The sequence below is a fragment of the Idiotropiscis lumnitzeri genome, chromosome 3 (genome assembly GCF_059441095.1).
Source record: "Idiotropiscis lumnitzeri isolate Australia: NSW breed Sydney's pygmy pipehorse chromosome 3, RoL_Ilum_1.0, whole genome shotgun sequence".
In the NCBI taxonomy this organism is placed as follows: Eukaryota; Metazoa; Chordata; class Actinopteri; order Syngnathiformes; family Syngnathidae; genus Idiotropiscis; species Idiotropiscis lumnitzeri.
In genome coordinates, this window is record NC_142393.1 from 13,270,292 (window position 1) to 13,392,893 (window position 122,602).

General features: G+C 39.6%; 8 protein-coding genes and 1 long non-coding RNA gene across 20 annotated transcripts; 6 read left to right on the forward strand and 3 right to left on the reverse strand.

Annotated features, from left to right (window-relative positions):
* Positions 1-9,436: 9,436 nt before the first annotated feature.
* LOC148339996 (uncharacterized) lies at positions 9,437-10,655 on the forward strand. The gene is made up of 3 exons (XR_015842541.1): positions 9,437-9,558; positions 10,302-10,398; positions 10,491-10,655. It is a non-coding gene; the product is annotated as an uncharacterized LOC148339996 (long non-coding RNA).
* A 1,448-nt stretch (positions 10,656-12,103) lies between these two features.
* Positions 12,104-17,827, forward strand: LOC148339997 (lamina-associated polypeptide 2, isoforms beta/gamma-like). 2 transcript variants are annotated; one of them, XM_088291060.1, is made up of 11 exons: positions 12,104-12,345; positions 14,553-14,661; positions 14,800-14,931; positions 15,019-15,065; positions 15,242-15,304; positions 15,425-15,580; positions 16,223-16,294; positions 16,385-16,465; positions 16,536-16,613; positions 16,819-16,874; positions 17,326-17,827. In XM_088291060.1, exons 1-11 carry the CDS (start codon positions 12,208-12,210, stop codon positions 17,612-17,614), a joined length of 1,221 nt encoding a protein of 406 aa, XP_088147186.1. In that variant the 5' UTR covers positions 12,104-12,207; the 3' UTR covers positions 17,615-17,827. The 2 variants fall into 2 exon arrangements, with proteins under 2 accessions (XP_088147186.1, XP_088147187.1); XM_088291061.1 differs by having other exon boundaries at positions 12,345-12,492.
* A 4,387-nt stretch (positions 17,828-22,214) lies between these two features.
* Positions 22,215-25,883, forward strand: selenok (selenoprotein K). 2 transcript variants are annotated; one of them, XM_088291458.1, is made up of 5 exons: positions 22,223-22,502; positions 23,018-23,108; positions 23,306-23,380; positions 24,529-24,624; positions 25,042-25,883. In XM_088291458.1, exons 1-5 carry the CDS (start codon positions 22,484-22,486, stop codon positions 25,043-25,045), a joined length of 285 nt encoding a protein of 94 aa, XP_088147584.1. In that variant the 5' UTR covers positions 22,223-22,483; the 3' UTR covers positions 25,046-25,883. The 2 variants fall into 2 exon arrangements, with proteins under 2 accessions (XP_088147585.1, XP_088147584.1); XM_088291459.1 differs by lacking the exon at positions 25,042-25,883 and having other exon boundaries at positions 22,215-22,502; positions 24,529-24,628.
* Positions 25,884-26,154: 271 nt separating this feature from the next.
* actr8 (actin related protein 8) lies at positions 26,155-31,629 on the reverse strand. Of its 2 annotated transcripts, none has more exons than XM_088291457.1 (13): positions 31,362-31,629; positions 30,652-30,822; positions 30,455-30,565; positions 30,102-30,206; positions 29,846-30,019; positions 28,481-28,574; positions 28,274-28,337; positions 27,992-28,145; positions 27,680-27,775; positions 27,448-27,588; positions 27,048-27,348; positions 26,807-26,970; positions 26,155-26,681 (listed from the first exon to the last, which is right to left on the reverse strand). In XM_088291457.1, the coding sequence occupies exons 1-13, from the start codon at positions 31,485-31,487 to the stop codon at positions 26,538-26,540; spliced, it is 1,845 nt and encodes a 614-aa protein (XP_088147583.1). In that variant the 5' UTR covers positions 31,488-31,629; the 3' UTR covers positions 26,155-26,537. The 2 variants fall into 2 exon arrangements, with proteins under 2 accessions (XP_088147583.1, XP_088147582.1); XM_088291456.1 differs by having other exon boundaries at positions 28,274-28,406.
* Positions 31,630-32,164: 535 nt separating this feature from the next.
* On the reverse strand, positions 32,165-38,767 carry il17rb (interleukin 17 receptor B). 2 transcript variants are annotated; one of them, XM_088292157.1, is made up of 10 exons: positions 38,657-38,767; positions 38,538-38,562; positions 36,284-36,397; positions 35,983-36,086; positions 35,079-35,208; positions 34,328-34,363; positions 34,204-34,242; positions 33,966-34,052; positions 33,581-33,855; positions 32,165-32,643 (listed from the first exon to the last, which is right to left on the reverse strand). In XM_088292157.1, exons 1-10 carry the CDS (start codon positions 38,717-38,719, stop codon positions 32,224-32,226), a joined length of 1,293 nt encoding a protein of 430 aa, XP_088148283.1. In that variant the 5' UTR covers positions 38,720-38,767; the 3' UTR covers positions 32,165-32,223. The 2 variants fall into 2 exon arrangements, with proteins under 2 accessions (XP_088148283.1, XP_088148284.1); XM_088292158.1 differs by having other exon boundaries at positions 38,652-38,742.
* Positions 38,692-48,313, forward strand: chdh (choline dehydrogenase). 2 transcript variants are annotated; one of them, XM_088292155.1, is made up of 10 exons: positions 38,692-38,856; positions 40,764-41,179; positions 41,522-41,752; positions 41,994-42,160; positions 42,380-42,531; positions 43,329-43,458; positions 43,529-43,663; positions 44,437-44,579; positions 45,129-45,231; positions 45,315-48,313. In XM_088292155.1, exons 2-10 carry the CDS (start codon positions 40,800-40,802, stop codon positions 45,731-45,733), a joined length of 1,860 nt encoding a protein of 619 aa, XP_088148281.1. In that variant the 5' UTR covers positions 38,692-38,856; positions 40,764-40,799; the 3' UTR covers positions 45,734-48,313. The 2 variants fall into 2 exon arrangements, with proteins under 2 accessions (XP_088148281.1, XP_088148282.1); XM_088292156.1 differs by having other exon boundaries at positions 42,380-42,447.
* A 157-nt stretch (positions 48,314-48,470) lies between these two features.
* cacna1db (calcium voltage-gated channel subunit alpha1 Db) lies at positions 48,471-97,137 on the reverse strand. Of its 7 annotated transcripts, XM_088290704.1 has the most exons (52): positions 96,997-97,137; positions 94,642-95,110; positions 93,648-93,753; positions 82,603-82,742; positions 81,455-81,597; positions 80,249-80,401; positions 79,216-79,412; positions 78,754-78,857; positions 78,505-78,674; positions 77,180-77,254; positions 75,754-75,838; positions 75,622-75,648; positions 75,007-75,167; positions 73,820-74,045; positions 73,540-73,747; positions 73,149-73,269; positions 72,909-73,023; positions 72,779-72,836; positions 72,646-72,706; positions 72,276-72,420; positions 71,382-71,511; positions 69,725-69,784; positions 69,575-69,634; positions 67,267-67,373; positions 67,043-67,130; positions 66,650-66,757; positions 66,386-66,438; positions 66,152-66,298; positions 65,547-65,748; positions 65,257-65,415; positions 64,999-65,109; positions 64,466-64,543; positions 63,386-63,469; positions 61,844-61,885; positions 61,194-61,322; positions 60,994-61,059; positions 60,491-60,582; positions 60,250-60,409; positions 60,035-60,162; positions 59,554-59,650; positions 59,024-59,126; positions 58,811-58,912; positions 56,068-56,204; positions 55,732-55,848; positions 55,150-55,586; positions 54,564-54,590; positions 53,911-54,054; positions 53,582-53,718; positions 53,114-53,226; positions 52,885-53,019; positions 51,340-51,525; positions 48,471-50,657 (listed from the first exon to the last, which is right to left on the reverse strand). In XM_088290704.1, the coding sequence occupies exons 1-52, from the start codon at positions 97,028-97,030 to the stop codon at positions 50,376-50,378; spliced, it is 6,819 nt and encodes a 2,272-aa protein (XP_088146830.1). In that variant the 5' UTR covers positions 97,031-97,137; the 3' UTR covers positions 48,471-50,375. The 7 variants fall into 7 exon arrangements, with proteins under 7 accessions (XP_088146830.1, XP_088146831.1, XP_088146826.1 ...); XM_088290705.1 differs by lacking the exon at positions 64,466-64,543; XM_088290700.1 differs by lacking the exon at positions 63,386-63,469.
* Positions 97,138-97,718: 581 nt separating this feature from the next.
* On the forward strand, positions 97,719-106,386 carry dcp1a (decapping mRNA 1A). Its single transcript, XM_088292056.1, has 9 exons — positions 97,719-97,879; positions 98,385-98,425; positions 98,584-98,711; positions 101,616-101,682; positions 102,643-102,781; positions 102,952-103,038; positions 103,145-103,762; positions 103,845-104,060; positions 104,548-106,386. The coding sequence occupies exons 1-9, from the start codon at positions 97,748-97,750 to the stop codon at positions 104,626-104,628; spliced, it is 1,509 nt and encodes a 502-aa protein (XP_088148182.1). The 5' UTR covers positions 97,719-97,747; the 3' UTR covers positions 104,629-106,386.
* Positions 106,387-107,793: 1,407 nt separating this feature from the next.
* On the forward strand, positions 107,794-121,445 carry LOC148340004 (transketolase-like). Its single transcript, XM_088290862.1, has 14 exons — positions 107,794-108,140; positions 109,881-109,998; positions 110,591-110,704; positions 111,045-111,142; positions 114,722-114,913; positions 115,017-115,135; positions 115,708-115,904; positions 116,154-116,318; positions 116,833-116,989; positions 117,374-117,504; positions 118,163-118,246; positions 118,608-118,701; positions 118,777-118,899; positions 120,799-121,445. The coding sequence occupies exons 1-14, from the start codon at positions 108,034-108,036 to the stop codon at positions 120,984-120,986; spliced, it is 1,887 nt and encodes a 628-aa protein (XP_088146988.1). The 5' UTR covers positions 107,794-108,033; the 3' UTR covers positions 120,987-121,445.
* Positions 121,446-122,602: the final 1,157 nt, after the last annotated feature.

Here is a 122,602-nt window from a genome sequence, read left to right on the forward strand (position 1 = left end):
CAGAAGAGCTTATTTGACGAGAGTTGCATTAGCTCCAATTAGAGTGTGACATTGTGCTGTGTCAACACAGCGTATGGTGCCAAAGGTGTTCAAATGAAAGGTAATAGTAAACAAAGTACACAATATTGGAAAATATCTATCATGAGGTGTTATCTCTCCTTCATTTGTGTTTCTATCACAAGAACACAAACTTTGTTTTTGGGGTTAAAAAGCTAAAACATGTACCCAACTTGGATGAAAGTGGCTACACAAATGCACATACTGCATGCATACAAATAGAAAAACAGGCTCTTCACATAGAACACACAGAAACACTCCGTGTGTGTTTCAGAATGTAAGCACAGGGCATGGAAAGAGAATAACTGAAAAGACTCCCCGTAGAAATGTAGGAATGTCGAACCTTTTCAATCTCCCCACATATCACCGTTTGCAAGGTCTCATGCACATGCAAAACACAAACACACGCAATAAAAGACGCACACAACCCCTGCTGACCTGTGCTGTGTTTCATCCAAAAACACATGCTTGTGAGAATGTCCATTCAGTGTGTGTGGTGTCTTCACACTGCCTGTTACGATATACACATGGTCAGCACCTGTCCACTCTTTTATGAGCCGTGAAGCCCGTTGGAGACGCATTACATTTCTAGTGCATACCTCATGGTTCTTTTTTTTTCCCTCTATCCTACCGTCAGGACGTTAAACATTGCTTTGAATGGCATAAAGCGGTTAATAATGATATTTGCAAAAATAATCAACAGTCGTGGACATGTTGTTGCTGTCTGATAACAGCCATCTATCACATTAACATTTTTCCCAAGTGCAAGGCAACTGAAAGTACGATTAAAATTTCTGCTTCATTAAATACAACCCGATATCTGTCGTCCTCCAGAAAAGCAGACTGATTTCACTGGGGAACACCATTGTTGTTGAGTTAGGTCTGACAGATATTTTGGGGTGCGGAATCCAAAACTGATCCCAGTTTGTCTCTATGATGTCAAGTTTAGAAGGTATATGATCCCGGTTTTCTGATATAAGGAAAGAAACTAATCTTCTTAATTCCTACGATGCTAGCTTTTTGCTAGCATCGTATGCTAGCAGAAGAATCCATGCCGACTGAGATTGTGAATGCAGGAAGATTGCCATATTTAGGAGGTCTACAAAACTGAAAATATGATAAATGCTTAAGAATCACTGTGTTGAAAGGGAGGATAAAAAGCCAGTAAATAATTCAGAAAACTTAGAAAGTGGACATGGGACACAGTCATCGGATAATGACAATATCTCAATTTTTTCCTTATGATCTAAGAGTCTCCACACATTGAAACATTTTCCTCAAGAGTGTCCAATAAAGGAAACAAGCCATTTGCAACAACGATGACAACTGAGAACCACAAATGAAAAGAGGCTGCCAAGGGAGGGACAATGCACATCCAACTATTGATTTGGAACTGTATAGCATTTCATTGCTGATGGAAAAATATTTCATCTTTTGTCTGCTCCATTTCCCTAAGTTTACACAACCACTCACGCAATCAAAGCAATTCATCAGGCCTTGGCCTTTAGGGCAATGATGTGCTGAAACTCACCAGGCAGACACTTTATTCGTCCAGAAAAAAATATGGATGAAATGATTCAGGAATTTTGGAGGCTCTGCAGTTGAGCAGAACCGCCTTCCCAAGATGAGAAGCAGCAGTCTCTAATGGCCAAGATGAGAATCAGTCCTGGTGGGCCGGCACAAAAGTCCAAGTTATTGCAGCCATGTCAAAATCTGGCACTCCGTTGGCTGGTTTCTGGATATTGCTGGAAACAGCCTGCATATACTAGTCTGTGGTCAGGAAAAATACAGACAAATTCCTCCAAAAACCAGGAAATGTATTTCTCTGCCTGCTACTGCCAGTTTAAGTCACATCAAGGAGGACTCATTTTTTGCCAGGTTCAAAAACATGCTCTGTTTTGACAAAGGTTTGCCAAAAATAGTCCTTAGCTTATGGATGTGGTTATACTACCACAAAGGGATTTAGGTCAACTGAATGACTTGGGCAATGGAAGAATATTAATTATTTCCCACTTAATTACATTGAGTGCATAATCATTAGACAAAATCGTTTTGATTTGGAATATGGTTGTGTTTGTGCAGTTTGTGCATTTCTAACAATAACTGCAGCTGGAGCGTTGCAGACTGATGTAAAAATAGAAACTACTTGTTGGCTAGAGGTTAGTTGGTCTGCTTCCTGACTAGGTGCCCTTGAGTAAGCCACCATTCAGCTGAAGAGGTTGCAGCACTGCTATAGGCAAAATTGGAATATTTTAGAAGTCAATATCCAAGTTATTAAATGTAGGTAGGCAAAATGACATTACAGAGCTAATGTTCTATTTGACTCGGGAAAATTGGAATATTATACGGATATAAGATTGGATTTGGAAGACAATCTTTTTGCAAATCACATTGGCGTTTATCAACTGTTTTTATCTTTTTGTTGTGTTATAACATATATATTGATCGTGAACAGCTGCAAATGGCATTGTAGTGTGGAGGCTTTGAGTTGTTTGGGGGAAGATAGTGTTAGTGGTGGCGTGTTAAGCTATCTCTGAGAACCGCAACCCTCCGTCATTTTCAAAACACTTGACGTGATTTAAGATTCAAATATATGTACGTCTTTAAGTTGCCAATCCACTGAACCAGCAAACTGGACAACTTGACAGCCAAGTGGGTGACAACACTAAGATTATCAGGAAGTCAAAGCTCAAGAATCGCTGTGAATTGTAGTGTCATTTGACATTTTACACCTCATACCTTGACACAAAGGTGAGCAAAGGGTTTAACGGATTAAGAGTGATGGACGAGCAGGGATGAAATAGGGTGAGCTTCCCCTTCAAGCGGAACTGTTTCGGTCCTGTTTTCACTCCTAAGACTAAATCTATCAATAGCAGAAGTTGAATTGCGATGGGGGACGTGATAAAAGGTTGTTCCTTGCTTACAGGAAAAAAAGAAAACATTTGGGAACGACATCTATTTACAAGTGTCTATGAACCTTACAAAAAAAATAATCTTCGGTTTACGATTCTTTTTTGGTACACAATCACAAAATGTGAAATGTTTTGATTTTAACTTAGTTCAAGTATAACGGAACTGGAACAAAGATTTGTTTGTGGAGGGGGTGGAATCACTCCTTATACATATTTGGCGTCAAATTATGAAATTAAATTAGCAAAAAAAAAAAAAATACAAATAAATAAATGAATTCTCACGTCAATCAGTGTTATCGTCAAATTTTCATACTTTATTTGATTATTATTTATTATGATATTCAGGATTGCGCAGCATTCTGGGATGTGGCCCGTTTATTTTTTTTAAATCCCTTAGCAATATTCCTCCTTGTCTGATTTTTCTTCTTTCTGTTATCTTATTTTCTCTCATCCTTCATCTTGCCCCCACCTCAACCCCCATGCCCCAAAATAATCATTTCAAACCCCGAAAGTCATCTCATTGCAGTGAAAGATGAGCCTGAGTCTGGCAGCCATCAGCATGATAGGACTGCTATGATCCTCAACAAAGAGAGTCTTTGTGTGTGTGTGTGTGTGTGTGTGTGTGTGCGTTTAAGAATGATGGACAAGATAGGAATAGCGAGAAACAAAGAACTTCATAAAGACTGAAAGACTTGACAGACTTTCAGACACTCGTCAGAAGAGGAAGGCTGTTTTATAAAAAATAAATAAATAAATAAAAGGCACAGCAGGTAAGATTTCCTCCTACAGCGTCACCAAGATAAAGTTCCATTCCACTTTGGAAACAAACACTTGTTCTGGCCACACCAGATAAGAACGAGGGTCACTGGCGACTACATGGGCGCAATCAGGGAGCTTGGTCTCAGCCGCAGGTCGTGGCTTCTTCAGTTCAAATCTTTATCTTTACAGGAATGCACGTCTGTGAGCGCTATTCCTAGATTATGTACATTAGCGAGCTTTTCATTTAATTTTAGAAATTAATTTCCCATGGACAGTAATGTGCAGTGTTCTTCTTTGTTTCCTTCAAATAAATCTGGGCATGACCTTCAACATAATAGCACAATAATGGTGCGATAACTAGGGAACCATACAAGTTATGTTCAAACTGGACAGTTTCTTGAAACATTTAATTACCGATTGAAATTCAGAAATTCAATTAATTGGCATGTTTGTTTGTTTTTTTCCAACTGTACATTTAATTGCGATATTGAGATTTATTCGAGTATTTATTTTGATGAATAAATAAATCACGAAGTCATTAAATAATTAATTGAATAAATAACATTTGCATAAAATCAATCATTAAATTTTAATTGTGATATCTAGTTTTATTCAAATGTCAGTATATTTATTTTGGTTAATAAATAAATCAGAAAGTCCTTTAATAATTCATTGAATAAATACAATTCACTAAATTTGTATTGAGTAAACATTCTGATTGATCTTTCGTCTATTTACAGGTTAAAAAACAAATCAATCCTGATCCTCACTGGCGGTACTTTTGATTTGACTAAAACTATCCAAAGTTCTATTTTATTGTTTTGTATCGGGTGAAAGAATGTACACAGAAACCTTTGAACTGCACATTGTCCTCACATCCAACTGGAGATACATTTATGTGAACAAACACTCCAATAATAGGGCCAGACAATTACTTCCTGACTTAGTTGCAGGTTGCCATGATGACGTACGAGCATCTCCCTCAAGGCGGGATTCTGACCTTTGACCTCTCCGGTGGAAGAAAGCAAGTGTAGCCCTCCCTCTACGAGGTTACATCCGTACAGCTGGCTTCTTCTACTTCGCGTTTCCCATCCATCGTTCCTCACCTCCCACTCACCTTCTTTGACACCTCAACCATTTTTTTCCGTCAGGAACTTTTCTCCAACACTTTACATACAAGGTACAACATATTAGCAAGAGACTCACAGTTCAAACGTAATTTCCTCTCTTTCTCTGTTCATTACAGGTATGTGCTAGCTCCGATTGATTAACTTAACAGTTGGCAACCCCGATCATGCATCCGTGATTACAGTTAAAAGAAAAAGGTTACAGACGTGTACTTGCAGAGCTGATGTGCAACGAGCTGAAGTCTCACGAGATTCGCTGAGGTCTCACCTTCTCTAACAATAACATTTCTTTTATGTTTTTGGGGGACTTTAACGCAAAAGGGGTGTCACCTCGCATTTTATTTTGTGTTGAACTAAAATTCTTCCAAATATATTTTGTGGTAGTTTGAAATGCTATATAATATAAATCACTTTAGAGATTTCAGTTATTGTTACACAAGTCTGTGGAACTAAGGAATTTAATATGAGCAGAGTGGAAGGGATTTGGGGAGTGAGAAATTATTGCGTTAACTGCTGTTAAGGGTGCAGACTTGCTCCCATGTTGTACATCATGTGAAGTGATGAGTCCGTTGAAAGCTCTTATTGGGACAGCGCTGTTTCGTTTTTGGAATAAGCGAGGGTGTGAAAATAGACTAACACACTACTTAACGCTAATGGACTCATCCATTACACCCTCGTGAAAAGACTAACAGGAAGAAACATTATCACTGTGTGTGCATGCGTGCGTGTGTGTCCGTGTCAAAATGATGGATGTGTGTTTGCAAGAGTGTAATTGTCTGCACTATGCCAAAAGGGTGTATGTTTGCATGACAAGTTGAGGTGTGCCACAAATACGCTAAAACACAAAACAGTTCAATTGTGACATCATACCATAAATTGTAATGTCATTTTTAATCATAATCCTTATATATATATATATACATATATATATATATATATATATATATACATATATATATATATATATATATATATATATATATATATATATATATATATATATATACAGTGTAAAACTTAAAACGAGTTTGGAGGTTAGATTCACATACTACATGACCTTTAGTCCAATTCCTCTCATTTTAAAGTGCACACAAATACACAACGTTGGCCAAACTTCTCAAAGCATCCAGCCCACTAATATGTACACGTCGCATGTGATAAACACAAATAGCCAGAAAAGGCCAACATTTGCATTTCGCACTCTCTTGCTCTTCCAATCCTCACGTAACAACAATCAACCGTAATAACTGCCAGATATTTTGGTGCATGACTAAAATATTGATGAGATAAACAGTGTCTCCACTACTGTGTAATGTTTGCACACCAGCATAAGCAAGTTCAAAATTAGAGAATTCATCCTACTTTCTAATTTTTGACTTGATTTTACTCCTGCTGTTCTTGTGTACTCTAGAAGTGTTCATGTTCAAATGGCTTTCACTAAATTACATTTATTGTCTTTTGTAAGAATTCCGTAACAGCCCAACATAGTGCAAGTATTTTTTAGGCATTTACTTAGCCAATGCCGGCGTGTAATTATTGTGGGGCGTCAGTTTAAAGTATGTAAGTAAAAAGTGGACTTCCTCACAAATAATCATCGGATAAACAATCAACTGGCCACCCAGTATTGTGTTTGACTTGCTCTGTCACAGACATGCCATCAAATACTAGATGTAATTTTTACATCCGGTACTTGTCACGATCTACTATTTCGAATGCTCAAAAGGCAATAAGTCACATTTGTTGGGTGTTCTTTTTTTGGGCTCTGGTTACCCTGCTTGGGCCCACTTGTGGTGGGAGGCTGGTCTGGAACAATGACGAGACAAACTTTTGCATGATTTACATGCAACTCTGCCAACGCAATGGTAGAGAAATTCTTCATAACAACCGCAACAAATCTAAAATTGGTAGTGCTAACATCCTGACAATAATTTTCAGCACCGAAGACAATTTAGTCAGTACATGGTTTTGAAGATGTGGCCTGAAAGACGACATGTTTTTTAAAACTTAACAGCAAAATTACACAATCATGCATTATTTTTGTGAGCGCTATTTGCAGAGGTGGGCATCGTCAGTCCATCACTAATTTCACATCAGTATTTCAGGCCGACCCACGTGGGCCCAGTCCATCCCTCATCGGCGACAGCCAATCGCCATGGAGAACACACGCAGGCACAGAAAATAGACACCCACACACGCAGTGTGGTGATGGGTGAAATATAAACATGGAACGCATGTCATTGAGGTCTGTGGGACTGAAAGGTATAAAACTGTTATTTTTTTATTCATTTGGCTGAGCGTCAGGTGTGTAGCACCTGCATGTGACATGGTACCAGTAAGTCCGTTCTCAACGCCGTTTGACTGACTCGGACCAACTGGACAGGCTTGAAATACTGTCGAGGGCTCACAGACTGACAAAGGCACTGACAAATGCCTAACTCTGGCTATTTGTGTTGTTGAAAATGCGTTTGTGTAGTACTGGTGTCCCTGCATGCGCCACATGTACGGATCCACTACAACAGGGGTGTCAAACTCATTTTTCTCGCGGGACGCATCATAGTTTTGGTTTCCCTCGGTGGGCCATTATGACAATTAACTTATATAAATCATCATCATATTATGACACAACAACAAACTGATGATTATCCAGTTTTTTAAATCAGAATCAAAGAAAATGCTGTTTGTTCAACTACTTTTCAATCCATTTTAAAAGTGTGATTGATAAAAAAAAATGCTTGCAATATTTTAACGTTATCAAAATTGAAGACAATTTGCAATTTGGGTATTTTTTTACAAGAAACATGAAGTCGTGCATGATTTACCTTTGTGGGCCACATAAAATGACGTGGCGGGCCGGATCTGGCCCCCGGGCCTTGAGTTTGACACATGTGCACTACAACTTGGTGATGAACTACTGGCCCCGAGATTGGAAATATATTTTTTTCAAGAATGCCACAGCACTGTTGTTTAAATATTGTTTTAAATTGTGAAAAAAAACATGTCTCCTTTAATGAACATCACATGTTGCTAACAACTTTTTGAAACACTATTGTTGTCCATCTTAACATCTAAATGTTGCATGTTGATACCACAAACCAAAAAGCCCTGTATTGTTCTGATTTGTCGCTCTCTTCCTGGGACTGTTTTTATATCTTGTTGTGAATGAACTTTAACCCACACCTCCAACCAGGAGCAGCACTGAGAAGTAGCCATGTTTTGTCTAAAACTTCTGATCTTTCACCTTTAGTTTGAGTGTCGTGGCCAGCAGCCCTGGCAGCGTTGGACCATCAGTTCGCTTACAAGATTGTATCAAAGCTCCATAGCACGAACAGCCTCAAGCTTTGTTTCTTTTTTTTATTCATTAGTCCAAAAGGAGGGCTGGGAGAGTAGAGGTCAAAAAGGTCTATAGCAAAATACAGACTTGTATATTATCACTATATGATGAAGAAACAGAGGGTTTTTCTCCCCCCCCCCAAAAAAAAGAAAAAAAAAAAAAGGTGACCAGAAATTAGGCAAATATCCATTACTTTTCCATCGCACTCCTCATTAAGGTCCCAGCTGACTTTGGGGGAGACGCAGTGACTGATCATTATTTAGTCACAGGTTACACAGCATTTCATATTTAAAATTTATAGTTTTCAATTAATAAAATATACATGTTTTGGAAATGTGGGAGGAAGCTGAAAGACCTTGAGAAAAAAAACACAAGCACTATCGAACATGCACAATCACATAAGAGGTCCCAAGATGAGGTTAAAACCTGCAACTTCTCGACTATAAGGAATAGGCTTTAAAAACAACAAAAACAAAAACACTCTCTTCTTTCTGTGACTTGCAGTTATTCAAATATCTTTGCTGTCCTCTAGTGGTCTAGCGAGATAACGTACTAGGGGTTTCATAAATAAAATATTTTTGTGATGATGAACAGTGTATTATAATCCATCCATCATCTGATTTTAGCCTCATAATAATAATAATAATAATAATAATAACAATAATAATATTAATGTAAGTAATGCAAGTGTTGATTGTTATATTATTATCGCTTATATAATACAAACAACTCTAATTATTAGTATTATTATCATTATTATTACAACTATTATTGTTCCTGTTTTTATTGTTATTATATTATTTTTTGTTATTCTGACTATTATTGTTGTTGTTTTTATATTATTTTTGTCGTTATTATTATCATCCGTAGTAGTTGTAGTCGTAGCTGCAGTGGCAACCAGTAGAAGTCAAAGCAATTGTAGTATATTAATGATAGTAGCACTCGGAGCAATAGTAGCAAAACTGTAGCAAGTAGTAGAAGTAATTGCAGTAAATACAAGTATACTAGTGATAGTGAGTAGTAATTGTTGGAGTAGCATTAGAAATATCAATAATAATAGTAGTACTAAACAGTTTGTTAGTAGTTGTATAGCACTAGTTATACTTTGTAAAAGACCAGCAGCACTAGTTGTAACGGCGACGGAAGTGAAACAAAATGAACTGTGAACATACAAAATGTAATACGATTCCAATACACATAGTGCGCACGATGCTTTTATATTTTGAAAAGCGGTAGCCGGAAGTCGTCCTGCCACTGTGGCAACTTAGTCTGATGGTACGTCGCGTTGTGCGCCACCTTTACGCTTGTTTTGTTTATATCTTTTTCCAGCTACGCCGCTGAAACGGATTCTATCGACCAGATCTTGCTTTTGGTACGGCACGCCAGAATCATAGCGCGGTTTAGTTGAGTTTGTTTTTTTTAATGTGAGCCGAATTATCATGCTTTTACATTAAATATTTGGATTGGGTCGCGGTTAGCTCTCCCGTTAGCATCACAAGATTGATTCTAAAAAATGACGCACCAAACACATAACTTTCGGATTGTTCCCTTAAATTTCTGTAAAATGTTCCTTTACGTTGAGTCATGCGCGATCCGGATGAATTTGAACCGTCCATTTTAGCCTTTGTTTTCAACATATAGGCTTTGATTTACTGTCGTAAAAGAGCAATTTAATCACCATGGAGAATGGAACCGCTGATAAATAAATATCTTTCCTTTGATTTTAATTTGGACACATTTGTGTTATTTCCATGTACTTTTCATATGACACTGATATGGTTATGTTTCCGCTGTCTAAACACAATCAACCTGAATGCGCAGACGTCCAAATTGCAAGTCAATGCTGCACTGATGTCTTCACCAGTTGAAAAATAACTTCAAAAATATTCAGCGTTACAAAACGTTAACTTTAGATGGTCCCGACTATCAGACACATATACGTATTGAATTGAATGAAGGAAAATAACTCTAAATTGTTACATCACCAAATATTTGCTTATTAAAAAATGTGAGGCACACATTTAATGCAGCAAGTTTTTACTATATTCGTCTAGGCTTTCGCTGTAGTTTCGAATTACAGGAGGGATTTTTTTTTTGTGTGTGTTTATTGGACAGACGCGCATTTGTGTACATCACCGATCGGTAATTTTTGATGACGTCACACTTGGATTGACAGAGATTATCCAATCATTTGCAAAACGTCTCATAGCTGGTTGGTCATCTTCCATTCAGTTTTTTCAATGTTAGCATCTTCTTTTAAATGGAGATGTCATTGTTTTGTACATTTCCTTGTATTCTTTCCAGACATCCACTATCAAGCCGGACTTCATCTTTGGACATTTTCTTGTCCTCGGTCCTGACATCCACAATCAAGCCTGACTTCAAACAATCTACGCCCCAGTGAAAAAATTTAACCAAAGAGGACTTTGTGAGAAAAATAAAATCTCCCCGATTTACCACTGGATCCAGAAATGAGCGAGTTGACAGACTTTAAACGAGGCCAAATAGTTGGCTCTCAACTGGGAGGCATGTCAGTGCGTGACACGGCCAAACTGTGTGACGTGTCGAGTCGGACAGTAATTAAAGTGATGAGTGTATACAACAATTACGGACACACTCCACTGGCTCGGAAGAACCCAAAAGTCAAAACCCAGAACAAGAAGAGTACAGTAGAGAAAGCTCCTGGTGAGGGCGAAGGCACCACTGGGAATTCACCAACGGACACTGACGTCAACTTACTCAAACGTGATGAAGACAAGAAAAAAAACGAGTCTGATGCAGAACAAAAGGAGTAAAAGAACTGCATTTGGCCATTTCATCATACATAGCCCACATGTTGTGGCACTGCCTATATTTATAATGCCTTCTTATTTCGGTACAACTATTTATGTTTTTTTGGTATTGAGTAATTCTTATTCGGCCTGTAGTCACTGTGAAAGTGTATTTTGAGGCTTTTTTTCTCTTTGGTCAGCATGAGATTGCTGCTATCAGAACACTGAACTCAATTCTGCTTTCTAAGTTTTGACAAAAAATTTGTAGCGTGTGTTTGGAAATGAAATATGACTTCAGAGGGATTTATCATATGTGAAAATAAATTCCCGTAATTTTCATTCAAATTGTATTTTATAAATTGCCAGGAATTTAGTTTTTTTTTAAGCCACCTTTTCACCCTTTTGTTAAATTATAACTGCGAGTGAAAAAAATAGACCAGGAAGATAATTGTTTTCATTTTTTTTCTGTGTCAGCCTGACAAATATTGGTATTAGAGTTCCACATGGTCTATCAAATTACGTGATCCGTAGTTGTCATTGCAACCACAGAGACGTGTTTCACGACTGCACTTTTCACATGATTTTGAAGCAATGTTGTTTTGATGTTGCTCTTGTTTGTGGTTATTGTGACATTAAATGAAAAGCTTCACTAGCTAAGATGTAAGTTTTATTCATGCTGTCCATTTTGAAATCATGAAAACAAAATTACGCCTATCAATTGATCAACTGCACTCGTTTGCCATTTCAAGACTTCAAACACGAGATGTTCTTTGAGGGAAGTGGGCTCTGAGTTTACAGTGTCAAATGTTATCAGCAGGTTGCAACAAACTGCAATAGTCAAAAAGGAAGAGAAGTAGAAGACCTTTTAAGTAAAAACAAGAAAAAAGTCTTATTGGTTTAGAGGGCAAATTAAGATCATCTGTCAAGGTTGTAGGACATTTTAGGTTTGTCCTGAATATCACCCAAAATCTTAATATCCTCGACAGTCATGTTTCCACTTCCAACTTTTCATCAAACTTCACTTTTTCATTTTATTTTGGATATTTCATCCATATTTCCCAAACATGATGCTAATTTATGAACGTTCTCCCTTTTACACGCGTCGCCATGTTAACGACGGCCTGCATTTTAAAGCAGCTGTCAATCAAGTCATTATTCACAGCTGTTGTTGAATGAGCAAGAGCCAAGCGGGAGAGTTGCTGACTTAGTTTTTTTGTTTGTCATTTTTACCCATCTGACTTTTATTTGACATGCCAGGGTTGAAGAGGGACCCCGTTTTTCTCTCGAAGGCGACCGAGGTGAAAGAACCAGACTACTTGTCCAAGAAATATTTCTACCAGAGGAGCACAGTTGCTTTCTCAAACGAGGACGGAGCTAAATATGTTACAGTGAGTGTTTTATTTAGTCTTGATTGCATCGATAAATTAATTGGCTGAGTTGATAAATAGTGTGGCGTGTGTAACAAATGTTACCTTTTGGAATTCTGAATTGGAATACTTTATAAGCTTGTAGCTGTCCATCAGCTCAATGAACAGGTGAGGTTTTTTTTGTTTGTTTTTTTTTTATTGCAGCTTGGTACAATCAGACACTCTTGAAAACTAGTGATGGGCAAATGAATACTTGTAAAGCCTCGACGTTTTGGATGGCAACTGATTCACAAGGATTTTTTTCCCTGCTGGCCAGAAAGTCTTTCAAAAGTGTTTATGATTAATGTATGGGTTAGGGTTGTAATTTTGATGTTAAAACTGTTGCACTGTTTACAATAGATTGGACATTGTGTGTGACGGGGAACTTAATTCATTTTTTAGATTTAATGAGACTAAATTAATAAATAATCATCTTGGCCACTAGAAAATTGGCCATCTCAGCAACATGACCACAAAAATACAAAAAATGCAGGGGATCCATTACACTTTATACGCAGATTAATCACGGCCAAACGTGAACCACTTCTTGACACGAAATGTTGTCATAATGACTCACAACTCAATACACACTTAATAAATTAATTCCTGGATCACCCAAGATATGCTCCAAAATGTCAACAGAATGTGTCTCATCACTAGTGAAAACAAAGCGCAAATGAAATGGAACACACTCAACAAAAGACAGTGAAGCATACCACTGTTTTTTATGAACATGAAAAACAATTCAAGACTCTTCTTTCTGTAACTAATGTTAATGTTAAAATTAGACCGTCAACGACAAAATTATGAACGATAGCAAATCACACGCACCTTTGCATTGCCATGGATAGACTTTTTGAGATCAAGACCTCAGTCTGCGCGTAGAGAACCAGTTTCTCCTTGAAACTGGAATCCAATCATATGCACGATTACCTCAAAAGGTTTGCTCATGAAGCTTTGTGACAACTCTAACAAATAAGGCAAAAATGACAAATAAAACCAACCAAACAAACTGGCTAAAGTAGTTGCACCTGTTTTCCTTCAATCAATTGAATTGTTCCCTCAGTTATGGAGGCTGTGAACGTATTTTTATGGTTGACAAAGCTCACACTTTCCATCATGGTCATCAATATCCCATACGGCCGTGTTGTCAGGATATGGGCTGGAGTGTCAATGACATGTACTCTTAGGTCATCATTTCCATGTCACAAAGCTTTCAAAGCGATGTCATCAAATCACAACAACCAGCTCGGCATCATGGAGAACGTGTGCAGCTTAGTTTAATGCATGCTGTCTAAAATACAGTCCATCTTGGTGGTCCGCCCACCATGGTGAGCGTCATTCATCTGTTTCATAAATTAATGGTTAAAGAAATAAAGAGGGTAGGCCAACTGTTCGCTGATCTGGTAACGACAATGCGGTTGCAAAATGTTGGCATTTTTATTGTGGTGAAAGTGAACGTAGGAGACACTTTATACAAACGCTCATCCAGGGTAATAATAGTTTGGGATTTTTCCTTATTTATTATTATTACTATTCATTTTTTATTTCAATTTGGCTTTTGCTGATTTTAATTTACTTCGTTTTAATTAATTTTTAGAGCAAGTTTTTTTTTCAAGCCTCATTTTAGTTTTAATTATTTTAGTTTTATGACATGGGTTGTTTATGGAGTAATTGTCAAGAACAAAATGTATATATTAATTGACAAAGATGTATATTCGTTCATTTTACAAATATGTAGTTTTCATTACTTTATAAGCATTTTTTTTTCATTTCATTAACAAAAATTAGTTTAATTGTAGATTTTCTTTTTGTTTAGTTTTCATTAACTATAAATAATCTCGCACTTAAACCAACCGGTTGCTCCTCTATTGGAGCCTGGCATACTTGCAAGTGCTTCATCACTTCTTGATTGGCTATTGTTGGGTTTCGATCAGGAAGGTAGAAAATCACTCGTCTTTACAGAATATGTTCATTCTGGATGATCTTGCAATGAATATCCGATAACCTTTTCTAATTTTAATCAGAAGGCTGGTACATGCTCTCATTTCATCCGATTGTCAGTCTGTTTGTGCACTGCGTTAGAGAAATCCCTTCTTTTTTTTTTTTTTGGATGCACCACCTAGATAATAATCATATTTTCATATACAGGAGTTTCTTTAGATATTTCTATTCCCACTGCTTTGCAGGAAGAAAAGCCAAAAGATGGACAGCCGAAACATAACGTGAAGATGCTGACTGATGACGACCTCAAAGCTGCATTACTTGTGTACGGGGTCAAAGCTGGCCCAATAGTGGGTAAGGTTGTCTTATTTTTTTTTTTTTTTGACAACACTGTGAGCACTCTTTTGAGGATATGTTTCTCAGTGAATACTAAATGAATCTTAATGAGAAATATTGGCCGAAGTCTGCAGTAAGAATGTTTTTGTGTGCGAGGCTCCACTAGGGCCGTGTATGAGAGGAAGCTGAGGAGACTACAGGCTAAACAGGACACCTCAAAAGTAGCGGAGAAAGTTGTGTTTTGTCCCGAGGAGTCGGACGACGAGAGCAATGGCGACAAGGACTCGGGTACTGAATGATCGCTTAAACATTATTTTATTTTGTTTTTATCGCATCATTATGCTGGATAAGCATCCTTTATCATGATTTTCAAAGGATCAAACGAGGAAGATGAACAGTTGGAAGAGCAAGAATGGAGTCAGGTGGGAGAGAAGTTTGACATTCATGATGTAGACAAAAGTATTGGGACACTTGGCCATTACACGTGTGTTTTACGTGATGCTAAAAATCCAGAATCTTTTCAAATGTGTTTTTATAACAGCTGTGGTGATGAGACTGAATAATGTTTCATGATGACAAGGACTTCCTTCCTCCACAGGTGGACGTGCTCTCTCAGGATGGACACGTTTATCAGCAGTGCTTTTTACCTTCGTCCAGACTGGTAAATAAATGCAGACAATATCCTTTTTCATGTATATCGGGTGTTTTGTAGTAAATACAATATTTCTTTTTTTTTTTTTTTTCCATTTTCAAACCGATTTGATTCTTGTCTGTGTTATAGCGCTTTGTAGCTTGTGCCTCAAGAAATGTTCAACTTTGTCACAAGCCGACTTTGGAGAAGGTTTCAAAATTATTGCAAAGTGCCAGCACTGTTCCGAATTCCAAAGAGACAAGTGGAGCATCAGCCTTGGATCAACAGTCCCCATTAGGATCAAAGGTACATTTTGAAATAATTTTATAATACTTCAAACATTTTACTCTGCATGGTGTGGGTTTCTTTTGCCTTGGGAGCAAGTCTTTGCTAACGCAACTCAAGTGTATTTATAAAGCACTTTAAGACAATCACCACTGTATGGAAATTGCTGTCCATGGAGAAAAAGTCAGTCCTAGCTCAATGCAGACGGTAAAACTGTGATGCACATTGATTCAGTGATGGGGAAAAAAACCAGACATTGTATGCATGTAGCCTATTCCTATGACTAGACTATTTTGCCGAGTCTACCTGCATATTGGCAAGTATTGATCCACACGTTAACAAGTATAGTTTGGTGATGAAGCGATGACCTCCATGGGTGTAAAATAAATATACTTTGAATTTACATTTATGGGCAGGGGTCAATTTTTTTCCTCTAGTTTTACTGCGCTATGTCATCATGGAAACGAAAGCACACTCTGGGGGGTGCAGTGAACAGTGGCTCCCTTGCATGAGATGAGATGTTGCCATCAAAAGAGGCTTATTTCAGCGAGGCGAAAACTCTTATCACTGGCTAGGCTTCTCTGTGGCTTTATGCACTGTACTCATCTTCCTTTAATTTTGACGTTGGTCTGTAAAAGATTGTAATACCCTTGAATCTGGCAGGTCTCCTCTAGATCAATCAAAGATTCAAACTGTTCCTCAGAGAACTTCAGCATCACTGAAATGGTTGAGAAGGTATGTTGTCCTTTGGGTGGGTTTGTTTCAAGTAGTCACCTCTGGAGTGCTAATGCAATGATTTTCCACTTTAATCACGCGAAACAACAGATGGAGAAACGGATGTCTCCTATTGCAGACGGCGAGTTGAATGAGAGCAATGTACCCAAGCCTTGGACTCAGTCCAACAGGGTAAGTAGTGATCATCCCACTTGGACTTGAAGTGGAACATGCAGTCTTTTGTACCTTTTTTCTTTTTTAGTTGGATATGCTTGGAGCGGAAAAGGGGCAGTCTCAGAACTTCACTCCTGAAGAGTCCTTTTCTAACAGGGAAACAGAGGTGCATCCGTCCTATTTGCAGGCTTCTATAGCGTGGCGTTATCTTAACTAAAAAATGGTTAACGCTTGCGTTACTAGATTACTAATATTGCTTGATTTTATGATAGAAATCTTGTTTTTTCTGTATGCTTTGGGGACTTCCTTTTAAAAGCGTCTCTAGCTCAACCTATTTTTTTTGTTTGTAATTAGATATTTTTCTTCCACAGGATACCATGAAAGATGACTTGCTTCCTAACATTAAGCCTACAAGAACAATGATGAGGTAAATTCTAAGAGACACAATTGGACACTGCAGCCTTCTAAATGACGTTGGAAAACGATGCTTCATTCAATTAGCACAAGAACAGAATCCAAATTTGATGAAACATGAGTTAGACAAGCAGTAAAATTTAGAGAAACAAAAATAAGTTTAAATGTAAAAGTTGCACTTGCATTTTAGATTAATTCAGAAGTTTTACTTGAAAGACAAATGTCCCTAACATTTTTGTTAGTAGTAAATAATTTGTTTTTCACCTTCAAAACCATGGGCCCGGTGTTTTATTGTTCAGTATCTTACTAAGTTGTGGGGATGTCCAACAATGGGATTCAAACTTGTGCTCTTCCTATCGCAAGTCCAATTTTTTTAATTGACTAGGCTTCTGTACAAGCGTTTAAAAATGTGAACTTTTATGTTTATGGGTGATCTTCTTCACGCTTGCATTCTTTTGTTATAGCGCCACCTGTCGGAGGCCCATCAAGGGTGCAGCCGGGAGGCCCATACAGTTAAATGCCTCAAACCCTCCAATCAGCCCCACCACTCTGGAGAGAAGAGAAATGGAGCGCAGAATGGTCCCAATCCAGATCCAGTTTGTGGTGTTTGTTGTAATCGCCTTTGTGCTCTTTGTAATTGTTGAGCACGAGCCACTGAGTCCACTTTTGGCTCTGACGTATAACTTCATGCAAGGTTTCATCAATGATGCTCCGGTGTTGCAGAGCACACAAACTCTCTTAGGACATGAGTAAATGTTTTATCTTTTGTTTTTGTTTAGGCTTGACATCAGATTGGCTAAATGGAAATGCACTGGGATGCCTTATGGCAAAACGCTGTCAAATAATTACCGTTATAACCGTTTAGATGTTTAGGGGGGCAAACGCTGTGAAAGTCTCCAGTTTCATTTAAGATTTTGTATGTCTTTGTAATGTTTTAAAATGTTGGAATAAAGGGCCATTTTGCTACATCGCGCTCCTGTTTCATATCAGCAAGGATCCTGGTTACAAAACGTAAATGCATTAAGTTTGGGTTAACAGTACCAGGTAACAAGGAAATATGATCACTGACGAGAGATGATCCTGTTTCTAAATACAGTAATTTGTGTTTTAATGAATGTTTATTGGGGGAAATGTATGTACAAAAAGCTGTTTGGCACCAAACCATGACAGTGGCTGTCCAAATTCATATATTGAGTCCACCAATGCATCATTTTCGGTGGCATGACGTCCCTTTTGGCGCGACTTGACAGCACTTGGGGTGCAAATTTGCATTAATCCTGTATAAATTTGCCACAATTTATGTGGTCCTCAGAGGTTTGATGAGGAACCTTAGAAGGTGTCAAAAGGATCCAGCCTGTGAATTGTCTTTTTAGAATTTGATAAACATGTGCCAGAAGTGATGTCACGCAAAGTCAAATTCTTATTTGATTCAAGACCACAGTCCATTCCAATTTGTAGCCTTTCCAATTAAGGCTATGAATAAAACATTTGAATGCTTAATAATAAAAATGCTACTCACCAGTGTTGTTCATTTCTTGAATAGAAATAATGCAGGTCAATCTTTCTTCTTGGCAAACTTGTCAATAACCTGTCTGTCAAAGTCCAATAATTGATGAAAAAATTCATTTTCAATGGACAACGGAGCCAGCGCATTTAATCTCTGCTGCGCCATCGTGTTTCTTGTAAATGTCTTGATCCTCTTAAGTTTCTCTCAGACTCAGCTGTGGTCATTGGTGTTTTGAAAATTTTGAGCATTGGCACAGTTTTGGATATGCCATCCTGTAGGTTGTCATCAACTGCAGCAGAGACGGTGTTGTCATCATGCCACTCTGTACAAGGGCTTCAATTCGGTTTCAAACTTGATTTTATTTCCAGTTGGCCAGATGTTATTGGCTGCTTGTTGACTCGAGCAGTGACGTCCTGTTTCTTCCCGAAGTCGACTCTCACTCTCTATGAAGATTATCCATGGCATGTTAATATCCACTGACTCGTGCGGTTTAATTTGTATTTTTTGCTCAAGTGGCAAAGTGCTAAACATATTTCATACAAATGTTTGTTTGCTATTATTGTCTTTTCGCTCCTGACGAAACCCAACCTAGCATACTGTAGACTGCCATCCGCCAAAACTGAGCGTGATGATTGCGTCTTGACGTCACGCCACGTATATCATTCCGTTATTTTAATTGGAGGGTGGCCCCATTTACCACACCGTCGACTGAAAACAGTTTTGAATATGCCCTCTTTTAAGCATGCGCTCATATGGGCAGGCACAATTTCGGTCCTGTTGAGATACGTTCGACAATTGACTTTGGCTTTGGGAAAGCCTTTGTATTACCCATAAATGTTTATAACAAAATTAACGAAGTAACTTAATTGGTATTCGTTGCGCATGATTATTCTGTACACAATATTTTATATATATATATATATATATGTGTGTGTGTGTGTGTGTGTGTGTATATATATGTGTATATTTATTTATATATATATATATATATATATATATATATATATATATATATATATATATATAGTCGCAATTATGTTGGGCCTGAATAATTTCAACAGCGCTATCTAGTGGGGCCAGGCCCTACTGGCCCCAAATGCAGAGACGTCATTGGGTGCTTTCAAGGAGAAGCCGAACCCAGAAGTTGAACTTTCGAAGTAAAACACATTCGTGGCACTTTGTACAAGCTGGTATCTTGAGAGGATTCGCAGAAATGTAGTTTTTTTTTTTGTTATTTTTTTGTTTAATCATAGTCGGAGGTCTCAACTCAGTTTTATCGAGTATGTCGTCGTGAATGCTCAACACAGGAAACGACTCCAGTGAAATGTTTACATTGAAAAGCCGTAGCCGGAAAATTCACCGCGAATAAAGGTGGTTTGTTTATATTCCTTCCTGTATTCTACACTGCTTGGAAAAAATACACGCACAAGGTGCTTTGGTAAGTGTGAAGCATTACATCTTTGAGTTTTTCTGTCGTCTTCCAAGTGTAGTTTATTTTTTGGCTTTGGCGTGTTTTTTGACTGAAGCTCGTGATCAGCTTTTCCACTGCTTGGAAATAAATAGTGAATTGGGAATGATGCATCAAAACATTTTGGTAAATGTGTCTATCTTTAGAGTATTTTAGTGTTCTTATTCAACTAGTGTAAAACTTAATTCAGCAGATGATGTACATTACCCTCCAAAAGTATTGGAACGGCTATTGAACTTCCTTTGTGTATGTTGTATTGTATGCTGAAGAAGTTCCAACTTTTAGCTAATGGTGTTTATTTACATCTAGATACTAGATGTGTCATAAGAAATAATAAAATTAAACTCAAGACAGTGCACCTTTAGTTTGAACCCACCTACTTTTCAAGTGAGCTAAAGTATTGGAACACGTGAATAAAAAGTTGCTCCAAGGACCACATGAGTAGCCTGCATGCATGTTTAATTAAAAAAATAAAAATAAAAAAAACCCTCACCAGTAATGGGGCATTGTGGTTTTCTCAATTTTAAAATGTGAACACTGACGGAGATTTACAGAAATAAAATATTCTAGGGTGATGTGTATCTGTTACCTAATTACCTTTACAAAATGAACATGATTAGTGTCTTAACAGAAAATTCTATTAATAATTATGAATAATAGATATAATGGTAATTTGAGCAAATGTGACATTTCAGAAGTGTGTATAAAACTGGTAGACCTTTGCACTAATCAGCAGCCAAGAAATGGCTCTCTCTTTCAACAAGGTTGGTGACCCGTGGCTTAAACATTAGGTAGTGATTGCTTTTGGCTTTGGGGTTCACCTGTGGAGACTGCATTTGCTGTTAAACAAACACAAAGACCAGAGAGCTGTCCACGGGAGAAGAGCAAACCATTTTGAAGCTGAGAAAATCAATCAGAGCTATTGCACAAACATTGGTCATAGCCAATGCAACAATTTGGAATGTCCTGAAAATAAATAAATAAATTACTGGTGTACTAAGCAACGGACATCGAATAGGTCAACCAAGAGTATCAACAGCAGTTGATGACAGAATTATTGTGAGAGCTAATTAGTTACTTTATCTGTCTAGTATAAAAGATTGATTTCTTTTGCTTCAAATACTGAATAAAATTAATATCTCTGCAATGCTATAATTTAATGTGATGGATTTATATGTATAGCTAATGTAAAACGTAACTGTACTTTTGTGTACTCCATCCAGACATCCACAGTCAATCCTGACCTTGCACAATCTGTACTTCCAGAGAAGAGAATTCAACCACAAAGGACTTCACTCCAGAGGAAAAAACACTCGATTCACCGCTGGATCCAGACATGAATGAGTTGTCAGACTTTAAGCGCGGCCAAATAGTTGGGACTCAACTGGGAGGCATGTCAGTGCGCGACTCGGCCAAGCTATGTGACGTGTCCAGTCGGACGGTTATAAAAGTGATGAGTGTCTACAACAATTATGGATACACCCCACCTGCCAGAAAGAAGCAAAAACTAAAAGGGCAGCCCAAAAAGAGTAGAGCGATGAAAGCTTCTGGTGAGGGACAACATGCTGCTGGGAGTTCACTGCTGGATGCTGAGGTCAGCTTACTTAAACATGATGAAGACAAGAAAATAACTGAGTCCCACATGGAACAAAATGAGTAAAACAAATGTTTTTTGTTTGTTTGTCTTCGAGCATTGTGAATATTGTACACTTTATTTTGGTAAAACTTGAAGGCATGATGTCATTTTTCAGTTTGTCAGTGGATAGGATGTTTTTTTTCGTTTTTGTTTTTTTCAATTGTGTACCTGTCCAACAGCATACACAAAGTGTGATTTGTTTTTTAATGGAATTTATAGTCCTATGTGTAAATACATTACCGTTTAAAAGTTCCCCGGTGATCACTCTGTGCACTTTAAGAAAAACAAATTGACATCATATATGGGGGAAAAAAACAAGTCTTGATATTTAGCTATTATACATAAAAAAATAATTGTTTAATCAATTGAAATTTGGCAATTCAATGATTGATATCTGATGTATTGTAACGTATCAATATTGGGATTGACAATACTAGCCCTGTATTTACTTACTTACTAATTACTATTAAGTAATTAATTAGGTTTTATTAAGTAATGTAAAGTTACTTCCTTTTGACTAACACATTACTTTTTTTCATTAATAGTAACTGCGCTGATAGAGTAGAAAACTACATTTATAGTGCTTTTTCAATCCCACAGTCTTGGTCAAATGACATGGAAGGGCTTGCAATCGTGCCACGGAAAATTGGAAGAAAAAAAAAACCAGCCACTGCTATACGGAGGGCGTGTGACGTCATGAAGAGTCAATAAAAGGGCTACGTACGATACCGTCACATCCTTTTTTCGCAAATCAAATCTGTCGCCATTAGAGAGGAATCCGATAATCCAACGAACAGTTGCTTTCCACGATTTACTCATTGTACCCCTCAATAAATCCAAGACTGCATTTAGTTAAATTTCTAATCCGAAAAAAAAACAGGATTGACGATTAAACAGAGCAGAATAGTGCTGATGACACTTATTTGGTTGACAGGAGTGGCGTAATTATCTGTCTGGGTAATTCGTCGCCTGTGAACCCGGAAGTAAACGTATGTTGTTGTCTCTCTAAAGATGGTGTACGTGTCGAACGGTGAGTTTTTTGCTAGTACCATCTGAGGATATTATCCCATAATCAATGCCTCTATCACCTAGTATGCCTTGAGAATTTTTTCATTGAGTGTTTTACATGTATGATGCGAGTAGGAAGTTTGAGAGTTGGGTGTTTATAGCCGCTAACTAGCTTGTTTGCTAACATGCCGATGTTGCCCATCAAGAACAAACATTATTTCTTCGCTTTTTCGGTCACTCTTCGTATAGCATTACTTTACTAGCTGGTATATGTTCGTTAAGTCTTGTTATTTTGATCGTTATATGTTTTCATTCAAGTATCGTTCAAATGACGACATTGGTTTTATTTATTTTTGATATGCCAACGACATTGTATTCAGTTGTACTGTAAAAAAAAAATCAACATTTGTGATGTCGAGGTTTTAGCAAGATTCACGAGACGTCAATGCAATGACACCATATTGCGGTCAATTTCCTTTCTGATCAGACCTTGTAGTATGTCCATTCTTAACATAATCGGGACCCTGTCTTTGCCAGGTCAAGTTCTGGACAGTAGAAGCCAGTCACCATGGCGACTGTCTTTACTGGTCGACTTATTCTGGGGAGCTGTGGAGTTTTTTGGCTTGTTGTAAGTCAATTAGTGAGTCTATATCGCCTTAGTAACTATATTACGATGCAATTGTGATTTAGTACGTTTGAAAAGAAAGAAGAGCGTTAAAGTTGCATTTGCAATTTGTAGCCTAATGCAATTTACACATTGTACGTATGTTTCTGTTAAATTGCAATATATAACTGTTGACATTTGTACTTTTTCCTTCTCACCAGTTTTAAAACGCTAATTCACCCAGACCTGACAAAAGATGGACATAGTGGTTCGTCGCGGTTTTATGACGGCCGAGGGTATGTAAACTTCAAAATTATCATTATTATTGTTATTACAGTGAATCCGTGCATATTTACAGTGTTTTCCTATTAGTGGATTTTTTTTAACTGCTATGTGCAGTCACCTATGTGCTGAAGGAGTTGAGACTCTTATTTAGACAAAATGAGTCCTTTGCTATTGTGGTATCACGAGGGAATTCTAGTGTAGTAGAAACCTTTTTAAGGGCATAGCCAATATTTAGAGGATTTTCACACTTTCTAAATTAAACTAATTTTAGGTCAACCTGTGTCCATGGTAAACATAATTGTTAATGTTTTACTTAACTGTTATACAAGTGTAACCAAGTAGAATTTTTCCTCACCATTTGAAGATGCTTGACGGATCAGTAGCAGCATATTGGTGAAGTGAAATGGGAGTATTGGTGAATTCTAGCAACCTAGCATTAAGACATAATACCTTCATGTGCTTTTTAACATTGTTATCTGTCATACAAGAGACAGGAAAATTCAAACTATGCTATAACATGCACAGGCCATCAGGAAACAAAATGAAGTACCACTAACACAAATAGGATCCTTGTTGTACTGTAAATTAACTGATCTGAATCACTAACTAAAAAGCAGCCATAAATTAATTACAGACAGTACACAACATTTAACCAAATTACAATTAGTTTGGGAATTAGAGTCACATGGCTGCCAGGATGGCCGAGTGGTCTAAGGCGCCGCGTTCAGGACCCAGTCTCCCCAGGAGGCCTGGGTTCGAATCTTTGGCTGCCAGGATGGCCGAGTGGTCTAAGGCGCCGCGTTCCGGACCCAGTCTCCCCAGGAGGCCTGGGTTCGAATCTCGTGGCTGCCAGGATGGCCGAGTGGTCTAAGGCGCCGCGTTCAGGACCCAGTCTCCCCAGGAGGCCTGGGTTCAAATCTCGAATTTCCCCATTGTGGGACTAATAAAGGCATTATTATTATTATTATTACTCGACTCGACTCGAGTGAGACTTAAGTTGCCAATTTAAGGACTTTCTTGGGTAAAACCTATGAGACTCTTATTTTACCATTTCACCATATTGCTTTCCCTATATTGTACTGTGCAGCCAGGAAAGTGATATGGTTAGAAAATAATAATAATAAAAAAGGTTCATTTGGCATCGTTTTCTCTCATGCAGTCCTCCAGGTCCCCCTGGTGGCCGAAGGCGCGTTGGAAGAATAAACTTTGGTGGCGGGCCCAGTCCTCCTCCAATGGGGGGAGGAGGATGAGGAAGGTGAGGTTTGACATACACAAACATTTTGGCCACAGCATTAGGTACACCTGCATAGCCTCAGTTGCTCCAACGTAACAGCTGTATATTTATATTTGAGAAGATCTTTACATTGCCCATAATGCTCAGTTTTGATTAACTATCTAAGAGGTATTAATTTAACATTTATTATTGCAGTTGTATAATGTGTGTAATATTTACTTCAGAGAGGGTGTAGTATTGGAAACAGTTCTAGTATGATGCAATACAATTTTACAATACAGCAGATGAGTCAAGCATGAGTTTTGTAAGGGTACAATATGAGATACAGTTCTTCTATTGACTCTGATTAGACAGTGTTGGTGCTTATTTTTTTATTCTTTAATCATGAATAATAATGTTGTATTCATGTTGGATTGACTGGTTTTTTTTTTCCTGCAGGTAATCGCCTACACACACACTGTGTAGGCGTGGGCCCAGCTACTGTATCAGTGTTGTTTTCGTCAACGATGACGCAGTGTTGTTTTTGGCAGCCATTTTAGATTTAGTCTTGGTCATTTGGACGAAAATGCTTATTAGTTTTCGTCAGATTCAGTCATTCCTATTCGTGATAGTTTTAGTCGACGTAAACTCAAAAAGTTTTTAGTCGACAGAAATGCAGAAAAAAAAGTTTTCATCTAGTTTTTGTAAATTTATTAGACCAAAACTCAAAAAGGTGTTGGGTGGAAACCGTGTATGCCTATTTTTAACCAAAACGGACTAAAACATTTTTGAGTTTTGGTCTAATAAATGTACAAAAACTAGACTAAAACTTTGTTTTTTTGCGTTTCCGTTGACTAAAACCGATCAAAACCTTTTTGACTTTTTGTCGACTAAAACTATCACAAATAGGAATGACTAAATCTGACGAAAACTAATAAGCATTTTTTGTCCAAATGACTAAGACTAAATCTAAAATGCCTTCCAAAAACAACACTGTACTGTATGGACTGGTGGTCACAGTGGTGAAGCCCATCTTTTTGAGCTGCCACTGCCTTAGCAGTTTTTTGATGCCTTTTTGGGAATTCCTATTCATAGGAACCAAATTGGCTGATCTGGCAGCTCATAGATTGCACCCCCCGCCCCAACATCTGCTTTATTTTTCATTTTTCTTTCTTACTTGAGTTGTTTTCATTGCATAAATTACAATACATTTAGCTTTTTCACCCTCTATTGAAGTTAGTGTTGGGGACATGATGTTAGATATTAAATACAATACCACATTAAATAATCTTTAAAAACAAGTTGAGTAAGTGTGATTTATCTAAGTGACAGGTTATTGTAATTGTGATATTTTCATTCTGTCTTATTTGATAATTATTTACACTATGCAGTTAAGTAAATGAAGCAGTCACTATGTAAATAAATCAGGTTATAAGTAAATATCACTCAACAATTAGTTGAATTCATGAACTCATATCATCCACTGCAAAATATCTTTTCAGCATTGTAGTGTGTAATGATATTTGAGATTTAGAAATAAGAATATGTGATGAACTCAAGTTGACGTGGAAATTATCATGCCATAAATACCCAAGTTTTAATGACATCATCACGCCTCTTTCCATTTAAAACAATTCTCAGTGCTGTACAATTTTCAATACTACAAGTGTAAAAATGCTCCACTTAAGAAACTTTGTAGGCATGGGCTGTGGAAAATCAAGGGCATTCAGCTCAAATTTGAGGTTGCAGTTATTGATCAATTTCTATACTCCGGACAATTATTGCTCGATATCAAACCAAGAACCGTATTCATTTTCCAATTGTCGACAAATCAATGCGCAGTTTTTGCCACTTTTCTAGTTGTCTACCACAGCCCCCCAATTACATTATTTGAAATGTTTTTTTTGTCTTGTCCTTAGTTTTTCACCAGTCTGTTTTTGTAAATGTGTGTGGTTTCACCAAACAAAAGCAGCCCGCTCACGTAACATTCGAACGCCAAACCGCTGCCACTCTCTCTGGTGGATCCACATTTCTTGTGTTGTGTCCAGACAAGCCAGCACTGCTCCCCCCTTCCATGATATCAGTCGGGGGTCCATGTCCTAAACAATACCAACACACTGCATTAGGAGAGCTGTGACGAGCTTTTAACCATTTTTTTAACCAGAATTTGCACATACACTTGTTGTTTACATCTTACTCATAATTACTGATGGTCCACGTTTACCTTTGGCCTTGTGATAACTTCCACGTTGTCCACAAGCCTTCTGAAGGAGGGCGGCATCTTGTTGATGATGCGGTGCAGCAGGAACTCCTGAGCACCATGAAACATGAGCCCTCCTCCCACCACCAGGATGGAGCTGTACATCTTTCGCTTGGTCTCGTCCGAGGCTTTCAAAAAAACAACAAGAGGGCACTTGACTTCAAGAAATCCTTTGTATTTATACATCATTCGGTGCTTTTATTACCACAGCAGTCAATGCTATGCAGGATGGCTTTATCCAGGCCAAGCGCTTTGCCCTCAAACTGGTTCATGATTGCAGTCTTCCTTGAGTGATGTGTGGAGAAGGGCTCCTCCGCCTCCCCCACTCCCATCAGGCACTCCCCCTGGGTGGCACCCATATCCGTCTCCCCCTGCATTGCTCCACTGCCGCCGCTCCCTCTGGGCAGTTCCGACAATTCCCCCATGCCCCCTTGACCACTCGCGTCACCGTCCAAAGCTCCGCCTTGTCTTGAGAGTGCCTTGCGGTCTGAAGCAGACTTGGAAGACTGTTGGAAAATGATGAGAAAAAAGGATGAGGAACAGTAGAAATGACATTTAACTTGCAAAATACTGCACTGCAGTGAGAATTGTAGTTTATATTTTACCTGGTCTTGTTTGCTGTGTGTGGCCAGTAAGTAGAGTTCATCATGAGGGTCCTCCGAGTCACCTTGGGAACGATACTGCAGCGATGTCATCTTCTGACCGACAATACCAAACGTGCTGGGATAGAACAGTCCCATGGGTGCCTATTTCATCCAGGGCAAGAAATAAATCAACCAAGAGGAGTCTAGACATGTAGGAACCGACACAAGATGCAGTTGTAATGACTCGAGTTACCTGTAATTTCTCATCCCCTAAGCGAACCTGGAAGAGAAAAGCTGGGGCTTCTGGGAAACGTGTTTGGAATTCATGATCTTGTAGTCCAGATATGTCCTTATGAGAACCAGGGAAAATATTTTGAATACAAGAAGATAGACAAACATTGCAATGCAAACACAATCGGTGACCTATTTCTTTTAATCATCAAACACGAGTACATCAAATGTGATTTTGTATTGCATATTATCATAAAGGTGACAACAACTGGAACGGTGAGGGTACGTTATTTAAACAACACACTTAATGCTCCGTAATCTTTGACCCACACACCTGGTCGAGATGGCATAGCGTCTCCTTTATATGTTGTAGTAGCTGACAGTCCAATTTGTTGGACAACTGACAGTCTCTGTAAGGAAATCCTGCCCTCTGCAGGAGCCAGAATAAAATGCGGGTCACGTCTGAACCGCCATATGCCAAAGACAACCTGTGATGGTTGGACAAAAATACAAAACGTGTTCCCCATCATTAAATATTTATTCTGTGAAATATTACGGCTAATCGTTTTTCCAGTCAAATTCCACAAGTAGAAATGTTCTCAACAAATATCCTGACCTGGAGTTCCGATGGGAAACGCCGTCCTCTACACAACAGAGACTGGTCTTCTGGTCTCCAACGTCTACAACACAAGCGCTGCTTAACCCACTGCCAAACGTGGCACACACAGATTCCTGGTGCACTATGATTGCTGTACCCAAAAATACACATGGGGGAAAAAATAAGATGATTCTAAAGACCTGAAAAGCACCTCAAGTGGATTACCTGAAAAGCCCATATTAAGCAGTAGCATGGAGACCATTTCCTTGGCATGCTGCCGGTTGTAGATGTCAGGAACCAAAAGGATGCATCTGTAATACTGTCAACAGTCACGAGCATTACGTGAAGTAAAGACATTAAAACAGCTTTTTTTTTTTCCCCTCTCTCAATAAAAACACAACTTTCCTAAGGACCACTAGTGCTGATTTAAGGTTGGTCAACCGTTGCCCTCATCAAATACACAACAGTCTTGGGGCTATTCACAAACAGCAAGTGAAAAGGGGAAAAAAATGGATTTGTTCCCACTTTTGCAGCTATAATGATTTCTAATCTTAGGAGAAGATTTTCTAATAATGGGTTTGTGTGTGTGCGTGTGTGTCATGATGATGGTGCTGGGACGCGCTGCTGAATTATCTGTTCTGCTGTCGTTCATTTTAAACACGTTTGACAGTTAACCTTAAACTTCTTGACCAAATAGTTTAGATTGTCCAATTGCCCAAAATGTCTTGGAAGCTAAACAATAACAATATGGAGATCCATCCCCAGGCTCCAGACTTCCCTAAATGGTGGAATTTTGCCGGCAAAAACTGTACGGCCAGTAAAGTTGCTGATATGTTTATTTTTTAATATTTTTTTTGTTGCTGACAAACTTGTGTTCTTCACCCCCGTCCATTAATCAGTAATAGAATGAAATGAGTGAAAATGTGATTTACAGTCAATTTACAGTGTATGTCCATCAATGTTCACTGCAGCGCAGATGAAGTGAAAATTTTGCTTCTTCGCATGTTTCACTGAGGTTTACAAATATGAACTTTTCATGGCGTCACGTCACCGACAAGCAGTTCGCATTGAGACTGGACTTCCTACGTCACACGCAGCAGAAGCACAAACACTAAGAGACACACACAGCGTGGCGAAATAAAAACAATCTAGGACAATATCTTTGCCCTGTGGGACGAAGAGATATATAAAAACAGCCATCTTCTAATTGAAAGCCAAGCCAAAAATGAGCATGCTTGGAGAATGGGGAATGAGGAATTTGTCTCATCTGGTCAATGTATTGACTTGTTGACAGCTGTTGAACTGTCACTCAAGATACGATTCAGCTGCCAAAGTACACGACCACCGGTCACCAGATTGGCTAGCGATGTTCAAACTTATTTTTTTCTGTTGGAGTCGGAGAAAAATGCAGAGCCCCTCCTCTTATTCGCTCAAAGTAACCTCTCTAGTTTCCCCACAAACAATCATAAGCCAGACATATTTTGTGTTTGGTCCGAACCTAGCATACCATTTGCATCCCAAGACGTACACTACATACCTGCATATTAGTATATCCAAACAAAGAAAAAATAATTCTGATATATTTCCCACCTTCAGGTCTTTGAGCGGGATCTCCAAATTCTTTTGAATAACGTGACTCCAGATGGTCTCAAGGTCAGCCAGGACAGCAGTCAGCGAGCCTCCGGGACCGGCGTGCACGTTGAGTTGACCTCGAACTATAGGCCAATGGATGTTGTAACAGTCGGTTGGTTTTACATACAGGGCCTGCATTGTGATGGCGGGAAGAGGCGTAGACAATGAGTCTGATGCTGAACCTGTTCAGTGTCATGCAGACTCTTGCACTTACCTCCTCTCCTATCAAATAAAGGGGATGGTTAGATGTGTTGGTCCACTTCACCCTGGAGCTGTTGTCTAGCATGGCTGGACGGATCTGACAATTGTATGCCCTCGCCTAAATACAGACAATGCGACCCATGTCAAGATTTTACACTGGACCCGAGCATTTTTAACGTGATTGAGAAGATGCTCAAAACATCAGTAAACTGAACTTTCACTTGCTACATCCATCCCTTTACTCTCCATCCTTAACTCTTTCAATCCAAGCCATTAAAAAAAAAAGAACCCCTTGAGTGCCAGCCATTTTAAAATAGTTAATCACAACAAGTAGTTGGGTTTCTTGGTCCAGACACACAGACACACCTGCTCAGCAGACACTGGCGTCCTCCTCACTCCATTGGACATCTTCTTGGACCAAATGGCCTGATCAACCATTTTAAGCCCATTCTGCCTCTGCTCATTACTTTCAGGCTTCTGGCACAGAGAATGAGGAAGGATGCAATGAGGTCAGTGAGAACAAATCAAATCTTTCCAGGCTACACACTGTACAACTGACACACGTTTAGACCGTCTCTGAGCAGCCAGGCATCTTCATATCTGGGCTGGCCACTTTGCTTGTGTCGGCGTGCTATCACATGCGGGATCGTAAGCGGAAGGTTGTCTGTAGCTCGGCCAATGCGGAGCGTCCTTGATCCAGGATGGATGACGATTACAAAGTTGCTCTGTATTTGCTGTTAAAAGAGATGTTAGAAGTACAATAATTAATTAATATAATCAATTGATCATCGAGAGACAATGTTGAACTTGAAGTTGTACCAATCCTTGGAATTTCAAGGTTCTTCATTTAAAATACATTCACCGTCATTGACAAATATACTTGTCAGGCGTCTAAATTTCAAAGTTGTGATCAACCTTTCTAATGCGCAACCACCAGTGGCTGACATCGATGCCCCATTTTAGATCAGTAGTTTGGGTCCATTGAGAGAAACGGCTGCAATTTGGGTAACCTATTTTATTCCACACTGCTAATTATAAAAGAACGAGAAAAGCTGAATAGAGGTAAAAGGAGGGAGGAGGGAATTCTTTCATTTAGTAGATGTACACAATCATTCACCACAATAACCCGTGGGTCAAAATGTCTGGGCAGTGAATGAATGTAATTTTAAGATGAACAATACAAAATAGTAATATGATCGTCATCAGGATATAAAAATGCATATACAGGAGTATAAAATTATGTCTACATGGCACAAATGAAATGGGAGATCACCTCTTGAAGGGGCTCCGGGATGGTCGGTGGAGCAATGGGTCTTTTCACTCCTCGCTGTTCCCTCTCCTTGTCGCGCTCTTTTTCTTTTTCCTTTCCACTATCTTGCTCTTTCTCTGCTTGAGTCATGTTCCCTGGCAAATTCGATCGATTAACTTGCCCAAAACGGTGTAAATGACAAAAAATATATATTAAAAAAAATCCTTGGATCAAAAGACTTCACTCAAAGTGCATCCGTAGACGCAAGGCATTACTTCCGTGTTTGGTCACGTGGTCCATTTGAATCCCTCCCCGGAAAATGGGTATGTTTCAACAAACTTTATTGGAAAACAAAAAATAACACAAACGTTCGCACATATTTAACCGAAATACTGTCCGATGTTATGCTTTTGCAAAATACAAGGCTTGATTACCCAGTTCATGGAATTATGTAACATTTACCCTTCGCGTGATTCCTACTGTACAGCACTTAAGAATAAAATTCTGGGATGCGATTTTTTTTAAAATGTATTATTTATTTTTACCACTGGTTGTCAGACACATATTGCAGGCTGCACTCCCACAAACACAAACACTGTCATTCACAATAAATAAATGCAAACATAAAAAACATGAATTGTATCTTATGTACTATACTATTTTATATTTATATTTATATTTATATTTATATTTATATTTATATTTATATTTATATTTATATTTATATTTATATTTATATTTATATTTATATTTATATTTATATTTATATTTATATTTATATTTATATTTATATTTATATTTATATTTATATATATACCTCTGTATAATTCTATATTTTTAATTTTGTGGATTATTAACATTAGTCCATACAGTTCATTGCAGCTATTCAAACAGAGATAATCATACAATTGACCGGCACTGCCTCTTTGCAAATTGAAAAATGTCCACTTAGTTTCTCAACAGAGTCTCTTAACTTCACCATACGATCGTCAATTACTCCAGGTGTGAAGACAAGATTCGCTCTCATTTTACCATCTTGTCTTTGAGTGTGCAGACTGCGACACAGTTTGTTCATATCTTTCAGCAAACAAAAAAGCTTGCATGCCCTCAGTTCTCGAGCCAGGTTACCAGACCTCTTCTCTCGCTGATCGCCGAGCTCCAGCACCCAAAACTTAGCGAGCTCACGAGCACTCTTAGCGTGGCTCGCCACCATGTTGAGCATCAGCGGGTAAAGATCTTGAGCTGCAGCTGGAATGGATGTGCCCCCCGTCGAGGTTGAGATGGGGACGGAAGGAGGGTGGCTCGACTGGAATGAAAGTAAATTATGTCAGACCATTCAATTATTGTAGGCAAGAAACTTAGACATTTGGTGGCCTCCATCATGGTTGACATCATGGCTCAATAGCTGCAAAATTCTTAAAGTATTTGCATAAACCCCTCACCTACCATAAAAATTTTTTGTACATGCGCTGGCACAAAGTCAATGACAGTGACTAAAGGCCGCCTAGCGGATCAGTTACCATAACTGCCTTACAGTTAAGACGGCTTCAAAACCGGGTACCATTATGTTAAATTTGCTGTTGGCGCTTTTTTGGTATGTCCTATTTTGCTAGTAGTCCTTGTACACACCTTGAGCAGGACAAAATAGAAAGCAAACAGCTTGTGCAGTCAAACTTTGCCCTTAAATATTTGCCTGTAGACCCTCACATGTATTTTTGTGTGTAAATGCCAAAAAGTGAGGATTATTCAATTGCACCTTAAGTGCTATTTTAAAGGATATATGCGAGTAAACAAATATATTTGTTTAATCCTGCAAGAAATCCTGCACAAGTACAGGAGAGTATGCAAACGCCATACTGTAGGGCAGAATATCTTTAGGGCCAAGGGATGTACTGTGAATTTTGTCTAATTTCTACATACATTTGATTAAGGTCTCTCATTTTTTAACATCTTTTTTTTCTTTTTATACATTTTAGAATGGTTCTGTTTATAAATGCCTTTAGGTGTTGTGTCTTTGCTTTTGTAAAGTGCATTGAGTTGGCTTGTGTATGAAATGTGCTATAAAAATAGAGCTACCTTGATTTGCCTAATGTAAAATATATGCCTTAGCTTTGTAAAAAAAAAAGGGAAATAATAATGTAAAGTACAGAATGGCACAGTGGATGTCAACATTGGTCAGATTCAGGGGTTCACTAGCATCATATAAAATTGTATTAAACCAAATCCTGAATATTACATCTTACCAATGGGCAGACGATGAGGACGCGCTGTGCAGCTTTGACTTGTTCAGCCAGCCAGCGCATGGGACCAACGTGTGCAATTCTGCTCTGCTGCCATACATCGATCGCAACGCTGCAGCCTGCGTGCTTCTGCAGGAATTCTGCCAAGGCCATCACAGCCTTTTGGAAGGCTCCATTCTCAGGGGGGTACACCAAAAGGACCTGGACGGGAACTTGGGTTGATGTCGGTAACCTTTTAAACCCGACTGATAAGGCCAGGTTTGCCCCACATCTTTTATCTAGATCAAAAGTATGTTGATAAGTAAGGAGTAAACAAAATGTGTACTATTGGGTGTGTTGGTGTGTATATTATAGATTAGAGCATTCCTATTTAAGATTTTCAACTCACAGATAATGTATCCAGAAGTTAGGATCATCAAAGCAGCCAGTCCAAGATAAAGGTACAGCAATATAATGGGGAATTTGTTTTTAGGATCTGCACCAGCGAACCAACGCAATAACCACGTTAATATAGTCATTCAGACGTAATGTGTACTCCCAAAAAAATCTTTACAAACTGAAGAAATTATAACTTCATGTGTACGCTGTTTTCTACTTTGCTATTGCATGCTATTTTTGCATCATACCTGTAAGGGGGTTTCCTGTCGTGAGATCAGTGCTCTCAGCTGGTGAGAAATATATTTAGCATTTTTTTCATGGTCATCGGTATTCTCATTCTCATTATGTACACATGGTTTTAAGAGGCCTCACCTGTAGGAAAAGTAGTCGACTTTGGTTCGAGACCTCCTAAAAAAAAAAAAGAAAAAGAACGATAAATCGCAAATCCTGTACATATATGTAACCTACTTTAAAGAAGACATGGAACATTAAGAAGGGTTGATACTTAGCCGCATCAATGAATGTCGCCGCCAACAGTAAATCTACTAACCTCAAACTGTTTATTGCACCATCTGGTTGCGGTGCCTTCATACTTTGACCTTAATTTGGTCGTATGTCCTGGGCGTGTGCAAATGGCATGATTCCCATCTAAATATCATTTTCAATGAACCAGAGGGTCTCCTCCTTTATCTAGCATACAGTTGGACAAACCAATGAATATCCATCGTTTGTTTCTACTTTTGTGAGGAAAAATCATTTTGTCTTCTGTCCAATTGAGTCACAATTGTAATGCCACTGTTTCAGAATCAATAAAAAAAAAATGCAGTGCCTCTGTCAGCTTGCCTCATTCAGCATGTAATTACACGTATACATATATTAGGGCCATTCATCTCTCCATTAAAAGATGATTCAATATGTAACTCGATATACGGGTGTACAATATGATTCAGATAAAGTACAAACGGGCTGTTGCAGGGGGAATACAGAAGGTGGAGTCAACGGGGTGAACTTAGAAAAAGCCAGCCGGTCACCAATGCGCTTGACACGCCATTGGTCTGCTGTCACCAAATGAGGTGTTACAATATTGCAGTTGATTGAGAAATTTTAATTCAAGTGTACTTACTCTGTGTCGGTGGAGTTGTGACGATTTTTGCAAACTTATAAGAGAGGCCGCTCCCCAATGGCGGCAATGGAAGGTTGGCCACCTGGATCATGGAGCCATAGTTGTCATTCAGTAAGGAATGAAACCATTTCTAAATTGGATACAAAGAAAAGAGACTGACATTATAAAAGTTGTTTTGTAACTTCCACTTCTCTTTTACAAACAATCAGAACTTAAATACACAGAACGCAAATACAGATTGAAGGCCCAATTTTCATGTCCAGTGCAAGTCAAACTGTGTGCATGAGTGAAGTTTTCATTCTTTTGGTGTTTTCATAGACGAGTACAGTTAAAAAGTTGCTGTTGGGTGCACAGCGCTAACTTGCTTCCCGACCAACGGAAGCAGTCCCTCTCATTTCCTGTAAATTTAGTTCAAGAGAGGTGCACACAGTCGCTAAAATAGGTTTGTAAGGAACTGTAAGAAAACCTCCACGGGTGGATGAAGAAAACTTGGCCAGAGCAATCACAGATCTCTGCTGTGATGTGCACACTTATAGAAACAGCCTTCCACTCCAATCGGTTTTAATATAGTAAACTGATTAATTAATTGATTTTTACAATGATTCTGGGAGTTAGATGCATGCTGTTGTCATATTCGTGGATTACATTTGATGACATCCATCACACACATCCCCGGAGATCAGAATCTGTCTGTCTTTACCTCGATCAAATCTACCAAAATCGTGCCACAACTTAGACCTGCTCTAAGGTGGTCTAAAGTCTAGCCTACTTTGCGTGTAAAAGAAAAGTCCATACAATTGCTAGGATGTATAAATCAACATATTAGCTCTCGGTTGATTTGTTTCCTTGCGATTTGATCACAGAATTCACATTCCACAATTTGAAGCGATCTCTGCGGTCCTACCTGATGTATCCCAGTGAGGTTAGTCTCAGCCAAAGGTGGAAAGTATTCACAGAGGAGGTCTTCTTCCCCTCTAATGCGTGTGCCAATCAGATATTTCACGCTAGCTGCACAGAGACGCAAAATCACAGCGCTGCATCAGAATTCAATAAAGTGATTGAAGGAAACAACTCAATTTCACATAGTTTGGATGAATTGTGATTTAATTGGAGATTTAAGTCGTCTTCATTACCATACAACACGTAACTTCAAATCTCATTATGAAGGATCATTTGTAAATCAAATGCAACTCAATGAGCCTTACCATCGATGTTGATCGCCCAGCTTACGTTGATCATGTTTATTCCTGATACTTTTACCAGCTCAACCTTCAAGTCTGCCAGCAGAGATGGACTTTTTTCGCTTGAAGCGGGGAAATCTGGAGAAAGAGACAATTCTTTTTGTGAATTCAATATCTGCCTCACATTCTCAAAGCTACATTTTGAAATGGAAAATTATATCTTTGAGAATATTAATATTATTATGTTTGCCAAAAAGCATGGCCTGATCAATAATAAATGCTTATATTTTCAGTAAGATAGGTGGTTGTGAAACCTGTGCTCAAATGACTGTACTGGCTTCCGGTGACTCAAGAAATAGACTTTTGAAATCTTGCTGCCGGTCTACAAATCTCTAAATGGTCTTGGACCAAAATACATGTAAGATGTACTCGTACCCTACAAAGCATAAAGACCCCTCAGGTCATCTGGGACAGGTCTCTTGTGTGTTCCCAGAACCAGAACCAAACAATGTGCAGCAGCATTTAATTATTATGCTCCTCACCTGTGGAACAAACTCCCCGGATACCTGCGGTCCGCTCAAACTTTTACTTCATTTAAATCAGGTCTGAAAACATTATCATTTACTGCAGCATTTTCATTCTCATGACCCGACCGACCCTTTATTCTCTTGTTTTAATCCAGATTTGCTTGCTGTCTTTTTATTTTTATTTTTTATTAATACTTGGTCTTAATCATTTTAATGTCATTATTTTAGGTGCTTTTATTGTGATTTTTGTAATGTCTTTATATTTTCTTTCTCTTTCTATATTGCTTTTGAATTGCTATTTTTATGTGAATCACTTTGAATTGCCATGTACATTAAGCGTGCTATATAAATAAACTTGCTTTGCCTAACTGTGTAAAAGTCTGAGGTCACCACACGCTTTATTTTCCAACACATTTTTTTAATCGCGGTCAAATAAAAGTAAATCGAACAACACGTGTTAAAAATTACATTAATTGTGGTTCTATTGAGTTTACTTTAAAGGCTTGCAACCTTATCGACCATCTCTAACATTCCACACAGTGATTAAAACAATCACAAAATGAAGGCACCCCTTGCAACTTGGCACTTAGGATTCTTTTTTTTTTTTTCGTTTTAAACACAACTACTGTCCTTGCTTTGCCATGCAACCCCACACTAGTTTGTCATTCAAACCACCTAGTGCAGGGTAGAGAAGTCCGGTTCCTGGAGAGTCATATCCTACCTTTTTAGATCTTTCCCAGCTCCAAAAACACCCGATTCAAATGATCAGCACATCAAGCATAAATCGATCCTGATTATTTGAATCAGGTGTGTTTAGAGTAGGGAGAGGAGTAAAACATATGGCTCTCCAGGAGCTGGAGTTCCTTACCTCTGGCCTAGTGGATGTGACTGGAGTATGACCATGGTTAGTAATCGACCTATAGCCAAGTTATGACTGAGTGCTAATAACGCCGCTTAGCAACAAGTGGCTGTTGAAACAGGTGAAATAAACAGAAAAAAAAGAATCTGAGCAACTCTGTTGATGAGCTGCGTGTATTATCTAATTGACATTTTATTTATGTAACATACTGTATGGACCTGTAAATATAGTGACATTGTCCCAACATTTGGCACAAAAGGTGTGTGTGTGTGTGTCATTATATTATAATTAAAAAAATATATTTTCGAAGTGTTGATATTGTATGAATAGTTTAGGTCTTGTAAAACAACAACACACTCAAATAAGAGGCTGATAGCGATATCATTTAGGATTTCCTCTCACATGCTTCTGAAGAGCTCTCGCACAATATACAAATTTTCTGTCTTATATCGAAATGCTCTCATTACTGATATCCTCTTGTATTATATGCTGAAATGCTCTCTTATAATTTACTGAAGTACATGTTTGAGTTGAGAGAACGTTTCAGCATACTAACAATATTGCGAGAGAAGACATGAAATCTTGGGCTCTTCTAAGGTGTTCAAAATTGGACAGCAAGACAACGAGGAAAGTGGGCACACTCGTGACAATAACCAACAGATTTGGAGAAGCAAGAAATTGCCTCCATATGGCCTTAAGAAGTCGAGGCAGAAACTATTTTTGCCATTGTGCCGAATGATCATAATGGAAATGGAATATAATTGGGAGTACAGCAGTCATCATTAAGTTGTTCTTTTTTCACCTGGGCAAGTACATTTACTGAAGTACATAGGAGGGCACTTTTGCCACCTCTGCCATCTCTATAAACACAAGAAAAATAAAACACACTTACCATCATTTTCATGACACTTCACGTTCTATAAGGACACAGACAACACAATATTGCTCATTATTTTTGACAGAACTCAAATGGACCTGTCTTGGGGCTATCCACAAAGCAAGGCACCTTACAATGTCGTGTGACGTCACCACAGCCGCAAGGTAAAAGCAGACAAAAAGTTGAAGCTTCTCCATGAGTGAAACTGCGCACACGCACAACGAAGATGTTTACTTTAAAGTATTGGAGAGAGAAAGCTGTCTGCTGATTCCGTTCAAGGCTCCGCCCACTCAAGCCGCTCTGGTGTGTGTGTGCTCCGCTCGCCTTTCAAACGGTAAGTTGGTTTATTATTCGTGCATTTGATGACCTTCTGTAGGTCATGCATGACACTGACGTTATTTTGCATGATGACCATATCCTTGTGGGACTGAGACGCTTCTGGTGGTCCACTGGATCACTTTGATTTCTGCAGCCTTTGGCTGTCAAACAACAACACAACAACAACAACAACAAAAAGTGACCAATTTAGGCGAATCGTTGAATATGCAAAGCATAATTAACATTACTTCGAATGCTCGTTGTGTTTTCTTTATTTCAGACTGCATTTTTATGCGCTAAGTGGGTCAGCCAATAAGAAACACACTAGTGGACCCAGACACAGATAAGAAAAATGTTGCGAAATTTGATTCTATGTGTAAACTTTTTTTTTAACTGCCGCAATACCAAGCTGTATTTTCCCTTTCCTTTTGAAAACGTTTTTTGTTGTTTAGTTGTCAACTTTCGCATTCATAAATAGACTTGACATTTGAAACTGCTGTCTGAATTGAATTTGAAATTGTAAACTGGTTATATGATATATGGCCCACATGTGCCACCGTCTATATGCATTTGAGAATATCATTCATCCGCCAGTGAAAGAAGATTAAGTTGAGCTGTTGCAGCTTTTGCTTTAAGAACCAGTACAGCAAAGGGCATTAAAGTCCTTTTCAGATCCAAACAAGAACAGACCTAGTTAAACATTTGTTACTTGTGAAATTAATAAGTGACCATCTAGTTCATGATCTTAATAAGAAGGTTACTACCAAAACGTAATAATGTTTTACTTTAACACAAACGACAGACTCTAATTGTCAAATGGGCAGCATCTGGTGTGAGATAGTGTAATAGTGTAACTAATCTGTATTTTAGTTTTGAATCTCATGCCTTTTCTCTCCGTGCTTGCAGTCGTGGTATCGCTGGGGACTCTGACTTTAAGGAAGTTTTTTTTTGTTTTTTTTCACATATTGGATTGATTATTTATTGGTTAATGGGTTTAAACTGTTTCCGCTCATAGAGTTTTGTTGAGAAATACCACCTCCACGAACCATGAGACATTAACCTGTAAAGAGGCGACATCACGCTCATGTTGAGCACCTGTATTTAAAAATATATTTGACACTAATGTTGCATCATAAAAAATAGTCATGCCATATTTTGCCCATATCACTATTTTATCTAAATCTTACTTGTGCCCTCTAATGCAGTGGTTGTCAAACTTGAAACCAAATACCCGATCAAAAAGTTCTCCAAATACCACCAAAATGGCCGTCAGCAAAATACAGTAGCAAAGAAGGCCCATGTTTATTAAAATATATCTTCTATATTATATCACAATCAAAAATATCACTACAGCAGTATGTAACACGAACATTTTTAAACAATCTACATAATGTTCAGTGTGCCATGTCACTCTTCACAGTTACATATGTGAGGCCAAAACAAAATGCCTTTAAAACATTTATGTTAAGTGACGTCTAGAAATGTCTTTTTTTTTTTATAAAAACGACTGTGGATTTAAATTAAGTGAAGTCCTTTATTATTATTTTGTTAAATAAAAATATTTTTCATATTAAGTAAATAAAGGTGGTTTATTTTTTAATTAAAAAAGAAACCTTATCCTTCAATAAAATTAAAAATGTACTTTCAATCAAGTATTGGCAAAACCGGATGTCCGGTTTACAGTTGACTAAGGTTGTTGGCATTTGTTGAATTAAACTAATCTTATCGGAATGTAACTTACTTTGAAAATCGAGTCAAGTAAACAGTAAAGTTACTTTTCCAGATTAACCGTGGCACCATTGACTGTCATGTGCAAAGTTTGAACATTCAATTCAGTGATTCTTTTGCGTACCACTAGAGGGAGCCTGCGTACCATTCTTTGAGAATTGCTGCTCTCACGTTTGCTCTGGTTTCCACTGACAGCCGACCAGTTCACGAAAGGGCCCACCCAGAAGCAGCATGTTGTCCTTAGCCATGCCTGGCCTTGCTGGAACCAGACAGACGATGAGTGGGAGAAGTTCAGCATTCAGCAGGAGATTCTTTAACCGTTTGCCTCATCATCAGTTTGTTCCGAGGACTCGCCTCCAATACAGATGTCTCAGTACCACAGCCCCTCATCGCACTCCAGCGTCAACTGCAGCTCATCAGAAATCATACAGTTATGTCATAGTTGGGGCGGGGTCAGCAGGGTGTGTTCTCGCCAACCGCCTCACAGAAGATGCCCAGGAGTCAACTTTGTTGCTGGAAGCCGGGCCGAAAGATTTGTTGCTTGGCAGCGAACGGTTGTCATGGAAGATCCACATGCCGGCTGCACTGACCTACAACCTTTGTGACGACAAGTACGGTAGTCAGTGACCAAAAAATGTAAATTTAGTGTGCCATGGATTTGTTATTTTGGTTCCCTTAGCAGCTTCTGTCCCATATGCAAAGAGAAAGTGCAGACCACAATACAAACTGGACATTTGTCCTTTGTTGAGCAAAACCATACAAATTATGATTTATAAATTAAATATAAAATATGATCATATTTAGTGCAATATAAATATGACAGCCCCAAAAAATAATTCCAGGAGGCTGTTTAAAATTTGATATGCTTGGATTTTTAATCCCCCACAAGAATTAAAGTGAATACCCTGCTTTTTTTAGACTTATTGTAAGAATATTTCTGATATTTCCCCCAGGTACAACTGGTACTACCACACTTTGCCTCAGGCCCACGTGGACAACCGGGTCATGTACTGGCCGAGGGGGCGAGTCTGGGGCGGCTCGTCCTCGCTCAACGCCATGGTGTACATCCGCGGGCACGCTGAAGACTACAACCGCTGGCAGAGGGAAGGGGCGGACGGGTGGGATTATGACCACTGCCTGCCGTACTTCAGGAAGGCACAGTGCCACGAATTGGGCGGCAACAAGTATGGAACAAAAACATTTGCTTTGTGTTGTGTGTCGTAAATAATTTGTTTTTCACTTTTTCACTGTCGTTATGTTTTGAGTTTGGCCTGTCTAAATCTCACTTCAAATGATCTTCTTCCTCTATTCAATTATTTGTTTACACATTAATAGCCCCAAAAAACCCTACAGTGAGTCATTCGAGTGACCACTAGTGCAGTAATACATTTCGATTTGCAAATCATTTCAATGTGCGCCCTGCAGGTACCGCGGAGGTAGTGGCCCACTACACGTTTCCCGTGGGAAGACTAACCATCCTCTTCACAAGGCTTTTATTGAGGCAGGGCAACAGGCGGGATATCCCTTCACTGAAGACATGAATGGATATCAACAAGAAGGCTTGGGCTGGATGGACATGACCATTTTTAAAGGTCAGTGAACTAAAGAACTAGCGCAACTTGAAGATCAATTATTATTACGTTGGATTCATCGTCCGTCACGACCATACAAATGTGTTTTGAACCGTAAGTTAGAGCTCAACATGTTATTGCCGGTAATTAATTTGTTCTTATTTTTGCTCCACTCCCCTCCACATTGTTATGCTTTAATGTCATCTGATACTCGTGTTTAGCTGGTCCAATAATTTGCAGGCAAGAGGTGGAGCGCATCCAGTGCCTACCTGAGACCGGTGTTGGATCGACCTAATCTGAAGACAGAGGTGCGCTGCCTTGCCACCAAGGTCCTCTTTGATGGCCACAGAGCTGTGGGCGTGGAATATGTGCAGAAAGGAGAGACAAAACGGGTCAGAGGACGATAAATTCAAAATTTATTTATTTGCTACTGTGCATCAGGAACGTTTTGATTGCATTTTATTTTGGCCACAATTTGTTATGGTATAGCCTTATTTATATTAATTAATTAAACATCAAATTTACTCAGAACCAGCTATCACATGAAAAATGTCATGTTTGCAATTTTTTTTTCAAATGTAATTGAAAATTATTATGACTATGTAAGTCCGCCATCTTGGCAGGTGACGTTTAAAAAAAATCAATAAGCTCCTGACAAAACAATGCATTGACCTCCAACATTGCAGTGTGTGACATCACGTAAACATTTTTACTATGATGAGCATTGTGCATGTGTATATAACTTGAAAAAAAAAATCCTTTGGTTCCATTGGGTTTCCTTAAATCGGACATTTTTAAAAAAACGTTTTTTATTCATTTTATTTTTTTAAAATGTGTTAAACCAACATATATCATTCGGATATTTCTGAGAAAAAGAGAAAAATTACATCCTTTCACCATATTTTAATCATGTGCAAATGAAAGTTAAGTACAAAAAAAATGTCTACTTGTCATTTCTTCCATTCTTTTTTAATTGCCAGCATACATTATAAGAGAATTTCCTATTGTAAATATGTGCATTATATTTCGAATTGTATGGGGTGAAATTAATTTAATCCCATTTTTAATATAATTTAAAAACCAAAATGTGGAAAAAGTGACGTGCTGTGAATACTTTCTTGATGCACTGTTGATGCAAACAACTTTTAGCAGTTCACAACCTCACAAATCAGCTGTTGTCACTTTTCAGGTGTTTGCCGATAAAGAGGTAATCCTGAGCGGCGGCGCCATCAACTCGCCGCAACTTCTCATGTTGTCCGGTATTGGTAACGCCGATGACCTCAAGCAGCATGACATCCCTGTGGTCCAACACTTACCAGGTGCATTCCACAACAGAGACGAGAAGTGTCTGGTCAAGAGGAGGTCTTGATGTTGGGAATCTTTTCTCAGGTGTGGGCAGCAACCTCCAAGATCATTTGGAGTTGTACGTCCAGCAGATGTGCACTCAGCCCATCACGCTGTACAAAGCCCAGAAACCGTTCCACATGGTCAAAATAGGGCTGGAGTGGCTCTCCGTGTTCACTGGTAACACTCTCATGTGCAGAATTATAGAAATGACGCTGGCTTTGGCGGTAACTCAATTTAAACATTATTGGACTGCGGCCGTTGGAATTCAGCGCCCAACGGTGCCCGATACGTTTGTTTTGCACGAGGACCAACTGTGCATGTCAAAATGTTAACAAACATGACCAAAGGTGATTTTATTTTTTATTTTTTTGGCAACTCACGTTCCGTTTGTAAAATGTCGTCATTGTATTCTTTACTTATATTTATATTTATTTATTTTATTATTCCGGAATTAATTGCGATTAATCAAAATTTTCAACAATTATTTCTTTATGAAGCCTTTGACAGATATTTACTTGAATAATATCATGTAATTACTGCTGCTCAAACTTGAGCACGCTGTTCTGAGATGATGTGCTTTAAAAGCAATGCAAAATATTAGAAATAAAAAAATAAATAAAATAAAATAAACATGATTCAAAACTAAAACCACGTCACATTTGAGTTTGATTCCTTTTATTAGTATTACGAGCAATATTGCTTGTGCATTCCTTCTACGCTTATTGTTTTTGATTACTTGACTGCATTTTTGTGAGACTTGTGGGCAATATTTTCCTTGAAATTTTGATGAATTTCCTAAGTGCTTGACGGTCCATGTTTAACTTAGTACAGTCATTACGTTATGGTTATCGTTTTATATTGGCCCCCAGGAACGTCCTCAGAAAGCAGTTCCAAATCTGGCAGTGACATACTTCATTGTTCTCCCTCTCTTATTGTCATTTGTCACCAAGGTTACGGAGCAACAGCACACTTGGAGAGCGGCGGTTTTATTCGCAGTCGGCCACAGGTCACACATCCTGACATTCAATTTCACTTTCTGCCCTCACAAGTTATTGACCATGGGCGGGTTGCTTCAAAGGTGGAAGCTTATCAGGTTAGTGTGCTGTGGCTTTATTTTGGTTTTGGGGGCGGGTGGAAGATACGTTTATGTTCTTGTAAATGGAAGTGTGGGTGGATGATTGGTCAGATAACACTCACCCACGCTGAAAGAGAGCAATGAAACTCACGTGTCATTCAGAGGGAAAATAAAAATAACTGCTGCTTTCTGAAAATGAAAAACAACACAGCAGTTTGCCAGAAACTTCCAGGGAAACGGACTGATGAGATCATTATGGTTGTGCATCAACCCGGAAATTATGAGCCTTTATACGACTTTGAGGACACAGCTGTGTACTAAATGTTACTAAATTAATCAAACGTGTTAGGAAAACCAAAAAAAAGAAGAAAAAAAAAAAACTTGATTTTTTTTATTTTATTTTATTTTTTTTAATTTAACGTTACTCATGTACAACTGTTTGAGGCAGACTGACAGTTTTAACAAATATGCCAAAAATATCTTTGAAAATTATTATTATTATTTTTGCAACCACCCATTGGCATTGAGGTCATGACAAATTCCTGATTACATAATGTAATGCCGCAGGTTCATGTGGGACCCATGAGAAGCACGAGCATTGGCTGGATGAAACTGAAGAGCGCCAGCCCTCAGGACCACCCGATTCTACAGCCCAACTATCTGTCCACAGGTACGCTCTCATTACTTAAACACTGCAAGAACTCCAAACCGATTCCATATTCGATTCCCATCACCACCGTTGTCTCCTCTCAGATGTTGATGTTTTGGAGTTCAGAGAATGTGTCAAACTCTCCCGGGAGATTTTTGCCCAAAAGGCCTTCGACCCGTTTCGGGGGGCGGAACTCCAGCCCGGTCCTCAGCTCCAGTCCGACGCCGACATTGATGCTTTTGTGCGCCGCAAGGCTGACAGTGCATATCACCCGTCGTGCACATGCAAAATGGGCACGCCCTCCGACCCGATGGCGGTTGTGGACTCCCAGACACGCGTGCTTGGCGTCGAGGGCCTCCGTGTGGTCGACGCGTCCATTATGCCGAGCATCGTTAGTGGCAACCTAAACGCTCCGACCATCATGATTGCGGAGAAGGCCGCCGATCTCATCAGAAATCGCCCGCCGCTCATTGACCCGCAAGTTCCAGTGTACCAGCCGCCGACGTTAGACACTCAGAGATAAAGCCGGAATATGCAGTATGTATTAGGAATATTTCATACATGTTGTAAATCATATCACACCCCTTCCATCAACATATATATTGAATCGTCTTTTATTGGTTACGTTCATATCTGAATCACAGGTCTTATACAGTTTTGAACCATACAACCATTCACATTCACAATGTCACCGAATGGTAAACCACACTACATGCACCTAATGTCGGCGTGTGAACCACGATACTATCAGTGACGGGGAGCAAAACTTTCATTCGAATTTTAGTGATTTTATTTTAATTTGCGCAACTTGCCATGTTTACATCTCAGGTTGTTCTTCTTTTAACACCCTTTGCGGTTCATCTGTAATCAGTGTCAATAGAATATCATATTATGTAATAATATTAGCACATGCAGAATTATGTCCCTTGGGTCAAAATAGCAATTGCCCAGCAGCACAGTAGGCTAGTGGTTAGAACATGTGCATCGCAATTCTTCTGCCCTGCTTGTGTATCGCGAGTCAGCTTGGTTCCGCCCTTTGTGGTCGCTTTTCCATGACACCTTTGACAATGACAATGGCACCGTTCCTCAAAACCTCTTAAAACGCCTAAAACGCCAGTTGAGTTTCTGGCATCTGATTGGCTGGGCGACGCCAAGTCAAAAATACCCTATAAACAGTACCCATACGTTTTACAATAATATTGAACCATATTTACAATTTCATATGTACCTTGGGATGAAATAGCAAAGCCTGTGGTAAAAATGTGCAAACTTCACCGTTTGGGGTTCAAACCTTGGCTCAGTGAGGAGTTTGCGTGAACTCCTTTTGGTTGTGTCGGTGTTTTCTGTATGCTGCTCACATTGCATTGGAGCGAATGTGAGTGTGGAAGCTTGTTTCTCTATATGCGCCCATTGATTGACCAAAGGTCAGCTGTGAATGACCCCATCTTACCCTCAAGAGACAAATGAAAACGAGTGGATGGATAGAAATTTCTCCAACCTTAAGCGTGTTTGGCTTATTTTCCCTTAATTTGAGCTGTCCGATGAAAAACTAAAAAAAATCTATTTTGAACCTTTTATCAAATTTTCATGCAAAAAGCTCACTCTCAAGATGTCAGTTTTTTTCTATTTGCTTCATGAATTGATGTCACGTCAGCGAGCTTTGTTATATCTCATGAGATCACAAGTGAACAGCCGTCTGCCTTCCTGAGTACGTGATTGTGAGTTACTTTGACCACCACAGAATATTGGTCCACATGCGTAAAATTATATTAAAATTCAGAAGACGGCGCAAGTGTGTGTGTGTGTGTGTGTGTGTGTGTGTGGGAGTGAAGCTGATCTGTCTCTTTGGTATGCTGCAGCTGTCGCTGTTGTGCCGTCAAATTGCTCACTTCTGTTTTTATGGCACTTGTTTACATGACGGACGGGTCTCGGAACTGACTTGTTTCAAGCCAATAATCACACACTAGAAATGGACTTGACATCCATCCACCTTTTTTGGGATGGCAAAAGGCGGACTTTGCCCGGGATTGGTCGCCAGTCGATCATAGGGCACATAGCTCCCAATCACCCAGTCGGTGATTGGGACCTGCAGCGTGTGAACCACTACATCATCAGTAACTCTACGGAAAGTAACTTTGGGGGAGGAAGCAACTATTTCTAGAAACTTCATACCAGGAAATGTCACATGCATAAAAGTTCACCGCTAAAACACGATACAACCCATCTTGGAAACGCAGAAAAGATATGCAGATTTTTGTAGCCACTTCCTGTGTGTGTTGCGTGTAACGGCCAGTTAAAAGGCAACACGCCTCGTGGCAATACAACAGGCAAACTTTAATTACACACAATTATTTTGCACTAATTGAATTACTGCTCTGGATAAGAATAATTAAATCCATTCCCCCTACCCCAAATTCAGAAGAGCCACTGTCCACATCTTAAAAACTTTAACAAGTGCCTTATTATGAATTTTTACAAGAATATACTTTATGTGATTTTTAAGCAAAAAATGCTAACTTGTAAGATCAAAATCAATGTGAATTCTATTCATAGAGTTGAAGGTGGCATGTGTTGTATTGCAGTGGAGCCGGTTGTCATAATTATGTAATGCGACACGTTTATGCAAGAACAAAATGTGTCATTACCTACAATAGCTTCTTAATGTTAAAAAGGGATGGCTAGCATTAGCATCTAATGAAAAAACTAGCTGTGATTTCCATGACAACACAGATTCACTTGCTTGTGCTGTTTCTTTCTTTCTTTTTTTTTTTTTAAAGCACAAGAATTAATTAGATTGCGATTTACCCACAGTCAATTTGTAAGCAAGTGTCTTGGAAAAAAGTCATTTAATTTTTATTTACTTGATCGAATTTGCAATTGTTTTTAATGGAATGGGAGCAATTGCGTAATGAATGTATGATGACGATTAACATGTCATGAGTCCGAACTGTCTGCAAAAGCTTTGCACAAATGTATGAAGAATCTTAGCCCGGCTGTAATGCTGCAACAACAATTGTTTACATGAAATTAGATTTTGAATGTTGAAATCGACTTATATGTGTTCACTCTAAAGGGAAACACAATTAAAGGCCTTCGAGCTTCTCCTCATTGTCTGTGTTTGATTTCCTGGTGCAAATATTTGCAAGCTCACATTAGAACACAACAAGCCAATTCTGACTTTTATTTTATGAAAAGAGAATTGGTGATTTTGCTTGCCATCCGTTGGAAATCTAATATGAACGTGTGCTCTGAAGCTGATACTAAGATGATGTTTTTATTTTGTACAACAGGTAGAAAGCAGAAATCATACTTTACAATATTTAATCAACATCTCAAAAGCAATGGAACATTACAAAACATAAATAAAAAAATAAAGATTGCTCCCAAAATAAAATAATACATAATAACAACTCCAGTCAATCCTTTTGTTTGTTATTTTTCCTCACTTGGCTGCTGTTACTGCATGTTCAAGTGTCCAATTTTGCTTTTTAAGGACAACTGGGATTTTCGAATTTCTGTGAAATAAATCCGCAGCTCAGTTTTCATTGGTGGCTAAAAAAAATTAAATAAAAGAAAAAGAAGAAATTAGGCCCAAATGCCACTTTATCAATCAAAAAAAGTTGTCTCATTAAACCGTTTCTTTTGTTTCTCTTTCAAAAAAAAAATTTGCTGTATGACCCCAATTTCCCTTCTAAGGATTGTTCAAAGATAATTTTATTTTTACGTAAATGGGAGATTGTTTTCTTTCTTCGAAATAGGTAAATCCATCAGACCGCATGATGTACAGGAGTTAAAGTATATAAGTACAACTCACATTAAAATAACTTTAGCTATATTCTTTATTTTACGTAAGGTGGGAACATTCCAAGTCCGGTCTCCATCAAAATACATTTTAAAATCATAGAAATCCTGAGTTGCTCAAAATCAACATTTGTACAAATGATCCCTTTTGATTTTTGGTTTGACATTTCAAAAAGCCCTTCAATAGCACAACTGTCATTAATAATAGAATTCCATCGCGGTAGACGACAAAATCTTCCTGTAGCTATTGTTGTTTAACAACCTGCTGCCGAAATCGAAATCTTAGATTTATTTTGTTATATATACTGCATTGTGGATGTGATCTGTAAGGACCCAAGGGCAGTTATTTGACTTTTGCATGTTAAATCAACTTGGCAATCCTGAAATTGCAGCCCATTCAACTGTTTGTAAATTTCATGCAATTTAAAAATATTCAACTTATATCTAACACACTCATTCGAATCAATTTACTGCAGTTACTCATGTAATGCCCTGCAAGTCTGAGTCAACAATTGCACATCGATAATTGATGTTATTAATGCAAAACTAGAATTTAAAATAATTATTGTTCATTGTATTCATTTACTGTTCTTCAAAAAAAATATCATATTTTCTTTATTTAATTGCTCTGTACTGTATATTGATATGTGATTTTTTTTTTTTTTCAAGTCTAGTTAACATGAATCATATTTAAAATATAATCATTAACTGTAATAGCTTTGCATTGACTCCTGGACCCTGAAATTAAGCATAGAAAATACAGTGGAACCTCCAAAGGGAAAAAGTCGTATCATTCGGAATAGAATTCTCATGGAAAAAAATGCAACTTTGGTCACAGCACTGAAGATCCAAGTGCAAGACAACAGTTCAGTGAGCAACTCATACTTTGTAAAAGCATTAAAAAAAAATTTGTAAATTTGGATGGTCATTCTTTTCAATGGGGAAAAATGTGGTTGACCTCAGAGATTCCACCGTATTACAGATAAATAGCTATTGTGCAAGAAAACATTTTGAATCCAGTTCAAAGCTGACCCAAAGCCAAACAACACAAATCTCTGATGCATAAACACGCACTTTCATCACCACAAATGATCACCACCCATGTTGTTTTCAAAGTGAATTCATAGGATTCGGAATGGCTTTGTCACCATTCATGGAGACATAAATAAATCAAATACAACATCAAATCAGAGTTCTACTTTCAATATTTGTTTTCTTCAGAGGTCTTCTTCTGTTCATGTTCCTGTAGAAAGAGAAAACAAGGCACTTCATTCTATGGTAGGAGCACAACGATCCTCTCAGTGTGGAAAAGCAGCAGAACGTCAATTGGAATAAATGAACAAAGAAAAACAAAAGGGCCGTTGCTATAGCGACGTGACGCAAATCATCTCGTCTGCGAGGTCCTCCTCTCGTTTGACGGCCACGTACGTCTCCTCGTCGCTGTAGTCCCGCATGTTGTGCACGGCGGGGTCCGAGCTAGCGGCCTCGGCCCCGCCGGGGTCAGCCACGCTGCCGTTCAGCAGATTACTGGCGGCGCTCTCCATCTCGTCAATGGTCATCTCACAGGCGTCCGCGATCTCGTGCTTGGTGGCCGACACAAACTTGGGGTCTCTGGCGTATTTTCCCAAACCCTCAGAGATCAATGCCTGAGACACAGTAAGCAATGGCGAGTAAAGTCAGCTTCTTCGAGTTACAACATGAACTTATCACGTTATTTCAAGATATGATATGTTTATATCATAACGAGAAACAAATAGTTGAAAAATGTATGTTTTTTCATCATTCCAAAATAAGGTAACTCCAGGAGTAACAAAAATTAATTTAACGGAAAATTAGTTTTTTGATTTAAACGATGTAACCGCATGGAATCGAACAGAAGCGAATTGTTCAATTTTTAAATATATCGAGATACGTATCAAATCGTCTTTTATTGGAAAAATACATTTCTGAAGGAAATGGCACATTCGCGGTCCTGACAAGTTCATTCAAATATGTGGAAACTAACAAAAAAAAAAGTAATTGCATGATGTCATTTTTAGGATGCAATTTGCATCATACCCTCTCTAAATGAATCACACCACATTGAATCGAAGTCAAACCGAATCGAATCGTTCCACTTTCATATTGAACCGTCCTTGAATCGTTTCGCACCACACGCATTCAAACCACATCTAAAGTTAATCTACTTTCAAAGTATTTTCTGCTTTTTCCACCATGATTTGGCACGTGTGTTCCAGTGACGTGCTACGTCGTCATGCCTCAAAAATGTGGATTTTCCAAGGTCAAGGTTTGACCTTGTTAGTGATGTACCCTAACAAAGTCACTTACAGCCTCCACTAGACTGTTGGCGCTGCCTCTCTTCTGCAGGAAATGTGAGCAACTCTTCGAAGGAAGCTGGAGTCGTGAGGGAGAGTGCCCGCGGCTGGGAGCGCTGTCGTGTCCGTCTGTGTACCACGAACTCCGCTTTACCGATGCTGGGATGTTGCCAACACTGCCTGAGCTCCGCCAGTCCACCTAATGACACGCACACACACACACACACACACACACACAGATGTAATTGTGCGGTATTTTAGTATTTCCATCCATCCATCTAGTCCTCATTTGGGTCACGGGTAAACTGGAACCGACCTTAGCTGATTTTGAGCTCGATTACTGCGACACATCGGACAAATCATCGACCAATCACAGGGCACATGTAGACAAATAACCTTTCACACACACATTCCCACCAATGAACAATTTTGAAGCATCAATAATCGTATTTGTTTTTGAAGAATGGGTGGAATGCAGAAGAAACCCAAGCAGCATGGGGAGAATGTACACATTTCTGAGGAAGGCCTGTGCTGAGCTTAGTACCTTGATCCTCAGAAGTGCTAACCCCCAGTCCACTATTTCAGTTTTTGTTACACATTAAATATTAGAACCATTTAATGTACAGAAAACATATTTGGCATCTATGCACCCATCTGTATTTGTTGTTTTTGGTTTAGAATTTGGTTTCATGTTTTTTCCTTGTGTTTGGTGTGTCTCTTCATGTTCATTGTGTCCACCTGTGTTTGTCCACTCAAGCCCCAGTGTTAACCAATCAGGTCCTTCCAACCCTTTGTGTCTTGTCCAGGTGCTACTCGTTGTCTCGTCAATTGGTTTGTATTTAGTTTCCTTGTTTTCTTTCAGTTTTTGTCGGTGCATTCTGTCAGGTTGAGGAAGAGGAGGACCCAAAGAAAGGAGGGAAGCGAGGCAGGGGCAACTTAAGGGGTATTCAATCAAAAAACATAAAAGTTCAAAACAACTGGAAGCACCAAAACGCAAGGACTTGACTAAACTGAAAACAAAAGCGGAACAGGCAGGAGGAAACCGGACATGGGCAACTAAATACAAAACAATTGACGAGACAACGAGGAGCACCTGGACGAGACACAAAGGGTTGGAAGGACCTGATTGGTTAACACTGGGGCTTGGGTAGACAAACACAGGTGGACACAATGAACATGACGAGACACACCAACCACATGGAAAAAACATGAAACTAAATCCTAAACCAAAAACAACTAATACAGATCATGACACAAAAAGGAGCATCCGTTTATTCATTCGCAATTTTATTCTGTATTAAGAACAAAAATATTCCGAAGGCGTGAATGCCAGTAAGAGCTTTAAGAATTATGCCCAAATAAATAATAAAAAACAACTTTCAACATTCTTTTTCAGCTTGATAACAAAATATTAAAAAAATGAAAATAAAAAACAACCAATACATTTTTCATTGAATGTCCTCAGTAGAAATAAGTCTGAAATAAAATGTAAAGGATTCAGCTGAATGTGAAATATATTTTATTGCTCCTTGCAAAGGAAGTAAGTGTTTGTGCACACCTGTATGAGTGGCGTGTAGCAGGGTGAAGAATCATACGCCAGAGGAGAGGCCGGGGGTGTGGCCCAGGAATGGACCGACCGCGTGGGAGAGAGGCGGTGAAGTTTACTGGCATCTAAGCCAGCCACCGCCATGACCTGATGGTAAAATGACAAAGAAACATCCCCAAGATTACAAATTGAATCAAAAGCAAAAAAAAAAAAAACCAAAAATGTATGGTGGAACTTATACCTGTTGTTGCAGTAGGTGCAGTGGAAGAGCTGTGCAGGAAGGAGAGGGCGGAGCTTCCTCCTGACTACTTCTTCTACGAAGACACTCAAAACTGAACGTTGGTCTGTTGAGGGCTGTGCAGGTAGACAACATATGCTGTATAGATTAGAATATTTCAAATGTAAAGCCTCAACTCCACAAAAAATTGTGATCCATTACAATCCTATCAAAAATCCCAAAGCTTAACAATAACTAACAAAGACTGACCAAACTTAAAAAGCTGGCTCACACTGTTCTACCTTAATTCTGTAGGTGGAGAGCAACCAATAGAAAAAAAAGTGGTTGCCATCACAACACATGTAAGTTTCTTTTTTCCCACCAAAGCTTCATCTGCTGGATAGGGTGACTAACTGTACCACTTTAACCAAACCCACCCTCCCTTCTTCCCTTCACTGGGAAGGAAAGCTCACGGTCAGGGCATTGTGTCACCTTGCGGTGATGCTAAAAGCCATCTCCGCGGCGACTGCCTGCTGTCTTGGCATATGGGCTGCTGGTCATCGTCATAGAAACAATCGGATTCTGCGTCCAAATCGCCATCCATGTCGCAAAATTCTTTATTTGACAGCCTGCACAACAACATCAAAATAAACACCGGATTTTTGTGAGGAAACGTGTACAGACCAAATGTTTGGAGAGGTACTGAGTGTGGTCACATCCGTACAGGCGGCACACTTTGTGACCATGTGAACGCTTATCTGTCTACGTTTAGAGATCTGGGCCCCGCTGGTTTGCTGGATGGAGCGTGTGACGGATTCTACCTGTCCCTAGTCAGCATGATGTCATCCTCGTGGGACTCGTCCCCGCTGTAGTAGTACTCTCCCGAGCCTTGCTCTTCGTCACTATCCACTTCCATTGGCTCGGATCTCTGAACGGCAGGGTGGCGACCCCGGCAAACTTCTGACCTGGCAAGCCAACGTCAGAGCAATGTGCAACAGACAAAATTTAACAATCAGTTAGGTATTGATCACCAAATAACCAAAGTGGACATCAACAGCTGTCTTTTTGCAGGGGTGACTGGATGGTGTAAATGTATTTTTTTTTTTTTTAAATTGTAATTAATTAATTATTTAATTTAAATACCAAAACGCGTATACTTTCTATGAATCAATTGACTAATTATTTAATGAGATAACTGAATAAAAATGGAATAAATGCATTTTAACAAACCTATTTTCGAAGAAAAAAAATCTAAATTCATGCAACAAATATTTGAGGTGGGTCAGATTAAAAAATGAAAGAAAGAAATCCAATGATAATAATAATAATAATAATAATCAAATAATAATACATATATATATATATATATATATATATATATATATATATATATAAATAATCCTAGATATTAATTTAATGGCTAATTTTGCAACCTGCTGCTTTTGACTTCATCATTTCAAGCATAACACTGTACCTAATGTAGGCCTGATAGCAGCGCCTCCTGTTCCAAAATGAGGAGGGCATGAAGTCAGCGGAGCACGACGGGTTAAATGAAACAGGGGATCCGTAGCAGAAAAAGAAGAAACCAGAAAAAAATGACAACAGTGAACACATTGCATTGTCAGGAATCACATTTAGACAGCAAATCTTTTTCACTTTTTTTTTCTTACCCATCCATACCAACTGAGCCATCCCTTTAGTTCATAAATCTTCAGCCCTGCAGTTTTATGAAGTCTGTTATTTACAAAAGGTGCCCCACGTCACCTCTCAATGTCAAGAAAGCATTTTTCTCTTTGTTTTTGGGGCAGTTTTTCGATATTGTTGCGTTTCCCTTGGACCTACTGTGTGGTTTTGAATGTCGGATTTAGCACAGCTTTTTCATAGCATATTTTCATTTTGGCCTTTTTTTTGTCTCAACTATCAGTGGGGACTCAATAATATTCACCCTAGAAACTCCATTTTTATATGAATCAATTAGTCAGACTTACAATCAAAATCACTTTCTCGAGACAAACGTAAAAGAAGCAACGCGTTTCTGAACATGGCCAAAATGAACCGACCTCATGGAGAGCGACTTCCAAGGCTTGCTGCGGGTGGACACTGGCGAGCCCGTTTTGGTGGAGGGCGGACGGTCTGCGGCTAACAAACATTTCTGCTGCCCCCCACGGGTCCCAGACAGAAGCATGGGCACGTTGGCGTTGTTGAGGTTGGCGTTGGACGGGACAGGTGATTGTTGCTGATTGGAATTAAAGCAGGAGTAGTCAGACGGATGCGATGCTTGAGGATGACGATGATGATTAAATTGGACAGGTGACGAGTTCATTTCTGTCTCTTGGGTTTTATCATCTCTCAAGCCCAGTTGGGCGGGTTCTGTTGAGGCACTGCAGGAAAAGGGGAGGATCTGTAGAGGACGTTGAGTGACAGTGGTCGGGTGGGCGGAGCCTCGCCGAGTTGTACTGACGTGGTTGACATGATTACCGAAAAGGCCGCCATTGCGCTGCAGAGACACCACGAGACAAAAAGTTAACAAGTCCAGTACACGACAGGACAATTTTTGACCAGTTTAAGTAGAAATAAAAAAATAAATAAATAAGTCAAACAATCTTTCTACCCAATTATACGATATCGAAAATGTGGGATACCCTATAAATTCCCTCCTCTTCCTCCTCTGTCAAATCGACAAGCCCCTCATCTTGCAAGTCACACGATATGGCTCGACGGATCTCGGGTCCGATGTCATGCAGCGTGCGCAGGCCGGCCTGTGCAGATGTCACATGGAATGTAATAGAACACGACAGGAAATACTCCAGCTCTGCCAGTGGAGTAGTACACGGAGGGTGACACGGATTTTTGGAAGTAATTTAAAAGAAAGTTGTTGCTGTGTTAATCAAAATTTTATACATCAAAATGCCAGTCTTTAAAAAAGTGTTAGCGCACATTTCTTTGGATTTCACTTGAGTTTTTGATTATAATCTCACCTGCAGAGCCATGGTGCTGTTAATCCTGTCGAATGAGCGCCTACCCACAAGGCCTTTCTCTTTGCGCCTCTTGAACTTCCTGAAGTAGTCCTGTATCAGGAAGGTGGCATAGAACTTCCCCACTGTTACCTCGTCATCTGAGTGAACAGACCAGACAAACCAAAGTCTCCCTAATCAACAACTCAGGCGCAAAAACACTCTCACGTTCTCCAGCTTGTGTACGTGCAAATATGTGTGTGTGTGAGCGTTCAAATGTGCAACATACAAATCCACAATGCCTTTGCATTTAGTCTTTCACAATCGGATGTGACCCAGCGGAACATGCTGCTTTTTTTGCGGTGCTAAAATAAAGTGCAATTGCAATCTACGACAGTAGATGGCAGTGGGACTCTTATTTATTTATTTATTTTTTTTTTTTGTCAAGGAACTCCATGCAAAAATCGTTTCTGTTAAGAATGGTAACATAATATGTGGAGGTGTACTTATAACAATTTATGATATTATATAGTCGCGGTGGAGGGTTGGGTGGGTGTGAAATGTTTTTTGTTTTTTTCTGGGGGGGGTGCAACAAAAAATAACTGAGAAGGTCTGGTCAAACTATTCACCACTCTTGACACGTTATCGTGGTCTTTTTGAACCTTCTTGGATGCCACGTGATAGTGACAAAGCCACGGCTAATGGGAAAGTAGTAATTGGTGTCAAGGACGCATGTTCAAAAACTTATGTCGGGGGAGAGTCTTTGTTTCAGGTCGACTAAAAAAATATTTTAAAAAAAAATAGATAATTACAGTCTGGCAGCATAATTTTGTGAAGCAGCACACGGTCAACTAAAGCTCTCATCTAGAGACACAAGCAGCCAACTAAAGGACAGCCAGAATTGAAGCAGAGAATTACAAGCGCCATCTGTCATGCAGGGAAGCTCATCGGGTCTGATTCACTCAGATGAAAGGTCACTAAGTGTTTTCACAAAACATTGGTACGTCAGAGGAGTAACAGTGCGGCAAGGATTTATTTGTGTTTGGAGAGCAGTCGTGTGTTTAATGACATATATAGTGACGTCCATGTCACTGCAACAATTGCTTTCAAGGACCACGGGTCTTGAGTGTTAAACTTGACACTGGGCGTGGCTGGCAGTGCCTCTGTTACGCCTCTGATACTACGCCGAAATTACTTGGTCGACTTTAACCCGCCCTCATCCCGCATTGGAAGCTACCTAAACAGGACTCGGCAAGCTTTGGAAAAGCAGCAAAAAAAAGATGGCTTGGATAAAACTAAGACTAAATCTAAATGGGAGAGAGACCAAACTTCAGCTGCATTGAGTGTTGCAGGAAATGTGTGTTTTATTTTCATTAAAAAAAAAAACAGAAATGTCATTTCATCATCACCATTTCTTGGACCTTTTTGATAATAATCGAACCAAGTGAGGGTGATGGATGCTTAAAGATGTAAACATCGATGGAAGCCTTTTTGATGATGATCCATTTTCAAGCAATGGAGATTTTCCAAGCATCACGCAACGCAGCTGAAGAAAGCGAGAAGACTCTGCTCAGAAAGAAAACTTTTTGTCTGGATAGGAGTCAAAATTGGACATGTGATCTGTATATTGGTTGAATGAATGCAGCATTTTATTTATCATTATTATTTATTTATTTTCTAACATATATCCTGAAGCGTTCGATTTGCATCATTTGGGCACCATGATTTCAACGAGACAAAAAGTCAATTTGAGATCATGTATGCACATCCAAGCATGCATTTTACCAACTAATAATTTTGTACAAATTGTAAGACCCAGTACAGCAAGTACATTTTTTTCCCGAGCAGAGCCTTGTGAATATTTAAGCCAAGTAAACTTTCAGCAGTCTCATGCCACCAGACTAAAACAACACTGCCCAAGGAGCTCAGGATGGCAGAAAGAGAAAAGAAGCCGAAGCGTGTGGACTGAGCAAAGCAAACTGTGGGAAAGAGAAGCTTGACACAAATAAAGTTAAAAGAAAAAGACAGACACAAACGCTAAAATACAGTCAACATGCAGTTGAATATGTTCTAAGGCAAAGCACTGAAGCGCGTCAGGAAATTGGGACAGAAACTACATGCACATACACTGGAAGCGAATACGCGCTAAGAAATGTGAAAATTGCACTGTTCATGACAGGAAATAATGTAAAAATAAAATGTAAAAAAAAAAATGTATAATATGAGCTTCAATTAGGATTGAACAGTAAAATACTCCTGGAGCAAAGCCATTAAAAATGCTAACTACAGAATAAACAATAGGTAATAAAGCAGGTAACAAGACTGATGGAAACAAAACCTAACTGGCCGCAATAAAATAGAATTCAAATATGCAGCCTGGGTTGCATATACTTGACTTTTTAAAGACCAAGACCAAAGTTGAGCGACACTTCATTGCTTATTTAGCTCTGATGTTTGCCCAAAACTTCTCACAACTAAGAGACATATTTGCACAGTATGTGCAAAATCAATGATGTGTACGTATTAAGTCTTAAGTGTCAAATGTGATTCTTTTTTTTGGCATTTCAGCCCAACATCTTTGTGATATTCACAACCAATTTCTGAGTGAATTATGATTGTATTTTTTAGTTTCATACATAAAAGTAAAAATATTATACATTTTTGAGTCGCAAAAGTGAAAATGTCATATATTTATTTATTTTTGCCATCCCACAAAAAAGCAGGAGGACAACAATTGGTATTCCTGTGGTGTGTAGTGACCACTCACCACCTGCAGGGGGCACTACTTGATCCAACAGCTTCATGCTGGTCCTTTTCCAGATCTTCTTGATCACAGCTCTCAGCTCCTCGTTAGCTTGTTCCAGGTTACCTTGGAGACAAGATTCAGGACGGGAAATTCTTTCTCACATTTGGGGGCTACGTTTGGGAGTTTGACAAAGCTAGCAATAAAAATCTAACTGGAATTATAATGATAACTCACCCTCTGTTTTAATCTTGAGAGCAGTGCGCACCAGTGCGAACAAGGTGGCATTAAACATAACTGTGCCATCGCTGTTCAGAGGCATGTTCATTGCAACCAGACGCTGCAGAGAAATCAAAGATCAAATTATATATATATATATACATATATATATATATATATATATATATATACACGCAGGCGCTTCATCAGGATATTATTCTTATTCAGAAGGCACATCTTGGAGCGAGTTTAGTTTACAGTAAATATCAGACAGATTTACCTTTAACATGTTGGGATACTTATATTTCGAATAAGTTTATGGAGGACATTATGAACTCATTCACTGCTATTGACGGATATAGAAGCCAAAGAGTACATTCAATCTACCTGGGATAGCAGTGAATGAGTTAAAGTGTTTTGGAAAACCTGGGTCTGAATTGTTTTAGCTACCCCTTTTCGATTTCAAAGGTGACGAATATTAGGCCCACCGAAGGAGGCTAATGTGTAATGTGAAATATGTAATGTAATCTGCAGCAGCATGTACACACCTTGCAGGCCACCCTGTGTGGGCAGAGTTTGCCAAAGCCAAGAGGAGGTTGTATCCGCCTCAGCAATGTCACCACATCCAGGTGTTTTATTCTGCCCCTGCCAGGGACACATGACAAAATATATGAGAAGACTATAACAAGAAAATCCAAGGAAGCACTACTGTAAGAAAAAACAAACAACAACAAAAAAACAAAGCATAAACAAAATGAATCACTGGGGTTAGGGTTTGAGTTCGGGGTTAGGGTGGGTTAGGCGTAAGGGTTTGGGCAAGGGTTAGGGTGGGTTAAGACATGCTATGATGACAATGGGATAATGCACAGTGATGACTTGCAATGAGTTTAGGAGTGGTATGATTGATCATTCATCAATATTCCAGTATTGGCAAAATTAGAGGCCTCCAAAATCTCATTTTGCATCGAGCGGCGCGGAGGCGTGGGACAAAATACACAGCAAAAGGCAAAGTCCCAAATGCCTACTCACTTAGCTTCTGGGTCGTATTCGGACCAGATCCGTTTAAATTCATCAAGATGATGCGGTCCAAGAATGGACCAATCCCGGGTGAGATAGTCAAAGTTATCCATGATGACGGCGACGAACAGGTTAATAATCTGAAACCAGGACATGGACATGTTTAATTTGAGGATGTCTGCACTCTGCCTGCATTATGACCGCTGCGTGGAAGGTGTCAGGATCACCAGAAATGCACAAAGCATGTAGAAGGTGATGAAGTAGATGATGGCAAAGCCACTGCCACAAGTTCGCTCCTCGCCGGGGTTGTAATCCGACTCGGTATCGCACAACTTCCCGGGAAGACAGGCCAGCATAATCTCCTGCCAGGCCTCGCCCGTGGCACATCTAACATTCAACATCAGCGACAAGTGACGTTATTCAACCTGTTAACATTCAATTGTTGCATTCAAATCAACACCAACAGACCTGAAGAGCATGAGGACAGCCTGAGGGAACGTTTGGAAGTTATTGTTGCGGTTGATTTGTGTTCCGTCCACCATGGCTATTTTCCCAAAAACCTGACGGTAGTCAAATAGTGACAGAAAATTAAAATATGATATATATATATATATATATATATATATATATATATATATAATCATACTGTTTCGTTGATAAACGTTTGTTATAATTGTTTTGAAGGAGAAAACATTAATTAATAAAATTTAAATGCCACCATTTTATTCGGGTGATGATTGATAAAATGAAAATGTATCTTCTACTACTCTGATTAGAATTAGAATTAGAATTAGAAATCCCTTTATTGTCATTGTACTCAAGTGTGCAACAAGATTAGAGGGCTCCCCTCTCCAGTGCAATACAACAATATTACATGTGTCAACAAACAAACTGTAACAAAACCTCAAGCTAGATTTAAAATTCAAATATTGTTCCATGAGAAATTCGGTGCATCCAAAAAAATGCCAAACCTGCATTCCGATTACTGCATAGATGAAGAACAGCATGGCTATCAGAAGTGCAACATAGGGGAGAGCCTGGAAGTAGAGGACAGAGAAAGGAATTTAGACTTTCTTCTACTTTAGTCAGCCTCCTACACATATCAAAAGGAACGTCATCTGACAATAAAATTTCTTATGGTTGTCAAAAGGATTTGTCACGTTAGACTCACCTGAAAGGATTTGATGAAGGTCCACAACAGTGTTCGGATGCCGTCCCCCCTGCTCAACAATTTCACCAATCGCATCACTCGAAAGAGGCGGAAGAAGGTGATGGAGATGCGAGCGCTGTCTTCAGTGTTCTGAACGACGACGAGATACATTGAAGGATTAATCATCCCGGTCAGGGAATTTAACAAGCACGAAAACATGCAATTCAAAATCCAAATCTGGATTCGTTGAAACAAGCACATAAATGTGAAGTGGAAGATTTCAAACATCTTGCTCAAGGCAATATTAATTAGGACACATGCAGAGCAACGCACGAAGATATCAAAAAATGGCTAAACATTTTAGAGTCCATAGTCCTTAAAACAAACAAACAAAACAGCCTCAAGTCTGATGCCTTCATCGCACATGGACGTCAACCTCGTGTGAATGCAAACACTCCAGACATCTTGTTGAAACGAACAATAATAATAACGTCTCATGCCATGCACCAAGACAATTACAACAAACAACATGTTGGCTGAGCATTAAACTGAAATCAAAATACGATCAATTCAAATTTCCTCTCGAAAGATGAGTTGAGAGTACACAAATATTTCCACTCTTTCCAAATATTTGGGGGAGTTGAAATTAAGGAGGCGGGCCTTCTTCTTACCCCTTGTTCCACTATCACCTTGACGACAGGGAGCGCTGCCGACTTAAAACCAAAAACCTCAAGTTAATTGGATTTTCATAAACCAGATGTACAGCACCCAACACAAATTGAGACAAAAAAAAACACTTTATACACACACGCACCCCCGCACACACACACTTAAATATAAAACATAATACATAAAATATATTTTTTACAATCACTACCATAAATAAAATAATTGTCAGCGATACAAGTTTCCTGATATTCACTGCAACACTGCAATTGAAGAAATGACATGAGGACTTATGAAAACACAAATTAACGTACATAACATTTTAATATATGCACAAATAACATGAAATGTGCAGTTTTAGAACATCACATACAGTGCTTAATAAATGTTTCTGTTACTATACAGACTTACTTTAACCAAAATGACAATTTGCCATAACATAATTCATTATTTAGTATTAATTATTAATTATTTCATTATTATTAATGATTAATTAGTTACCCGAGAATTTTCTACAAAATGTTCACCCCAAAAAAAACAAGTCAAATTATAGTTATGTGCATTTCTGAAAAGAAAAAATTGTTTCAGTAGTTAAAAGCTGTTCTCGATTCAATTCTTTCCCGTTCTTCAAATGCTCTACCGTTATGCCAGTGGTCAAGAAATCTGCAAGTTCTGTAGTCACAACGTCCACCGGACTATTTGTACTGTACAACGGCACTGCACAATTTGTTCACAGCATATGCATCGGTTTATCCATCCGGGTTTGTTAATAAACTCTTTCAATCCAGGGCTTTACTTTATGATTGCTTAGCTCTAAAATTTGCAGCTATAACACTCACCTCATTTCACTTGGGGGTGGGGGGGTAGTCTGGAAAGTGATTGCCTCATTTGATTTAAGTAATTATGGCTTAAGCAAGAAAAATTAAGATCCAATTGTAAACTTCATTCCAGTTAGTTCACAAGGAGGGCATGGATTTGGATTGGAAATGTATTTTTGAAAAAGTGAGGCACACGCTTTCCCAATTTTTCAAATAAACTCAACTACTGGTAGTTAACTTAACAATGTGCTCTCTTCTCATTCGAATGTTGGGTGGGCGTTGGCATTTGTTAATCACAATGTTGTATCTGCTCTGAAAAATGCTTCATTTCATAATCCATAGGTCAAGAAATGTAGCCAGGAAATCAATCATACTGACAATAAAAATGTATAGTTGATGCACAATATCCAGTACTGCACTTGTTACTTGTTTTGTTTTATAAAATAATTGAAATACAGCCGTCATCCTATATCATCTAATTTATTTAAAATGATTTCAAACAACAGAAAGCAGCATAATCATTTTTTATATATTCTCATATAATCACAGCATACTGATTGCTTATTGTTAATGATAGTAATAAATGTTTAGCCTTAAAATTCAATTTAGTAATAACCTAAAGACATTCTAATGTGACATAATGACTTTAATGAATGAATATAATGAATGTAAATAAATAAATCAACGGTGCATGCTTTAGCAGACATGCATGCATGTGTGATTACTTACATTGATCTCAGTGATGGCAATGTCAACCACGCTACCCACAACAATTAAGGCGTCAAAAGTATTCCATGCATCAGCAAAATAGTTCTGCAAGCCACAAGCCACAAATAGAGACAGAGAGCGAGAGAGAGACAGGGCAAGAAAGAAGAGGAAGGACAGGTAAAAGAAAAAGAATTGTGAATGACAAGATTTTTCATGCAAAACCAAAAATGTTGTTGAGTAAATTTCTGGTAGTAGTATTTGAAATCATATGTATTTATTATTGATTAAATAGTATATCAATTTATAATCATGCTTTATTGTGACAAGTAAGGAAAGTAATCTCTACCAGATCCATCTGATCGGATGTGTGTGTGTTTTTATTAACCACATTGATAGCATTCTCTAACTTGAGAAGGCACATAGACCCCCCCACTCTTCTTATAAAGTAAAAAAGGTGTGAACACTCCAACAGAAGCGTAGCAATACATTTTTTTCTGGGCTGTCCCAGGTGACAACGTATGACTGACACGCAAATTCATTCATATGAGTCCAACCCCGTAGGAACTGAGAAATACCATCCACAGTCGGATTTTCATGAAATAAATCGCACACATATAGAGAACCTTGCGCAACACACTTATAACACCAGCACGATCAAATGTAAGTAAAAAGCAACATTTTGCTGAGCTAAATTTACTAGATAAATGTAAAGCCGTCGTTGTGCTTTTGAGTACTTTATATTAACTACATATTTGAAGACCAAATGTTCAAATGATCTAAATGCAAACTCTCAAAGAATCCGTCTTTAGAAATGAACTTAGAGTCAAGGTGAATGAAAATCTTGACTTTCCAACCATAGCATGCAAAGAACAATTTGCCCAAAAGGGTTGCTTCAAACCAAAATGGCCATCTTCCGGTTCAATTTCCAGCATGGGTCATTAGACTTATTTATGCGTCATGTCAACATAGACGTCTATTTACCGCCTGGTGGTAAAAATCAAATACAAAGACAGTGGAAGGAAAAGCGAAGCTGCTAAGGAACAAAGCGGCAAGCGGTGGAGGCGGCACAAGACAAAGCCGAACATACTGGCGTGGCTCTACCTGGCTGAGTATGATGTCGACTACACTGCCAATCACCACCAGGGCGTCAAAGACGTTCCAGGCGTCCCCGACATAGCCCTGAACATGGCGACCATGCACAGCCAGCAGGAGGAGGAAACAAAGGCAAGGGCGGGGGGGAGGGGGACAAAAGGGATGCAAGGCCGAGGTGGGGAGGTCAGAGGGACGGGAAGAGTGCATGAGGGCTGTGTTAAATGCAAAGGGGGACCGTTATCAGATCTGCAATGTGGACCACAGGTATCCAATATTAGGGAAGCTTTTGGGCAACACAGAATGAGGGAAATTACTGTGCACACGATACGAACAGATCATCAAACTATCAAGTTGCAATTGATTTGATTTTATCGTTCATGTGGAATTGATTTAACGTTTACATAATTAAGGTCTTGCTCCGCAGTTGTTACATCTTTGAGAAGCACTGCTTTAAATGAATGTTAAACTGAAATGTCAAACACTTGAAGTCGTCAATCGTAGTTTTTTTAGAATAGCTTTTGCTCTTCTCATATCCAACTCACCCTGGGCTTGAAGGCAATGAGCTTGAAAATCATCTCAACGGTGAAAACGCCAGTAAAGACCATGTTGAGGATGTCCATGGCGTAGTTGAACAAGTGAGACTGGCCGTGGTGCTGCAAAGAGGCAGCGCACACATTTAATCAAAAGTTTGTTTACTGCAGCAACAAAAGACGAACGTCCTCTCCAATCTGTTCATTGTGACGAAACAAGAACAAAGACTGAGTGTGAAGATTGATGGTGAAGTGAAAAAGGTCACTTACCTGTATGGCCAGACACAAGGTGTTGAGGATGATTAGGACAAACATGACATACTCAAAGCCGGTGGAGTTGACCACATACCAGAACTTGTACTGGTATGGGTTTTTGGGTATGTACCGACGCAGCGGGCGGGCTTTGAGAGCATATTCCACACACTGGCGCTGAAACAGTTGTCACGTAGAGAGAAAAAAAGAAATACTTAAGTCCATGGAGTTGATTTAAAAAAAATGCGAGGAGATTTAAATGACTCTTGGGGGACAGGTACATACCAATAGAAAGTAATATAGAGTACCTGGTTCTTGTCCAGCTCACAGTTCTTGTATTCCTTCTCACCCTGCTCCTGGAAGGTGACAATAACGAAACCGACAAAGATGTTCATCATGAAGAAGGCAATGATGATGATGTAGATGATGAAGAAGATGGATATCTCAATGCGGTAGTTGTAGATGGGACCCATGTTTTCACGGTTTGAGTCGATGGCCTTGTATAAGAGACTGCGGGGGGAAGCAAACGGAAGAGAATAACTTCATTTAATTTGAAATGAAAGTGAATATAATCATTACTACAAGATATACGTCTTTGAAAAACCACAGCATTTTGAAAATAAAACATTAACAAGGTTTATTCATTTCATTTTTTTTTTTTTTTCAAATTCAGCGGGCCGGATTAAAACGTTTAACGGGCCGCATGTGGCCCCCGGGCCGTAGTTTGCCCACACCTGTCCCACATTGACTTAGCAAATTTTGTTTACATTAGACATTTGAAAGAGCGACTTCTGCCATAAATAGTGAAAGTCCACAAAGTAATTGAATCTTTTTGGAATACCGTGCTACATGTTGAAAACTATTGTCAGGAAGTTCCACACAAATCCATTCTGTTCCCAACAAAACTCCTTACGTGGGCCATCCTTCGAATGTCGAAACGGTGAAGAGAGCCATCATGGCCATGAGGACGTTATCAAAATTGAAGTCACTGTTGTGCCAGATGCGCTCCTTGACCATGGGCATTGCGGTGTCTCCATTGTTGTAGAGAATGTACGTTCCCCTGCGATTTGAGGATGACACATTTTACACACACACATAAGGTTGCACGCACGTGGAGAACTAACGGTGAAATAAATCAGAAACTCACTTGCACTCATCGGGGCTGGACTTTGCATCGTCTGTGCAGTGATAAAATTTACCCTATGTATGAAGATATGAAGAAGATGGAGGAACTGAACAGACATGCCAATATAGGGACCGCACTGCACTCTGTTGAGTCCTCGACACATATGATGATGTCATAGCATACAATGTCACATTATTTATGAAGCCAACAAACGCAACTATCACCAACTATACAAACAAGCGACTATAACTGATCTGAACAAAAGTGTTTCCTGCTTGACTGTACCTTGAAGAGCTGCACTCCAATGCAAGCAAACATAAACTGCAGCAGCGTGGTGACGATCATGATGTTGCCGATGGTCCTGATGGCAACAAACACACACTGGACAACATGCTGAGAAAAAAAAAAGAAAGAAAATTTAGAAGGTAGGTACATGCAATATATGGGCAAACGTATCCGGGCGCTTTCTCTTTACATCTACAGAAAGTGAGAATGAAGCAAACTTGGAGTTGGGAATGTAAAATGTCCAAAATATCTTGCTCGTAAGAGGAATAATTAAAATTGGAGGGGACATAATGAGTGAAGCCCAACCTCTGAAGGATTAAGAGGTTAAGAAGTGCATATTGGATATGCCCAAATCTACCCAATCCAGAACTCTGTCAACATGGTCTCGCTGACCTTAAGTCCTTTGGCTCTGTTGATGGCCCTAAGTGGCCGGAGGACTCTCAAAACACGAAGAATCTTCACCACTGAGATTGCAGAAGACCTACGGATGAACACAAAATGACACAGTCCATTTGAAGAAAATCTACAAAATTCATCCAAAAATAAAATTAAATCAACTACAATGTAGATTTCTCCACAAATACGCAAACAAAGGTGAATTGTTGAATGATACATACTGAATACCAAAGGAGACCAGAGACACGCCAACGACCAAAAGGTCCAACAGGTTGAAGTAGTTGCGACAGAAAGCTCCTCTATGAAGGAACGCGCCAAATGCCGTCATCTGAACAAACAGATGTCAGTCAAGACCAGCAACACCATCGGAAAAACGAATTCTGTGGCATTATGTCATATTTGAAAAAAAAAAACATATTATGGAATGTGTTGAAACAGACTAAGAAAAGGTATCAATCTTGTCTTAGCAGTTCATGCATCGTGTTGTGTAAGTAGTCGTGGAGAGAATGCACAACACATTCAAATGACACTGTCATATTAACACGAAAATAACTGATGCAGTGACAGAGATTTCACTCTTGCAAGGAAAATTCTGAATAAACTTTGCTTGGTTAGGCAATGTGGAATCTTGTACAGTGGAACCGCCAATGTCGAATGCTGTTGAAGTTCGTGCAAGCCGTCAGCACGCTCTGTGAAAGCTCAGTTTTGTGAGGATGTTTTGCTTTTTGGGGGGGGGCTTTTGAGGGTACAATGCCATTACCTTGAGAAGCAAACAAACTGGTACTGGTACTGAGGAAAATTTATCTTGACCTAAGACAATATTTCTCAATCATTGTGAAACACTGGGGACCACAATTCTTCTTGAGTTTGGTCTGTTTTTGTCCAATTTTTATAGTAGCGGAATCCACAACTGATCTCACATCAAGTTTTTGAACTACAGGATGAAAAAATATTAAATCGATGTGTATGTCTGGAAATGAAACACGAGACACAATCTTTGAAAAAAAAAGAACAAAAACAGAATCTACAACGCAATGGCCATGGTGACAAGTTTAAGAGAAAAGTCAGCACTAATCTTCTTAATACCGACAATGCTTGTTTTCTGTTTGAAGATATTGATAGTCCTGACCTATCGGGAGCTACACACACCTCTCACCGCACAGTCTCATGAGACTGCACAAACAAGTTGCTACCTAACTGTAGATGAGTCCAATCGGAATCAGTTCTTCTTATCACGGTCTTACTACATAGCGAGTCAGTGGAATTTCGCTGATGTGCAGGGTTGGCAGTGGAGAAAAAAGTGCCTTGCTCGAAAACAACTGACTGCAATTTTGGAATCAGCATGCCAATTTTAGTTTACAATAAAAATCTAATTCAACATTTTTTTTTCAAATTGTTCCCCAGTGTTGTTTTAAAGAAATAATCATTTGACTAATTTTATTAGTAAGGGTTTGTATGAATTGACTATTTTTGTTTTTATCTTTTCAACCGTTGAAATTCTTTTAATACATAATTTTTAAAAAAAGCGCATTTATGACATTCTGACATTTGTCATTAAAGTTGCGACTGAATTTACATTGTGACTGCAACACCTTGCTGGCCATTCAGAATTTTGAAATTGTACTTCAAACACTGCCTCTATATTATTAAAGATTTGCTGATCGCAGCAGATTTCTACAAGAGCAATTTATTTGAAATCAAAACAAATCAGATGTCATCGGGTGTCCTTACAATTCAACCCTTGTGGTTCCACTGTATTTTATATGCACACACACAAATATACACACAGGCAATGTGAAACACATCCAACACAGCATTCTAAAGCCACTACATTCATTTGTGGTGAAGATTATTCCTACGTTCTATAAAAATGGCCCTGTAATCTTCTTTTGATCAAATTCTTAAGGACAATTGCAAACAAAAACAACAACAACAAAAATAACAAGGGCTTTAGCTCGTCTAAACATGCATAAGGGTGATCCAAAGGTAACCTTGAAAATTAAAATACAATACAAGTGCTTTCTTGAGCGTTATGAATTTAAGCCAAGAAGGGCCTTTGATTAGTCGGACCCATCTGCTTGTGATGCTGAGACTAGTTTAAAAAATAGATTCATAAAGAAAATTCGTTTGATTCTATTTTTATTCATTATAAATAATAATGATTAGAACATGCTTTATGCCTTAAATTCCTATTCTTAAAGATGGTTTGACTGTTTTTTAAGCTTTAAAATAAAAAATAAATGTTCCCCAGTTTTATAAAAAGAATTTGCTTTTAGGGAAAAAACATCTAAAAAGTCAACCACTGGTCCAGGACGTTTTCAATAATTAATTACGCTTGGGCTTAGATGGAACAGTCATTGACAGACATGAAAATATCATTAAAATACAAAAAGTATCAATTGCTGGACTGTCACCACGACAACATAACATACGGCCATATCAGGTGAAGGTGGGCATATGCAGCATGCTCGGAAGTGGCGTAATTATTGAATTTACTTTTTTAATTTTACTTTACGCTCTCTTGTTTACCTTAATAAGGATCTCAAATGTAAACATACTAGTGAAGACATAGTCTGCATAGCCTAGGATCTGAGGAGGCAATCAGAGTGACACAAGCACGCAGGAGGTTACTGAAGCTCTAGCCAGCACAGCACCACACAACACACACACACCATTTACCTTAAACAGGATCTCAACAGTAAAGATTGCCGTGAAAGCATAGTCAAAATAACCAAGTATCTGCAAGAGGCAATGCACAAGTTGCAGTCATCAAAACGTTCTGGGGACAACAGCACAGTGATTGTGTTTGACTTTTGACACACATGTGCAACACAAGCTCATGTGTGCACTGCACCAATTTGGAAGGATTTAAGGTTACACTTTGATCGGTTGGAGCCAAAACAGCTTCGGGACAAACTGGTGTTGATCCAGAAAGTTCAATTTATTTGATTCTTAACTTATATAAGACTGTGAGTTAAGATAGCATTTGACTATGGGAAAACGAGGCGGATATAGACAGATCCAAGTAGAGTGGACCTCCGCTATTTGCGATGGATATGAACCTGACCACAAATCAGCCAAAATCCTCAAATAATTGACGTTCATTATTATTATTATTATTTATTTTTTTTAAGCAGTGGATCAGGAGATAATACTGCAAATATGCAGCGGTCCACTGTACATCATTAAGACATAACAAACACATGTAGAATGCTATATACGCAGCAGTTCACTCAACAATTTTTATCATGAAATTCCTGGTAGTCTTCTGTGTACCGTTTTTCTATCTACGCATCATATATAGAAGCTACATAAAATAATGTTAGAATATCATGGAAAAGTTCATTTAGTTCTGTAGAAAGTGATCATTTGAAAATACTTTGAAGTCCATAATCATCAAAAAAAAATTTTTTTTCGAAATACTTGAATATTTCATTTTTTTGTGTAAAGTGTATAGATCGATATCCTAATAACGAAAACACAAATTTCCAGATGATATTTTTACAACATCTGATTACGTGACACAATGGGCCTGATTTACTAAAGTTCTGTGGATGCAAAAATGGGCGCAAAATTGAATGCACGTACAAACCGATGAGGAAGCTAATCTACTAACTGGACGCGGCCAAACTAACCATACAATCCATTTTGCATCTTTCTGCATGAACGTGCTAATTGCTGTGAATGGTTGTAAATAGATTAATTTAGCACGTGCAACGTGACTTATCAAACCTGAGACCAATTGTGGTGGCTAAATCATTTCATCTGCATTTCGTTGTCTCTGGGTCATTTCAACACATTGCAATAATAGGTGCTGGCTTTTCTCAGAGGAGACTTTTGATGTGTGCTGTTTTTAATGCAAAGTCACTCAGGATGGTCAGATACACATTTGGGACGATTTAAACCAAACAAAATATTTTTTATGAAGTTTTGTGATCTATTTAGGCTGCACTCCTGAGCAACAAGTTCTTACCTCAAACTAGCCTCGACACCGATATGATCGAGTGGATCGAAAATTGGTCAGTATTTTGTATTTTATGAAAAATCTGTGATCGACAGATTTGGCCTCAGAGCATCCAATCACAAAATAATAGCGTTCGTGCATTAAGTGCTACCTTTGGCACAAAAACCGCATTCATATATACTTAAACTATATTGCATCATAATCTGTGTCGATAACGCTCAACATGGCCTCCAAAAGTGCCCGCGATTTGGGATCTTAGTAAATCCGGCCCAATGAGTAGTGAATTCTATGATTTGCAAATTGATATAACGTTGAGACAGCTAAGCTCAACTAAGAAAGTTTCCAGACAATTCACAGATGTTGTTTACGTACGATATTGCGAGCAGAGAAGTTGCGTATGGGGTCCTCGGCAGCCAAAGACACGGAGCTGAGCATGATGAAGACCAGAATGAGGTTGGTGAAGATTTGATGGTTTATCAGCTTATGGCAGAACACGCGAAACCTGCAACATTTCGGAGAGGGCGTGTTGGAAGGAAACAGTCAAAAATAAACTTAACCCGAACCCTTGAACCCCTACAAAGAAACCCAAACCCTAACCCGGAATCCCTAAGCCTAGTTTGACACCTTATCATGAATCCCTAATCCGTTTTCTCGGCTAGATTACTGTAATGCACATTATTTTGGAGTCAGCCAGTTGGTCCAAAATACTGCCACTCGCCTTTTAACTGGCGCTTGGAAGAGGAAGCCCATATGCCAATCTTGGTCTTTCGTCACTTTAGAGTTCGCTTCAAGATACTTCTGTTCGTCTTCAAATCTTCAAATGGCCTCACCCCTGCGTACCTCTCCGAGCTCCTCCACCCCTACACACCTGCCCGCTGCCTCAGGTCTGCAGACCAAATGTTGCTGGAGGAGCTGAGGACTAGGCGGAGCTTCCCTTATTTTGTGAATATTTAAAATGGTATTTGTCATACATTTGTGTAGGAAATGCGGTGTTCGACTGTATACAGCCCCCCTGAAGTGTGCTGATGAAAAACTGTGGCCCCCTCCATCAGTTCAGTTGCTCATTACTATCGATTTCTGCTGGGCAACTTTTGGTGCAGTGATAACATTTCCAGTTAAGTCAGCCAGGACCAAAAGATTTGGTCCAAATCAGCGCCATGAACTACAAGTGGTCATTTCGTTTATGTCCGGCATAGGTCGCGCAAGAACCTGATCAGGGTGAATTGACAGATGAAGGCATGGCTGAAATAACTCATTTGAATTTACGGGTTGGTGCTGCTGAAGATGAAAAAGGCGCTGCCCTCTGGGATGGGAGGAGTTTTTTCCTTGATGGTGAGCTCTGACAACCTCTTGGGCCGGGGCCCAACTGGGACTTCTGGTAGGTCGTCATTGTCGTCATCCACGCAACACACTGGAAACAGAATAACAGAATAACAAGGCAGGTATTTTTTTTTAGAAATCTCACGTTGCATTTTGTTACAATTAGCTTCCCCTGACACTTAAGTTGAATGACGTTCAAGAGGTCCATTCAGTTGCAAACCACATTTTTCCTCAATTCTCACTCAACGACAACTTTACAAACCGCCTTCGACTCCTCAGGGTTGTCATGACAATAATAAAAAAGGTTTGGTCTTACCTGGTGAGTTATTAGCAGAATAAAGTTCTTTGTCTTCCTCCAGCAGGAGCTCCACTGGCACCTACGCACATGGTCAGATGTTTAAAAAAAAAAATTGATGGACGCTAATAAAGTCATGAACATGCGTGTGTACCTTTGTCTCGCCATCGGTGTCTTGCATTATTTCCACTCTCTGTTCTGTGCCCACCTCTCTGTTTTAAAAATGAATGGTTATCCAGAAGCATGTTTGATAATTTGAGAGGAAATTTTCAAGGTGCTCATACTTGGTGCTGTTCCTCCTCTTTTTGGCCTCTTCCTCTTCCTTCTGGGCCGTATTGAGGCTCTCCGCGTCAGCCAGGTTGTCGACAGCAATGGCCAAGAATACATTTAGCAGGATGTCTTGTCAAGTGACTTAAGGGGAAAAAATGGTCATGAGCAAAAAAAAAAAAAAAAAAAAATGAAAATAAAATTACAAATGGCTTAAGTTTGGCAACATCTGCCAAAATTAGTGGTGTGCAGGATACAGTTTCCACAGATGAAGAGGATGATGAAATAAATGCAGACAACCATTCCAGAGGAGGCTGGACCACCATAAGCCATGATCCCATCGTACATCACCGTATTCCAGTCTTCTCCTGTCAGAATCTGGGTAACATAGAAGGAATAAAAAAAATGGTATACCAAACAAAAAAATAAAAATACTAATATAAACCAATTAATCAATCAACAAGTGACCCTGTGAGGAATAATATTCGGGAAAATTGTGAGCTTCCAGTAAGAGGTCTGGGGGAGGCACTTCTCTGTTCTTGCGCAAATTGCAAGATCCATGAAAGCATACGTGGACGAAGATTCAGTTCGGAAGAACACCTTTAGAATGAACAATAACTTCTCGGCTCCAAAATAGGAAGCACCCACCTGGAACACGGTGAGTAGGGCCTGCGGAAAGTTGTCGAAAGTGCTCCGTTTGGTCACCGTCTCGTCAAAGTTAAACTTGCCCCCGAAAAGCTGCATGCCCAGCAGGGAGAAGATGATGATGAAGAGGAAGAGAAGCAGCAACAGGGAGGCAATGGACTTCATGGAGTTGAGCAGAGAGGCCACCAGATTACTCAGCGACGCCCAGTGGCTGAGGAAAATAAAAGAGATCTAAGTGAGAATCCAGCCGTCCTTTTTCTATCTTACACGATGTGCTGCTTACCGCGTGACCTTAAAGATCCTCAAGAGGCGGACGCAGCGGAAAACGGAGATGCCAAGCGGAGACATGATGGCCAGCTCCACCAGGATGGTCTCGATGATGCCCCCGCACACCACGAAACAATCAAAACGATTGAACAGGGACACAAAGTAGGCCTGCAAGCCCAGACTGTACATCTTCACCAGCATCTCCAAAGTAAACATGGCCAGAAGAACTTTGTTGGCGCCATCTGAAAAAGCAAGGAGATTAATGAAGTTCATCTAGAAACAACAAGATACAGGAACTCACCCCATCCAATTCCTTTTGTGCCCGCAAATTAGGTGGGTTGACTAAAGTAGTGAAGAAAATTCTTATAAGTCATTGTTAAATATATTTTTAAATGCTGTAGCCAAGACCCATTCATCAAACATAATTCGATGTTTAGTTAAAACAGGCATGGGCAAACTACGGCCCGGGGGCCACATGCGGCCTGTTAAACGTTTTAATCCGGCCCGCCAAACTTAGAAAAAATTAAATGAATAAACCTTGTTAATGTTTTATTTTCTAAATACTTTGGTGTGTCAAAGATAGATATTTTGTTGTAATGCTTTTGTTCATTTTCATTTAAAATCAAATGTATTTTTTTTTTCCGATGAGGTGAGGTGACCAAAACACTCCATCCATCTGCTCCTGGTCCGGCCCCGCCGTCAAATTTTAGAACCCATTGTGGCCCACCAATCAAAAAGTTTACCCACCCCTGTTTTAAAACATGATAGAATTGTTCTGGGCTAAAAAGGAGCGGAGGACTGGGATGGGTTTTTTTTTTTTCTTTTTGTTTTGCCACAGTGCTGTAATTCAATGTTGTTGTGTTGTGGAGTTTGAAGTTGTTGTGACTTTTCTCGGCCACCGTAGCTAACCTCTAAAGCCAAATGTTAACGCTAGTTGGCATCCCACTGCTCGAGCGCGGCATTATGGGTCATCGTGTCACACAAGAGCAGCATGTCACAGTGCAAGCTGCCAAAGAATAGGAAGTAAAGAAAGTAAACAAGGCAAATTATGTCTGCTTTTTGACTCCAAAATAAGCAAAGAGTGCCAAAAAGTGGGACAAATCTTTATTTTGTTCATGAAAAAAAAAAGAAAAAAACGTATAATCAATGTGTACTGCTTAGTGGAAACAGAAGGAAAGCTACAAAGGTAGAAACTCATCTTACCCTGAACTTCAGTGAGCCAATCCGGTTGGTTGTAGTGCTCTGACGCGATGGTGAGAGTATTGAGGAACACCAAAATGATGACCAGCCAGTAAAATGTCACAGATTTCACTGCAGTACGACACTTCCTGCGACAGAAACGATTCCATCGTCGCCCCTGACGACTTGGAAAAAAACCGAAAAAAAACATGTCACACTTTAGAAAAAGCCCTCCATTTTTTTGTACGGGGTCGTAACATTGAGTGAAGGGCAAACTCTCCACTCATAGTGCCCATTTCAAGCAAAATAACCATTCACACTCACAACGTCACTGAGTAGAAGTGGACCCACCTTGCCTGCAAAAAAGTCAGGCGAGCTTACCACTACATCATCAGTGACCCACATCAGGATTGAACGAAACAAAATGAATGCAGAACGAAAATGGTCAGTCATGATCAAGGAGATAGGACAAATGATGTATTTATTAATAATTGAACCTCAGTTAATCAGGAATGGGCAATATTAGGGATTAGAATAATGTATGCTTAAGTATTTCAACAAATCAAGGCATGCAGGATGAGTTGAATCCACTCGGATGATGCACATACCTACTGGGTGATGTCACACCACGGTACTAACCTGCACTTTGACTTAGTAATTTTTTTACTGAGGAGAACAGAAGATGACATTTTTTCACAAAGCTGTTTTGCAATTGCAAATACTGTTGGTCACGTGTGAAAAGGTTGGTAAAGATTGGTATATGACGCTCACCACAAAGGAGCGCAGCAAAGCCATTTGTCATCCTCGCTGTGGTTGTCGGTGTTAACCGACTCGGTCTCACTTGTGGGCACGCTTGCTGTTGAATCACACACAAAATCAGACACATTAAAACTTGTTTCCTAAAATTAACGTTTCTCTTACTCAAGTAATAAGAGATTTTCATGTTGACAACTCAGAATGCAGAATATTACTAGTTGATGTCATACAACTTGGTCTCGGTTTGAAAATAGAATAAATACATTGTCAAATAAAATGACAGTGAAGTAAACATATTTTGGCAAATGGTGATGAAAGGATGAGATATGAGCACATACATAACTGTGGAAAATGTGGCTGTCATAAATTGACGACAAAAACTACGAAAAGCATGTATCTCCACCTCCGTTATAGGCACAAGATGAAGCAGAGATGGCTGATTTTTTTTCCACGGATCATATTTATCATGTCTGTTTGGACAAGTGCATTTTTTTAAAATCACAAACGCCCTAGAAGTAGAATTATATCACATCTAATCATCAGTAGTGGCTGTGTCATTGAACGTCCGCCATTTGCCAGCGACAGACCAAGAAATTCAGTCATTGTTAGCCGTCATTATTTCAGGCTGGACCAGTCACTCACTCCGTCATTGTTATTTTCAATACGCTGCCTTCTTTGCTAAATTACATTCTGATGCCGCTACTTTAGGTCCGTCAATAAAAAATAACTTTTTACAAGGTACACCATTTTTTTAACTTAGAAACATTTTAGACCACCTTCCACAAAAATCTAAATTCTTATACTTTTACTGCTCCTTCTCTTCTATTTCATCACCAAAATGCCTCTTGTTTTTTTGTTTTTTTTTGTGTGTGGGGGGGAGGGGGTCATTTATGCCAGTCCAGAGATGGACGAAAATTGCTTTTGTCTGCGCTTATTCTGCCGGTGTTTCAAAGTTTCTGTCAGTCCACCCGCATCAGTGACAGACTGACAGAACGTCCGTTGGCACTGACGGCAAATTGTAAATGCCCATCTCTGCTAATCATTATCCACAAAAAGACAACTAGTAGCCGGCTATTGGGTATGTGACTTTTTATAACTCTCAGAAATAATTTGCCACAATAGAAATGACAAGTAGAAGAATTTGCAATGGCAAAAATAATTACCAGATAAGATAACACTTAGCCTAGCTTCTTATATTACTTCCGTTTTCTTCTTCTTTGCATTTTCTGGTTTATTGGCAGCAATACAAATTTTAGAAATTCACATAAAAAGTGAGTGAAAGGATGGGTGATGTGACATGGGGGAGTAAATCCAAGCAAAACACGAAAGCATACAGCCTAGCAAAGCAGGAGCATTATGAGTTATATGTTCCAGGACAAAGACGGTGTGCCCAAAATGACAATGTGCATGAAAACACAATTTGGGACAAGCACACATTTACCCTGCGTCTCTGTGGACTGGGTGAACCAGCCAAACTTTCCCTTCTTCTTCTCGGTAAGGTCCGCTAACGTGACCCCTTGGTGTTACCAACATGCGGTTCACGTAACCAAACAGCAGAGGAAGCAGTGTGTCAGTAAACAGCAGTAAAACAGACGCAAGACGCCAGAAAGCATGTTCATTCTTTAACCAAATGACTGCATTATTTTAAACGTTTCCGACCCTAAATTGGGTTCTGGATTTGTTGGACCCTTGACGAAATGAATACTTCACTCCAAATCGGGTGAATGCAGGGGTGACACTCGGCTGTAATCAACTTTTACATTACAATAAAATGATAATGGTTTCAATTTTGAGTCATTCGTTTATTGCTAAATTATTAGTTTCATCGTTTTTATCATAATGCATGTCAGCCAATCGCAGGGCACACAAAGACAAACCACCATTCATGCTCACTATCATGCGTGTCTTTTTGAACGGATGTACTCAAATGACTAATTACTGGAAGATTAATTTCTGCCCAACATATGAGAAAATAGCTCTTTCAAAATCACATTTGTGACCAATGAAAATTGCTTGACAAATGTTTTTTTATTTTTTTATTTAAATCGTGGGACCTTTTGAACATCATTTCAAACTGATCTTACAAAATTACCCTTGAAAAATGTATCATTTATATTATTAATTAAATATTAATTTGCCTATAAACACGCACACACCAACTTAAAATAAAAACCCAGACTGAACTTGGGTCCTCCCTAACAAAGAAAGACGTCAATATCTACAGAGATGTATCGCTTCTGTATCAATACAACTATCCTATTAGCCAGGGCTTTACTGTCATCTTGTGGCATCTCGGGGATTTACAAAGAGAGCATAAAATATGTGAAAAGGCGAGTTTTGCATAGACTACTTAAGGAAACGTTCCAATAAAAACACACAAATGGGTGAGTTCATGAACTAGGCGGAGGTATAACTGACGCTAACGCAGAAAGCTCACTGAGGAAATGTTAACCACAAGATGCATTTATTCATTTTTGTCTTAAGCAACAGAAGACTCAATTACCTGAAACAGATAATTAGATGTGTGCTAACATCTGTGCCAGCATTTGGTGCGACAACTAAAATATTTGTCAGATTACGTTAATTGTTTTCAAAACAAAGCAGCAGTGGCTATCACCTGAGCTGTACTTCCTGGGCGGTCTGACCCATAATGTCCATGGGCCGCCGTACTCCAAAAAAAAGCATTTTGTGCTGAGGTCTGATTGGTCTGTCTGAGTTCAGGGGTGGTGGCGTAGACAAAAGGTGAATTAAATGCGGGGAACTCACTGTTGCGCTTTCCCTCCTCATCTACCTCCTCCTCGTTCTCAGGGTCAATGTCCTCGGCCTGAGTGATCCAGTCCAGGTAGCCCTTGAGGTCTTCCTCCAGCTGCTGCTTCTCACGCAGCTTCTGAAAGTCACCTCGTGCCTTGGCCTTCTCTCGCTCTTTGGAGAATTCTCTAGACACAGCGAGGGCATAGAGGTCATCATTGGCACAAGTCACCAAATTGGCATAAAAATCCAAGAAATGAAACCTACCCACTGAGGACACCCAAGACCAAGTTAAGAACAAAGAAAGAACCAAAGATGACCAGACTGACAAAGTAGACCCACGGCAGCTCAAAGCCCATCGCGTCATTCATCTACAAACACCCACAAACAGAAAATGACAAACAAGGATTAAACGCTTATTAAGAAAGTCTGAAATTTTCTTTCACTCTGCCTTTGAAGCCTTCCTATAGATTGGTTATGTCCTTTGTACGCTGCTTTGGCAGCAGCCTGAGCATGTCGTTGGCATGGTAACGCATGCACGTGAATAAAAGCAAGCGGCTGAAAAGGACAATGAGAAAGGAGGGAGGAAAGGCCAATGATGAATGATTTTCATCGATAAAATGATGTATGTGCATTGTGATGTGACACGCAAGAGCACATTTAAAAAAAAAAAAACACACCACTCTTGTTATTTATTCATTTATTTTAAATAGTGCCAAATAAGATTACCCAGTAGAGTACGTCGGTCCAGCCTTCCATGGTGATGCACTGGAACACAGTGAGCATGGCAAACAAGAAATTGTCAAAGTTGGTGATGCCATTGTTGGGACCTTGCCAGCCTTCCCTGCACACTGTCGTGTTTAGTGTGCAGTGGCGACCGTTGCCGGACACCGCACATGGCGTTGGCTCCTCTTCTGCCAGAGCACCTAAAGAAAACCAGAAGAACAATTGTCAACAGCAAGTTTTAATCAGAGATGGCTTTAACGTATTGTTAATGCTGAAAAGTTTACTTGCACCTTGAAAATAGTAAAAATGTGTTAAAAATAAGAATCATAATGATTCGGGTGTCAGGTAACGGGAGCCCAGCCAAGCTGACTTTGGGTGAGAAGTGGGGTCCTACCTGGTCCTGGACTGGTTGCCCCGTCAATCACATAGTATGTATAGTGTTGACGACACTCACTGTCACAGCTACGAACATTTCAGAGATTTCCATAAACTTAGCATGCATGTTTTTGGAAAATGAGGGAGGTCAGAGAAGCTGAAGAAAACCCATGCAAACTCTTCACAAGAAGCCAAGAGTCGCATCCTGAACCTCAAAACTAAAAACCGGGTGTGCTCATCGTTAGGTTAATTGAAACCAACTCCCATGTGACGTTTTAGTTCCCTCTGAAAATGTCTTGCGTTTGTTTGCAGTTGTCATAAATACCCATCACAGTTCAAATAATCATAGAGGGAGAACAGAATGCAAAAAAAAAATGTTGCCAGGCAAATTGTACCAGAATAAAAAGGCAGATGCACCATACTGCATGACCAAGTAGCAAAAAATAAAAATATTACAAAAATTAAAAAAAAAAATTTAAAGAAAGAACAGAAAACAAGAAATTATTATTCACACTCACAGTTCTTAACTAGAATTTCCTTTTAACCTAAGAAGCATGTTGGAATGTGAGTAATTCTTAACACTAAACAGCATATATCTTTATAATTTGGACGCAATGTTAAAGTAAAGTGTGCAAACGCCCAATAGGAATAAACGCCTCACCTGTTTTTACCACATAGCAGGTAGCGTGCATTTTGCCAATGAAGAGCTCGAGGCCAATGATGGCATAGATGATGATGACGAAGAGGACCAGCAGAGCGATGTGAAGCAGGGGGACCATGGCTTTAATGATGGAGTTCAAAACCACTTGCAGACCTGCAATCACACAACAAGGAAAAGCATTAGATGGATACACACGTTTTCTTGTACCTTCTGCCATCCAATCGGGGAAGATTAGATTTTTCTTCCTGTCACTATTCAGTGCAGGCATAGATAGAAAAATATATATTTCTGATGACTAAAATCTATTTAAAATGAATAAATAAAAAAAAAAATATATATATATATATATATATATATATATATATATATATATATATATATAAAATATATAAAATAATAATAATAATCTAATAATAATAATAATAATAATAATAATAATAATAATAATAATAATAATAATACATGAGCAACAATAATAATGATGATAATAATAATGTTGTGAACTTGTGAACATATTTTCCCTTGATCAGGGTTCTAAATTAACACCCACCCACCTGACAAATGCGGGTTCAAATTTAATTCAACTTACCAGCCAGTTTGGCCGGTGATGCATGAGGCAAGTTGGTCAGACATGTATACTTAGGTTGTGACCTTTGAGTTAATTGTTCTGAATGGATTCATCAGATAAAAAAAAGGTGCAAATAAGCGAGAGCCTCAGCCCGTGACTTTGTGTATGTAATAGAAAATAAGATTTCTTGTCAGAGGTCACAATGTCATTCATACATTTCCCAGAAACAGAACATTGACTGAAAATAAAAGTGAAATTCTTTCAGTTGAGTTCAGCATTATCTTTCCTCCTCATGATGTGTTGCTATGGAAATGTAAAGTCAAACAAGAACCTCATATCCAAAGGAGGAATCCTGGATAGGCTGCGTTATTTTCTTGATTCATAAGCATGAGCCTTGAGCAAGTCGAGGATTGATTCAAGTGGTATATCCTGCGTTATTAGTGGCATTACGAGTTAGAAATGAAGTGATTAGCACATCTGCCTCACAGTCGAGAGGCCCGGGTTCACTTCAATTTCAATTTCTGCTTTTCCTTTTTGGGTTTTGTCATACTTGGTAAACACCGCATGACGTATTACTGCATACGCAGTAAACACAATCAGTAAACCGGACAAAGAGTGTGTGTTGGGATTCAACTCACTTGGAACTCCAGAGACAAGGCGAAGGGGGCGAAGCACGCGAAAGGCTCGGAGGGCCTTGACATCAAACCCCCCAGGCTTGCCTCCTGACTGGCCGCCCGAGTCAGCGTCTTTGGTTATCATCTCCAGGACCACACTGAACAAGCTGCGGAGAGAGGGAGAGGAGACGTGAAGGGAAGGTGATAATGATTGAGGGGGAGGGAGGAGCAAGAGGGCAGTGATGGAGATGTCAAAGCAGCGAGAAGATGAAAGCAAAGAACAGAAAGTGAGAGATAGAGAAAAAGAGATGATCACATATTACCGCTGTGTCATTTTTAAAACAAAAAATAAAAATTATACTATTAATAAAGCGCTCAATTAATCGATTCCTACAATGATTAAGAGGGTTTGATGCATTGTTGTTGTCATATTTATGATGACATCCACAACATAGTTGTCCGTCCAGCAGGCATTATGTTTAGTCTTACTTTAGCCCACCAAATTGGCATGTGTGCCAGTGGGTAAAAGAAAACGCCTTTGGTCAGCCAGAACGTCCAGCATAGCGCAACACGGTCTGTCAAATTCCCAAACACGCTAGAGGAGGCATGCAAAGACACAAAAATCAAGATGCACCAGTTCTTACGTCTGAGCGCACATGCACGGTGTAGGAAAACCAAAAGTTCACTTTACAATTTAAATAAAATACCCTTCTGAGGATATGCGGTTCACATAATGGATGGGTGGATATTTTCTAAGCGACACAGTAATTTAGATGCATAATTGTTAAGATTATTTTTCCTGGTCACATCAGATGTTCGAGTGACCACTTTGGTTAAAAAAAAAAAAAAAAAAAACATAATTGTTTAATCATATTTTCCCATTACCTAAAATCGGTCAAATATCGGTCACCCATTTTTGACAGACCAAAAAATTGATCAACATTCTTTCTTTATGCACTTTCACTTCATAATTTCAATTGGTACTCTGCATTGAATATAAAATATACAATGCCAAATTGTCACTGCATACTGAATGCAAACAAAAATGCACAAAATGTCCAATGAGCATGTGTGTGTAAACGATTCCCAGAAATGGTGCGCAGAAATTGCATCATGGAGTGTTTTATACAGACAAAATCAAATTCAAATTGAAAATAAAAAGGAAAACTCACCCTACTATGACGATGACAAAGTCCAGCATGTTCCAGCCATTTCTGACGTAGGAGTTCTGGTGCATGACCAGGCCGTAGGCAATAATCTTCAGAAATGTCTCGATAGTGAAAATGATCAGGAAGGCATATTCGACTGTTTCCTGTAAGGATTGTAGAAGCACAACGGAAATAGAGATGCATTATAAGTTTTTAATTTTTCTTTTTCTTTTAAATTACGACGCAGTTACGCACTGCTACACCTAAATTAATATTCAATAACGTTGTCCCGTAGTATTTAATAATTAATTATGTATGTTCCAACTTCCTTCCACATTCCAAAAACATGCAGGTTAGGTTAATTCAAATGTCTAAACAATCGTAGGTGTGAACCTGAGTGTTCGTCTATACGTGTCCTGCGATTGGCTGGCTCTCAGTCCAGGATGTATGCCGTCTCTCACCCAGAGTCTGCGATAGAACCCAGCCGACCGTCGACCCTACTGAGGACAGCCGCTCTATGGATGGCTCGAAAAATTACCAACGTCAAAGCATATTTCAAAGATTAGGCTGTAACAAGCTACACGTTTCCATGGCAACGTGGTTCGATCATTTGGACAATCCTGCACAGTGGCTATCCTTGTGCATGTGTGTTGTTGTGTCGATTTGCGTTCTCTTCCACACAAAACACCTTCATTGCTGTATTTCGCCTCCATGTGCACTCGTCTCTCTTCTTCTCCCACACGCACACACACACACACACGCACGCAGTCGCTGTGTTCATGTCTGCATTACGCCGTGTAAAAGGGTCAGCGAGTTGGCAGCTTTAGAGGCCCATTAAGCTAAGCACTTCTCCCGCTGATTTAGAGGACATAAACACAACATGTGCTCTTGAACGGGACATGCTCAATCATGTGCAGCTCTGTTTAAGACATGTCATCTCCTGCACTTCTGATCGATATTCAGAACTGTTTTCTGCCGCTCCTATTGTTCAGGGTCAGAGGTGAGCTGGAGCCTATCACCGCCAGCTTTGGGTGAGAGGCAGAGTACACCCTGGGCTGGTCCTCAAATTCTTGTCTGTGGAGTTAACCCGTGATGCATGTTTGTTGCATTGTGGGAGTAACCATGCAGTCACTCAGAGGACATGTAAACTTCACACAGACAGACCTGAGCCAATGTTCAAAGCAGCATCTTTGCTCCATTCTTAATTGACTGTCATACCTCCCGAATTGATTAATATAATAGATCCGCTCAATTACAAATTTCCACTACGACTGTGGCACCTGCGATTGGCTGGCAACCAGTTTGGGGTGTACCCCGCTTACAGCCCGATGACAGCTGGGATAGGCTCCAGCACCCCCCCGCGACCCTTGTGAGGAAAAGCGGATGGATAATGGATGGATGGATGACTGTGGCAAATTCTAAATAACAGGTGTGGGCAAATTACGGCCCGGGGGCCAGATGCGGCCCATTAAACGTCTTAATCCGGCCCGCCGAACTTGAAAATAATTTAATGAATAAACCTTGTTAATGTTTTATTTTCTAAATACTTTGGTATTTCAAATACATATATATTGTTGTAATGCTTTTTTTCACTTTCATTTAAAATTAAATGTTTTGGGGGGTTTTTTTCTCCGATGAGGTGGGGTTACCAAAACACTCTCTCCATCTGCTCCTGCTCCGGCCCCTCTGTCAAAGTTTAGAACCCATTGTGGAACGCCAATCGAAATGTTTGCCCACCCCTGCTTTTTCTATCATTGTAGACTATTGTGTGCAAACACAGACAAAAAGAGAGAACATTGAGTAAGAGTAAGATGAAAGGAACTGGAGACTCCAACTAAAACTTTGATAACATTGAAAAAAAAAAAACAATAAAAAAAAAAAAATAGTAATTGCCTTTGAACGTTATAGTAATGCCCATATAATGTACCATGAAATACGCCCTAAGTGGCTGGATTTGATGGATGTGAGCCGCGCAGGAAATGACATCAAATCAAGGCTGCGGCTGAGATCACCCGCCTACATTCTGGTTGTGTTTCCACTAGTTCTGAAATATCTGTTGAACTGCTGACACTGGAGCCAAAGTACGGAGATTACAAGAGACCACAAATGCAGCAGTCACATGACCACTAATGTGCTGACACACGCACACACACAAACAAACCATATTTTCTGTGCCCGGCGTAAGTCAAGCGCAAAGCGTGGTGTAGTGTTGAAGTCAAGACCACGCCAAACGAGACGGAGGTATTAACGAGACTAGAGGCGACCAAGACCAAGACAAGACTAAGACTTGGATTTGGCCTTGTGGGAGGAAGGCCGAGTTCTCGAAGAAACAAAACGCAAGTACAGGGAAAACAAGCAAATTCCAGAACCAAAATCGAACCCGGAACTTCAGAACTAACCACAAAAAAAAATCAATCACACTTTTCAGGAATCTACGCTTGTAATTTTTGCTTAAAGCTTATTTTTCTTTGCATTACATTTCAGAGCTCTCGGCATATGAACATTGAGGAAAAAAAAAAAAAAAAAAAGCTTCACACATCATCACAGTTATCTCCTTGCGAGTCGTACAGCTGCAGTCACGATACGGTTGCCATGGAAATCAGGCTCCTTTTTTTATACGTGTGGGCAGTGAATGAGACTTGAAGTTGGGACACTCAAGAAAGATGAGTTTCCTCAGTAACGCCTCACATAATAGCAAACATATTCTCAGGATTTCTTTTGAGGTGAGTTGGAGAAGTCATCATTTCAAATCAAAAGTGTGTACACTTTTGTTTCATTGGAAAGTCATGTGGATCGTGTCAAGAAAGTGTTGAAATTATCAGCTTTATTCAAACTCGGTAGGGAACACCCTTCTCAAAAGAAAATCCCTCCTGAACGAGTATTTTTTTTTTTCCAGAGAAATGTGTTTTTTGTTTTTTTTTAAGTAAAATGACAATTCTCTTACCTTGCTGACAGTTTCGGCTGCCACGGACGAAGGCTAGAGTGGCAGCCGAAATCATCAGTCACTTAACTGAAAAAAAAAAAAAAAAAAAGCATTTTTCCGAAAAAAAAACAAACTTCTAACGTGTAAGTGTTGCTCGCACCTGTTAGATTTGAAAATAATCATTTATAGTTTTTTTTGTCAGAACTTGGCTAATTTTGTTGGAAATGAATACATACTTTTATGTGTTACCGCATTTAAAACTCTATACCTTTTGCTGCAGTTTAGAGTCACACCTGCTGTAGTTAATTGTCTTCATTTGTGTGGTTTGGCCAAACAAGGGTGCATATTTGTCACATCTTGAGGTCAACATCATATTTGACCGGGTCTATCTGATCTGCGTGTTTGTGTTGCATTTGCACTAGCAGGTATCCAAGATCTAATTTGTAAGCACATTTAAAAGAGGCCTGATACCAATCTGAAGAAATCCAATTGTGAATTATTTTCTATTCACACTGCCATGACACATAACCCAATTGTAATCTGAATTTTGTTACTTGAACCACGTCGTGTAGATCCATCCTAGAGCGCGGTGACATTCCATACTAATTATCACTTGCAGAGACAATGTAAATAATTTATGCTTTTCCTCAATGTTCACCTTGCATGACGTTAAGTTCTAAGTCTTTACTAATGAGAACAAAACGCAGGCTTGGGCCATCAATGAGGAGAGAAAGCAAAGCAGCTTAATTGATTTAAGGAGGAGCAGCACATCCTGTAAGCCTTCAAATCCTCTCTTTTGGGAAGCAGACAAGAAATTCTGCGTAGTCGGGCCAAAGCCACCACAAAGTACGGCAGAGGATAAATGAAATGTCCTAGATTATTTTTTGCAGATGAATCCGGAATGATTTGTGAATCTCGGTTGTGGTGACAGTTGGGTTTTGTTAAGGGCTCCTCTGCAGATGCCACATATATTTGCTGCAATTTTAAGGTCATGAGGTCATGAACTGTTGCGTATTTAGTTTTTTTACAAGCACAAGTGTCCTAGCTGGTCCACCAATATTTTACGTCTCCAAAGTAGACCTTCGTTGTTCTCATTCCAAGGCGGCCGAGTATCCAAATCATTTTAAAGGTGATACTTGAGCATTTTTTTAAAAAGTATTACAGTTATCGTATGCTGTGGCAAAATAAAAAATAAAAAATCAATAAGATTCAATCATCACACTCATTTTAATCCCTGAATGATTTTTGTTATTTTGTTCTAAAAATAATTATAGTTCATTCGAGTAAGTAAAAGCATTGATTATCTTCTGTAATTGCTGGTGTTTAAAAGCAAAATAGAGAGAAGACAAAAGGAATTTTCTCATTTAAAACAAAACTATTCGCATGAACTGGCTGTGCTGTGGAAGTGCAACATTATGTTGTGTGAAACTTTGCACTTTTACCAAAGAAGTAACATTCATTCTCTCTCTCACACAACACACAACCACCAAATAGATTTTTTTTTCTTTTTTTAGGGTGACTTGACGAGCCAAACACACTTACACTCTCGAATGTGTTATAAGCAACCGAGCATTGCAAGCAAATTAAGGATTGCGAATATTATTCTTTTGATTACTTTCCATGCCTTAAGAACCACGTGTGAACATGCAGTAGCACTGATCAGAGTGAAAGGCTGACATTGCCACACAAACGCCCGGGTTCACTTGGTGCCACTAACCTTATTGATAATAATCCAAGCTGACACAACGCTCAATGCTTTATGACTCTCCCATAAATGCTTTTGCTCCATATTACCCAAAGCTGTGATGTTATCCTCATGATGTAAACTGAGCTATACACTTACAGGTGGCTTTAAAGGGGAAGTCAAGACATTTTTTTTTTGTTTACAATAATTGATTCTATGTGCCTCCCCGAGTCTAAACACATATTCTGCAATATAAAAAGGCACTTGCTGAGGTGACAAACAGCCGTAAATCCTCACGTCAGCCATCAGCAAATTCACCAAACACCCCCCAGTAGCCAATAAAAACTGAAAAATAACTCACAAATTGTGCTTTTTTTTTTTGTCAGATAAAACTCATGAAATTGTAGATATTCTAATTAGGAAAAACAAGAAGTCATTTTTTTCCCCAATAAAAACAAACATCGTTTAAAGATATAAGCTTTTCACTGGACAGCGACACATCTTTCCTTTTCTGTAAACACTCGTTTGACGAACAGAAGGAGCGTCATCACAGCTTGACCACTCAAAACGTGTGACATCTCTGCAACATGTTACATCCACTAAACCTCCAAAATTTGGACTCATTTGGAAATTCGTGACGAACATAACTCGCATGAAAGCGTTTTGCTTTAAATGCAAAACAAGCATAAAAACAAAAAAGACACTGAACAAGACCAAAAAGAATATACATTTCCAAATATTTCAAGAGTCCATATAAATAAATATCACCATCATCCTCACCATCATCGCTGATTATCATTTGTATGAAGAGTGTTTGTGGAAAAACGTCCTGTAAGGGGTGACTCGAACAGGCAACCAGAAGCAAGCTAATCAGCTCCTATTAGATTGTCTTCTCATTAGCCACAATAAGATGAAAGGCCAAGGAAGGCATCAGTACACGTGGTTACCTCTGAACATGGCAACAAGATCAGAACATAATGATGATGATACTTGTAAACCTTGTGAAGCAAGTTGCGATGCTGAGGGGGGCGTGTGTGACCCCTGGGGAACGTGCTTTTTTTTTTCCCGCCCTTCTACAATAAAGTGTAATTGCACAACCACTCCAGTAGTTGGCAGTGGCGCTCTCATTACGCATCATGCGAGTATTAACTCTACGGTGTAGGTTCATTTTGCGACAAAAATGTTATTATTTAAAGTTTTGGCGGATAGTGGTTGGTGGGGGGGGGGGGGGGGGGAATTGTTTTCTTCTCACTGGGGGGGGCTCACAAAAAAATAATTGAGAAGCACTGACTTAATCTAATCACATGATTCACACAACACAACATGGAAGTCCTCAAGATTTATTCAGCATCTCTCTTACTTCCTGCAGTCTGATTCATCACGTTTTTCTCATCTTCTTAAATCCTTACCCTGCCCTTATTCTTTCTCCTCATGCATGATTTTAATTATTCTTCCTGTCATCTCTTTTCCTTTCATCATCCTCCTCAACCCCAATTAGTGACCCCTCGGCCCTTTCTTGCTCTCCTGGGCTCTTTTTTTTTTTTTTTTTTTGCAATTTCTTGGACTTGCTGCCTCCTTCTCCTTCTTGGTCGAGCTCACATCTCTTGTTGAGAGCCCTTGTCCTGCACACTCCACTCCACAAGTCGCCATAGTGACAGTTGCCATGAAAGCCAGCTGTGCTTGTAAACAAGGTGAAAGCGCAGCACTCAGTAGAGTGCAGACCTCCACTGAGGTCAAACACTCAAAAATCATTTGAAATAAGGACAGATACACAATTATTGGCCCATGTTGGGATCTTAAATAGTTGTATTAAAAAAAATGCGCAGCGATTAAATTGATCATTTGTCCCATACAACACAAACTTGCTCAACTGTAACGTATCATCGGCGAGTCACCTGTTTATCCAACCTGTCACTTCAAAATTGCGGCCCATTAAGCGTACCATTTCCAGTTCACAAGAACACACGGAGCAATGGTAAACAACAAATCAAGATAATAAGAAAAAGTCGTTTTTGTTTGCTGCGTGGCCAGCCCAAGTGCAGGACGTTAATGGATGATAAATCGGGAATAAAGCGATCATTTGAAACCAGCATCACGTTTGCTGCAGCCACAACTCGCTGTTCGCCTGCAGCCCGACTAATCTTGGGGTGCCCTTGAGCAAGGCACCGAACCAACATTCTCTGCTTAGACAAACGCTCCCTGTCCGTGTGCTCCTTTGCACCATGAATTTGAATTTACTTATCTTGGAATTCATATTCTAATTTGGCACATTACATCAATTTTAATAGAAATTGAAGCATCCTGATGATTTATTGGTGCACAAGGCATGGTACTGTATTCCTATTAAGCTCACGAATTTTACACTTTGTGTGTGTGCGTGTGTGTGTGTCTCTTTGCCCCACATTCCCAACAGTGTCTGTGGTCCCTGTGCCTTTGGGTACGAAGCAGTCGCCCAATAGGCCTACCAACATCTGTCGCCTACTTACAAAATATCTGCAAATCCCCCAGGCGCCATTAAAAACACCCAAACTCTTGCGTAACAGTTACACATACACAGTGGAATGAATCCCATGGATACCGATACATTCCCAATGCACCGATAATGAGAATGACCGCAAAGTGTGATTCAGCCAGTTTAACTGACATTTTTTTGTGGCCTTGTTCTTCTTAAATGTATATTACATGATGGTGATGAGGAGCAGTGACAGCTCCCGAGCGGAAGGAAATGACTCACAACAATGGTGGGATTGCGCTCTAGTAAAGACGTGATCGCCGATGTCTCGAGGAAGCCTGGTTAAGCAAAGGCATGGTAAATGGAACGATATAAGGCAAGGAAATTGATAGAAAAAGGGTCCATCTGCAGTGCAGTGATGCAGATTCGTTTGGCAAAGGTGTAAATTGTGAGGGGCAAACTCGGCAAACAATCTGGAAGGACAATTGTAATCTAAAACGGAAACAAAAAGCTAATTAAAGTGCAAAACTATCCTCAACACAAAAGATTGAATGAATTCTTCACATTTGCAGAATTTACGCGGTTCACGACACCAAATCATAATTCATCTCCCTGCTACTTTGAACTCAAGAAAATATACCTCCTTAGAAACTGCTAGCCGTACTAAATGTTAAATATTGGATTACATCAAGAATGTTTTCATGTACTGGTACTGTGTTTGCGTTTGCATTTCAATGTGAAGACATGCACACATGCACAATTGCAAAAATGCAGAATGAATGTTAGCATGCAAATACATGGTTATTGTGCCGACGGCGCACAACTTAGTGGGTCAACCCGCTGATGCTAGCTCTACACACCAGTACAGTTCATTGATCGCCATGTTTGCTCTCACTTGATGGTTCACATGACAACTGACATCCTCTAATCTCGTTGCACACTTGAGTACAATGACAATAAAGGGATTTCTATTCTATTCTATTCTAGATTAGGAATGGGCAAACGTTTGTGCCAAATGGCCACATTTGATTTTTAAAACACACGTATGGGCTAGGTCATGACATATTTATCATTAATTAATTTATAATAAATTAACCAATTATTGAATACATTTAAAGTACATGTAATATTATTTTGTTTATCGTATTAGTTACATTAAATCAGCAAATAAAGTGTTTAATGCATCATTTTATCTGGATTTTCGTGAAACTCTGGAGTATTTTTGCATGATATAGCTTGTAGAAAATGATTTTGTACGTTTGTTAAGCATGTTTGTTTAGTGTTTAACAACAGGACTACTTCTTGGAAGTCTGTTTATAAATGTAACCTATCATAGCACTTAAATTACACTGGTCCACAATTTTTTCCTAATTTTTTAAATCACAGACGCAAGTAAGCTTTTCTTAATACATTTCTTGCAGCGATACCAAATCTGCCCTTGGTTTTCCTCTAACACATCAGGTTTTCATAATAATAATAATAATAATAATAATAAAAATATATTTCATAATATTTATGAATTAAGGGGTTAGGTTCAGCAACACGTTTCATTTATTTGTGAAACATCAAAAATATACATTTAAATATATAAATAAATATACATGCAATTAAAATGTTACCAGTGTTATTGTATACATTTCTACACAGCAGTCATGAGCACGTCTTTTGGCGGCTCGAATGAAATTCGCTCAACACTGTGTTTACATTACCAAACACACATAGGAAAAGACACATGTTGGTCAACGCCATATGTTGCTTAGTGTGACTCTCATTTCCTCTCTCCTCTAAACCTTTAATCCCTGACTGGGAAAATGATGCAATCTGACTCTTGGTTCTGAGAATCACACACGCAAAATCACATGCAAACAAACCAAAAACTCACTGGTGAGAGGAGGGGTACACCTCTGACCATGTTGCAGGCCAACCACGGGGCACAAATCGACAAACAACCAATCACAATTACAGTCACACCTGTGCTCAATTTGGAGTACTCTTAATATACGTTACACCAGCTGCGCTTTTACATCGGAAAGGATGCAAACATCTGTGACTGTTAGTTTTGATATTTAATGAGTTTTGATGAGGTGTTGCGAATTTTTATTCGCAATCTGTGATGCAAAACCACTCATTGTGAGCCCTGTAGATACTGTAAATAGAGATGGATAGATAGATAGATGGATGGATGGATGGATGGATGGATGGATGGATGGATGGATGCATGGATGGATGCATGGATGGATGGATGGATGGATGGATAGATAGATAGATAGATAGATAGAGCCCTCCCTATGCTCATTCATGGATGACTAATGCACTGTGCAGTTTAATCCCTCAACATGTACACACTCAAACATGCTCAATTCTCTCTTGCATTTACTCCCGAGCTCATGTACCAAAAAAAAAAAAAAAAAAAAAAAAAAAAAAAATCACACACTTACATTACATCACATTCAGACCAGCAGGACACACTCAACAATTGTAAATAAAAAAAACAAAAAACATTTCACTCCGAAAGGAGGACAGTAAATCCAGTGTGTTCTGATGGTATACAAATAATCTGTCCCAACAATAACCATGTTTTACAATATTTTGCGTTGATGTATGAAGTATTACATTCTGAAACTGCTGACAGGTCATAACTCAGGATATCAATGTGCATCAAGTGTTGATACTTGCTGAAGCTGTGACTGCGTGACTGTCGAGTCTGTGTCCACAACATGACTCATATTTGGCCAGTTGACCGCTGCCAGAAAATACCAACAGCATGGAAAGCATTTGAGTGTAAAATATAGAATTTCCGTCATTATCTCAACGTGTGATGGACTGTTTTGGGATTCGGTGGTCCCAACTGAACGGCTATCGACATCAACACTTGGTCAAGTTGTATAAAATGGACTCCTAAGTGACTTTTATGCTTGAGAGTCCTAAACATTTTTCACATGTAACAACTAGGAAAATCAAAACATGAGATTATTGATGTACATCTGTGATGTGAAGTAACACAACTCACCTTCACGTTTCTCTTTTTTTTTTTTTTTGGTTGTTGTTTTCTTTTGTTTTCTTTCTTTTTATTCTTTAATATTGTCTTAACCATTAATTCAGTTTTATCAATGGCGGGAGTTTGATCCTGATTAAAATACATATTTCACATCTTAATTATATTCCCAATATTCCCTACTACTCTGCGATTTTTTTTCCCCCAAATTCAAACAAATCGGATCTATGATGAAGTATGTCTGAGATTAAAATGAAAAATCTCATGTTCCCTATTGATGCTCAAGTTGCATTCATTTTCACCCTCATCTACACATTCGCACACACACAGTGTGCATTGTGTTGCAGTGATGAGTACACACACACACACGCACGCACACACAAACGCACACACACGCGCAGTGAGTAATCCCCATCTGGTGAGGGAACATGCAACGTTTTTCTGGGCTATCAATTCCTCTCGCTCTACAGAAACACACACTTCCTCCAAGGCTCGGAGAAGAAAGGAAACACTGAATGAAAGGTTTTCTAAGGACATGCAGAAATTAATTTTTCAAAAGCAACAGCTGCCTCCATTTTCTCCACCACTTCTCATGTTCAGGGCTCATGGGGAGCTGGAGCATATCTCAACTGACTACACCTTGAACTGGTCGCCAGTCAATGGTAGGGCACAAATAGAGAAACAACAATTCCCTCTCTCATTCACACAGATGAGCAATTTAGACTTCACAAAATGTTTGGAATGTATGAGGAAGTCGGAGTATAGAGAAAGCCGACACAAGCACGGCAACCCAAGCCGAGACTTGAACACGCTATACTTTTGCGTGCGAGGCAGACACACTAACCCCATGGCTCCACCTTGCCAGCCGAAAATGAATTTATCGATAATTGATTGATTGAAAGTATAATGTGACCTTCAAAGACAAATCTGCTGTTCTGGTCCAGACACAGAATGGGCCGTGAACAGCTGAGCCGCGACGTCACTCCCCACTCTATAAACCATCGGTTTTACTTACCAGCTCTTGGTTGGTAGAATTCGAGTCATCTCCAGGGAAAGGGATGTAGATGGCTAAGGCCACACAGTTGGCAAAAATAGACAGCAGTATAAATATATCGAATGGTCTGAAAGACAACTTGTTAAGGGATATATGACGTGAAAAGATGAGAATAAGATAAGAGTGGGAGTCATTTGAGCGCAGGCCTAAGACAATGCTGGACATATTGAAAGACATATTTCTTTCTGAGAAGGGGTCAGAAAGGTTCCAGGATTGTTGACACAAAAGATTTATTTCAAATCCAACCTACCCACGATCAAAATATTTGCCGCAGCAGCCATAACACACTTTCCAAGCTTTCTCGGCCACAGCTTCATGCACTCATTCTTCTCAAATCGGACGCAGCTCTGTCGTCATGGCCATCTTGATGTCGTGACTTTAAAACGGGTCACCTTAATGATCGTCTTGAGATCGGGAAAAAAGAAAATGAGCACATGGTGCCAGGTGGTGTGAGCATGGACAATTCACCAGCACGGCTGGAATTCTCCGATGCAGAGGGAAATGTCAGAAAGTGTGTTGTCATGGCGAAGCAGCTACTTTTTCTGACCTCTCTTTGAAGCACGTCTTTTGTGGTACCACTATTGGAACTTTTTTTTATGTATATTCTTCCTCTGACATTCCCCTAACACACTTTGATGAAGCAGCTGATTCCTTTGGAATAGATTTTGCAAAAAATGGTACAAGCTAAAGAAAAAGCAAAGCACAAGTGTGAATCTATTCCATGTGCTGAACTGAGTTCTCGTAAAATATGCTGGTGCAAAAAATTGTGCGCAACTTTTAGGAGATTTTTTTTTTTCACGCCACCTCTGGTTTGGACTATAGAACGTTTTTCAAAAGAAACTTGTCATTTGATCTTTTTTTTATATATTATGTAAGCTGCCCAGCTTGTCTATTTCACCTTTCTACTCACGACTCATCATCATCAACAACTACAACCAAACATCAAAAAGGATACTTCCACTCCACCAGGCTGATACAAGCCCTGCGAATGGGGTTGTTGAGGGTGAGGCAGAACAACGCTCTGGGCGGCCTGCTGTTAGTGGACCCACCCTGTTTTTTGCTCTTAGCGTACTGCTGCCTCTTTCTCTGTGCCAACGAGCCAACGGGGGCTGTTCCGGTGGCGCATGCTGAGCGCTGCGGACTCATGTCAGACTTTGCGACATCGCCCTGCGCTTGGCGAGCGGCGTTGATGGCTGCGTGCCAAGCAAGGACCGGGCTGACACCAGAACTGGTACCAGCGGGTACACGGGTGCCACTCTTCGCTCCCAGCAGGCCATAAGACGGGCCAACAGGCTTGCCGCTGGCGGCGGGGGCGTGCAGGGCCTCAGGTGGACTGAGTTGGTGCAGATGAGTTTGGCTTTCTGACCAGAGCGCTGAGGCATCATCAGAGGAAGTTGTCCTTTTGTTGCCGGCATACTGTGCCCCTATAAGGACAGTGAAAAATACAATCTATGAATAATAAATATGCAATATCCTCATCAACAGTACCAATTCTGAATTCTTATAGGCGCACCTCGCCAGAATTTTACACTTTCTTGCAAGGACAGCCTCTATAAAATACTTTTTTTATGCACCCTCACAATTAAACTAGTCAAAAACATACCACTTTCCCTTCAGCTTTCATGCTTGGTGTAAATAATAAAACAATGTGGTTTGGCGTCAGCATGGGGGTAGCAAAGAGGATGGTCTGCATGAATGAATGAGCGAGTCATTAAAATCAATTCAAACTGAGAGTTAAAAAGACAGTGCCCTTGACTCATCTCGTTGGCACACAGCTGCTAATGCTGTGACGCCATGTCATCCGAAAAACGAGTCTTCATAATGAGTCTAAAAAATATATGCAGAGGCTATTCAAAAGACAACGAGGATGCAGCTGGAGCAAAAAGAAGCTCTGACATTCACTAAAATCCATCCATCTATTTTCTATACCACATATCCGTTTCAGGTTCACTGGCAACTAGCGCCTATCCCAACTGACGACACCTTGGACAGGTCACCGGTTGCTCACATTCAGACTCTCACTGAGTGGGAGCCTGAATCCACACTACCTGCACAGTTAATTAACACAAGGTGGTTTTGTTCTACAGTCCTATGATGTAGATCATATCAGTCACGTTTTGGGGTTTTTTTTTCAAAATTGAGAGAAATTTAAAAATAATAATGATCATAATACAAGAGACAACGTGTATTACTGGGTTTAAAAGCATTCTGTCATTACTTTATCTCTTGTAAATACCACAGCTCATAGGGGTGTATAAATATAAATTTATTTCATGTGTAATAGTGAAAATCACTGGATAACAATTGTTAATCACTTTTCTATGGTGGGTTTTGAGAGCTGGGTGGGTTTTGTGTTTGCAAGGTGTTATAGAATTAAGTCAGTTCCTTTTGGAGGAACATAATGCCGGGTGTAGTACGGAAAAAGACGACACAAAAAAGTAATTTCAAAATGTGAAAAATGCCTTCATTAAAATAAATTGGCGATAGCCCGTTCATTTTCTCCAGTATGGTGAAAAAACACCGACACATGCGCGCGCACATGCACGCGCACACCGGCACGCACGCACAAGAGCGCGCCAACTCTCCTCCGTTTTTTCCCCCACCTTGTTCTATGTTATTACCTTCTGACAGTTCATCTTCTTCTTGCATCCTCGAATCCACATGGAAATCCTCCAAGTCAGATCCAACTCATCGTTGGAGAGTATATCCGAGGCTAACCTGAGTTATATTTCCAACATTTTCCGAGCGACGCTGCGCGGAGCGACAAACATGTTGGCCACATCCGGGTGTCTGTGCGCACATGAATCGGGAGGAGGGCAACGCAACCTCAGCCCACTTCTGCCAACACTGGACCGAACCCGAACCATCCTTAGCCAGTCAGCCAGCTGTTGGCCATACCAACGCCGACTTGGAGCAAATTGCTACGCTGCATATTTAGACATGCAAAAAAAGAAAAACACGCCTACATTTTAATGCACCTGTTGCTGTTTTAAAATAATGCGTATAATATTCGGAGACTGTTCACTAAATACACAAATTCTCAATGATCTGGTACAATAAATATAACCACTGACCCATTTGGTTTTATCTGCAAGAGAAAACCGTTTAAAGACGCCCCCTCACGTGGCTTTAAGACAGTTCCTTTTTGCTCTCAATTGTTTTCAATTAAGCATTGATTAAAATGGTTTTGTTCAATGTATAATCTGTAATACATTTCTTATTACTTCAAAGACCTGATGAAATAAACAGTTTAAGAGTGGTATAATTTAAGGAGTTATTCTCTCAATTAACATCAAAACAAAGCACTTACCCCTCAGGGGTCTTCCTCTTATAATAATTGGCATTCTGTCACCTGCCTTTCCACTGAGGCCTCATAGTGCCTCGTTGTGCCTTCACTGTGCCGCTGTTCCAAAGAAAATGAGTTGTCCGAGCCGTGCTGGAAGGTTACCAGTGATTGGATTACCTGTGCCTGTATGAGGGATAACCGGTTGCGCGTAATCCTTTCATTATAATCCCTGCTCCAGTGTCCACTCAACAGAAAAAATGAAGCAGACACAGCTGTAGCTCAACTGAGACAAGGCAGACTGTGCAGCAAATGTTCTGTGTAGTTAACAATTTCAGTGCATTTCCCGTCATTTCATTAAAAGTAATTAACTGTGATTTCTTCCTTAAATGAAAGCACCCAAATTGTGTGTAAAACCTGCCACTACAACTCATGTTACAGAGTAAGTACAACACAATACATTATGTAAAAATGCTATTCACTTTATGTAGGACGATTCCCAGGTGACAGTAGTAGTATGTATACCCAATTAATAAGATAAAATAAATATCTATTTTTTAAAAAGACACATTTTGCAATGCATTTCTGTGCAGTTATGTGACATTTAGACATCCAAATTTACCTAAGCAAATATTCTAAATACAGTAACAGAATATGTTCTAGACAAGTCACTAGTGTATGATGCATTTTGTTTGAAACGCGTCTACTTCCGGTTAGAGCGGAAGTTAAAAGTGTCGTCTTCAAACGTGTCCGTGCGGGAGCAACAATCGCATTCAAGATGGACACGGCAAATGCAGGACATATGATGAGCTTAGCGGCTCTCCAGAGACAAGATCCTTATATCAACACTTTGATTGACGTTACCGGCCAAGTGGCCCTCTACAACTTCAACTCCAATACCAACGAATGGGTGAGTTTGTAAAATAAAAACGAAAGGGAGTGCGAGAAAAGAAGGCGTCACATTCGAAAACTAACTTGGCATGTCGAAGCTAACTCTGGATAAAAACAACACTGCGAGCTGTGTTAAGTTCCTTACAATTTAACTACACGATATATACCTGACACAAACACATTGCAAACATATTAAATGACACAATATCACGTTATATTAATATAATATTATGTTATTTTAAGTATGCTAGTTTAGCTACTGTTATGGACCATGTTTTGAGGTTTTGTCGAGAACACAATGGTGGGTTCCAGACTGTTTGCAAGAACTATCACTTTTAGAGCCTCCAAGGTCCGTCTCGGTGTTCCCGTGGAAAGTAAAAAAAAAAAAGCATGTTCTGTAAATCACGTCAAGAATTTCTTGATCCTCTGGATAGTTTATCAAAGCATAGTACAGATGTTTTATGTGCTTAAATTATTTATTTTTATTTAACTGAACAATTAACACAACCACTGACTTCTTACAGGAGAAGACAAAAATTGAAGGCACCCTGTTTGTTTATACAAGGTAAATGTGTAATCATTTGAATAAATCTCTATAGCTTGTATAGCTGTCAATATATTGTATTGCATATTGAAGCATCTGTGTAATCCACTCTGTGTGCAAACAAATAAGATAAACCAATGCAACTAGAATCCAATGTCTGTAAATATTGTCCGACCAAGGTCCGCTTCCCCTTACCATGGCTTCACCATCATGAACCGACTGAGCACAGAGAACCTGGTCGAGCCTATCAACAAAGACTTGGAGTTCCAGCTGAAGGAGCCTTTCCTTCTCTACAAGAATGGCAACAGTGAGTCGTATTGTATTGTATTGTACTGTCCAATACGTCTCCTATAAGTAGCGCAAATGTGACCCTTGATATTTTTTTCATCCAATACATTGAATATACAGCTAGTTGTTTATTACAGATACATTGGTGTAAGGCATAATTTGATTTGGATTCAAGGATATTTGTATTTGTGCCAGATGTCTTTTATAATGAGTGTAATGTTTTTGACCTCGTGATGCAGGCAAACATCTAAGGTCAAATACAAGGAGGCTCTTGATGAACCTCCAATTTGGTTGTGTATATATATAAAAAAAAAAAGCTATTGTCATTGATGGGGTAGTGATTCAAATTGCTAACTTGGCATGGACTCCTTCTGCTGAATACTAGGGACGTCCCGATCCGATATTTGTATCGCATTGCGGTCCGATATCAGCCAACAAAAACAGTATCCGATTTTATTATCCAAAATCTCCGATATTAGCACTTCTAGACAAGCAGTTCATCTGAGAATCTGCTCCTGAGAAGATGTCGCCGGTGAAGATTACGGTAAAAAAATACAATAAAAATAATTAAATTCGCGCGTGCACTGCTGTCATTCACTTGAATGAGATCCGAAAGCGCAGGCTTGACTCGGTCGTCACTTGCACGACGGTCGAGGGGCCCGCCTCCGGGGTGATGGCTTCAGGCGGCTGGCTATTGAAGGAGTTGGATGAAGGAGCTTGAGGACGAATGGCCGTGCATTTTCCTTTTTCAACCGTATTAACACCTTCGCTGCTGGATATTAAAATCGCATGGAGTTAATCTTTTGAGTTGATGAGCACTTTCAATATCCCGAAGGAGATGACTGGCGGTCTGGTAGACTCTTTAAGCGGCAGAGGTCATGTGTAAACAAAAGCAGGACGACGCAGCTAAGCAAGCTGCCGTCGAGCTTCTGCCCCTGATTTGGGACAAGGACTAGCGAGAAATCGCTATGTGCGGGACTGTTGCATTTTCTTACTCACTTGAACTTGGCTACCTGCTCAAATTCTCCGTGCTTCAATGCAACTGTACATGAGGCTAAGCGCAGCACAAAGTGAACTTCTTGTCGCCAGCTTGTGTACAGTATTTCGCCAACCAGAACAAATGAAAACTTTATTGCACGCTTACGACCCTGGTGAGGTTATGTGCTTCAGAAAATGGACGGATGGATAGCAAAGACGATGTCCATACTGTCATAATAGTCATTAATGCTTGTGGGAATAACGGCCATGGCTGGGAGGAAATGCATCTATGGTGAGTGACATTTTAAATAATTTATTTCATTTAGAATATCTTCGCTTGAAAATGACCATCAGCCCTCAAAGAGCTTCCTGCATTTATTTAAAAATCCGTGTGTGCGCAGGTATGTACAAAAGTCACTGTTAAGTAAATAATTCTGTGAGGGATTTGTTCTATTTTATTTTCTACATCGATGAATATTTTAAGCACTTTAAATTGATTTTCGATTAATCATTACATTTCCAAGATAAGTGCTTGTACAGTGTAGGCAATGGTAACTTGTACATTGCTGTATATTTTAATGAGTTTCTGCACAATAAAAACAATCGTGTCAGTACCTCTGAAAAGGCCAAATAAACACTTCCCCAGTGTTCTTAGAAACATGTCTTCTTTATGCTTGAAGTCTCTCTGCTGGCTGGAATTATATTTAGCAGGTGAACTTCTGAGGAGACGTCACTGCTCAAAACATCACACGGGTCCAATAGGTGGTTGAAGTTCGGCATGGTTTGGTCCCAATTGGTCCTCATTCAAACTCCAGTTCCATACAAGGAGCTCCTTGGGTTGATTGTGATTGCTTTTTAGTGCACATTTAAACGTAGTGTATATTTTTTGTTTAGATTTCATGCCAGTGATATTAAGCTCTCAAAATTTTAGAAAGTAGCTGACTGTGCTCCCACCAAGGCAGTCGATCACAAGTCTGAAGATGAGTTTCATCAAGGCGACAAACAAAGAATTTGAGCGTTTCCCCATCTGTTTGCTTATCAGGAAGAAGAGCATAGCCAGGGTCAAAGTCAATGGCGAGTGTTCCCCTTTTGGGCTTTGTTTACTCTTCAACCTGCCTGGTATGGAAGACATGATGTCACTCCTCCATGAAGTTTCACTCTCAGCCAGCTTCTGTTCCCGCGTCACTGCAGTCGCAGCGTTTTTGGTTCCATTTGAATCCCGATTGTATGTTTTGTAAAGTCAATCAAAAGGCTGTATTCCTCTGGTGGTTTCACAGCAGCCAAGTCGTTTTGGTACTTATTCTGCAAGTTAGAAGCTTGATGGTTGAAGATCAAAAAGTCCAAGATTAGTCACCGTTAGCATCCTGTCCATTTTTGTGCACCCTGTCCGAAGCTGGCGTGTCCTCAAAGCTCCAGGACGCCGTTTAATGAGAGTGTAAATGCACACAAAACACACATACTCCTGTTTACATGGCCCGATAGTCCCCTCGGATACAGGCGAGAGGCTGTCAAAGACGCAAACACCTTGGTTGCTAGGTAACATCAGGTTCTTCAGGGACTTGCGAACATCAGCATGCATGTCCCGTAGCAGATGCGCACACACACACTAGAGTGAAATATGCTTAAAGATTTTGTGCAATTAACATTTGATAAAAATTTAGAGGCGCCATTGCACTGTGCTAATTTCGTACACAATCCAGTGAAATTATGCCTATAGAAATAATTTTAAGGTCTGTCACCATGTTTAAAGTAACTATGTAACCTCATTATTTATAACACGTTATGACTTTAAAACACAATTTGACAACAAGAAATGTTGTGATTTGGACATGTGGCTATGAGATTTGCTGAAGGCAGGTCACCTAGCATTTCATGTTTTGAACAATCATGCAAATATGAAATCAAGTTAAAAGCAACCATATGTGCTCTTTTCTTTTTCTTACAGTGGGTATTTACAGTATTTGGTTCTATGACAAGGTCGATTGCCAGCGCATTTCACAGCTCATGGTGAAGTAAGTGTGTATCTAGTCAAATTATTTTTATTTTTTTTGGTCATATGAGTACTTGCTTTGCAAATATTACCAGTACCTTATTTTACGGACTATTAAGTTACACCAGTCAACAAATGTATCATGAAGAAGAAAAAAAAAACATATGTCAATGTGGTTTATAAATCACATTTTGGGGTTAATTTATTTGACAAAAACTGAGACCAAGACCATTAGAGCTCAGACTTGCTCCCAAAATGCCCGTTTCCTCAATCATGGATGCGTTCGGAAATATTATCTCAGCGTAAATTTCTTCACTCCGATCATTCGGAAACTCGGAGCTTTGTTCAAATGGACCGTTTGGTTATTGCGAGTGCCAGAGCCCAGTGTGTCGGGCAGTACAAGTAAAAGAAACAGTGCAAGTGCGAGCTGCTGTTTGGTTCATAAAATGGGTGCTTATCTTGGTCATCAATTGTTAAATGTTAAGCAAACCTTTTTGGGTGGGCGTCAATTACTATAAAGATCTCCACCTGTATAACAGAAATGTCTGAGTAATCGACAACCCCGCTAAAGAGGTGTACTGTAATTGCTTTATGATGTCACAAGGTGACAACAAATGACTACTTTTGACTAAATGTAGCTCTTCAGCTCACCGATATGCCGCCAGATGCTCCACAAACGCAGCGAATAGGAAAGCTTCTCAGTTAAAACGATAAAGTGGTTCGCTGTCGTTCAATATTATCATAAAATGCATTTGTATAATTTAAGGCCACCCCAGTGATAGGCAACTGGTGTGACTTACTGAGGCGAGGTGGAAAGTCACAACAACTCTTGGCCGTTGAGTGCATAATAGCCTCTTGCCACTATATCAGGGAAAAGGTAAACTGATCGTAGGATTATGGCATTCTTAAATAGGCCGAAAGTGTAATTAGGTTGCGAGTCATTGTCCACACGTTCTTACTCCGTGTCACATACTCCTCCCAGAATTGCCAAACTAGAAGCTGAACATGCCCAGAGACAATCACCGGAGAAGGCAGAGCCCAGGCGGCCCAATGGTGTGGCGGAAGCACGGCCCAGGGGCATCTTGGAGTTGCTTAGCAAAGCCAAGGAGGAATACCAGAAGGTTAGTTGGCTCAGTAATATTGATGCTTGGGTTTGGAAGTGTGGGAACGATATATATTCATTGGAGTCCTGGATCACAAACAAAATGTCACATTTAACACAAAACACACATTCACCCCCTCTGTTTAAAGCGTGTTCAAAAATTATAATTGCAATGTGCTTGTCATGCAGGCTCAGTACGGGGATGCTGAGGTAACAACGGAGCTGAATGTCACGGGAGCTTTAGATCGCGTACGCAGTTCTCAGCCGCCTGATAAGGTATGCAATACAAGACAGAAATATAAATGCATTAATAAGATCATCTATTATAGATGTGATTTTAATTTACCCTGACTGTTCACATGTTGTCCTCTTTGCCCATCAGAAGACTCATGCAATGGTGAAGCAGATCACAGTCGAGGAGCTTTTCAGCTCATCCATCCCAAAGGACCCATCACTGCCTGCGATGCCGACCCCAAATCCTGCCTCCACTTCCAACAAGGCGTCTGTAACCTACCCCCACAACCAAACCTATCCTCCTCCGGTCCACCAAAACCCTCACTGTCCTCCCCACCTCGCTACACAGGATCCCGGGTCAAACCAGGTTCACCAAGGACACAGCCTGCTCGCAGCATCTTATACGGTGCACCCAAGCACTGTTTTCCAGCCCGTGGGCCCGGGATCCGAGCCCCGATCTCTTGGCCCAGTCTTACCTCTCATGGTGCCATCAGCAGGTTCCCAAACTCAAACTGTTCCCACTGGGTCTGCAGCTGCGTCAGCGGCTCCGCATGCCTATTTGGAGCAGGAGCTACTAGGTTCGCTGAAACCATCAGTCCAGTCGCTGAATGCGGAACCCAACAAACCCATCCTAGCGCCCAATTTCCTGCCGAGCACCCTGGTACCTCCTCACAACTTCCAAGAACGTATAAGGGAACCAGTCCTCCAGCTATCGCAAGAGATCGATGTTCTCACTAAAGCCCCAAACCTGATCAAACCGCTATCAGTGAGTTGTCAATCTGTCTTTCGAGATGTGTTACTTCCTTTGTGTTATTCAAATTGCACTTGTTTGTCTCTCCTGCTTACAGACCGTCCCTGTGGGCCCCGGTCTTGCCATTTCCGGGTCGGATTCCTCTGTGCTTCTCTCCCCCAGCGCCTTCCAGCAGTCGCTCAGTAAGGCGGCTGCAGCAGTTGTCCCTCCACCCGCCTCAGAACTCCCAACCACATCTGCGGGGTCTATGGAGGCCCCACAACCCTCCTGCAGCAAAGCTCAGTTCCAGAAGACTCTCATACACCTTATTAAGGTATAATGACAAATTTTGAAATATTTCTAGTCTGGGTAGAGCCACGTTGACTTGAAGTGTAGAACTACACGACTACAGTGTATCCTAGCGGGTTTTCTCCAATTTTTCATCATATTCAGAGATGCCAAGTCGTCCGGTTTAGCCGTATTTTGTAATGGGCAGTTACCATCTGTTCCACTTAGGTAGAAAATGCGACAAATCAACCTTACAAGCTATTTCTTACAATGTGTCATTCGTTAAAATATCACTACGTCGTTATATATTAAGAAGTGAGGTACCACAACATCACATTAAATAAATCTTAACTGAAATAAATACAAAATAAGCTGTCAATATTTTGTCGATCAAAACGATTCAAAGTAAGAGAAAATGTAATGAAAATCTTGTTGTTCAGACAAAGTAAGCAGAATGTTTTTGAGAGGTGATGAGAAGGCTTGGCCTCTGTGCATCCCAGTATAGTAACATGACTCATGTTTTGGCCATCCAGAACGACCCAGCCTTCCTTGGAGCCATTCATGACGCGTACCTGCGGAGTCTGTCCAAGGACTTCAGCAACATGAAGATATAATTAATTATCCAACTCTCGACATCCATTCCAAGCTTCAAGCAGGTGCGAGATGGGAGCGTGTGCCGTGGAAACGTCAGACACAACGTCAACAGTGATGACTTTCTCTCCGCATGATAGGCCACTCCTGGTGAATTTTGTCGTCAGGGCTAGAGAATGGAACATCTTTCCACCCCACTGACTAATTCATGCTAGTTTTTAATCTCCGGGCTTTGAAAACATATTTTTCAATGAGTTGCCCAGTTGGGAGATACTAAATATTGTTTTCCTTGTGTTGCCTGTGTTGCCACAGCGTCTTTGTAAATCTCTTGAAATGAGTAGGGTTCTTATGGGTGCTATTTCTCTCCCCTCTCCACCAATCATATTTAGTTCTTTGGTGATTGTATGAAAAAGCACTGGCCAAACTATACGGGGGAATCTAGTTTTTAAACCGACTTTACAGAATGCGCGTTGAATCCCCCCCCTCCCCTCTCCTTCTTTTTTCCCTTTGGGTCTTTTCGATCTTGCCTTTACATTTACTGTTCATTTTAAGAAAATGGCTTCGGCAAGGTAAATCAGTAAAGCACGCAGAAAAAGATCCAAATGTTGACTTTGACTTGGGGTCGAGCAAGGTGGAGTTTCGGGAAATATTCCGTTTTCTATGATGTTTGAACCAGTAATGAGAGGTTTATGCCAATCATCCCAAATTATTTTGATAATGCGACATAAGCTAAAACAGTGCCAGTTGTCAAATAGCCGAGCAACAAACCCCTTTGCCCTTTTTAAGTAAAAGGTTATTGCAGTCCAGAGTGTCAACACCTGCTATTGTAATTGAACATAATGTCAAAATATGTTTTATACCCAAGTTGCACATGATGCCCCGTTCTTTGTTACAAAAAATAATTTTTAAAAAATGCAAACCCGGAAAGAACTGGGTGGATAAGAAAACCAAATTAAGCAGTTAGTAATCGTACATCAAACTAAATGCCTATATGCGTAACAATTGGAAATGTAAGTAGACATCACTAAACAAACCTAGATTACCATTGACGGTAATTGACTGATTTTGTGACAAATGTACACGTGTACAAACAATGTACATACTTGTGTATTAATGCAAAAAATTATTTACTTCAAAATATATTGTTTGTGACTCATGGGGCTATTTTGAGTATTTGCATATGTATGAGGAAATGTCCTGTGTGGGGGGTGGGGAAATTGACAACCATTGCTATGGTTCCGTTTTGACAGCCTCAGCTCAAACCAATATTAGCTCACGTTAGGGAAAAAAAGGATTTTGTTTTTATCCTTGTAATATTTTAAGGTTATTTTTATAGTCTCATGTGTGATGAGTTGAGAATTTGGGCGACACTCTAAAGTTGTTTTTTCCCCTAAGTGTCCAAGTTTAAGTTGGTTAATGGTTATTGGTTATCTTTTTTTTTTTTTAAATCAATTTATCAAAAGGTGGTGAGGGGTCTATGTTACTACCAGAGTTGTGGACTTGTTAAAATAAACCTCGTATGTGGACCGAGTACAGCACTTTTCTATGTATTTAAGCAGCAAATATGAACAATGTACGGAGTGTTATTAGACCGTCACCTTGTACTTGTGGAGGAAAGAGCATCCTGTACTGTACCATAAAGTGCTGAAATGCGGACTTTTTTTTCAGATTCGGTGAACTCACGTTTTACAATTTTGAACTGTAATGAAAAATTCAAACTGGTGAAAGTTTTTCTGAATATCACAGAATACACTTCGATATAATTCAATTCATCCATCATATATTTTAGCCTGCTTTCGTTTTTAATGGCCTAGGTGAGTCCATTTGCTCAACATCTGCCGAAATTGAACTCCAGTTTAAGTTGCTTTGGTGGTGCAGTACCGGTGTTCAACCACCAGATGTCGCCAGGCACGCGCGGTCACCTGCTATTCCTGCGATAGAGCGACAAGTATGTTTCAAATAGTTTAAATTGCACACCCAAGTGTTTCCGCCCAAGCAATGCGTTTTTTCACCTTTTTTCCTTCTTTCATTTTTTTCTTGACGGGAATGAGCTTGTATTTTATAAAACGCTAATACAAACGATTGGCTTTGTTTAGCTTCCGCCTGACTGACATCCTTTAAACATAAATTCCGATTTTGGTTCCAGCGAAACTTTAGATAATAATAGGTTACCATTCTCTCGTCTATATGGTCAATCATACTAGGCAATCATTGTTTTCTTTTCCTCCAAAAGACAAGTGTACCTGGAAAGCAATACCGTGCATAGCGCAGCGGATGCAAGGGTTGAACGCGTGATTATGCTTCCCCTTACAAAATGTTTGTTGACCCGTCCCCGGTTTGCACGCCACTGCTGTAAATGTGAACTGTTTGAATGTATATCGATTAAATTAATTTATTAATTTGATTTATTTGATTCATTAAATCAGCCTCAGTCAAAGAAAAACATTCGATACAGATTTTTTACAAATAAAGCCAATCAAAAAGGCATAGGCTGAAGCCGAAGCCTATCAAGCCTACGCCCGTTTTCACATAACCATTTTTTGACAAATAAAATCATCGAAATATCAACACAAATTTCAGCACCTTCGAGTGAAATTAAGTTACGAAGAGAAAAGACAAAAAACATTTCCACCAAGTCAAGCCAACAAAAAGTAACAATATTTACACTCTGTTTTCTTAGGTCATATCTTTATCGGGACTTTTAGTTCAAATATTCTTTTAAAATATATAATTGATCACGCATTTTCAGTTAATTATTATAACTATTGCACATACAACTTGAACGGAGACAGAACTTTGCTTTATGATGGGCCTTGTTTCATGTTTTATTTATTTTTGGTTGTTGTCTTACGTTCTCCTTACTACTAAATACTTACGGTGGACACCTGCAGACTAACAATGTAAAATATATATATTAGGTTGTACTTTGAAAACACATTTTGAATGCTTATTGGTGTGTTATAAGAATGTCAAGGTTACAAAATTACAACAAAAAAAAATGCATTACCACCGATTAATTTCAATATGAGTCGGGGATTTTGGCTAATCGCGGAACGGCCAGGTCCCAACCTCACGCGAATAAAGAGGGTTTGGCTGTAATCTCTGCCCTCCAACACAGTGGATTGTGGGGGCGTGGTTTGGCCTCAAACCAAAAACCTCCTACTATTGGCTGTGCTCGTGCGTGACTCTTCGGAGTATGAGTGCAGGCGCAGGCTGCTTTTAGCGCTAGATTAGCCATATTCATGGGATTTGCCTGCTAACACGCCCCCTCCTGCCTCAATTTTCGACCGTCCCTCCCTCACCCGTTTCACTTCTGTCACTCTGCAGCAGACCTACATCCGCCTTTTTAACCCCTGCAGTCGACAATTGCGCACGCGGGACCATTTTGGGGGTGTTAACTCGTCTTAATCTGTCTACACGGGTACAACATGGAAGACTACCACAAACCAGACCAGCAAACTGTGCAGGCGCTCAGGAACCTCGCCAACCGGCTCCGGATCAACTCCATCAAGGCGACCACTGCGGCGGGCAGCGGGTAAGAGCTGAATGGATCCCACCTTGGCATGTCACGGTCCTATACAAAAGCACCGTTCTCTAGCAAACGCGGAGCGGTGATCGAAAGTGCAAAATTAAATAAAAGAGCCATACGCGGTTATTAATTACAGTTTGGCAACACATGAGTGAAAACACGTGTAATAAAAAAAAAAGAAAAGAATAAAAATGATACTGTAAGATTGTCTCAAGACAGGTGCAGAAAATAGTCGATGGTTACATACCATTCACTATACTTATTCTATTGTAATATTGTGGAAATAATTAATTACATGTTATACGCGCCAATGATCCATGTTAACCGTGGTTTAAAAATTCACCTGGGTTGTCATGCATTTTTTTATTAAATTTTTGATCCGTAGAATACTTGATTTCTGGATTAGAAGCAGAAATGTCCAAAATGGTTGCTCGTTTTTTCGACTGCATCTGACTGTATGGGACTATCTTTTGGCAATATTTCAGTCCCGAAAGATTATGGTTTGGTAATTCTACTAATGTGAGTTCTCGATCATTATTCTTGTCGCCTTCCGTAGAATACTGTACTTACTTTTTTCATGGCGAAGAAATGTCATGTTTCCTGAAAGTGAAATTAACGTGGGTAATAGTAATTCATTTACCGTGGCTGTGTTTATTACTATCACCGATGCACCTTATTTGATTTTTAACTCTAATGTTGCAAGCTAAGACGTGAATGCTTTTTATTTTGTTTCACTGCGTCATACAATTATGGTCCAACTACCCCACCACAAAAAAAACAAAAAAAATCAATTTTACGCGTCATAATTTCCGCTCTCGTTCGTTGATTAAACAAATAAGCTTTACAATGAAGAAGAATGTGATTAGGTCCTGTCAAGAGTGGTCGGAGCCGCTTCCGTGCTGGGTTATATAAGGAGGAGGAGGAGAAAAAGGAGGAGCGAAGTCCGCTTTGGTGCAGTCGGTGGTCCAATGCACTCGACCGGACGTGTTGCGCTGTCAAGGCCGAATGAAGCTCGCACGCGTGGCCAGTTTGGCGAGCACGCTTCAGTCGCTGCCACGTTAAACTCTCGGAATTCCATCGAACAACTACATCCACGTAGACTTTCAAAATAAAATATTTTTTAACTCAGTTTTATTTGTCGTAATAAATCACCGGATACTCGAACGTGACAGATTAAATAAATGTTGGCTTTCAAACAGGAGTGACATTTATTAGTTTTCATGTGTACACCATATACGTTATTAAGTATTTCTCCCTTTATTATTATTTTTAATATGGTGTAGGTGTTGTTCTGATGACATAATTGTTCACCCAATATGATATATTCATTTCATCCTTCAACTCACTGAATGTTTTTTTTAGGTCCCCACATTTAATCACATTTTCCCTTTCAGGAGAGATTAAGCCTTGATGGAGGAAGGCTGCAGTGAGGTATTTCTGGCATGTCGAGTGGAAATGGACAGAGCAATAACCTGCAAGATATAATATCCAAAGAGTGTGCATGCACAAAAAAAAAAAAAAACGACAATACCCATTGTGTGCGTGAGAGGGAAACCTCTCGTAACTCTGACGGCGTGTGCTCTAGCATGAATTAACCCAGTAAATGCATAGAAACTGTCACTCTGTACCACTGATGAGAAATTTCTTTGTCTGTTTTACTTTCCTGCATTGACATGCGTTGGCTGTGGTTTGCTTAAACAATATACTGAATCATAACATTTCTTATGTCTTGTTCATCTGTTTCAGTCACCCCACGTCATGTTGCAGTGTTGCAGAGATCATGTCTGTGGTCTTCTTTCATACCATGAAGTACCGACCTGAAGACCCACGCAACCCCAACAATGACCGCTTTATCCTTTCCAAGGTAGTACTGCTGCTGTATGTCCATTTTGTCCAAATTAGTTGTATCAGGCCAGTAAATGACATATACAGGTACTCCACCGTACATATAATTTGCAACATGATTCAATTTGGTGTATTTGGAACAGTGCTTGATATCTCACATGGCATCTCATTTAGTTATGATTTCAGTATCGCTCCCTTTTCAAACAGGTTAGTTTTTAACTGTGGTCAAGGTCACTCCACTGATCTCAACAATGTCAAACAAACTTCAAATGCAATTTCTCAAATGTTTAGTTCATCTGTCGTTCATTTGCTTACAAGAATGAATTTATATAAGAAAACTGGTGTGGTGGGAGCTTTTTTTTTTACCAGTAGAATATGCACTGCATAAATAAACAGTTTGGAGGACCAGCAAAGTGTTTGTGTTGCTTTTGATTATGCAGAAAAAAATGTTTTAAAAAATCCACTTCTATTTTACCCAATTTTCTTTGAGGAGCATCCATTGAAATATTTTTGAAATTCTATACATTTTTATTCTAGCGTAATTTTACTGAGCAATTATGAGTCCTTACATAACAAAGATTAAATAGATTTTATTTCCTACAAATTTCCAGGGTCATGCTGCCCCTGTGCTTTACGCTGTGTGGGCTGAGACGGGTTACCTGAAGGAGAATGAGCTGCTCAACCTGCGCAAGGTCGACTCCATCCTCGAGGGTCACCCTGTCCCGGTGAGGATCCTGCAGAAAGTTCTTCTTCCTCTCCATTTTCTTGCACGTCAATGTGATGGCTAAGATGGAGCATGACCCATTTGCTTTTGGGCTGGGTTACAATTCATACTCATATTGACACCTATGGGAAATTTAGTCTATTCAATTGTCTCACATACAAAGTTTTTGCATGTAAGCCAGTACTTTGGACATAAGTGGAGAACATACACACTCCACACTGAAAGGTATTTAGCATGGATGAGCCAAAAATAAAAATAAATCTTTCTACATTTGGTATGTGTGTGTGAGAACTCAAACAACCATGCCTGTGTTTTGATCCGATCATCTGTTGTGCCAACAGAGGCAGCAGTTTGTGGACGTGGCCACAGGTTCTTTGGGCCAAGGTCTGGGAGCTGCGTGTGGAATGGCCTACACTGGGAAGTACTTTGACAAGGCCAGGTAAGATATATGAAAAGCACGCTCATTTGGTCACCGGTGACAAGATTCTGAGAAAGAGCAGTTTTTGTTTTTGCCTGTTTATTGTATTGTAACATTATATTGGTTGAAATAATGTGTTTGGATGAAAATTCTGTAGACCTCCTACCAGAGTTTTTAATAGTTTGGGATTTTTTTGGTTTTGATTGATTTTATTTATTCAAAAATACTTAGTTTTAGTGTGCTTTAATTAGTTTTAGTTTTTTTATTATTATTAGTAGTAGTAGTATTTTTTTTATGGTTGAATTTTTTTAATGTTTTCATTTATTTTTAATATATGATTATAAGAATTTAATATAAGATTTAAAACTTCTCGTGTATGGACATACAACGATACCAAAATAAATACTTTTAAGCTCATGCATGATATTAATTGGCAGAGGCTAAAACAAAGAACATTTTTGCTATAATTATCGTTAGTTTTTTTTGCAGTAAATGAAATATGTAGTTTCAGTTAGTTTTCATTCTTTTAAAGGCATTTTTGTTTTTATTTTTTCATTAATAAAAATGCTCTTCCTATTTAATTTGAGATATTTCATAAATTTTCATTAGCGATGGAGAATATTGCTGAACGCTAGGTAGAAATTAATTCACAAGGAATGCGTCTTCATGTTTTTTTTTTTTATTGACTGGTGGTAAGTGAAATAACTTGATGTGTTATTCACAGGAAAAAAAATCATTATAAGAAAATGTACAACTTAAGGTGTTTCCAAATTTCCTGCTGATATGAATGAATTAAAATTCAGGGCCAACTGGTGACACCCATAATTGAATTCATTAATTGATGGTTCCCCATACTTCCATCCATTCAGTGTAAAAGATTTTGAAAGACAGCAGCCCATTGTGTTGACGTGACATTTTAGCCTGGAGCGTTGGAACCAACGCACACTGACAGGTGCGCTCTGGGTTGACATTTGTAAAGCCCGCCATGCACATTAACGCTGTCACATTTAGCATTCAAGATTACCTTTTTAATCGAATTCATTTTTGTTATATTATCCCCAGAATAGGTCAAAAAATCTTTGGAATAAAATAAAATGAATGGCATTACAATATAATCGGTGGAACTGTCACGTTGGAGGGTAGTTGGTTGATAAGAAAATATAGTGTGCTGTTTTTTTTCTTTTTTTGTTGTAAGCTCAGTGTGGGGAATGCCATAGTGTACTCTCTCTTTCTCCCCATGCTGTGAGCACTCACTTATTTCCGCTCTAATAAGCACACATGCAAGTGCACTCCCTCCACGCCCCATCTCCCCATCTGCTTTGCTCCCCCACAACACCTCCCCAAAATGGAAATGTGCACACCCTCCCTTTTGGTGTGTCTTCTGCCTTACTCTTTGCTCCACTGCAAAATGCATACAGTACATGCGTGCAGAAGGCTGCAGAGGTTTTTCTCTGATGCTCAGTGCAGCTCATCACTCAAATTTAATGCAACACGAAGGTGGCAAAGCCCATCTGAGGCCTCAACCACTCAATTTTTGGACATTTCTATTGCCTAAAAGTGACAGTTTCAAATCATTTGGGCGCGACATTGACTTGTAACGAAGAAACTACAGACATTTTTTTTTTGTTGTATGAATACAAAGGTTTCATCATGCCCTCTAACCATGTGGGCATGACTGCATGTCGTTGCCATGGAGACCCCGCATCACCTACTTTAGTGGTCTGTAGCTTTTTATGGGTCAAGAAATTGCATTTGGTCATTTCCACTTTGACGGCGCATGCATTTATTCGAGACAATAAAAACGTGATTTGGCTCAAACAATCATCGACATTTGTTTTATATTGTTCTGATAAATCATGATCGTAGAATACAGTAATAATGATGAGTTTAAAAAATATTTCCTGATTGTCTGTATTGTGATATTTTGGAATGTTCACTATCAGTGCAGGAAATGAGTCTTAAAATCAACCGAAACGAGGGTGTGGTTGCTCCAGAAGTACAAAAAAAAAAAATGTATGCATGAATGAATGTGTCAAATGCAGCCGAGTTGAGGGTGATGATGCCGCAATAATCCAACATAATGAGTGTAGAAATATGAGATTATTGAGTGAAGCAGAGACACGCAATGGATGTGTACTGACTGGTTTGATGATTTGTATGATTGTCCATTGTAGGGAAGGTGTGTGGCTCTTTTTGTGACGTTACATAAGAATATCAAATTGTTACCAAAAGCATTTTTTTCATGTATTTTACTTTATTTAAAGGCGCCATTATGGCAAGAATTGATCGACAGCATTGATATTCTGTGTTTAAAAAAAAAAAATCATACATGATAGTATAATACTGACTTAATTCCGAGGGTGAACCACTTTATTCTAAACGGTCACGGCTGTCGGGAAAGCCCCGGAGCTGTTCTTCCTTCTTGTTGCTTTAACTATACTCAGCTAACTCCTCTCCATCCCGTCGCGTTCACCTTCGTGAAATTCCTATCGGCTTATCGCTTTCTTCCTTTAGCTTCTATGCGCTTTGTTGTTTCTTTGCGTGTGAGGTTGGAATGCAAAGTGTCTGTGCCTATCTTGCAGCTTTAATAAGAACGTGTCTATTTGACCGGAAAGCTGTCAGCCGTCGTTACTGTGCGGGAGTGAGGACGAGGACGTAGTGGGTGGGGCGCTGGGCACGTGTGCCTTTGTGCGTTTAAGCGTCACATCAGGGCCTCAGCCCAAATTACGAAAGCTGCTGGTAAAGACTCCCCAGCTGCTTCAAACCTCTGCCACTCGAATGCTGTCTTGAAAAGAGATTTTAGAAATTCGCTCTGTTTCGATGACGTCAAATCTAGAATGGATTGAATTTAAATGGTTAAGCACCGTTTTTATACGAAAGACTTCTCATCTATCGTTGCAAATTATTTAAGATCCACACCTTCATCCTCCTTGAAAAGTAAAAAAAAAAAAAAAAGCATAGCCATGCTATTATTTTTAGTCTAATCATGCAATCAAAACACATGACAAAATAATGACAAAAATGTGGTCAACATTTTTATTTTAAGTTTTCATGAAAATAAAAAGAATATAGTAACCGCAAAAGCTATATGTAATATGATAATATATTTAGTAATATTTCTGAACTAAGGCTTAGGTTCAGCAACAGGTGGATTTTTTTACGCGATAGCCCTAAATTACAACGCATGGTAAAATCCGTGTTGCGCAAGTTTTGGTATGTTGAATTTAAAAACAAAAATGAAGAGATCTAAAAAATCTGCTATGATTTTTTTTTTTATGTAATCAGTGTCAAAAGGGACACAAAAAGCCATCTCTGATTAAAATCCACTGCTGATTAGTCTAATTCAAATTGAATAATTAAACTACATTTTGTGAAACTTACACGTTTTGTATATGAGAAAATGCTGCAAATTTCAAATGACACATGGTAAAAAAAAAAAAATGAAAAAAAAGCAAGAAAATAAAGAAACACTGCAGACGCAATGGTTAGTTGGAAACTTGATTGAAACATCATTGCAAATCCTTCGGAAGGGAATGACCAATGAATGAAAAAAGATGATCCATAATATCCCCACGTTCTTCGTGGTTGATATGCGCACAGCTACCGCGTGTTCTGCCTGCTGGGTGACGGCGAGCTGTCCGAAGGTTCGGTGTGGGAGGCCATGGCCTTCGCCTCCTACTACCAGCTCGACAATCTCGTGGCCATCTTGGACATCAACCGGCTGGGCCAGAGTGACCCGGCGCCTCTCCAGCACCACGTCGAGAAGTACCAACGACGCTGTGAGGCCTTCGGGTGAGTTGGTCATAATCAGTTTCTCCTACGGCTTGTTTAGAAATATTCCATTGGAATGGAATAAATCCAAATCAGTGTTGATAGTCGGAGCGTCTTTGTGCAGGTGGCATGCCATCATTGTGGACGGACACAGTGTGGAGGAGTTGTGCAAGGTCCTCAGTCAGCCCCGCCACCAGCCGCTTGCCGTCATCGCCAAGACCATTAAGGGCAAGGGCATACAAGGTAGCATTTGACAACTGTGTGAAATGAATTAATTAAAAAAATAATAATAATAATAACCTTTTCATTCAGCGTGTTGTCAAATTTAAAATGAGACCATCATGACCCTGTCGTAAACCCATCCCCTCTTTTTAATCCCCAAGAATGTGTAGAATACACACTCCAACGGCCTATTGTCCTGTACGAAGGTTTTGTTATTTTTAAGGAGGGGAATGTGCATTATGGTGTGGTTGGGGGGGCTCCAGAACATGAGCACGAGCAGTTGTTATAACATTCTAAGGCTGTGGTCCACATGATTCTAACCTTTGACCTTGAATGCAGCTTGTTGTGTCAGATGGATTTTATGCATGAGCCGGCAGCATACATGTGGGCAAAACCGCTCGTAGCTTTCGGCACATCTGCGAAATCGAATGACACGGAGCAATATAAGAATATTCAGCCATTATATCTTAATATTGTGATCATTTTCTTCAATGACACACATTGGTCAAAATATTAGAAGTAGCTCTCAGTATGACGCAGTGGCGATGAACACCGCTGCAAATGAGCCCAATGGCGATGTGTGTGTCTTTCAGCGGCCGAGGATAAGATGGGCTGGCACGGGAAGCCTCTCCCCAAAGACATGGCCGAGAGCGTCATCAGGGAGCTGCAGAGCCGCATGGTCAGCAGCAACAAGCGCCTGTATCCTTCGCCGCCCTGCGAGGACTCCACAGCCGTCAGCTTGCGCAACATCCGCATGGCCAATGCGCCCAGTTACAAACCTGGAGAGAAGGTATGCAAGGTGGACTATTATTGGGACCAACCACACTTGCTGAAATGCATTTTATGTTCCTTGGGATGTGGTTGCAGTCGCTAAGATTTTGTGGGCAAACCAACAAAAAAATGAAAAATGCCTTGAATTTTAACACTGAGCATGAAGACGCCATTTTGTTGACACGATATTTCACTTATCACACACACCAGCCTGACTGTGATTTGCCCTTTGCACCCGCGTCATGAAATGTTGTCTGTCTGTGACCAGATCGCCACCCGGAAGGCGTACGGCATGGCTCTGGCCAAGCTGGGCCGCTACAACGAGCGTGTTGTGGTGCTTGACGGAGATACTAAAAACTCGACCTTCTCCGAGCTCTTTAAGAACGAGCATCCCAACCGTTACGTGGAGTGCTACATCGCTGAGCAGAACATGGTACGATGGGCTTTCTCAGGCGTGCATGCTTCGGGTTTTAGTATAGTCACAAACATGCTAGTATGTCAACACATTTATTTAAAAAAAAAAAAAATCATGAAACAGGTCTGGCCAAGGACGATGGTACTCGTCGAAAAATGTTCAAATAATTTGACCATTGGGGCATTATTCTCTAATAAATATCACAGGTGTCCTCAAAGTTGCAATCAGTCAGTTGGCATATTTAAAAGAAAAAGAAGAGTCGTGAGAGGAGATTCAAAAATGGGAAAATTGTACAAGGCGACAATTAAATCTGCAAGCAGCTTGATGTTCCCGTGAGCACAATTGTGCGCATTATCCACAAATGTAAAATGCGGAGGACTGCTTTCAACCTCTCTGGATGTGACTCCTGCAGGAAAAGCAATGACAAAAATGAGATTTTTCACACATTGAAGTGAGCAATTACTGACCCAGAGAGGCAAAAAGCTAAGACGTCTTAACTGCTTGCCACTTTTATTTGACTTCCCTCTTCCAGGTGAGCGTGGCGATGGGTTGCGCCGTGCGGGACCGCAACGTGGTCTTTGCCAGCACCTTCGCCACCTTCTTCTCCCGGGCCTACGACCAGCTGCGCATGGCTGCCATCTCCGAGAGCAACATCAACCTGTGCGGCTCCCACTGCGGCGTCTCCATCGGTCAGCCAATCACAAACTCGATTCTCTTTTGAGGGGGTTTATGACCTGTTTTTTTTTTTTTTTTCCAACGTTAAAGAACTCACTAGTAAATGCTTCCCCAGAATCCTGAACTTGATCCTCCCATCTTGTCACCTTCTCCTCCTCCTCTTCTTCCTCTTTTCTGGAATCAGCAACCTCCCTCCCCGTGTCCCCCCCACGAGTCACGGAGAAAATCTGATTCTTTCCCCACCTCCTTCCCTTTCACCTTCTCCTCCACCTCCTCAGGTATACCGCATGGTCACGACCTGAATGCATGCTCGTCTGCTCTCGCATGCTGCACGTACTAAATGCGAGTTTCACGCTTCACATCGGTTCCTATGTGTGTGTGGGCGTGTGTGTGTGTAGGAGAGGACGGTCCCTCTCAAATGGGCCTGGAGGATCTGGCTATGTTCCGAGCCATTCCAGGGGCCACCGTCTTCTACCCGAGTGATGGTGTCTCCACCGAGAAGGCTGTGGAGCTTGCCGCTAACACGAAGGTACCAAGAATGCAGTTACAAGTGCATTTGTTGAGAAAAAAAAATGTCGTTGATGATGGCCAAAACCGATTTTCCAAGACTCCACGACGGAGTATATCATGCGTTCGGGAAGGACTGGAGAGCGAAGGATTTTTTAACTTCGCAGCAAACACGGCGACACTTTAGCGTGATTTACTGGATTTATTAATTATCATCAATTATTTAAATTGTTGAAAGAAAATGTATTAAAAGTAGCCCAATATGTAAAATAGGTTATTGGACTCATATTTTAATGGGTTATTTACCTTAAAACAATTAACAAAGTATTGAAACATTTTCAAATGATAGCATAAATTTTAAAGGTCCTGTAAAACAAAAAGGAAGACTCCTTGTAAATATGACCCGCTTCAAGACCAGTGTTTTTAACCACCCGGCCAAATTTGAATAATAGAAAAAATATATATAAAATGAGGCTTCAAAAATCAAGCCGTTGTCTCCTCTCTCAAACACTGTGTGCCTGTCCACTTAACCTGTCTCCTGCGCAGTGTTCTCAGTACAGCCTCCAACTCAATTGCAGCCCTAATGAGGACAAGTCCTGCCGAAAATGAATGGATGAATAACCGCTTTCATCTCTGTCTCAAAGACGCAGTATAAATGTGAGTTGTTATTTGTTTCCCAGGGTTTGTGTTTCATCCGAACAAGCCGCCCCGAGAACAACATCATCTACAACTGCAATGAGGACTTCCATGTTGGACAGGCTAAGGTTTGACGTCTTTGTTTTATTATCATCTTAAAAAGATGCAAAAACATGTCTGTCACGTTCTTTTAATTGCCTTCAATCTTCCCGCTTACGTTTGCGCACAATTTAACACTAAAATTCCGTGAGCACGTTGCTTCAACACATTTGTGTTCTGTATTTAACTGAGTATTTATTTTACTCGCTACATTTGAAATACATGCCGGATATCTTTATATTCCTTTTTTTCCCGACTTGCTCTAAATAGACTGGTTACTTCTTTTTAGCCCGTGTGTATGACGACACAACATAAATAGACTTAAAGGCAACCGATTGAGATTTTTCGGTTTTATCATCCTTAACGTCTTCATCTTCCCTTCCTTCTCAGGTTGTGTACAAAACCAATGATGACCATGTGACCATCATTGGCGCGGGGGTCACCCTCCACGAGGCGCTCTCGGCTGCCGAACACTTGAAAAAAGGTACGGAAAACCTTCTTCTGTGTTTTGGGTGTGTGAAAGCAGCCGGTCAAGAATCCTCTCCTTTCTCCACCGCAGAGAGAATTAACATCCGCGTGATTGACCCGTTCACCATTAAACCTTTGGACACCAAGACCATCATTGACAATGCCAGGGCCACCAGGGGGCGCATCATCACTGTGGAAGACCACTACTACGAAGGTGAAGAGTACATTTTGTTCCATAGGTCGTTAAAGCTTATGACGTCATCCATGATGGCGCTCCATTTTTTTTTTAGACAAGGTGCTGTGGAAAACTCACAGGAGGCAGAGAAAAATAAGCCCCACCCAGAATGAGGTTGTTAATGAGCTAACGTCTTACGAAATTTGACAAAATCTTGTGATGACAGTTTTATGCCATGTCAAATGCATAGTTTTTCTGTAAATGTCATCCAAATTCAATCCAACATATCGCCCCCTATTGAACTGGAGTGGAACACCTGCCGTCTAATGAGTCCTGTTGTTGGGCTAATAATAACACAATCATTTAAATTACATATTCTCAATTTAATGCGAATATTTATTGGGCTTCTTTTGTCCTTGAACAATCATGCATTCGTTGTCGCTACAATTTAGGGGATGGGGGACATATTTTGGAAAACTGACGTTTCAATGTTTGCATACTTGCAGTTGAGTTTCTGCCCACCTATCAAATCTGAAATTAAACAACCAAACAACCAAATGTCATATTGCCTTGCCCTTACCTAAGGTTAGAAGCCACCGTATCACAGAAAGAAAGAACGTGGTGCTTAAGCAGAAAGCCCGGGGATGATTGTACATCAACTCGTAACTAAAATGGCTTAAAGCAGAATAAATGAATCGAAAAATAAATCATTTGAAGACAAAAAGAGAGCTACAGACAGAGCGCCAAGATGTAGAGGAATTTCTGTGAATCTTGTGAGTATGGAAGCAGATGAGAAGGGGGGTGGGGGCATGATACAGTATGTTGTTGTGGGGGATGGGAGCCGGCACAGCCTGTCAGAGCTTCTTAATTTCCGTTTTGGCCTGTGGGCCCTCGCTGACCTACATACAGTACCAGCTCCGTGTCCAAAATGTCTTTGTCTACTTGTGACTGTGCAGACTTGAGCTTTCTATTATATGATAAAAGGAGGACCAGACTGGACGCCTTTCTTGTGTTCGTGCTAGCCTTGGCGCTAAAATTATTGTTCAGTTGTGTGCAGTGTTTGTTTGCATGAAGGCATTAAACGTGACCAAATAATATTTACTGTCTTCCAAGACATCATGTTATAACACAAGTATGTTTGGGAACAGTATTACCATTTTCTGACACGTTGTAGCTTCTTTATCTTCTGGCCACTCGTCCTTTCGCACTCTGTGTTTCCTCAAATCGTGGCCTTCACCATATCACAGGGTTGCACGATCTTTAATGCTCAAGGGATTTTTAGAATGATGGGCAGATGGGCTTGGCCTTTCGTAGATGTGGTTAAAAAATGTTAAATGTGCATATAAAATATGGAAAATAATTTCTTTTCATAATAAAATAAAAATTCATTCTTGTTCTGTATTGTGTTGTGTAATCGATGTGAAGATATTTAATACAATAAATTTAATCTACAACTTATTTTAAATTGTTTACTATTTTATTTACAATGAATGAATTATTTAATGAAAATAATTATAACTAAAAATGATGCAATAAAATATTTTTCCTCTGTCTATTCTATAAATTAAATAAATAAATAAAACGAATACAAATATAATAATAACTATGAAAATAAAATTAAAAAGTAATAAATATGAATAAAAATGAATTTGTTCTAAAAATGAATTTGGAACAAATGTGCGATTTATTTGCGATTAATTGCAAGTTAACTAGGGAAATCATGTCATTTATTTTGATTAGGATTTGAATTTTAACCAACTGGCGTCCCAAAATATATATGCGCATACATGTGTGCGCGTGTGTATATTGAGTAGGACACGGACATTAAAATTGTTTGAAGTTGCAGTCAAAACATCACTAAGAAGCATTGCACGAGATTTGCTGATACTTGCAGAAACCTTGTACGAGTCCGTCCGTCTTCTGTGTGTTCCTCATCAGGTGGTCTCGGCGAGGCTGTGTGCTCGGCGGTGGTGAATGAAAGCGGTTTCAGCGTGCACCGACTGGCCGTGTCTCAGGTGCCCCGCAGCGGCAAGCCCCACGAGCTGCTCCAGATCTTCGGCATCGACCGCGACGCCATCATTCAGGCCGTCCGCAAGGTGCTCAGCGGCGCCGCCAACGCCAAGTGAGGACGGACAGACGGATGGAGTGGCGCCCCGGTGAAGGTGAACTCTATCTTATCGCCATGGTGACAACAAACGCATAAGCGGAGTGGAGGGCCCACTCCTCATGAAAAGCCCCTTTACATTTACAAATAAAAAAATTGTCATTGATGTTGTTTGACACCCTAAACCATTTCTGTTGGCGTACTCACACAAATTTAGAGCCTCTCCCTTTCCCTCTTATGAGAAAGATACTGCTGTAGTGTGGACGTGAGCGAAGTCAAGTGATGTGTTTTGTTTTTTAATCGTTTTTGTGGAACCCCTCTCTTCTCGGGTGCGACGCCACACCCACTCTCAATTGTAAGCCCCACCCACTAGCGGCAACATGGTTTGTTTCGGAGCACTGACTGTTTTGAAACCCTTTTTTTTTGGCCCTCACACGCGACAGGACGGCCTCACACTAATAAAAGGGTACTTTCTTCACAACACTTGTCTTGACCTTTTTTTGCAACACACAAACCTTGAATAAAAGTGTCATTGTGTCGTGTACTTATATTCCAGCATTTTTTTCAGATAATGCCGTAGGATATTGCACAAAGAATGAAAGTACAATGAACCCGCAAATTTACCTATTAGCAGATTTTGGGGTGTTTGTCGATGAAAACTGACATATCTGCTGTTTTGTTGATCAGGCCAAAGCCGTATCTAATATAAAAATATGGCTTTAGTGCCATCTGATTACATCGATGTTGACCTGAGGGGCGGAGCTTCATTTAGTTAGGTAAATAAACAAAATCCTCACTTGCAGTTTTATTTTATTAAAAAACAAAATTCTTCATCTTAATACCAAATTGCAAATTTACATTACGAATTTAATACAAATTTAGTTTGTGTTTTTTGACGTTACATTTTTACACACAAAAATAAAAACTTATACTAGGCGTTAAACCATTTAAACATTTTGACTCCATTAAGAGCGAAACAAAATGAATGGGAAATTGTTCAAAGAGAAATTTAAGGCCAGTAGCAGAGGTCACCAACCTTTATGAAACTGAGAACTACTTCTTGACTACAGATAAATGCCAACAACAAAAAAAAACAATCTGCTCAAATGACCTTTAAGCTCATGTTCTCATTATTAATTCATATTCATCTATGAATGACACTGATCATGATACAGATTTTTCCCAATAATTATCAACAGTGATATAACAACGTATGCAACAGAAAAATATCAATAGACAACATTTTTTATCTTTAAATCGCTGCAAGTGTTCACCTAATGAAGTTACAAAATCCCATCATTGGTGAGTTATTTTAAGAACAGATCACGGGCGACTCAGGCGGTCCTTGCGGGACACCAGGTGCTAGCGGCTAACATGTCGGTGACTCCTGTCTTAGCAAAATGATGTCATAACGGGACTATTTTCCAGCAAGGAGAAAATAACAAGGGCCCCAGAAGTAAGCTCTGAGGAACACCTTATGTTGAGGCTCTGGTTTTCAGACTGAAATTTAGGGTTGGTTATATTGGAGGTATAAACAGAATTTCCTTGTAAAAATGACATTTAAACGTCTCAAGGAACAATGTGACTTATTTCACAATAAGAAAAATAAATATCATTTGCATGTAACTTTCTGCTGCA

What these genes read in the sequence shown, in the direction of transcription:
- LOC148339997 (XM_088291060.1), top strand. Translation starts at nt 12,208, where the DNA reads ATGCCAGGGTTGAAGAGGGACCCCGTTTTTCTCTCGAAGGCGACCGAG. An exon ending in CAATGGCGACAAGGACTCGG is followed by an intron (nt 14,932 to 15,018) that starts GTACTGAATGAT and finishes TGATTTTCAAAG; the next exon opens with GATCAAACGAGGAAGATGAA. An exon ending in AAGAGCAAGAATGGAGTCAG is followed by an intron (nt 15,066 to 15,241) that starts GTGGGAGAGAAG and finishes CTTCCTCCACAG; the next exon opens with GTGGACGTGCTCTCTCAGGA.
- actr8 (XM_088291456.1), bottom strand. Translation starts at nt 31,487, where the DNA reads ATGACTCAAGCAGAGAAAGAGCAAGATAGTGGAAAGGAAAAAGAAAAA. An exon ending in CGCCAGTGTCTGCTGAGCAG is followed by an intron (nt 30,207 to 30,454) that starts GTGTGTCTGTGT and finishes GTCTGTATTTAG; the next exon opens with GCGAGGGCATACAATTGTCA. An exon ending in GCATAGCATTGACTGCTGTG is followed by an intron (nt 26,971 to 27,047) that starts GTAATAAAAGCA and finishes TTTTTTTGAAAG; the next exon opens with CCTCGGACGAGACCAAGCGA.
- il17rb (XM_088292157.1), bottom strand. Translation starts at nt 38,719, where the DNA reads ATGGAGAAGCTTCAACTTTTTGTCTGCTTTTACCTTGCGGCTGTGGTG. An exon ending in GAAGTGTCATGAAAATGATG is followed by an intron (nt 36,398 to 38,537) that starts GTAAGTGTGTTT and finishes CTCTTTCTCCAG; the next exon opens with ATTTCCCCGCTTCAAGCGAA. An exon ending in TCCTCATCGTCTGCCCATTG is followed by an intron (nt 32,644 to 33,580) that starts GTAAGATGTAAT and finishes CTTTCATTCCAG; the next exon opens with TCGAGCCACCCTCCTTCCGT.
- chdh (XM_088292155.1), top strand. Translation starts at nt 40,800, where the DNA reads ATGTTGTCCTTAGCCATGCCTGGCCTTGCTGGAACCAGACAGACGATG. An exon ending in AGAAAGGAGAGACAAAACGG is followed by an intron (nt 42,532 to 43,328) that starts GTCAGAGGACGA and finishes GTCACTTTTCAG; the next exon opens with GTGTTTGCCGATAAAGAGGT. An exon ending in TGTGGTCCAACACTTACCAG is followed by an intron (nt 43,459 to 43,528) that starts GTGCATTCCACA and finishes ATCTTTTCTCAG; the next exon opens with GTGTGGGCAGCAACCTCCAA.
- cacna1db (XM_088290704.1), bottom strand. Translation starts at nt 97,030, where the DNA reads ATGCCAATTATTATAAGAGGAAGACCCCTGAGGG. An exon ending in CTGCTATGTGGTAAAAACAG is followed by an intron (nt 79,413 to 80,248) that starts GTGAGGCGTTTA and finishes GGTTTTCTTTAG; the next exon opens with GTGCTCTGGCAGAAGAGGAG. An exon ending in TCATTGCCTTCAAGCCCAGG is followed by an intron (nt 64,544 to 64,998) that starts GTGAGTTGGATA and finishes CGCCATGTTCAG; the next exon opens with GGCTATGTCGGGGACGCCTG.
- dcp1a (XM_088292056.1), top strand. Translation starts at nt 97,748, where the DNA reads ATGGACACGGCAAATGCAGGACATATGATGAGCTTAGCGGCTCTCCAG. An exon ending in TCTCTACAAGAATGGCAACA is followed by an intron (nt 98,712 to 101,615) that starts GTGAGTCGTATT and finishes TTTTTCTTACAG; the next exon opens with TGGGTATTTACAGTATTTGG. An exon ending in ACCTGATCAAACCGCTATCA is followed by an intron (nt 103,763 to 103,844) that starts GTGAGTTGTCAA and finishes TCCTGCTTACAG; the next exon opens with ACCGTCCCTGTGGGCCCCGG.
- LOC148340004 (XM_088290862.1), top strand. Translation starts at nt 108,034, where the DNA reads ATGGAAGACTACCACAAACCAGACCAGCAAACTGTGCAGGCGCTCAGG. An exon ending in AGCTTGCCGCTAACACGAAG is followed by an intron (nt 117,505 to 118,162) that starts GTACCAAGAATG and finishes TTTGTTTCCCAG; the next exon opens with GGTTTGTGTTTCATCCGAAC. An exon ending in TGCCGAACACTTGAAAAAAG is followed by an intron (nt 118,702 to 118,776) that starts GTACGGAAAACC and finishes TCTCCACCGCAG; the next exon opens with AGAGAATTAACATCCGCGTG.